Source organism: Paramisgurnus dabryanus, chromosome 22 (assembly GCF_030506205.2).
Source record: "Paramisgurnus dabryanus chromosome 22, PD_genome_1.1, whole genome shotgun sequence".
Lineage (NCBI taxonomy): Eukaryota > Metazoa > Chordata > Actinopteri > Cypriniformes > Cobitidae > Paramisgurnus > Paramisgurnus dabryanus.
In genome coordinates this window covers 8258286-8402464 of record NC_133358.1, presented here as the reverse complement: position 1 = coordinate 8402464, position 144179 = coordinate 8258286, and the positions used below count along the sequence as shown (strand labels likewise).

At 37.9% G+C, this 144179-nt stretch overlaps 2 protein-coding genes and 24 non-coding genes across 29 annotated transcripts; 2 read left to right on the top strand and 24 right to left on the bottom strand.

Annotated features, from left to right (window-relative positions):
* The first annotated feature begins 48887 nt into the window (after window positions 1-48887).
* On the top strand, window positions 48888-72329 carry LOC135785329 (phospholipid scramblase 2). Of its 2 annotated transcripts, none has more exons than XM_065294707.2 (7): window positions 48888-48968; window positions 49829-49912; window positions 50008-50046; window positions 50163-50383; window positions 69878-70039; window positions 71868-72026; window positions 72131-72329. In XM_065294707.2, exons 2-7 carry the CDS (start codon window positions 49882-49884, stop codon window positions 72158-72160), a joined length of 642 nt encoding a protein of 213 aa, XP_065150779.1. In that variant the 5' UTR covers window positions 48888-48968; window positions 49829-49881; the 3' UTR covers window positions 72161-72329. The 2 variants fall into 2 exon arrangements, with proteins under 2 accessions (XP_065150779.1, XP_065150778.1); XM_065294706.2 differs by having other exon boundaries at window positions 48894-48968; window positions 50004-50046.
* trnaa-ugc (transfer RNA alanine (anticodon UGC)) lies at window positions 55312-55383 on the bottom strand. The gene has a single exon. It is a non-coding gene; the product is annotated as a tRNA-Ala (tRNA).
* On the bottom strand, window positions 55749-55820 carry trnaa-cgc (transfer RNA alanine (anticodon CGC)). The gene has a single exon. It is a non-coding gene; the product is annotated as a tRNA-Gly (tRNA).
* trnaa-cgc (transfer RNA alanine (anticodon CGC)) lies at window positions 57027-57098 on the bottom strand. The gene has a single exon. It is a non-coding gene; the product is annotated as a tRNA-Ala (tRNA).
* Window positions 57465-57536, bottom strand: trnaa-ugc (transfer RNA alanine (anticodon UGC)). The gene has a single exon. It is a non-coding gene; the product is annotated as a tRNA-Ala (tRNA).
* Window positions 57684-57755, bottom strand: trnaa-cgc (transfer RNA alanine (anticodon CGC)). The gene has a single exon. It is a non-coding gene; the product is annotated as a tRNA-Ala (tRNA).
* Window positions 58341-58412, bottom strand: trnaa-cgc (transfer RNA alanine (anticodon CGC)). The gene has a single exon. It is a non-coding gene; the product is annotated as a tRNA-Ala (tRNA).
* trnaa-cgc (transfer RNA alanine (anticodon CGC)) lies at window positions 58870-58941 on the bottom strand. The gene has a single exon. It is a non-coding gene; the product is annotated as a tRNA-Ala (tRNA).
* trnaa-cgc (transfer RNA alanine (anticodon CGC)) lies at window positions 59179-59250 on the bottom strand. Its single transcript has one exon. It is a non-coding gene; the product is annotated as a tRNA-Ala (tRNA).
* On the bottom strand, window positions 59697-59768 carry trnaa-cgc (transfer RNA alanine (anticodon CGC)). The gene has a single exon. It is a non-coding gene; the product is annotated as a tRNA-Ala (tRNA).
* On the bottom strand, window positions 59915-59986 carry trnaa-cgc (transfer RNA alanine (anticodon CGC)). Its single transcript has one exon. It is a non-coding gene; the product is annotated as a tRNA-Gly (tRNA).
* Window positions 61104-61175, bottom strand: trnaa-cgc (transfer RNA alanine (anticodon CGC)). Its single transcript has one exon. It is a non-coding gene; the product is annotated as a tRNA-Ala (tRNA).
* On the bottom strand, window positions 61415-61486 carry trnaa-cgc (transfer RNA alanine (anticodon CGC)). The gene has a single exon. It is a non-coding gene; the product is annotated as a tRNA-Ala (tRNA).
* On the bottom strand, window positions 62602-62673 carry trnaa-cgc (transfer RNA alanine (anticodon CGC)). The gene has a single exon. It is a non-coding gene; the product is annotated as a tRNA-Ala (tRNA).
* Window positions 63341-63412, bottom strand: trnaa-cgc (transfer RNA alanine (anticodon CGC)). Its single transcript has one exon. It is a non-coding gene; the product is annotated as a tRNA-Ala (tRNA).
* trnaa-cgc (transfer RNA alanine (anticodon CGC)) lies at window positions 63559-63630 on the bottom strand. The gene has a single exon. It is a non-coding gene; the product is annotated as a tRNA-Ala (tRNA).
* On the bottom strand, window positions 64082-64153 carry trnaa-cgc (transfer RNA alanine (anticodon CGC)). The gene has a single exon. It is a non-coding gene; the product is annotated as a tRNA-Ala (tRNA).
* On the bottom strand, window positions 64988-65059 carry trnaa-cgc (transfer RNA alanine (anticodon CGC)). The gene has a single exon. It is a non-coding gene; the product is annotated as a tRNA-Ala (tRNA).
* Window positions 65299-65370, bottom strand: trnaa-cgc (transfer RNA alanine (anticodon CGC)). Its single transcript has one exon. It is a non-coding gene; the product is annotated as a tRNA-Ala (tRNA).
* Window positions 65518-65589, bottom strand: trnaa-cgc (transfer RNA alanine (anticodon CGC)). Its single transcript has one exon. It is a non-coding gene; the product is annotated as a tRNA-Ala (tRNA).
* trnaa-cgc (transfer RNA alanine (anticodon CGC)) lies at window positions 65737-65808 on the bottom strand. The gene has a single exon. It is a non-coding gene; the product is annotated as a tRNA-Ala (tRNA).
* trnaa-ugc (transfer RNA alanine (anticodon UGC)) lies at window positions 66048-66119 on the bottom strand. The gene has a single exon. It is a non-coding gene; the product is annotated as a tRNA-Ala (tRNA).
* Window positions 66564-66635, bottom strand: trnaa-cgc (transfer RNA alanine (anticodon CGC)). Its single transcript has one exon. It is a non-coding gene; the product is annotated as a tRNA-Ala (tRNA).
* On the top strand, window positions 72163-140057 carry plod2 (procollagen-lysine, 2-oxoglutarate 5-dioxygenase 2). Of its 3 annotated transcripts, none has more exons than XM_065294705.2 (20): window positions 72163-72213; window positions 99659-99750; window positions 100087-100223; window positions 108610-108773; window positions 113024-113136; window positions 113330-113393; window positions 116170-116267; window positions 120538-120639; window positions 123191-123316; window positions 123405-123526; window positions 126080-126184; window positions 127066-127191; window positions 129127-129268; window positions 130014-130076; window positions 131155-131268; window positions 131519-131584; window positions 132045-132149; window positions 132403-132549; window positions 137032-137157; window positions 138611-140057. In XM_065294705.2, exons 1-20 carry the CDS (start codon window positions 72204-72206, stop codon window positions 138764-138766), a joined length of 2178 nt encoding a protein of 725 aa, XP_065150777.2. In that variant the 5' UTR covers window positions 72163-72203; the 3' UTR covers window positions 138767-140057. The 3 variants fall into 3 exon arrangements, with proteins under 3 accessions (XP_065150777.2, XP_065150776.2, XP_065150775.2); XM_065294703.2 differs by lacking the exon at window positions 72163-72213 and adding an exon at window positions 81945-82306; XM_065294704.2 differs by lacking the exons at window positions 72163-72213; window positions 130014-130076 and adding an exon at window positions 81944-82306.
* Window positions 88686-88757, bottom strand: trnaa-ugc (transfer RNA alanine (anticodon UGC)). The gene has a single exon. It is a non-coding gene; the product is annotated as a tRNA-Ala (tRNA).
* trnaa-cgc (transfer RNA alanine (anticodon CGC)) lies at window positions 88904-88975 on the bottom strand. The gene has a single exon. It is a non-coding gene; the product is annotated as a tRNA-Ala (tRNA).
* Window positions 140058-144179: the final 4122 nt, after the last annotated feature.

Here is a 144179-nt window from a genome sequence, read left to right as displayed (position 1 = left end):
AACTTGCAGATAAACCTTGAAGGTCGAGATAGAAAAACTTAAAATAGAGTCTATAAAAATAATCAAATAGGACATTTGAGGATCACGGTATCTTTTGATGATCCGTACAAACACACATATTGCTAAAATTAGATTTGGTGAATAATACATTGATATTACTTGATAAAGAACAGAGATTGAAGATTTACCGCCATGGCCACGTACAAGTAATCGAATTCAGGATAGAGCTAAACTAGGCTTTATATCTCAATTTATGGAATGATAGATTATCACAGCCCAATGCATATGAGAGGATTTTCTGAGCGGGTATTACAACAGAAAGGCGTCCTCAACCCAGAACAGACTTTTGTTGAACATTGGAACAGTAACGCTTGAATCCTGTGCGTGTGTGTTGGACTACACTTATCCTAGGTGAGGTTTTGAGGGATTGTCTATATTGCGTTCCGACCGGAGTAATAAACTGCTTGCACCTCTGCTGTGTTAGGTTCATTTTGTAATAGCTTTGATCTTTCCAAGTGCCATCCCGGAAAATACAGTTGGTCATAAAATTAGCATTTCGTGATTGCGGCTGGAGCTGCGGGAAATGCCATAAAAATGCAGATCCGTCCAATTCGAACAGCAAACTGAGACCCTTCTATAAATTTCAAGGGAGAACAATTCTGGAGTTATCTCATAAAGGGGCGTACAAGAGGTCTGCGTTGTCTTAAAGAAGGGCTGGTGCTTCTATTTAATGTCTCTCTGAAAAACATCAGTGGAAAGAATATTTCCTTATGGTTTCGCCAGTTACAGCTAACCCGTTCACCGGCCTGACCTCTCCACGGTATCTCCACGCTCCGGCACTACCGTGAGAGGCCTGTAGTGCGAGCACAATGAGCATATATAAACTGATATATGCTCTGTGTTCTACTGCCCTCCAATGGCAGATGATATGTTTATAGCCCCAGCTCAGGACAGATAGTTATACCGGACAGCAGCAGGCCTGGGAGGGCTGCCCGCGCCCGGCCGAGAGCGTGGCCCTTCTCCTGCACCTGGTTAGGGAGCTCCAACCTCAGACCGCGATGCCAAAAACTGGGGTTTTTAATGCACATCAACTGCACTCCTGAGCCGAGACGTCACTTGCAGTGGGAACGAGTGCAAATCTTTTAACAGCGTCAAAAAACCATGTGCGATGGTGAAAACTGTCATAGGCCCGTCTATTCGTTTAGTTAAACATGCAAATACACGCACGCTCACACAGAAAGAAACTATTGCAGACAGTAAGCAGAGGCCCAGATGGCTGGTTCACAATGGTGGGGCAGGGCAGCCTTTGATAGGTTTGAGTGATTGATTTCAGGCTTGACTGGCTCTGATAGAGTCACCTCAGGAGGTGCCTGGCAACCACGGATTCTCTCCACAACTTTCCATTGAGGGCCCGGGGCCGGCAATCACACTGGATGCCCAGCTGACTTAGAGCCGTCCCCCTTTAAACTCAAATTGTGTCCAATCCTGCAACCGCTGGTCACAAACCTCTGCTGTCTGTGCTACATACTGCGCAAATTCTGGTAATAAATTGTTTTTTTTTTGTCACACGCTTGGCCATAAATGGGCAGAAACGATGTCATGTACTGGCTAATTATTTTATTTTAAAATATTCAAAGTATTTAAGTACCCTTACTTATAGTTTTACAGTAAACTAAACAATGGTTACTACAAAAGAACCATCATTGTGCTATATAAACTATGGTTGCTGTGTACCAAAAAAATGTAAATATTGCAATAATTTAGTATGATTGGATGGTTGTTTCTAAACTGTAAAATATCATGATATTTAAATATCGTGTTTTGTTAAGGCAGAATAAAGCTTTGCTGACTGCCAGTCCATGGTGTTTTAATTAAAAACAAGTAAATGAATTAAAACATTGATTCCTTGTCTCCTCAGGTTGCCGCACCTCTGAGGTGGTAATTGAAATGACATGGAGACGCTTGGCATCTTCTCTAACGGAGGGGCGTCGTATCCAGCGTGGCACCACGGCAGGTTTGGCCCGCCCGTATCCAGTAGCGGCTAACCGAGGGCGATACGTGCAGAGGACACAATGCACAATTCCCCCCGCGGCAATCTCTCCCACGCCTTCACATCGCTCTTTTTATTTCCCGCTATGACACTCTGACAACACTGTACAATCAATTAAGCGCTCTGAAACAGGCTTCTGATCCGCGTTCAAGGCGACGCTAGCGACTCCTCTTTCGTCCCTAACAGGGGTTAAACTCAACCATCACCCGGTAGGCCATCAGCTCAGATCACAAAGCGAGATGCATTGCGGCTCTAATTACATGCGTACGGGTCTTGAAAATCCAATTATGTTTGCACTTCTAATCACATAGCCTAATTGTACAAAGTAAATAAATCAAGGCTGTCCCTCGCCACTGCAATGGGATCACCGTACTAATAGCGACGTATTAATCACCTTGATCACATCAATAGCAGGCAGGTAGAGTTCAGCCGCTTTCCTCATTTGAATAATTAACATCTTAAAACTGTTTCTCCGTTTCCCTCTACATAATGCCGCATTTAATTGCCAGTTTATTTATGTGCCGAAGTCAAAGCCATGCATAATTTATCAGAGAGTTTTACACGTTTATGAAATTGTCTCGCCGAATTACAAATGTTACGTTTATTTAGGATTAAATTTTAATGGCTCTCGCAATAGCGGAGATCGTCGTCGAAATTGATTTGGATAATTGTGTCCTCCAGCTACGGCGCGGCGACGGAAGCCTGATTTTTCTCGAACCCGTAGACACGAAACGCCAAACCAATTAACCTCTTCATAAGGAACTCTCTAACTATGTGCTTTTGCAGCCGTTGTTTGCATCCTCACGCTAATGGTTATCCAAGCCAGTGAGGAGATCATGATGGTGACGTGTGCTTGTTAGTACACTAGTTTTCAATTGGTGGGTCGTGACCCCAAAATGAATGGCAGGGCAGCTGGGAATAAACAATGCTAAATGTAAATATTGACATGAAACTAACCATAAAACGGTGCATTGTTGGGATAGATCTAGCTACCAGTAGACGTACAGCATCAAAAAAAACTTAAAGAAAACATGTTAGGTATATTTTATTATAGATGTCAAAGTCTCTACCGTGTTAAATTTGACAGATGCTTACATGGAAAGCTTGTATGAATTGTCCTGAACCTTAGTTCAGTTGTTTCCACCTGAAACAAACAAACAAAATTTTATGCTAACCGCAATGTGTTTTGTTTGGTGCAGTCTAATGTAAAATCTGTGTCGAATCCAGTTACAAAAACACATTTTTAGGTTAAAATAAACAGCTACATCTGTGTGGGATAAAGCCACTGGTTTGAGTTCCTAAAGTAGATTATTGATTTCTATGTAAGATATAGGAGGAATTCTCAGCGTGTATTTAAGACATAGATGAAGCGATGGAAACATACATGTAGAGGTGAAGAAGGGGGCAGAGCAGCTCCGCCCGCCCGCAGAGTTTGGCATGTGCCCTGCGAGTACACCCCGTTGATTGTGGGTCAAAGTAAATAACTAGGGCTGAATGTACGGCCCCCTCTCCTTTCTCTCTCATGGGGCTCATTTCAACGCCCCGCCTCCTTCGCAAGCCCCTCCCACCTCTAGACAGACACTTTATTTAACAGGCGTTCCTTTTTTAATGGTTCCTCTGTGCTTAAATCCATAGAAAAATACTTTTGAACAGATATTAGCCATGGTTGGGGTACATATGAATTCTTGCCCCAGCCAACCACATATACAGATCTAACTGATTATGATATGAAAAGAGGTAAGCCATAAAAAAATGGAGGCGATGATGGACAAAGCAGCTATACTTCCCACATATGTTTGGGAGGCGGCAAAAATTTTACGGACAATAAAAAATCAACGGGTATCGATGGTCCTCGCTGGGAAGAGTAGAAAAAAAACACATGATTTGCGATAGCAAAGTCAAGCGGTGCAACGATTTTAAAAAGTGCCCATATATAGTATTTCATAAAGCCTTTTTAGTTGTGTACACCTAGATTTAAAATCCTATTTTGTCTACAAAAACTAGTATGAAAAAAATACAGTAAAAATTATTTTTGTACTCTCAACAACTTTACAATTAATTTCGATTAGGAGGACTCATTGTTAATAACTTTTTAAAATGATATATGAAATAGAGGGCATCCGTGCACCTTCACTAAACCCCGTTCCCCTGGATCATACAGCAAATATCAATTAAACTTCAGTGAAAAACATGTGCATCTGTGTATTTCTTTCCTCTGTACAGACATACACTCACACACGGACACACTAATGGCTACCCAGCGAGCGGTAGGGATAGCGTTCCTCTTCCTCTGCAACCCCTTGGCCTCCCGCTGGAGGAATTCCCAGCCCTCTCCGCAGGTAGCCAGCCACAGCCGAGCCAGAGAACATGTGTTTTCCTCCCCTGGTTGGGTCAACGTGGGGTTGTTCATTCAGTGCCGGTGATATAGTGGCTGAAACGCAGCGCTGATCTGAAGTCTGGCCCGCGGAGGATCGGCTCATTCGAGTTAGGCCTCTCCACGCATGATGGATTCCACTGGCGCATGAGAGCAGATCCAGCCAACAGACCTCTGACGGGCCGGACGCCTCCTCCCATTGACTGTGCAACTCAATCAGTGACACATGCCAACTTCTGAACTCCGATACAATGTTGTTGCTCGTTTTTTCTACGTCGACTTCTTTCTCCAAAGGGTTGTGAACTTTAACCGCAAAGTTATGAATTTTGGATTCGAAGCAACAGTAGGACGTTGAGATCTTATGAAGAGGATAAACAGACACTTGATATTCCTGTTTACATTTTCACCCTGAACGAGGGAAATTGCCTCTTTCCATACGGCATTTCCAGTTTGTTTAAGGAGAAAAAAACATTTTACTCTGTAATGTAAAGACAGGCTTGATCGAAACAGCACTTGAAGTCATTCCTGTCATGCTGTTGCTATTGCTTCTGTTGTGGTTTTTCAACCAAAATTGGTTCGAATCCAAATATTTATTCAGTATTTGTGAAACAAAGTAATAACATCTCAAAAGGATCTCTAGAAACTGGATCATATTTGTGAAAATGTTGTTATAGTACATCAGGGCTGGGCGATACAAGACAAAAACGATAACATTCTTAAAAATTTCAGTAACAATAATATCCTAAATAAAATTCGGTCTCTTTGAATAAAAACCACTTCAAAAGTTGATCTAATCCTTTCATATTTAAGAAACATACAATACCTTAAGTTTGACTGTAATACATTTTTATTATCTTTTATAAATGATTTATAAATCTAAAGCAAACATCTTTAAAAATGAACTTTTATCGCCTTCCATTTTCAATAATAATAATAATAATAACATTGGACTAGAATGTTGTCTGGTAACATTTTTAAATGTACATTTTGTGCAAATCTGACCTTTAATTCTCTATACTGTAACTATACTAAGGCTCATTTGAACAGTTATGTTATCTCGTTTATAACAATTATAATTATGTATTTTCAAGAGCCCTATAGGGAGACCATGGACCCCCATAACATTATCTATAGAACGAAAACGAAAGCTTTACATTTTAAATATGCATATTACACATACTTGCTTTTTATTTATTGAAGCATACTTGTACATTGCATTACACTGCATTTCAATGTATTTATATTTGTTAAAGTAACCTATTTTTACATTTAATTAAATGCATATTTTCAAAATGTTTTCCTCAAAATTAATTTTATATCAATTAATGATTGGTGAGCCCCCCGGTTGAAGACCCCTGGTCTGAATATTCAGCTTGGTCTCAATGTTAATACATAGTATTAAAACGGAACTTTCAAAAACACAAAACATATTTTTTGTATGTTTAAATAAATGCTGAAGCATACAATGTAGACGTATTTGCATATTGTATTTTATGTATTTGCATGATGTAATTTATTTAACCATTTTATTGATAATGTTACCACCCTACTCGAAACCTTACTCTAAACCCAAACCAGTTTTATACCAAAATTTTAATTATAAAACGTCTCGTTCTGGTTCTTCATTCGCTTTCTCAGCCGTGATAAAAAAACCCATGTAAACCCACGGTTCAGCCCGCATCACAAGTATCACTACGCCACTGTTGCTGCGTACTAATTTTGGAAAATAAACACCACAGTCTTTAATCATATTTTTAATTTGTGTACAATTGCACAATTAATGGCGATATCCAGATAAATGTCAATAAATATTGTTGAGTCATTTCGTCAATAAAGAGAAAACGTTCTCTGGGTTGTTTTTGTCTTAAATTGACATTTCCGCTATTATCCACTAGATGGCAATCTTACCCAACTTAAACACTGACGCATTCACTCGACACAACAGCGTTGTGGTGGATTTAGCGTGACGTGTAAAGTTTTGATGTTAATAAATGTATAATGTATATTTTAGATGAATGTTGATTTATAAAAATAAACACCACAGTCTTAAATCATATTTTCATTGTGTCTTTGCTGCGTCTGTGTTGCTTGAGAATTGCGCTCTGTTGCAGCCACACTTGATTCTGAGGAACTACTTTGTTTGGCGGAAAAGTAATATTTGTACTAATATAATAACAACTTATTTGTGTTTCATTTTGTGAAACCCTGCTATGCATATGAAGTAACTGTTTTATAAACGCAATAAGCCCCAAGAAGCAGTGGGGTTACAGTGCATTTTATAACAGCTAAGGGGGTTTTAGGCACGACGCGAATAAAATACACTGGTAACCCACTGCTTCTTGGGGCTTATTGCTTTAATATATAACATATTCCTCTTTTATTATGCAACGTACAGTAATGGACAGAAATGTGTAGGAACATTTTTGTAACAATATAGCATTTAATAAAGATATTTTAAGCCTCTAATACAGTCCTACCCAAAACAGTTTATTAAAATCATGTACTGTTAGAAATAAAAACAGACACAATTACTTATTTTTTGTACAATTTCAAAAGCACAACCAAAAGTAGTTAAAATAACAATGTGTGCTTGTTGTTGTCCTCTCTGGATTTTATGAAGTACAAAAGTATTAAAATAATTAATCCATGAAAACGTTAATCCAGCTTCTCTCTGTGAAGGTGCGCATTTCAAATTTCAAAAGTACATTGACTGAAAGACGCCAATGTCGCAAATCTGTGATGTGGCACGCAAGAGCCAATTAGCATTTGATATCACTGCGGCGGTAAAGAAATGGGTCGTAAAGCTTCTTGAGGAGAAATATTTAAATTTATATTCATAAGGAACTCATGATTTGACATTGTATGAATGTATGATTTTTACACAATTGTATGAATTTTAAAGATGTGGATTACAGCAAATGAATAAAAATTACCTTTTTTGTCAATTTATGTTGTGTTTTAATGTACATATTTTTGCGTAGGAGAAAACACCTTTTGTGTGTCATGGGAAACTAAATAAATGTTGCAAAATGGTTAAATGATTACAGAAAATTATTCATCTTAAGGTTTTAAAGTGTAGTTTTGTTTAATATTATGTATTTCTCTGAAAGTCATGATCATTTCATTAGATAAACTAGTAAACTGTCTTAAATATTTTAGAAAATACAACTGAAAACATGTCATTAATATGATTAGAAAAAGCCAATTCCCACTATTTTAATATTTATGAATGATATACGTCTGTAGAGCTGTTAACTCTTTCCCCGCCATTTACAAGTTATCTTGTACCGAGCCCCTAAGGTGACATTGGAGTAAAAAAAAATCTAAAGTTTAGTTTCATGTGCTCACGTGAAACTTTCATGTGCTCACGCAAAACCTTCATGTGCAGAATTTTTTTTAAAGTTTAGTTTCGCGTGCTCATGTGAAACTATCGCATGCTCACGTGAAACTATTGCGTACGTGAAACTTTTTCGCTTTCACGTGCGCGCGTGATAGTTTCAGATGAGCACGCGATAGTTTCACATGCTCGCGCGATAGCTTCACGTGAGCATGCGAAACTAAACTTTATTTAATTTTTGCTCCATGTCCTCTTAGGGGCTCCGTAATCTTGTCATGTAAGAGAAAACATTTGCATGAAAAAATGTGTTCCTGATGAGTTTTTATGGTTATCTGTAATACCGCAATAATCCACTTGATGGATAAACATATATATATATAAAAAGTGAAGCACATTTTTTTATTAATTTTACACTCCGTGTATGTTTGGATAATCGTTCTGAATCTGATCTCTAAAAAATTCCTTCTTACATATTTAAGAGTTTTTAAACAGAGAAAAAATATATAGATAGGATGACAGTTTTCCCGTTTTGTTTGTTTGTTTGATGTTTGTTTGAAAGCAGAAGCTCTGTTCTTTCATTTGCTATATTTGTATGTTTATATATTTTTGCGAAGAAAATTTTCCTGGAAGGCATTTTGTGAATCTTTTGTGAAAATCACAAAAAATGCCGGCGGGGAACTAAAAAAAAAGGCTGGCGGGGAATGAGTTAATATGTAAATAATTAACATATTAGTCCTGTCAACACGTCGATATTATACGTTTCAGTTTATTTTAAAATGTAAGTAAATGTACAACCACACTTTACGTAAAAATATACAACACGTTTGAACATTACCCCATGAAATGATCAGATTGAGAAACAGAAGTCTAAACAGCTTTAAAGGGATGGTTCACTTTAAAATTAAAATTCTGTCATCATTTACTCATCCTCATGTTGTTCTTAATCTGTATGAATGTCTTTTTTCCTGAATAACACAAAAGAAGATATTTTGAGAAATGATGGTAAACACACAGCAGTAGGTGACCATAGACTTCCATAGTAGGAATAAAAAAAATGATGGAATTTAATGGGTACAGTCAACTGTGTGCTTACCATCCTTTATCAAAACATTTTCTTAGTCATTTATCACAATACTCCCAAAATATTTTTTCCTACTATGGAAGTCTATGGTCACTTACTGCTGTGTGTTTACCATCATTTCTCCAAATATCTTCTTTTGTGTTCATCAGAGAAAAAAAAATTCATACAGGTTTAGAACAACATGAGGATGAGTAAATCTTTAAAGAGAAATCTAAAAGTAAAGACACATATATAGGATGAGCAGTCACAGAAGATAACTTACTGGTCAGATAAAACACACTGGATCTCACGTCTTTCATAACTGTGACAATACAAAGCAACACTGCTTGCTGCCGTCGTATTGCTCATGGGGTGAAGAACCCAGGAGGGACGTGTCAGAAACCCTACTGAGAGAGGACAGGAGAGAAAAAGAGCAGAAAAATACAGAGGTGGAACACTATGTAAGAGCTAATGCTCTCCCACAATTGTCCTGTCTTTACAATAGAGCCGTGTGACATTTCTGTACCTGCAGCATCCTTAAAACCTAAAATGTGTCATACACACTCTCTCGCGCACACACATGCTCTCTTGTGACGGCGCCTATTTAGTGTTTATCAGGCGCGGCAGTGGGCCTGACGCCGCGCTGAGTAAGATTCCCAGCGGGTGGCCATCCTCTGGGGTCGCCTCGTTGTGGGGCACCCGCCGTCACTGAAAAGGCGAGACAAGAGATTAAGGGGGACGACTCGCATCTCACCCCATAAAGAGACACTCCATTTTTTTCTTCATTACCACTGAGGAACAAAAAGGTAAAAGGGGAAGACAAAATACTAATGGAGACCCATGCTCTCGGATGCACTCAGCCCCGATTGTGGTGGGCGACCGATACAGTTGTGATGTCCCCGTTTGGCGAGGCATTTGGTCGTATGCTGGTGTTGTGTGTGAAATGCGAGATAATAGCGAAAGAGGTGTATAAAGGGTAGAGCCCTTCCTGCGAGGATTTAGGAAGGCAGCCCGGTATCCAGGGCTACTCTACGAGTGCCGCCCCACACTGTGAAAAGCGTATTTATCAACTTAATAGCAGGTGTCTGATTGAACAAGAGCACTGAGGCGAGTTTGATTAGAGAATGGTGTAATCCCTCACTCTTCCTGTTCTCCTCCATCCCTCCTTCTATCTTTTCTCCTCCCCCAAATGATGCTTACTGGCAACGTCTCAAAATTTGTAAGATAAGGCCTCAAAGTCAAAAACTGGCAACTGCGTTGAATGACAGCCTGGGTAGCTTGTAGTAAACTACAGTTTTAAAGGTCAAAAATATGCAAAACACAACCTTAGTTTTGAATTCACCAACTAAGAATTTCCTTCTAAGACAGAAATATCAAATTAAACAATTTGTTAAGTAAGCAACCATAGCTTGTTTTGATATTATGTATTGTTCAATGGTGGGTTTATTTGATAACGTTAATAGACCCTTTAACAGCTCACGTGATCAAATAGCCTGCACGCGCATTTGGGCAACGGAAGTGGTGTTATTCCCCATTGGTTCTAACGTGGTAGCAACTCAGAAAGTTTATTAAAACTGTTTCCCAGCATCAAATTGTCTGGTTGTTGTGTTTGGTTGCACAAATATAATATACTAATATACGTATATATGTATCTGGCAACTTTATTTTTGGCCATCTGCTATAACGTCTTCTATCCACTCCCCTATAGTACACGGATCTGGTAGCTGTGTTGAAAATGTTCATAAAGTCAACTTTTTTAAAATAACTTACTGTTTGTGTTGCTTCACTTTTGATTCTTACGATACTTCCGTTGCCTAAATGCGCGCGCATACGCTGCCACGTCATCATTGTGTACAAACAGTAAAAGGGTCTATAGTAAACGTTAAAGGATTAGTCCATTTTCTTTAAAAAAATCCAGATAATTTACTCACCACCATGTCATCCAAAATGTTGATGTCTTTCTTTGTTCAGTCGAGAAAAAATTTAGTTTTTTGAGGAAAACATTCCAGGATTTTTCTCATTTTAATGGACTTTAATGGACCCCAACACTTAACAGTTTTAATGCAGTTTAAAATTGAAGTTTCAACGGAGTTTCAAGGGGTCTTATCTAGCGAAATGATTAACATTTTTGACAAGAAAAATACAAATTATGCACTTTTAAACCACATCTTCTCGTCTTCCTCCGGTCCTGTCCTCACGCAACACGTCATCACGTCAAGAGGTCACGGATGACGTATCGAAACTACTCCCCAATGTTTACAAGTGTGGAGAAAGAGGACCGTTCCCATGTTGTTGTATGTCGAATGATACTAATTAATGTCTTTGTGTCAGTTTATTGTTTAAAGTGGTCCACAAATGTGCGTTTCATATATATTATATTAAAACTGTTACGTGTTGGTGTCCGTTAGAGTCCATTAAAATGAGAAAAATCCTGAAATGTTTTCCTCAAAACACATAATTTCTTCTCGACTGAACAAAGAAAGACATCAACATTTTGGATTACATGGTGGTGAGTAAATTATCTGGATTTTTTTCAATAAAAATCACACAATTATTACTAAAAATATATTAACATGTACAAAAAGCAAAAAAACAGAGAGAGTAGACCTTCTTGGCAAAAATTTACAAATTCAGTGATTTGTTTCCCAAAGGTACTTGCAGTATTCACCCAGTAAGCACAACTGACTGCTGTAAATTGTATTGCAGTCAATCAGATTGGAGCCTGTGATTTTAACTGTGCTTTTTGCATGTGCAGTATGCATGAGTCAAACAGGTTTTGGGCTTGTCGACTGAGGTTGAGACTCAAGCTTTTAACTTTTGTGAGATGAACTTGACACATAAAACAGGAAATCCAACAAGAACAAATGTAGGGCTGTGCCCGGTTGCATGAAACTCCTTAAGTGAGGGTTTCCTTGAGGGAGAAAAAATCCCTGAGGTAAAGGATTTATTTAAGAGCGTTGCAACAAACGTCTTAAATGTCACCCTTACCTAAGTGTTTATAATAAGTATTTTACGATAGTCTCTGCCAAAACACGGCAGCGGAGAAGCGGTTGCTATAGTTACAAAATCTCACAGCGTCAACAAATCAACGCACACAGCTCAACAGACGGCGGATTTGTGTACAATGAAACATCGCAAATAACAAACTGTAAAGTGCAGCATGTAAAAAACCTCAAAGTAATTCAAACTTGAAGCACTTTCAATTGACGGATGATCAAACCACTATTCTCCTAATAAATGCACATCACTTTTCTCTAGGGATTATTTTGATCGTTAAAAATGCGCGTTGATACTTAATTTTCTTAATTAACTATAAAATCAGCCATCGCGTGTGACGTTAAGGGACCTGTTATAGTCCCTTACGTTTTTAAGGGAAAATGGTACTTAACCCTTGTGTGGTGTTCATATTTTTGTTACTTAGACAATGTTTGTGGGTCTAGTGGACCCACTGCATTATTCGTATCTTAAAACAATGCCATCATACAAATTTATGTATAACTGTTAACAGATGTTTATTTTAGGCTTATTGCAAGTAATATAGACAGAATTTATGTTTAATTTTTGTCATTTACCACTAGTTGAGGACTATTTATAGATAAAAGTGCTATTCGTTTTTGTGATAATATGAAATAACAGAAGAAAATTCTATTCTCCCCCAGATATTGTGGAAAAACAAAATAAGTATTTATCACTTTTTCATCTCAAATAAGTTTTTCATCACTTTGATGTTTAATTCTTTGAACTTAGTTTGAAATTGTACACATTTGTGTCAGTTTACATAGCACAAGCCCCATCTGGTAAGATGCCTTATCATAACACAACATCCACACTGAACACATAATCTGTTAATGCCAGCCTACACAACACATAAGAAGCAGATTTTTACTTTGTAGCTGTGTTGCATATGCATTTCTTGCATTTTATAGACATATACTGTGTCTTCCCCTCCATCTTATGTCCACACACACACTGCAGTACAATGTGTTGCTATTGGCTACAACTTAAAATGATCAAAATGCTTGGATATAAAATTTTACTTTCTCTATTTCTACTTCTCTATTTACTTTGTATCTCTCACGCACTCATAACACACACACACGTGCGTGCACACACCATAGGTTTTGTGGTAAACCCATGGTTTTACAAATGGTAATCTATACACAAATTTGCCATGATTACTACACTTTTACTATAATACAAGCATGAATATTTTTTGTAAGGGAGATAATGGTAAAATGTAGAATGGTTCCTGTTAGACAGAAGGTAAAGTGTTTGGGACAGTGGGGGCAGACAAGTGTTCATGCTTGATATATTACATGTTGTATCCTTGCAGCCTTATAGCAAGTGCAGAAGGACAAAACTCTGACATGCATCCATCATATATGTACAGACATATATACAAACACACTCGTGCACTCACAGGAGTCCCAGATAGAAGAAAAACAGAGTTAAGTTACATAGCACATTCAATTTTTACACTCTTATTAACCCCGGGTCCAGTGGACCCGAACACCACATATGTAATATAAATTTGTAGGGGGGTGTACAGTGTACAGCCATTATCAAGTTGTTTATTTTTATGTTCTTTATAGAAAATGAGCCAAGGCCAATGAATCTGAGGTTGAAACAATAATTAATTGCATATTTTTTCTTTTTGTAAACATTAAAAACGGGTCCCACAGACCCGAACACCACACAAGGGTTAAGGACTTTGTTGCAACGCATAGCGGAACTTAAAGTAATACTTTAGCATTTAAGGGTAAATACTTATTGGCAGCCTTATGGTTAACTTAAGGGTTTTTCTTGCAACCCATTTTTATTAAGGGTACCCTTAACCTTATATTTAAGGGATTTCTTAGCTTAAGGACTTTCATGCAACTTTAGGTTATTCTCTTTCATTAACAGAAGTCATTTCATTCCAGAACTGAGCCAGTTGTCTGAAAAATAGAGGTTAAAAACTAATGATGCAAGATGACAAAAATAAGATCATGAAGACAAAACTATATTTTACTTATACAGTAGTAACAAACACCAATTAGTTATTCACAAGAAGACCAGGAATGTTTATTAATGTTGACCGTTATATTGACGGTTTCAAAGTTTACCAGAAGTTACGTGTGTTCCACGAAAACCGCTTGTTTATGTTGTTACTGCTGAAACTGTATATATATTTGACAACATAATAATATGAACTCTTAAGGTACAAAGGTGTACTTTGTAAAAGGATACTGCCCCAGTGACAGCTAGCAATTTTTTTTTGAAAAATTACAATTCTGACAATTTATGAGGTCAAAACATGTAAACAAAGCTATTTAAGGCTAAGTACAACCGCTAGTAAAGACAATAGTTTTTTATAACTACATGTGAGTTGAAAATAGCGACAAAAGGCAGCATTTAGCTAAATATTTTGTTACAAAATCAATGTGAAATACCAGCCCATTCTCATGATTTTAGTATAAATAGAACGCAATGTAAAAAGTTGTGCAATACATATGCTAAATTCCAAATTTGCATGCATAGCATACGCCAGTCCTTCACCTTCACTTACATGGCACATCTTTTCATGTCATTGTATGCATTGGTTTCTTTTTTTTCTTTTCTTTTTTTTACTATTGTCGCTTGAGTTTAGGGTTAGAAAATTACATCCTTACCAAAACCCCAACTCCAAGCCACCATGGTTTAAAATAGACAACAAAATGGAGAAGCCTGTATTAAATGACATCCTAAAGTAAATCCCAAATGTAACCCCAAACCCAAGTGACAATGGTTTAAAAACAGAAACAAATTGAGAAACCAATACAGTACATAAAACGACATGAAAAAATGAGCCATATTAATTTAACGGAAAGGACTGGTGTATCATATGCATGCAAAATTGGAATTTACATTTTACATCATTACATTTACATTTTGTCATTTAGCAGACGGTTTTTTGCAAAGCGACTTACAAGTGAGGTAAACAATTGAAGCAATTATAGCAACACAAGAACAGCAATACATTAGTGCATTGGAAATAGTCTCATCAAGTCCAACACAATATACATAGCCAAGGGTTTGTTAGTATTTTTTTAAGAAATGTAGAGATAAAGAGAAAGGTAAATAGAGAAAGAGATAAAGAGAAAGGTAACTAAAGAAAGATAGTAAGTCCGTTATTAGGAAGTGAGGTAATGGCGGAAGAGATGGGTTTTTAGCCGAGTCTTAAAAACAGCTAAAGTGTCAGCAGATCGTGTCACGACCGGCAGATCATTCCACAGTTGTGGAACAGCTCCTGAGAAGGTACGCTCTAGTGTTTTTTCCCTTTTTAAGATGGCACCACAAGCCATCACTCAGAGCGCAGGGATCGAGAGGGTACATAAGGCTGTATAAGTAAGTGAAGGTAAGGGGGTGCTGACCCAGCGATGGTTTTAAAGGCCAGGAGCAGAGCCTTAAATTTGATGTGAGCTGCTATAGGAAGCCAGTGTAACTTGACAAAGAGAGAAGTGACGTGCGCCTTCTTTGGCTCATTGAAGACCACTCTTGCCGCTGCGTTCTGAATCATCATTGAATCATCAATTAGCATATGTATTGCACAACCTTTCACACTGTGTGCTATTTATAAGTACTTGAAAATGAGAATGGGTTGGTAATACAGTTTATTTTAATGAATCTTCTTTATGAATTGGTTTATTAACATAAAGATTAGTCCCAGACTAATATGCAAGTTTATGCTCCTTCAATTTAAAAACACCTTGTCCTGGCTAATCTTAACATGTATTAACATTGTTTTGTCTCAAGATGCACACCTTTAGTGTTTTTGTAAGGTATGTTTGTAAAAACTTCTTAAATGACCTAATATAAATAAGGCCTAGTCCTGAATTAGCCTAAACCCTGTCCGGGAAACCGCCCCAAAGCAGGGCCGGAGTGGGGGCACTTTTCAGCCCGGGAGTTTCGTACCCAAGACCGGCCCACTTTTTCCAAAGTGTTATTCTAAATTAGCACTTTTTTCAAATTGGATAAATAAAGCAACAGTTCAGCTCTTACTATAGTTTTTATTAATATCATAGTTAAACAAATAAGGTAAAAGTTAAATAATATTTCACTTAAGATGAGAAGTTAACAAAAATATTCCTCTACACTCTAAAAAAGGCTGTGTTATTTTTGACCCATAATGGGTAAATATTGGACAGAACACATGCTGGGTTAAAAATATCCCAATGTTGGATTGTTGTTATGCAACCATGGATTATAATAACCCAACAGTTGGGTTAAAACAACCCAGCATTGGGTCAATTTTAACCCAGTAGAGTGTTCTGTCCAATATTTACCCATTATGGGTCAAAAATAATCCAGCCCTTTTTGGAGTCTATTCCACAAGAAAAGGTTGATAAATTATTAGCATTGCTAATGCTATGAGGGCTATGATTAATCAGATGCAAATAGAAACATAAAACCCAGTCCGAATTAAAAAAGAAAACAATTTGACAAAAATATTGAATCCAATATTGGGTAAATATATAGCATAACAAGTGATTTATAAGCTTTTTTCGGCTGGTCATTTTTGACTGGGGACACAAAAGGCGTTATATGAACACAACCTGATTGTTCCATAACGTTAATTCATATTGTTTACTCATTGCCTCCTCGTTTTTAGCGGGGAACTGGCTTATCTGCTGCTCAGAAGCTGCTTGCATAATATTTGCAAAGTCTATGAATCGTCATGTATACACAAAAAGCTAATGTTTTAACTTAAAAAAAAAATGTTGGCTTGTAAATAGTTTGACATCGGTATTAATTATTCTCCTAGGGAGAATAATTACGTTGCTAATGCTAATCATTACTAGGCTTATTTCTCTTTAAGTTACCTGTTGTTGTCCTCTTGAAAATAAATCTGTAAGTTGGCAGCATCATTCTCTAATGGATTTTTTCTTCAACCTGTTTTTTACGCCCTCCTCCTCTCAGACGCGTATTGTTACGGTAGGGCCGGCCCAGACTACCGGAGAAAAGTTTTCTTGGACGTGCTATGGACCGAACCAACTCTATGGGAGGGGAGGGGAAAACTCCCTCACATGGTACAACCCATGCAGAGGCTGCGCGCTGCAGTGTCAATGCGAAACGTGTGAAGTGTTTTTTAAGAGAAGATAGACTCACTAACGTGACAAATGTAAAAAAAAAAAAAAAAAAACTCGACCGGCCCAAAAGTGATGCAGCCCACCGGGAATTCTCCCGGTTCTCCCGATTACCCACTCCGGGCCTGCCCCAAAGTGTCTGAACTAACAAAGTCTGCTTGGCTTTAAAGCTACAATACAAAAAAGATGTGTCACCTTGTCTTATTGGAAACATGCATCTTAATAGACTCCCCTAAAAAGACTAAGGGTGTACTCACACTATCCAAACCAAACCGGTCTCGGGCGCGTTTGACCTCCAAAGCCTGGTTTGTTTGACTAGTGTGATCGCTCTGTTCCGCACCTGGGTGCAGATTGCTTAATCGTGCCGCGGCCGGGTTGCAGACGTGGGCCGGAGCGTGGTTCACTTGGGTTCAGGCGCGGAAGGCTGTGGTGTGAGTGCAATCGCGCCTGAGCGCGATTCAAAAGGTAAAGACGTCAGTTGCGCGACTACTCACCTTCATCTGCCGCCATAAAAACCTTTTGATGCGCGCAGCGGGGTTACGTGAATGTCCGAGCTGCGCACGTGACAGATCAACTAAGCAATATGATGACATGTGAGAGGGCTGTCTGTAATCGCGCGCCAAACGACTCCGAAATAAAAACACAGACTTATCATTACAGTGGGTTCCAGTGTTAAGAGAGATATTACTTCCTGCTTTTATCAAAACACAAAGTAAAAGTACAGTGTGAGTGCGTGCATCTGAGGGAGTAAGTAGGGGTGACAATCGCTCTGGGGCATGGTTTGGTTTGGTTTGGATAATGTGAGTGCGCCCTAAGTGCAGTAACTACGCAAACATTGAAACTGAGAACAATGCCCTTAAAGTTTTTTACACCAGCCAGTCAAACATGTTACTGCAATTTTGGCACACGTTTCTCTGAAATGGGACAAAATTGAACCTGGAGACTTTGTCACAAGACACATCAGATCTCACTAAGCCCATTTTAACCCTTAATTAAATTTTGATCAAATGCGTATTTACTGTTCTTTGGCTTTGCAGGGCAGTAGAAATGCTATGTTATTTTAAAAGCAGAAGTGAACAATGTAAAGTAGCGACTTTAACCTGACTTTCCAACAATGCTGGGTAATGTGTGACCATGTGCTTTCCAGTAAAGAACCTGACTGCAGGCTCTTTAGCAATCAACAAAAAAATCTTATAAATGAAGAAACAAGTAAAGAAAAGGAGTAAGACACAAGATTTAGAAAAGCAGAGAGAATGCTGGACTGATGAATAAGTCGGATGATGCTCTCCTCGCTGCCGCGTAAATGAGAGCCAATTAAACCGGCAGTTCTGGCCTCGGTGCTCCCTACGGCCGCACACATACTGAGAGACGAGCCCGCCGGCAACCACAGATATAAACTGAGATAGAGAGAAACCCTTGCTGCTTTCATCACAGCGGTGCTCCGGTGAGTTTCAGACAACAGTGGAGGGCAAACGGCGCGAGGGGCCTGGACTCCTCAGGGCCGCTGAAAAAAATTCTGACCTTTGTCTTTTGCTTAGCATTAGCTAGACGGCTAAGTTTAGAAGAATATGATTTTCTTCTATTTTTCCTCGTATTGTTAAAGCTCATTGCAATGAATTGTAGGGCACTTCATCAATAGCCTTTACAAAAACATGTTATTTGTGTTCTGACCTTCAATTACCCAAACCCAACCTTGTGTGAAAGCCCTTCGTTAAACTACAGCCACGGCGTAGAGTTTGGATTAGGCCGACAGGTTTGAGCTTTGTCTCAGCTGGGGTGCAGAGGCACTGACTAATTTAACCAATTAGACAAGGGCATGATTAAGGTGGCCAGATTGGGAAAGAGCCTCCGTTGGACTTTAGCCAGGACTCTGGGGTTAGCACCCCTGCTATTGAGCTTAAAGAACTCAGAGATTCTCTAATGACCAGCAGGTACAGGGACAGTAATGACCCCGGAGAGAAAGACGAATCACAATGCACACCTCTGTTGTTCTTTACTTATTTGATTATAATCTGCTCAAAGGTAGGGTAACCATAAGTGCCATTTTTTGGATTTTGGGTGCGTCCTCTGGAGGTCGTTGACAGCATACGTCATCGAGGTTTAATATTTCAGGTTCTATTTCAGAAAAGCAACCGTTACATTTCAAGGTAAGAATAAAACTACAATGATTGTATGTCTTAAGAGAAATCAATCTAAATTTTATCATGGTTTTAACTGAAATGTAAGTACCTCAATGACGTATGCGCCGACAAATGGTGACATATGGTCACCCTACTCAAACTCAAATTATACAATAAGTAAGATTTAGTGTTCCTGAGGGGGTGTAAGGCATTACAATTTAGCACATAGTGAAGAAAGTTGAATAATGTAAATTCGATGGTTTCTACAAATAATTTGGGATTGGCCAACAATACACAATTGAACAAATTGACTCAATGTTCTGAAGGTGAATCTCTCTTTCACTTTCCTTACTTTCGTAAGTCTTGGATAAAAGTGTCTGCTAAATGCCATAAGGCTTCGTGCACTATAGGAACACTGTGCAATTTGATAAACCCACACTGTCCAAAGAATTGCGTTTTAAGAGTTTTGGCTACTGTGGGAAGGTGAAAATTTAACAGACTGTGGAAAATTATTGACCAACACAAAAGATGGCCAGCAACCACTTACCCGACTTTTAGCAAGTACTGCTGGTGAAAATGATGTCTGATGGCATTATACAATGACTTTAGGGGAGAATGGGGCAAAGTGAGCCAGCGGGTAAGTTGACCCACCCCCTGTATCTAGGCAACCGTACAGATTTCTACCCATGTGATCACAAATCCAGCCATTAGTTCTATTTGACTGTGGTGGAGAGAAGCACATGTTAAAGAGATAGTTTTTATCCTATCAAGGTAAGTTTAACATGTCAGGTATAATGACTATAGGCTAATGTATAAAACCATGGGAATGATTTAGCTAATCAGTAACCTGAATTACTAAGCTAGGCAGTTTTTTCCAAAATGGGGAAAAGTGATCCAAAAGCTATGGGGAAAACTCAACCAGCTGTTCAACTAACCCCACCATAAGGCACTGACACCACTGAATTTTAGTTAAAAAAAAAAAATTATTTCAGTGTAGTATCACACAACTTACTTTGAATATTTCATATTTTAAACATTAAAAAACATATCATGCCAAAGCAATACAATTTTCATTGTATGCATTTGGCAGATGCTTATATCCAAAGCGTGCATTACAGTGCATTACTATTTTTTATCAGACTTGTTTGTTCTCTGGGTTCAAACCCTTGACCTTTTGTGCTGCTAACGCAATGCTCTACCACTGAGTTATACAGGAGCACATCCTCATTACACAAGGAAGACCAACTGGAGCTCGATAGGCTGGCCCTTGATGACACGGAGAGAGCAGCAAATGATGTAATGAGTGGAAAATTGAGCTGTGGCACGAGAAAAAATATAGACAGGTCAACCTTACTCAGATATATAAAAAAGAAGAAAGCAAATGAAGTGCAAACCACTGGTTAGAGTGGAACAGCAAAAGCAAAGAGGGTCTTTACATAGGAGCTAGAGCAGGAACTTGCAGACCACATAAGAAGCTGGCTGACCAGTTCCATGCCCTTACCCACAACAAATGTTATAAATTGGCATTTGAATTGGCACACAGAAGCAATATTCCTGTCCTCAACAACTGGAAAGAGAAGGGTTTAGCACATTTTTTTGTGAAGCCACATTTTTAAAGCTATTTGTTACTAATGCCGAGTTCAGACTGCGTGATTTTCAAACTAGTCGGGTCACCTGTGGTTTCACACTGCGTGATTATCTGGGGTAGCGTTAAGTCGCTGCTGTTTCAGGCTGCATGATGGATTAGAGACAGATGTTTTCATACTGCATGACTTTACTGTAAGAAGAATCGCCGATAACTTTGTCCCGGTCCGCAAACTACGTCTCACAACCAAACGCACGCGAGAAGTGTCGCGAAGGAAACAACGCGAGGTCACGAGTGCAAGACCGGAGCTCTCACGTGAGACTGGGATTATTATTAAAAATAGTAGCTCGCAAGAAGCTTACCATACAAATTGCATGTGCGCTCATTTGCAGCAGAAAGAAGAAGAAATAAAGATTATGAAGGAGGAAATGTTTTGAGAGACTCCTCCCCGAACTTCCAGCTGCCCTGTATGTTGCTCTCTCATTGGCTGTAGGTCATCCTCGATGTTATTGTCAGTCAAAACACATTTCACACGGCATGATTTTGAATTGCCGACCGGTCCAGATATTTAGCATGCCAAATATCTCAAGGGTGTCGGCGACTCGTCGGCGATTCTCTCAGAACGCGTCTTTTATCATTCACACTGTGTGATTGTCACTCGCGTGTGTCACAGGTGACGGTTTGTAAGGGCGGAACCAAAAGCGCGGAAGACGATGGTTCCGCCCGGACGCTTTACTCTGAACACCGGAATTCCGGGGTTTCCCCGAAGACGAAATCAAGCCTGATTTCGCCCAGGTGGGGATAATTTACACAGCGGTTGCTGATAGGCTGATGAGGAGAAGAGGTAGAGGATATAAAGACCTTTGAAGACATCAAACGGGGTGCTTGGTATGTACTTTGTGTGCGTTGTTTTGCTGCTTTGCAGACGCTTGTGCTGACTTGTTCGTTCCTTCGGGGAAGTAAAGGAAGGAGAGACAGCTAGCGAAGGAAGATTGGGAGAGTTTTCACTCGTGAGTGAGCAAGATACAGAGCCAACGGGATTATAGATACAAGAGGCTATTGACAACAAAGAGTGAGTAACTGCCATTGGGTTCATCGTGTGATATTTCGAAGAGGAGTCGCTTGGTGTGTGTCTTTCTTGTGTTTGAGGTCCCTGGCCCCACCGGAGAGGGAAGAGTGGGCGAGCCGTGGGTTGACGGAAGCACGGACGAAACATTTGTATAGGAAGCGCCGTCTACGCATCGATCAGTGGCCCTGCGGGACAAGAAAGCGTGGGTGAGCCAGAGAAGTAACAAACAACACAACACGGGGCTGTGAGTATTATAAGCCTACTCTCAACCGGCGATCAAAACATTGCCCAGCTATCCTCTCGAGGGAATCGATGCCTGGTGGTTAAGTCCATATTTAATATCACGTGAAGTGTGTACAAGAGTGTCGTGGGTGAGTTACACTTATTACTTGGTGTTGTGCTGTGCTTGCTGTGTGTATGCTGTGCTTGTAGCGACCAAACCGCCCAGCCTCGGACGAATCGTGAGAGGTTTACATCTGTTGTGGCCCGAGTCCTACGGAGAGAGTGAAATTCAGCCTTGGCCCCGTGTGTTAGAGAGAGCTTCACTCCTCGATAGAGCGGGCAGTGGTGAAACCCAGTGGTGGATAGGAGTGAGTATTTTTGGAAGTGCACTGTGCGGACTGAGGGTCATAGTTGTGTGTGTGTTCGACCTATCCAACAGAAGCTCGTGGTGGCGGAGCCTCAACGAAAGTTCGCCCCAACTCGGGACCCCGGTCGTGGAAACAAGAGGGGGAGTTCGGGAAGCGTTCGGCTCCGTGCCACTGGACCCATCAGTCCCTACGACGCCCGAGAAGTTGAGTGGGCGGGTGAAGGAACACGGTGCACCGACGCTGTAGCGAAAGCCCACTGTCTGTGAGTAACTTACCTCTGTGAAGTATTATTGACCTGTGCTTACAGCAACCACTTACTTGTGTCTTAAGGAAAGCTCTGTGTGAACGAAGATCCCCAGTGTTGTGAGTAACTTACCCCTGTGAAGTATTATTGACCTGTGCTTACAGCAACCACTTACTTGTGTCTCAAGGAAAGCTCTGTGTGAACGAAGATCCCCAGTGTTGTGAGTAACTTCCCTCTGTGAAGTATTATTGACCTGTGCTTCCAGCAACCACTTACCTGTGTCTCAAGGGAAGCTCTGTGTGAACGAAGATCCCCAGTGTTGTGAGTAACTTACCTCTGTGAAGTATTATTGACCTGTGCTTACAGCAACCACTTACTTGTGTCTTAAGGAAAGCTCTGTGTGAACGAAGATCCCCAGTGTTGTGAGCAACTTACCCCTGTGAAGTATTATTGACCTGTGCTTACAGCAACCACTTACTTGTGTCTTGAGGAAAGCTCTGTGTGAACGAAGATCCCCAGTGTTGTGAGTAACTTACCTCTGTGAAGTATTATTGACCTGTGCTTACAGCAACCACTTACCTGTGTCGCAAGGAAAGCTCTGTGTGAACGAAGATCCCCAGTGTTGTGAGTAACTTACCCCTGTGAAGTATTATTGACCTGTGCTTACAGCAACCACTTACCTGTGTCTCAAGGAAGGCTCTGTGTGAACGAAGATCCCCAGTGTTGTGAGTAACTTACCTCTGTGAAGTATGATTGACCTGTGCTTGTAGGAACCACTTACCTGTGTCACAAGGAATGTTCTGTGTGAACGAAGACCCCCAGTGTTGTGAGTAACCTACCTCTGTGAAGTGTTATTGACCTGTGTCTACAGCAACCACGTACCTGTGTCTCGACGAATGCCCTTGTGAACGAGGAACCCCAGTGTTGTGAGTTGTTTCCCTGCATGGTCCACTAACGGTCTCTGCTTCCAGTAGCGTCCGCAGAACAACAAACCTAAGGCAGAGGAGAGAGAGGGAAGACGGGGAATTAGAGCAGCAGTAAGATCGCATCAAAGTACATTGTGATAACCTTTCTGTTCTTGATTCTGCCTCCAGGAAGAAGTGGAGTGCGCCACGGGTTCTAGGACCAGTGCCATAAGGAGCCCCTGTCCCCGGTCCTTGTCACGAGTGGCCCTGGAGGGCAGAAGAAGCCATATTAGTTTTTAACCTTGCCCTTTCCCTCTTTCCCTTTTTTTCTTTTTAAATATTTAAATAAAGTTTATTTTAAACGTAGTATACTCGTCTGTCTGGTCATTGGGGCGGTCTTGGGAAACTCCTCGAGGTGGAAGAGTTGAGAGGGGTGTGACCTTTAGTATATTTGGGTCCGCCCCTGGCCGTGACACGTGCACGAGCATCGATTTGCCTGTGATATCGGATATTTGTCGGCGATTTCTCAAAACCTGTCGGCGAGTCAAAATCAGGGCTAAAATCATGCAGTCTGAACTCAGCAAGGCTGCATTTACACTTCAAATCTTAATACGCAGATCTGATCTTTTAACCATATCGGATTTTTAGTCCTGCCTGTTTACACATACTTTAGATACACCTCTTATCTGATGTCTGTGTTTACAGTGTTAGCTACATCAATACTGTATCAGCATAACTTATTTAAAGTAAAGGCCATTGTTAATGATTATCTTTGGCATCATCATCATCCACACGGAGTCTTTGTCATCACGTCTTCCTCTGAAAAACTGACTTGCGAACTTTGTTGGGTCGGCAGCTAGGTTTATCGCCCAAAATTCGCTCCAGTTGCTCATAAAATGGGCAAGTCATTCTTTCCTTAAAGGTGCTCTAAGCGAATTGAAGCGTTTTAGACCATAAAACATTTTTTGTTACATACCGGAAACATCTCCTCACTATCTGCTTGCTGCCTGTCCGCTGATCAAACTGTAAAAAAACGCGATCTCTGTAGACAGCCCAGGCTTCACAAACGGCAATATCAACAAATGGCCAAACCTAGCCAGCACAAAACAAAACAAAGTATTCCAGCCAATAAACGGCAAGAAGGATTTGGGGGTGGGGGTTGGGCGCGTTCATGAAAGCACGGAAGGGAGGGGGAGGGGGAGGAGTTAGCTACGCTCTGTCTGTTTGAAAACAGTTCAAACATCAACAGGAAGTGACGTCGCACATTATTCGCTTAGAGCGCCTTTAATACTGCGGTTGTTGTGATCGTGTAACTCCTTACTTCAGGTGCGAAATGATGATGGTCAGTGTAAACCGTCGTGTAACACAGACGTCATAATCAAGCTGAATCGCATATGTGTATTTCAGATGTCTGGAAATCAGATATGTATCCAATAAAAATCTACATTTTTGAAGTGGCTCAGATCGGATAGGAAAAAAATGGATCTCTGTACGTTTTTTTGTGTCCACACAATATCCGATCTTTGTCAGATGTGAGCACTAAATCTGATTTTTTGTGACAGTTGTAATGCATTCTTAAAATTTCATTTGACAGGAGACGTTTTCGTTTGAGTCATGTCTCATTTTTTCATGCAAAGAATGCAACACATGTAAAAACTGGCTCATCTTAACTCACTCTCCTCTACAGTAGATGGCTGTCTAACATAAAATAATTCAAAACACACTTGAATGGGTTTATTTTGCAACGATGATCTAGCTGACTGCTAAAACCTTTATATATCAATATACATCTATGGCCACAGATTACGTACAGCGATTAATGCCAAATTCTACGTGCACTCTCAGGGTGCATTCACACGGGGCGTAAGCGTTGACGCTTCCCATTCACTTTTAATGGGTGACATCAAGCGTTGGCGAACTGAATTGTGGATCCGTCGGTGCCGCGTCAGTGCCGTTGCTCACAGCAGAAGTCGAACATTTCTCAACTTTTCAAGAGGCAACGCGTGCGTCAGCCAATCATATTGCCTTATGCAAATAACCTAGGCAGAGCCAGCCAATTACGTTTATGGAAGACTGGAGCTTGTGTTGTGGCCACTGTGCCTGGCTATTGGCCACGTTTTCCGTCAAGCGTTAACGCTTTCGCCCTGTGTGAATGTACCGTAAGGCAGAGATCTGCAACATGGTGCACGCATGGCGTCTGTGAGTTGCCAGCTAAAGCACATTCTACTAGCCTCATTTTTAATATTTATTTATTACATTTTTTGTATTAGCTTGGGTTCTTTTATGTATGTTAACATTTTAATGATAAAACATATCAACAAGAAAAATGAGTAGACTATATCATGAGTAGACTATGTCAAAAAAGTAGCCCTCCAGATGGTTTTATCCATTGTGGTAGCCTTTGCTCACCAAAAGGTTGGAGACCCCTGCTATAAGGTACATAATGGCAACTCAAAGGTACATATGTGTATAAAAATTTTATATATTAGGACCTTTAAAAAGAGGTACCATCCCAGTGACAATAGTTTGAACCTTTTTTTTTTATAGTGGGAATTCATACGACGAATTCAATACTTTTTTCTATGATTTGCTTTCACTCCTGTGACGTTGGGTTTTGTCGCCACCTATTATTGTTTTTGTACGATTCACTTCCTATGAATTAGCCAGATCAGGTTGATGTTATCACGAATCAGCTGTGTCTGAATGGATTTCCTATAGATCATAAAGTCTTAGCACTATTGATTACTCTCCTGCACGTCAGTGGATGGCACAATTACCTTTTCCTGTCACACCGATCAGGTTTTGTCAGCGTGGCCTCATGAATAATGAAAGGCTGACATTCTCCTCCTCTTACCTGCAGCTTGTAACCAGTCAAACTGTAAAAGGTGTTTATCTGCGCGCGCTGCCACTCCAAATGTTAGATATTAAAAATTAATAGGTATGATTAAGATACTTTGAAACCCTGGCAAATGGTATATTTAAATATTAAGTCACATGTAATTAAGAGCAGAGAAATATTCTTCCCCGTAGTTACTGGCAATTATAACAATTTCCATCAAGGGATTTCCCAGCTTGACTTTTTTGTTCTGAGCTATGGTGATTAACATTATGGCTAATTGAAGTCATTTTCTTAGACCGGGGTAGTGCGTTCTTTCTTTTGTCCTGGAGGGAAACTTAGCACTCGGAGCGCTCCGAGCGGAATTTCCATGGAAGATTTCCATTATCAACCTCACAAGTGGCAGCATTTAATTGTCTGTTGGAGTGTTTCCTCCCATTAGCTGGAGAGGTCAATCTCACAGTGACTCGGTCGAGGGGCTGTGACTGGGTGAGCTGACCAACCATGCATTGTCCTTCTCAAAAGCAGAGGGAAAGAAATATTTCAATATCCCCTACGAAAGCTTACATTTTACCATGCTGATTTGTGACCCCTCAGGACAGCCTTAATGACCAAATGAATGTGGTTTTATGCAAAGATAATAATTTACAGATGCAGTTTTATGCCATGTGCAAGAAAGGAAAAACTGTTATTACTGTACATGTTGCGCTGGAGCTAACCGCAGCAGCGATATGAATTCGGTGCAATGAATTTTCCATGTGACCACAGAATTGCAGAGTTAACATAGAAGTGGTGTGTACAAGGAACTAATGTATAGCAAAGCTAACCGTGAATGACACTGTCAATCTATCTGATATACCGTTGACCACTACTGGGATGCCGTTTTTGGCCTGAAAGCCGAACGTACTGTGAAACAAGTCCATTAAAGTTATCCATGATGTTTTCACAAGACATGCTGGGTAAAATACTCGATGTCAGGGCACGTGCGTGCGTATGCTGTAAATGTGTATTTTTTATCGATTTTCTTTTAAGTTTGAACCACTTTACCAATGTTGATGCCAAATACTACTTACTACACATTACTATACCATTCTTTATTTTACACCAAAACGAACGAGTCTTCGAAATCGATCGCATGCTTGCTGTATGTGTGTGTGAAAGGCCTATATTACAGACGGACGCCAGCTCCGCAGAATGAACCCAGCAGTTGTCCTCTTGCAGAATGTTATTACAGAAGGAGGCAAGGTCAGATTGCAAGGATGATACATGGGAGGTGCTTTGAAATAAGTAAGCCCCTTTTTTTTGCATGAGCGTTGTGTATTGACCTTGGCATTTCTGACAATAACATCCATCATGCTCACGAAGCCCTTCCAAACACACAACGCCAGTCCACGTTGAGGCCAAATGAATCGGATTAAGGAATAACACTGGTGGATGGATGCCTGATATTCAGTGATAGCAAAAAAAAAAACAGTTTCTCAAGCTCTTGGCTCTACAATTGGGGCACTTTGAAAACAATGATTTGTATGGTAGATGCTGGACTGATAAAATAAAGATTACAGTACATACAGTGACATAATACCTTATCACTGCTGTTATAAAACAATTTTCTTATGACAGCACAATGACACTTTGACTTTAACAAGGATTATAATATTTGTTTAGTAAAATGTATGATTTTTTTTCAAGTTTTATAAACATACCATATATGATTTATATGGTCCAAGTAATGCATGTGTGTGTGTGTGTGTTTATTTGAATGATATATATTTAAATTGCAAAAGCTATATATAATTTCCGTTTCTCTGGCAGCGCAGCCCTGGTAATGTAGTCACTAGTTAAATATTATTACTTAAAAATAGACTTAATTAAACTATACACCTATTAAAACAAGTTCTACTACTTCGCATTTGTATTCATTTGGTGCACAGTTTTATTTTTGCCCCCGCTGAGTGTGTAAATATGTAAATGGACTCTGGTGATGTTGGAGGGTGTTGACAGCACATTGCAGTGTGTGTACAGTATGTTAGTGTAAACAGCACAGCGATGGCTCAGTGCTGTTTGTGTCTCAAGAGAGATAAACCTCAGCCTCTCTCGCTTTACAGTTTGGAAAAGTGGAAAAACTGGCAAACAGCTTTGGCTTGTCTTCTGTGTGCTGGACTGAAGTGCACGTGTCTGGCACAGATGACACGATTAAGCTATATTATTCTCTTATGATCCACTACTGTCAATGTAAGTAAGTTTGCTTTAACTCAAGAGTGAGATATGTGCTTCTTTTTTTAGGATGGAGGAAAGGATTTTATTATTTAATTTTATATAAAAAATAGAACCTATTTTTATATAACCTATAAAAAATAGGTTAATGTTTTGATTAGCGCTGTCAAAAGATTAATCGCGACTAATCACATACAAAATAAAAGTGTGTACTGTGTGTATATATTATGTGTAAATAAATACACACATACATGTATACATTTTAGAAAATGTTTATTTTGGTATATTTTTTTATTTATATTTAGAATAAAAAATATATCGAAATATATAAATACACATGTTAATGTTTATTAAATATAAAAATTTATGTGCACGAATTTATATATATATATATATATATATATAAAATAACAGTGCACACACATAAATTTTGCAAAAAATATAGATATTTTGTATGCGATTAATCACGATTAATCTTTTGACAGCCCTAGTTTTAATCTAATTGTGATATTATTAATACGTTTTGCAATTTGTTTCAACCTAATTTTTATTTAATATGCACCCTGGGTTATTTACAACCCAGCATTGGGTCAAAATGGAACAACCAAACTTGTTGGGTTGTAATGTAACTTATGCTGAGATGTTTCAACCCAAAATGCTGGCTTGCTTCAACCCATTTTTGGTTTAAATATAAATGTTTTCTGGGTTAATTTTACCCAACTGCTGGGTTTTTCCCTTTTTGACCCAACATTGTGGTTAAAATAACCCAACTTATTTCTGAGTGTGTAGTTTTATTTTAATTAAATACTTAGATTTTTTTATGCCCAAAATTCAAGAAGTAATATTATTAAAATAATATTTTTTTTACAGAGGAAAAAGGTGTGAGAAATGTTTAGATGAGTAAACATTGATATATATAAATTATATCAAATTGAAATATTTAAATGCATTTTCTAAGGGATGGTTTAATGGACAGGCCATGACTAGGCCTTAGTTTAATTAGGAAATATAACTAGTTTTAACAAACATTGCTTACCAACGCATTACTTGTGTGCATTTTGAGGCAAACAAAGGGCACCTATGCATTTTATGTCAGTGCAAGTTGTTTTCAGTTTGGACTTTTATTTTAGTAAACCGCCCCATATGTCTCAAACTATTCTTGATGTTAGATGAAGAATTGATAACAACACAAGTCCTATGTCCACAATAACAATAATAAACATTATTGTTATAATTTAGAATGAGATATAAAACATAAAAAGAGGTAGAAAGGAGTGTCATAATAAATTGTAAATACTTGAAAACGATTTATACCATTTTTAATTAATTTCTTAAAGAAACAAAAAAATTTACTTTCTAAATTTGACTTTAAAAAAGCATCATATTTTTTTTCTTTTTTTCTGTAAACATGATTTAACTTCTACAATTTATGTATTTGGATTGTCAGATTCTAGATTAAACATCTAGAAATGTATATGAAAGCATTGTTTTCCTTCATATGATTATCACATAAGTGCTATAATCCAATGTCCAATTCTATCCATTCTAAATAGATCATATACAAAACAAACTGCATACACAACAGAAGATCCTTTGTGTCTAAAGTCCTTCATTTTTGTGAAGCACTAGTCTCCACATTTTCACAGCGGCTCTAGCTAAAATGGAGAGTACTCATTTTATCTTTGAGTAAATGGGTGAGAGCTCATCAGATGAAACATGGTTAGACAGTGCCCCCTAGCTGCAGGGCTCAGATTCTCACCCCGTCTGGGAGCCAGGCGTTGACCTGCAGAATTTTAATAGAAACCAAGCATGAAAGGGAGAATTCTTTAAAGGCTTCATCAAGTGTGACCAACCAGCATCAGCAGTAACCCATGTTATACAGGCCACAGTTATGACCCCCTCAAAGAGCTGCTTCGGAGGAGGCGGGCGACAGGGAGGGCCACACGCCCTCAGAAGTTTTCCCCATCTCCCTTGAAGAACGGCCTGGCCAGCCCAGCGGGATGCGCACAGGGCCTGCTTTGAAAAATAACACCTTTGTGATCCCCCATGTTCGGGATGGAGCGTGGTTTGCAGATGGCATGGAAAGAGCCACCACGGCAATGTCTCTCTGAACAGACAGAAAGAGTGCGGCCTTTGAACTAATACCTGAATATCATCCTCTATCATGGAAAAGGTCTTCTCAGAGATCTCTACATGTCTGTTGAGAGCCTCATGTATGTTTACTACTGAGGATAGCAGACACTTTAATTTTCTTACAAACTAATTGTCAACATCTGTGTGTTTCAGTCAACTTTGGGTGTCATTGGGTGTTAGGTTATAGATGTAATTTTGGTAACAATTTACAAAGTTTGCATTTGTAGCAAACATGAACTAACAATGAGCAATTGTAGTTTTTCAGATTCATCTTTTTTTAATATTAGTAAATGTCATTGCAAGTGTTTAGGTTTGTTCATTGTGCATTAACTTATGTTAACAACTTTTGATTTTAAAAATGTATTAGAACTGCTGAAAAAAATAACATGAACTAAGATTGATCATTCTTATGGAAGGATTTTGTATTGTTAGTTCATGTTATCTAATGCAATAACTAATGTTAAAAAATACAACATTACTGTAATCTTATGTTGATATATTTGTATTAAAAATATTTTATAATAAATAAGATATAAATGTTTTATTTTTCAAAATGGTGTGGATTGCGATTAATATTAAATTATACAATAATAAACATTATTAAAATTGGTAAAATATTGATAAATCTGTCACAATTTACCATAAAACTGGTCAATAACTACATTTTAAGTATACAATTGTGAACGAAAATATTAGCACCCTGGGAAATATGAGTAAAGAAAGTTGTTTAAATAAATCTTTGTTTCTCCTTTTGAGCTTTAATTTAAAAAATCACACAAATCCAATGTTTCATTGATAAAAAAAAAAAAATTAAAGTAAGGGGGAAGTTTTTTTTATAAGTTAGCCACAATTATTCCCCCTTCATTTAATCATCTTTGCCACTTTCATTTGCAAAGATAACATCTCAGAGTCTTGTATTATAATATCTGATAAGGTTGAAGAATTCATTTTAAGTGATCTTAGATTATTTCTCCAGAATTTCTGCAGACACTTCATATGTTGCTGCTCTTTCCTCTTCAGTCATTTTCTGTATGGTTCAGGTCAGGGATCAGGGATGGCTATGGCAAATAATTTTGCTCAGTCACCCTTTTTAATTTGATGTTTGTTTTGAACCAATATCTTGATGAAAGATTTAATCATGACCCATTATTAGATTTCTAGCAGAGCAAGTCAGGTTTTGACTTTTTTATTTGTTGGTATTTGATATCCATAATCCATTAAGCCATGTATCTGAATAAGGACCTCTGGTATAAAAGTAGGTTCACAACAATAAAGATTCAAAGGTAATTTTAACTGTAGACATGAGGCTCTTTTAAATCCCTGTGTGCACAAAAGCCATCTTGTGTTCTTGCTGCAAAATTTGTTTTATATGGCCACAGAACCCAGTCATGTTTAAAGTCCCAGTACGGCAAATTAATATACTGGAGTTTGTTTTTGCATGAGAACAGAGGATTTTTTTAAACTGTGTCTCTAATAGCTTGTGGTGATGGAGGTGCTGTTTTCCATTATTTTATTTGACCCCAAGATTGAACTGATTTTTGAAGTTCTCCATTCGTGATCCTTGGAGAGTCTTTGTCCACTCAGATTATTCTCTGAGCATTAAGATGATATAGACACACGTCCTCCTCTTTCAGGAAGATTTGCAACATCTCCAGTTGTTTAAAATGTTTTTATTATTGCCCTGATTGTGGAAATTTCCTTAAAGCCACTTTTTATTTTGTGTAGCTCAACTTTTGCTGCACATCAAGACTATAGTTTTTCGGTTTACCCATTTTGATGAATAGGGGGATTTGGGCATTGTGTTACTTCATATTTATTTCCATTTGAAAGAGGGCGTTATGTCTGGACAACATCATGTTTCTAGTCACCTTGGTGTGCTAAGAAAATTTTAATATCAATACTTTAGTGATATTTTACTCTAACGTGCTATGGTGCAAATAATGGTGTCCCGTGTGTATTAGAGAAAAACATTTATTTAATAATATAAAGCCCCTCCCCAATTTCAATTGTTTACTTCAATAAAGCATTTTTTTATTAAAGCTCAAAAGAAGACACTTTCTTTGCTCATATTTACCAAGGGTGCCAATATTTTGTCCACAACTGTATCTATTAAAAACTACACAATTAATAAAATGACTTTATTTATTTATTTATTTATATATTACAGTAAATGTCCACTCACACATTTTCTTCCTTGTTTGTTGCACACGCAGAAACGGAACATGCCCACTGTTAGCGTGACGTCCTCGGCAAAGCTGACAGCGCGAGGGTCACGAGCGTCACTAAAACTGGTCTGAGGAAAAACGAAAGCACAGATTGTGATGCAGTGGGCTTCTGTAGTTTGTACCGAGGTGAATAAATCACTTTAGGGCTGGTGCTGGTGACAGGGCTTCCCCTCCATCCGCCTGAGAGGGACGGGGAGAAGCAGAGCACTGAACTTCTAACCCCTCTTTTCAGAAATCATTTTCAGCCGCGGTTGACAGTTGGTAACCGCTTTTTGACAGCGCGCTCCTGCCGGCCAGGGGCGCGTTCCCGCGCTGCTGAGCGTCCCCCGCCGTCGCCAAACCCTCTGCAAAGGTGATCTGCTTTTGGTTTGTTTTCATTTCCACTGGCTTTGGCAGGAATGTGTATTTTGATACTCTCCCTACTTCATTTATACCCGTCTTTGTGAATGGATTCTCCATGTCATTTTATCATAACAGCAAGTTTTTTGTACTGCAGAATACATGTGAGTGGAACATTGCTTTAAAACTGTAGCAGGTAAAGTACGAAATACACACTGTCAAGGTACAAAAAACTTTTCTGTCGCTGGGGCGTTACCCTTAAAGGTTCATCTTTATACCTTTATGTACAGTAACCTACCCAAAAAGGTACACAATTGTATTTATTATACCTGTAAACGTACAAAACGGAACCATAGGGTACCACCCCAGAAACAGAAAAGGTACGGTTTTGTATAGTTTTGTGTGTATGTAGCCTATATATATATATATATATATATATATATATATATATGTTCCCAAACTGGGTGTGTGTGACATGGTGCTTTATAAGATACGATTTTTCATAAATTCTGTGTAATAAAACATTAGAAAATGATAGCTACCAACCAACAGCAGAACATTGTATAATTTAATATATTATGTTTGATTCAAATTCTAAGTTTGAGATTTTTTTATGTCATAAATTTTCTTTAAAGTGGGCCAAGAAGGGATGCACGGCGAATGTTTGAGAGCCACTGATTTAAGGTATCATTTATGCACAAACAATGTAGGCCGAAATTAAATGCTAAAGTTTACTATTTGTGAGCAATGCAAAGTATGAGCAAAAGCAATAGTGATGCTTGCCTTGGCAGGCACTGTCAATCATTTGTCTGTGACACGATCTTGACCTGTAATCTTGATCTACTGAAACATTTAGCGCAGTCCCATCGTGGTCTGTCTTCTGTACACACAGCTGTGAATACTGTCTTTGTACTGTTAGCGTTGTGTGTGTGTGTGCGTGTTTGGCGAGCCTATTGGCCCCTGCTCCATTCAACAAACTTCACACCGATCTTAGCCTCTTCTCACCAAAGAGGGACTCCTCCTCGCAGGGCATAAATTAAGCCCACAAAAAGCAGAGAGGAAAAAAGACCAGCCAGGAAGTAATTTTCATCTCCTATTAGCACGTTCTTTCATAACACAACAGGAAAACAGTTTGGGCAATGAGGACAGAGGGGATTGCGTGTTTTTCTCACACTATAAAGATATTTTCACGCCTATGTATAGCAATAAAACATCGCCTGTTAATTCAACTGGGGACACTATATGTTATTTTAATGAGTGTCACAAGAGCCCTGGTTAATGCGTCTATGACTCTTGGAGTGTTTGGGCGGAAGAGGAACACTTTACAGGCGATACGACTTATGGTACGAGATGCTTCAGCGTGTGTCCTACTTCTCTAAAGCATAAAAACCCTTACATTATCACGTACATACGTAAGATTCCTTCAAGAGGTAAAGAGATAAGTCGACATGCAAAGTGCTTTAATAAGGTCCCAACATGCCCACTCATCAAAACGTTTTACGGAGCATGTGTTGCTACGTTTTAATTGTCTTTGAAAAACATCGTAAAAAGCGACGCTACAATTTCATTGTACGCGGATGTGCACAGGACCATATGGCTGCACACATATTTTCTCATTTCATACATGTTTCTTTTTGACATCAATAATTCCTCGGCATCCAGTAGCGTCTGGACCGCTTCCAAAGCAATTATAAAGTTGCCGTGGAAACAGAGGCCGCCTGCCAAAATGAACCATACTGTCTCCGCTCTGCGAAAAGAAGACACCAAGACAAAGAAAGAGCAGATACAATACAAAGATGACAGCATATCTGTGTATCGTTGCTATGATAATTCCTGAATGCGCATAATGTTGTTTTACTAGACTAGACGTTCTAAACTTATAGCGGACTCATGCAATTGCACTTTCATTCTTTAGGGTTGGAGGCAACGTTGTTAGGGGTTAGAGTAATGTATTGTAACCTTATGCTAAGCTAATGAACAGGAAGATGGCCCAGTAATGGATACACTTTTACATTTATCTTTTCGAGACTCATTATATGGGTTTGTGACAACCTCGTTAGGATTGGCCGCCAGATTACCCAAGTGAATAAAGCACAGACCTCTCATATGCTCAAATACACACATACACACACACTGACTTTCTGTTGTGCGTACTTAGACAACATGTCATGCTTTTAAAGGAACCCTGATGACTCTGTGTGTTTGTTCAGTTGGTGTTTTGGGTTTGGCTTCCATCTCTCTGAGATGTTGCATAATGTTGTTTGATCTTAACTTGACAAAAAGGGTGCGAATCGTTCTCTGTACCTTGACAGCTTAATTAATAATTTATAGTTTGCACTGTTCCTTCGTTTATGTATGCACCTGTGAATACAAATATGGAATATGCTAAAATATTTAGTGGCACTTTGCATGAAAGTGTACATACAGTCAATTGAATATGTTTTCATACGCTCATTGCTGTAGACCCTGCTCGATCTTACGCTCTCATTAGAGCTACATGCAGAGATCAATATTTGCATTCCAGGAAAGCAGTCATCATTTAACACAACTTTAATGAGCTTGGAAGTTTCATTTACATATTTACACTCATCTGATGGAAAGTAGGTATGTAAATGTGTGTTTTATGTATCTGTGTGAAGACTCAAAAGACTGCCTTTTCTCAGATTTCTCACTGACTGTAAATTCAAACATCTACGTTTATGCAAAGGTTTGCTTGTTAGTTTCTTTTGCCTTCCCCGGGCTCCTGATGTGACCCAAGTTAGTTTGGTCCTCACGTGTATTTTCTGCTTCTGTGATAGTGTAAACAGCACAAAACTCATTGAATCTGATGCTATCAAATACAAGCTGAGCTCCTTTCATATGTGGAGAGAAATTAGAAACACATCTGCAGATTTTACAATGTGATTTCTATGTAAACAGAAAGGTTAAAATACTTGAAAGTGTATTATCGATTTAAGTCGCCATGAAACTGAAGTAGCGTTTGTCTTATTTCATTTCTGAAATTGGATCATTTGAAGTTGAGTCCTGTTGCTGTTGCTGTTGCTGTCATGTTGATCTTCTCCCGGACCCCGCCCACCTGCCATACCATTTGACCGGAAGTAAAGAAAGATCGTTTTGAGGAGGGGAGGATATTTGCATTTTCGAATAAAGATTATGAGAGCACATGAATTTTTAAAAAACAATAAAGCTCACAGATAAAAAAACACAATATTACAAAACATATTACAGTTTTTTATTTTCATGGCAACTTTAAACATTCATTGAGATTGCATAGATTTTTTTAATGTAAAAAATAAGCAGTTTCATCGGGCGCACGTGCGGTGATGCGATAAGCATCTGGTCCGAACTTTACTTCCGATTTCTGTTTTTTTAATGGTCTTTTTAATGGTCTGACTGGTTGCTGAAACTCTTAAAGTTTGTCGAAAATAACAAATGTTTTGGGTTCCTATGTAATATAGGTGTTGGTTATTTTGCTAGTTATATAAATAAACTACTTTAAAAGAACTTTGTTGTTATTTATTCTTCGCGGAGTTTACCGGAAGTTACGTGTTTATGTTGTTACTGCTGAAACCGTCTATAGAAGTTAGCAAAAACATGCACTTGAACAGTTGGCAAGGTGATAGTTTCATGTGGTCTCTTTTCTATCATGTTACATTGGATACCGTAGTCCAACTTCAATGTCAATGTGAACTTCACAACGAAATTCAACAAAATGATTCAAGCAGAAATTGGATTGGTCAGGTAAAAATTAAACATGTGCCTCCATCACAACCTATTACTTTTATAATAAAACAAGTTAGTTCACCATACACTGCTTTTCATTGGATAAAAGTATGTTAAATATTCATGTGAAAATGCAAAAGTTAAAAGTCACTAGTCAGCTTATATGAACGAAAAGTGTTAGTGATGCATTCAGTAACTAGATAGTAAAGTTTGAAGACAAACTTTATGTTGGCTTGAGAAAGCGTAGCCTGAACGTTTAAAACGGTTTGACATAAGTTTAGTTTAGTAGGCTATCTGGCTGTTAGTATGTTTAAGTATGAAGGTAGCATGATTTACCATGAGGCTAGCATGATGTTAGCATGATTAGCATGATGCTAGCATGATTAGCATGAAGCTAGCTTGATGCAAGCATGATTCGCATGAAGCTAGCATGATTCGCATGAAGCTAGCATGATGTTAGCATGATTAGCATGAAGCTAGCATGATGCTAGCATGATTAGCATGAAGTTAGCATGATTAGCATGAAGCTAGCATGATGTTAGCATGATTAGCATGAAGCTAGCATGATTTGCATGAAGCTAACATGATGTTAGCATGATTAACATGAAGCTAGCATGATGCTAACATGATTAGCATGAAGCTAGCAAGATGCTAGCATGATTAGCATGATGCTAACATGATTAGCATGAAGCCTGCATGATGCTAGCATGATTAGCATGAAGCTAGCATGATGTTAGCATGATTAGCATGAAGCTAGCATGATGTTAGCATGATTAGCATGAAGCTAGCATGATGTTAGCATGATTAGCATGAAGCTAGCATGATGCTAGCATGATTAGCATTAAGCTAGCATGATGCTAGCATGATTAGCATGAAGCTAGCATGAAGCTAGCATGATTAGCATGAAGTTAGCATGAAGCTAGCATGATGCTAGCATGATTAGCATGAAGCTAGCATGATGCTAGCATGATTAGCATGAAGCTAGCATGATGCTAGCATGATTAGCATGAAGCTAGCATGATGTTCGCATGATTAGCATGAAGCTAGCATGATGCTAACATGATTAGCATGAAGCTAACAAGATGCTAGCATTATTAGCATGAAGCTAGCATGATGGTAGCATGATTAGCATGAAGCTAGCATGATGCTAGCATGATTAGCATGAAGCTAGCATGATGCTAGCATGATTAACATGAAGCTAGCATGATGCTAGCATGATTAGCATGAAGCTAGCATGATTTTAGCATGATTAGCATAAAGCTAGCATGATGCTAGCATGATTAGCATGAAGCTAGCATGATGCTAGCATGATTAGCATGAAGCTAGCATGATGCTAGCATGATTAGCATGAAGCTAGCATGATGCTAGCATGATTAGCATGAAGCTAGCATGATGCTAACATGATTAGCATGAAGCTAGCATGAAGCTAGCATGATTAGCATGAAGTTAGCATGAAGCTAGCATGATGCTAGCATGATTAGCATGAAGTTAGCATGATTAGCATGAAGCTAGCATGAAGTTAGCATGATTAGCATGAAGCTAGCATGAAGTTAGCATGATTAGCATGAAGCTAGCATGAAGTTAGCATGATTATATAAGGCTTTGTTTATTCCGTTGCTAGGGTACTAAGTTTGGTTGCTAGGGAGAACATTGGCATCCCATAATGATTACACTTCAAGCCACAAGTAAAACGGTCCAACCCCTGTGTCTCTACGATGTTCAGATCCAGAGATATAAGGCTTTGTTTATTATGTTGCTAGGGTCTTCATATTTTGTTGCTAGGGGCGTGGCTTAATACCTCAATAAGAATCCTAAGAGACTGATTGGATGCCTGAGTAAAATGAGCCCACCCCTATGTCTCTATGACACTCTGGTGCAAAGATATCCATCTGGGCTTTTTATAATGGTAGTCTATGGGAGATGTTGCTAGGGTACCCAAAATTGTTGCTAGGGGCGTGGCTTAATAGCTCTGGGGTGATCCTAAGAGACTGATTGGATGCTTGAGTAAAATGAGCCCACCCCCATGTCTCTAAGACACTCTAAAGTGAAGATATTCCATCTGGGACGCTTTTATTCCCTTTTATGGGCATGTTTCCTGCCCCATTATAAGTCAATGGGAAATTTTGGGGGCCTCTTACACCCCAGGGGTACAGCTTACACCCCATTGTGAAGTATGTTCTTACACAGCCTGTCAGCCTCCTTAAATGTGGTAAGCCACAAGTTTCTACAAGTTTCTCACTCGCAGCTATGACCCGTCAAAGTTTGTCTCAATGTTAAGTCAATGGAAATTTTGGGGTGTTTCAGCGCCCCGTTTAGGAATTCGGAAGGTCCCATCAGTTAGAAAAGATATAGCACACCTCGTCAGATCAGACCGAAAGTCTGTCCAAAGTTTGATGGCTGTAGCTTGAAAGCTCTAGGACGAGTTAGAGTTAGAAATTTTAGTCTCAGAAGAAAAAGAATAATAATAACTAGATATTAAAGTTTGAAGACAAACTTTATGTTGGCTTGAAAAAGCGTAGCTTGAACGTTTAAAACGGTTTGACAGAAGTTTAGTTTAGTAGGCTATCTGGCTGTTAGAATGTTTAAGTATGAAGGTAGCATGATTAGCATGAAGTTAGCCTGATGTTAGCATGATTAACATGAAGCTAACATGATGCTAGCATGATTAGCATGAAGCTAGCATGAAGCTAGCATGATGCTAGCATGATTAGCATGAAGCTAGCATGATGTTAGCATGATTAGCATGAAGCTAGCATGATGCTAGCATGATTAGCATGATGCTAGCATGAAGCTAGCATGATGCTAGCATGATTAGCATGAAGCTAGCATGATGCTAACATGATTAGCATGAAGCTAGCATGATGTTAGCATGATTAGCATGAAGCTAGCATGATGCTAGCATGATTAGCATGATGTTAGCATGATTAGCATGAAGCTAGCATGATGCTAGCATGATTAGCATGAAGCTAGCATGATGTTAGCATGAAGCTAGCATAATGCTAGCATGATTAGCATGAAGCTAGCATGATGTTAGCATGATTAGCATGAAGCTAGCATGATGCTAGCATGATTAGCATGAAGCTAGCATGATGCTAGCATGATTAGCATGAAGCTAGCATGATGCTAGCATGATTAGCATGAAGTTAGCATGAAGCTAGCATGATGCTAGCATGATTAGCATGAAGCTAGCATGATGCTAGCATGATTAGCATGAAGCTAGCATGATGTTAGCATGATTAGCATGAAGCTAGCATGATGCTAGCATGATTAGCATGATGCTAGCATGATGCTAGCATGATTAGCATGAAGCTAGCATGATGCTAGCATGATCAGCATGAAGCTAGCATGATGCTAACATGATTAGCATGAAGCTAGCATGATGCTAGCATGATTAGCATGAAGCTAGCATGATGCTAGCATGATTAGCATGAAGCTAGCATGATGTTAGCATGATTAGCATGAAGCTAGCATGATGTTAGCATGATCAGCATGAAGCTAGCATGATGTTAACATGATTAGCATGAAGCTAGCATGATGCTAGCATGATTAGCATGAAGCTAGCATGATGCTAGCATGATTAGCATGAAGCTAGCATGATGTTAGCATGATTAGCATGAAGCTAGCATGATGTTAGCATGAAGCTAGCATGATGCTAGCATGATTAGCATGAAGCTAGCATGATGCTAGCATGATTAGCATGAAGCTAGCATGATGTTAGCATGATTAGCATGAAGCTAGCATGATGTTAGCATGATCAGCATGAAGCTAGCATGATGTTAACATGATCAGCATGAAGCTAGCATGATGTTAGCATGAAGCTAGCATGATGCTAGCATGATTAGCATGAAGCTAGCATGATGCTAGCATGATTAGCATGAAGCTAGCATGATGTTAGCATGATTAGCATGAAGCTAGCATGATGCTAGCATGATTAGCATGAAGCTAGCATGATGCTAGCATGATTAGCATTAAGCTAGCATGATGCTAGCATGATTAGCATGAAGCTAGCATGATTAGCATGAAGCTAGCATGGTGCTAGCATGATTAGCATGAAGCTACTATGATGCTAGCATGATTCGCATGAAGCTAACATGATGTTAGCATGATAAGCATGAAGCTAGCATGATGCTAACATGATTAGCACGAAGCTAGCATGATTAGCATGAAGCTAGCATGATTAGCATGAAGCTAGCATGAAGTTAGCATGATTAGCATGAAGCTAGCATGATGCTAGCATGATTAGCATGAAGCTAGCATAATGTTAGCATGATTAGCTAACATTAATATGATTAGCACGAAGCTAGCATGATTAGCATGAAGCTAGCATGATTAGCATGAAGCTAGCATGAAGTTAGCAGGATTAGCATGAAGCTAGCATGATTAGCATGAAGCTAGCATGATGCTAGCATGATTAGCATGAAGCTAGCATGATGCTAGCATGATTAGCACGAAGCTAGCATGATACTAGCATGATTAACACGAAGCTAGCATGATTCTAGCACGATTAGCATGAAGCTAGCATGATGTTAGCATGAAGCTAGCATGAAGCTAGCATGAGGCTAGCATAATTAGCATGAAGTAAGCATAGGTTAGCATGATTAACATGAAGCTAACATGATTTAACGTGAAGTTAACATGATTATCCTGATGCTAGCATGATTAGCATGATGCTAGCATGATTAGCATGAAGCTAGCACTATTTAGTGTGCAGCTAACAAGATTTAACATGAAGTTAGCATGATTTAGCATGAAGTTAGCAAGATTTATCATGAAATTAGCATAAAGCTAGCATGAAACTAGCATGAAGCTAGTATGACATAGCATGGAGCTAGCATGACGCTAACATGACCCAAATACCCAACCCCCATGTCTCTATGATGTTCAGATCCAGAGATATAAGGCTTTGTTTATTATGTTGCTAGGGTGTTCATATTTGGTTGCTAGGGGCGTGGCTTAATACCTCAATAAGAATCCTAAGAGACTGATTGGATGCCTGAGTAAAATGAGCCCACCCCTATGTCTCTATGACACTCTGGTGCAAAGATATGCATCTGGGCTTTTTACAATGGTAGTCTATGGGAGATGTTGCTAGGGTACCCAAAATTGTTGCTAGGGGCGTGGCTTAATAGCTCTGTGGTGATCCTAAGAGACTGATTGGTTGCCTGAGTAAAATGAGCCCAACCCCATGTCTCTGCGACACTCTAAAGTGAAGATATTCCATCTGGGACGTTTTTATTCCCTTTTATGGGCATGTTTCCTGCCCCATTATAAGTCAATGGGAAATTTTGGGGGCCTCTTACACCCCAGGGGTACAGCTTACACCCCATTGTGAGGTATGTTCTTACACAGCCTGTCAGCCTCCTTAAATATGATAAGCCACAAGTTTCTACAAGTTTCTCACTCACAGCTATGACCCGTCAAAGTTTGTCTCCATGTTAAGTCAATGGAAATTTTGGGGTGTTCGAGCCCCCCGTTTAGGAATTTGGAAGGTCCCATCAGTTAGAAAAGATATAGCACACTAAGTCAGACCAGTCTGAAGGTCTGTGGAAAATTTGGTGCATGTAGCTTGAAAGCCCTAGGACGAGTTAGTGTTTATAATTTGGGGTAGAATAATAAGATATAAGTTTAATAGCAATAACAATATATTGGCTTTTTCAAAGCCAACATAATAACTAGATATTAAAGTTTGAAGACAAACTTTATGTTGGCTTGAAAAAGCGTAGCTTGAACGTTTAAAACGGTTTGACAGAAGTTTAGTTTAGTAGGCTATCTGGCTGTTAGAATGTTTAAGTATGAAGGTAACATGATTTAACATGATGCTAACATGATAAGCATGAAGCTGGCATGATGCTAGCATGATTAGCATGATGCTAGCATGATGCTAGCATGACTAGCATGAAGCTAACATGATGCTAGCATGATTAGCATGAAGCTAGCATGATGCTAGCATGATTAGCATGAAGCTAGCATGATGCTAGCATGATTAGCATGAAGCTAGCATGATGCTAGCATGATTAGCATGAAGCTAGCAAGATGTTAGCATGATTAGCATGAAGCTAGCATGATGCTAGCATGATTAGCATGAAGCTAGCATGATGCTAGCATGATTAGCATGAAGCTAGCATGATGGTAGCATGATTAGCATGATGTTAACATGATTAGCATGAAGCTAGCATGATGTTAGCATGATTAACATGAAGCTAGCATGATGCTAGCATGATTAGCATGAAGCAAGCATGATACTAGTATGATTAGCATGAAGCTAGCATGATTAGCAAGAAGCTAGCATGATGCTAGCATGATTAGCATGAAGCTAGCATGATGCTTGCATGATTAGCATGAAGCTAGCATGATGTTAGCATGATTAACATGAAGCTAGCATGATGTTAGCATGATTAGCATGAAGCTAACATGATTAGCATGAAGCTAACATGATGCCAGCATGATAAGCATGAAGCTAGCATGATGCTAGCATGATTAGCATGAAGCTAGCATGATGCTAGCATGATTAACATGAAGCTAGCATGATGGTAGCATGATTAGCATGAAGCTAGCATGATGCTAACATGATTAGCATGAAGCTAGCATGATGCTAGCATGGTTAGCATGAAGCTTGCATGATGCTAGCATGATTAGCACGAAGCTAGCATGATGTTAGCATGATTAGCACGAAGCTAGCATGAAGCTAGCATGATATTAGCATGTTTAGCATGAAGTTAGCATGATGTTAGCATGATTAACATGAAGCTAGCATGATGTTAGCATGATTTTAGCATGATTAGCATGAAGCTAGCATGAGGCTAGCATGATTAGCATGAAGCTAGCATGAGGCTAACATGATTAACATGAAGCTAACATGATGTTAACATGATTAGCATGAAGCTAGCATGATTTAACATGAAGCTAGCATGATTAACATGATGCTAACATGATTAGCATGAAGCTAACACTATTTAGCCTGAAGCTAACAAGATTTAACATGAAGCTAACATGATTTAGCATGAAGTTAGCAAGATATATTGTGAAATTAGCATAAAGCTAGCATGAAACTAGCATGAAGCTAGTATGACTTAGCATTAAGCTAGCATGAAGCTAACATGACCCAAAGACCCAACCCCCATGTCTCTATGATGTTCAGATCCAGAGATATAAGGCTTTGTTTGTTATGTTGCTAGGGTGCTCATAATTGGTTGCTAGGGGCGTGGTTTAATACCTCAATAAGAATCCTATTAAGACTGATTGGATGCCTGAGTAAAATGAGCCCACCCCTATGTCTCTATGACACTCTGGTGCAAAGATATCCATCTGGGCTTTTTATAATGGTAGTCTATGGGAGATGTTGCTAGGGTACCCAAAATTGTTGCTAGGGGCGTGGCTTAATAGCTCTGGGGCGATCCTAAGAGACTGATTGGATGACTGAGTAAGATGAGCCCACCCCCACGTCTCTACGACACTCTAAAGTAAAGATATTCCATCTGGGACGCTTTCATTCCCTTATATGGGCATGTTTCCTGCCCCATTATAAGTCAATGGGAAATTTTGGGGGCCTCTTACACCCCAGGGGTATAGCTTACACCCCATTGTGATGTATGTTCTTACAGAGCCTGTCAGCCTCCTTAAATGTGGTAAGCCACAAGTTTCTACAAGTTTCTCACTCACAGCTATGACTCGTCAAAGTTTGTCTCAATGTTAAGTCAATGGAAATTTTGGGGTGTTCGAGCCCCCCGTTTAGGAATTCGGAAGGTCCCATCTGTTAGAAAAGATATAGCACACTCCGTCAGACCAGTCTGAAGGTCCGTGGAAAATTTGGTGCATGTAGCTTGAAAGCTCTAGGACGAGTTAGTGTTCGTAATTTTGGTCTCAGAAAAAGAATAATAATAATAAGTTTAAAAGCAATAACAATATGTTGGCTTTTTCAAGCCAACATAATAATAATAATAATAATAAGTTTAAGTGCAACAACAGTATGTTGGCTTTCTCAAGCCAACATAACTAGTCAGAGGTCACTGTGTGACCTTTACTTTTAGGTTTACTTTTTCACCAAGTAATGTTTACCAAAGAAAATAATCATCTTTAGGTTTTAAGACTAAATCTTTCATTTTTTTATTTTTCATGTACTGCTATAAGATTTAATAATAATACGTTTTAGTAAAGTTCTCTTTTGGTTACAATTTTCCTCTTATTATGATTATTATTATGATTATGATTATTATTATTATCCTCATCATCCTCATCATTATTATTATCATTAATAATAATAGTAATACTACTACTAATAACCTTATAATAATAATAATTATTATTATAATAAGACAAATATTAAAAAAATATTTGTTATTATTATTATGTGGACCAGTTATGATTGTAAACAAATGGCTGAAACACCGAAAATGTAGCCAAACTGGAAACCTCCTAAAAATGCATAAATATATAGGCTCCTGTATAGCTCAGTGGTAAAATTGTCATGAGTTTGAACCCAGGGAACCAAGGGCGTCAGTTTGTGCGAAAAGTGGTGGTGACAAAAGATTGAATAAAAAACATTACAGCAGGACGGGAAAAATATTGAATAACGGCGCATCAAAAATGGGCATAGTGTAGGCCAGTCATCAATACGAAAATACTCTGCATAAAAACCTCAACAATTTCGACTGCACATGGAACAGTCCCTGCAACACCAGCTGAACCGAACAGTGCCAAAGCACCATACTGTAGAAAACAGCGGCGCGTTAGTTCATTACATGTGTAAAAGAAAACACATCATAAGCATACAACGCAACATATGTGACCCTGGACCACAAAACCGTAAGTAGCACAGGTATATTTTTAGCAATAGCCAACAATACATTGTATGGGTTTTTGGACAATAAATATTGTTTCTTTTTGTATCTAAATTGCATAGCATGTTTTATTTTGTGCAAATAAACCTTTAACATTTCTTGGTTCACTTGATTTTTCAGAACATTTTAACCAAATGCTTTCAAAAAGTGGTGGGGACATGTCCCCAGTGTCCCCAGTGTAAATGACACCTATGCAGGGAACACACATACTGATAAAAACAAATGTATACCTTGCTTTGGAAAAGTGTCTGCCAAATGTGTAAATGTAAATTAAGCTTATGTCTAAAGTAAAAACATTAGAATAAATAGAAACTTTGTCGCTTTGTCACATGTGGTCTAAAAAAACTGGTCTCACATTATGTCCTCTCACTTCTAAAACTATTACCCCTGTTTCATATTATAAGTAATTAATGTCCATTGCAAACATCAAAACAAATAGTGTCATCTAGTACTCATTAACTGAACCAGAATTATTATGTTGGGCTAAAAACAGGAACAGATTCTATAAACAGCCTAAAACTTATTGCCATTACCAGCATCTTCAGCACCAGCTGAGATGATTTTTAGCCTACTTTCCCAGAAGCGGAGGAGAGACTTTTTAGCCAGACAAGTTTAATCATGAGACCACACAGTGCCTGTTTGCTAACAAAATGGTCTCTGACCTCATCATTTTGAAAAGTTATCAAGCCCTGCTGTAGTTGCCTAGAATTATGTAGGACAGACATTAGATGCTTCGCCACTGAATCATGGTTAGATGCACACTATTTCGGTCTGGCAAGTCATGGTATCTATCTTTATATAGTGCTCTCTGTTTCAAAGTAGATTTACGGTAACATTAATTAATTATAAAAAAGCCTTTAAGGGAATCACATAATTAATAGCTTTAATAACAGTATGTTTTGCAGTATAAATTGAATTGTTACAAATGTCACTTTATGCCTTTAAAGGGATAATCCCCCCCAAAAAAACCTGAAAATTATATCATCATTTCTTTACCCTCATGTTATTCTAAACCTGTATGAGTTTTTTTTTCTTCTGTTCTGTTGAACACAAGAAAAGTTATTTTTCTTTGATAAATAATGATAACCACACAGTTGACAATACCCATTGACTTCCATAGTAGAAAAAAAAATATTATAGAAGTCATAGCTTCTGTCAACTGTGTGCTTATGATCTCAGGCTGCTGAAATGAACGGCAGTAAACAGTGGTGTTGTCATTCAGCTCAGTTCAAGTTTTGTTTACATGAAAACAGTGTCTAAACACAGCTAACAGACTAGTCTAATCTTAGCTAAAAATAATAATCCTTTGTTTTACAGTTTGTTCAGACACTGTGTACAGTAGCCCCTTTTGTTTACCCTTTTATTGATTAGTTTTGTCAAAATAATAATAATAATTATATCAATTTTTAATAATGTAATAATTTTAATAACTCCACATACTTATTTACTGTAAACCTGAGGTTATTTATTATAAACATTGTAATGCCAATAAAATTTGATTAAAAAAATATTGTTTATAGTTTTTAGATCTGAAGCTTGCATTTTTACTTAATTGCATTTCAGTTACAGATTTTATTTATGACACTTGAACCCGACTACAAACACAAACTTATGTTAAAATTCTTATGCTTTTAACTGTAGTGTTAGCTCAATACTGCACCCTTGTGTCCACTGTATAAATATTGTCCCAAGACACTATGTGGAAAAATATGCAATGTATAGGTAAATCTCTCAAAATATGTTAAAACATGTCCTGGTCATATACAGGATCTGGCATATTTTCTCAATGACAATTATTAGATATTTTTAAATGAAAAGAAAGAAAATTAACAATAATACAAACATTGCAATACAATAACTTCTTAATTTAACTCAGCATTAAGGCAATGCAGACAGCATATACGTTTACATACCGTATGCTTACCAATATTAATTCAAAATATGTTTTTTTTTTCACTCTGGGGTCGAATGCAATTACCGTCCTGAATATTGGGTAAGTTTAGCCAGTGGTACAGTACTTTCACATACTACTGGTATCATTCACAAATGCATGACCTTTGTTTTTAGGATAATTGTTGAACATCACTTTAAATCTTTTAACAGAAACCTTAATTGTATATCTTTGATATCTAACATGGGTGATGAATGTGCACATATCATTTTCAGAGCATAATATCTGTTTTGTTTTATTTATTGGTCAATCTTTCCTAAACAATTGTATGTTTTTTCTTAACGTTAATGTGTTCTTTGTATAGGCCTAATCATCATTAAACTGTATATGGGTCAATTCAATTGATATTTTTTAATTTCATAACAAAACAATGGATCACTAAATTTTTGGTTCATTTTGGATTTTTGTAAATTGATTTGGTATGGTTTTAGTTTTCACACACCACAATTCTGTTAACTACCTGTCCTGGACCACAGGTTGCGTTTATTATGAATGAATTTTTGATAAAGGAAAATATTGCAGACACTAAACCTCTAGGTTTGATTTTAATGATTAATAATCAGGCTAAATAATTTATGGCGTTAACATTATTTTAAAAATCCATTACAATGATATTTAATCCTTGTTGCAATTTAAGGTGATTCTTTCAACTCCATGTAAGCAGATTGTGGGTCTTTCTGAAGTTGAATTTAGTAATGAAGAATAGCGAATGCATGCAGTGCTCTTGAATATTACTTAGCAGGCGGTACTTTGTAACTATAGTGAATATTCATAATGTCACAAGCGATAAGCCAATCAAATAAGACTACAGGGCGAACGTCAGGTTACGTAATCAGTAATAATGAGGCAATAGGCGTGGATTTCAGAACGATCAGCATATGATGGCGTACGACATCAAAGTAACGCGAGACCGATTCGAAAGCATTAGGAGAAGTCTGGTCTCGCGCTATTTTAATATTATAATCCAATCGGTCTGCACAGCGCAGCAAATATCGCCTTATTGTTCACCATAGTAGGATTTGTTGATTCACTTCCGGAAAAATCTGCGTCCCAAACCGCATACTTCCATACTATGTAGTAGGCGAAAAGCACTACTTCTCGTACTCTTTGCCTACTATATAGTATGGAAGTATGCGGTTTGGGACGCAGCAGATATGTCAGAGGAGCGTTTGACCACGTGGGAAGTATTTTAGCCAATCGGATGTGTTGTTCAATATGGGGCTGACACTCCCAAGGCAACCCGTTATACTGCTTATCATAAGACGAAGCTGGTGGGTTTTTATCCTATAAACAGATATACCAAGCAAAAATAGCACTTTTGTACATGTCATAATGTTTATAAAGTTTGGTTTTGTTCAGTATAAGTGAACTGTAATGGTTGAGTTATTACAGGCCGATTTTATTCGAGCGCACTTACTGTTGTGATTCCTCTTGCGTTAGGTCTACTCTCGCATTATACACACATAGCATGAAATCAGATTTGTGGTATTTATTTCTTGTTTCCAAGTTTATTTATTATAGTAATTCCACAACGAACATATAGTATCTACATATGTTTGTTTGTCGATCGTTTAGATTTAAATGTTTTAACATTAGATCTGATTTTCTATCGAAGGGATTATGATTATATGAAAGATATTGTGCTACAGTTTATGTTAGTTAATGTAAATAAATTTTATTGTAATCATATATTTATCCTTATAGTTGATGTTGTTTTATCTATTTATCCATTTTTGCGTTTTATCCTTTTAGTGAACTATGGTTTAGAATGCAGTTTAACCTGTTAAACATACCTATGCAACAGTCTGTCAATGACAACTCAACACCCATATACCTTTCCATTAAAAATAAACCCCCACAATTTTCTAAAATAACTTGAAACTGACCAAATTGTAATCCGCCATTGTTTGTTTATTCAATATATATATATATATAAAGGAGATATTTAATTGAACAGCGTGTAAACATTAAGATGAAATGCAGCAGTTACAGCACTTTGGATGTACACATTATCTTATACATGAATGTATGATATCAAGCTAAAATCATATCTTAATTGCTGTTAACTGCACATCTGTAGCTAGTGATCAATCTGATTGCCTCATATTGAACATATGTATCTATTTTAAAGGTGACCATGCAACCTATGAATATGTACATGGTACCCAATCCAGGGATACCTGGATGTCCACCTGGTTTAGAGTACCTAACACAGGTAAATTATATCTCTGAAAAGTAGTAATCTACACTCTATCCTAAATGTTATCTTACTGTATTGTATTATACCTCTTTTCTATCTGTCTTAGATAGATCAGCTTCTAATTAAACAGAAAGTGGAGCTTATTGAAGGTAACAGCTTGACATATGTTTGCCATACAGTATATACATTACTGTACAATATCATATTACAATAAACAATAGTGTCCTGTACCTAATCAAAATATTGATTGTGTGTTTTCATACAGCTTTGGTAGGCTTCGAGAGCAACAATAAATATGAGATCCGAAACTCCTTGGGGCAGAACGTTTTCTACGCTGTTGAGGAAAATGACTGCCTTACGCGTCAGTGCTGCGGCCCGTTGCGATCTTTCACCATTCGCATCCTCGATAACTTTGGACACGAAGTCATCACAGTCAACCGGCCACTGAAATGCATGTCTTGTTTCTTCCCATGTTGTCTGCAAGAGGTGATCTAAAGTCTGTTTTTTATTTTAAGCATGTGGTTCTTTTAATAATCAAATAATACTGATCAAACCTTACAAACCAAAAGTAACTCTGTGACTCTTCTTTTAAAGGAATAGTTCACCCAAAAATTACAATTCTGTCATCATTTTCTCATCCTCATGTAATCTGTATGGATTTTCTTTTGAGTAAAATTGATGGTTAGCACACAGCTGATTGTAACCATTGACTTCCATAGTAGAAAAAACATATACGATTGAATTCAGTGGGTACCCTCAATACCATCATTTTTAAACATATCTTCTTCATCATTTATCACAATACTTACTATAATAATATAATATTTGTTTTCCTACTATGGAAGTCAATGGTTACAATCAGCTGTGTGCTTACCATCATTTATCAAAATATCTTCTTTTGTGTTCATCAAAATAAAATAAAAACTCATAAAGGTTTAGAACAGCTTGATAGGGAGTAAATAATGATAGAATTTTCATTTTTGGGTGAACTATCCCTTTAATGTTTCACTGTGGTGTGGCCACCAGGGGGCAACCTTCTGTTGTGACTGGCCGCTAGAGACAGGCTACAAAAGGCAGTCAATCCCATAAACGCCCATGTTAAAAGGCCCAACTTTACAAGAGAAATAAATATATTTACAGCCTGTTACAAAAAGTGGATTTGGTCTATATAGATAAATTTGCCCTTTATGACAACTGTGGGGGGGGGGTTTGTAAGTCATTAATTTGATTTTTTTTTTTAAGACTAAAGTTCTGCAAAGATCATGCTGTCACTACCGTTGAGCTAGACAGGCATAGGTTCAGCAACCAGGCACCTGAGCTCCTCCCACGTTCCGCCTCTTTGCCCATTTTTGGTTATCCAGGAGTGGCACGCTGCTAAGATGGCCTACTTTTGGGCTTTAAAAATGCTTCTCAGAAACCTAAGGGTGATATCACAGACACTATGTTTATGTTTTATACAGTCAATGGTGGCCACACTTCAAAAAAAAAAAAAAAAAAACTAATTAGATAACAAAATATCAAACCAAGTGGTATTTAGAGAAAAAGATAGCACCGGCATACTTTTCAACATTTCACAACAGAGGTTTGTTATGTATTAGTAATAAATCTATTGCTTAATTTTTTAAAGGTGCCCTTTCTTGGTCATTTTATTGTTATATACTGTTGTCTGAGGTATACTCATGACGTTTGCGTGGTTTTTACATCCAAAAACATCAAAGTATCAAGTAAAAGGCCATTTTGTAACCTGGTTTTAAGCTGGCTCAAGAAATGATCCGTTTTGACGGGCCAGCCGCATTGACAACTTGGAAGTAAACGCCCACTGCTATGATTGGATAACAGTTTTTCATAGTCAAACTAACTTTCAATCAAGGCTTTGAACCGGTTTATGGAACGAAAACGAAAACCAGAAACTTTTTATGTATTGCATGTAGTGCTGCAACGACGCGTCGACGTCATCGATTACGTCGACTATGAAAATACGTCGACATGCGTAAAATGCGTCGACGCGTCGCTGTTTACATTCATTTCGCGTAATGGCGGCTTCTGCTCCTGGCAGTGTTATCCATATATTGATTTGTTTGTGTGCGCCACAAAATCAACAATGGCCGCAACATTTAACGTTACATTTTTATTTTCATTTAAAACGGCTTCATTTATTGTTGTGCGCGCTCGGTGGTGCCTCTCTTGTGCACGCGCGCTCTCTCTCTTTCTCTGCGTGAAGCCCCTAGACAGCGCCTCTCATACATGACACTGAATGAAAGAATTAAAAGTTGGCTGTGTTTAGTACTTGCATTTTCACGTAAACGTCAGATGTTACTGGCAGAGAAGACGACTGATTCGAGTTTATCATGAAAGATTAGCAGTGTTTTCCCACACAAACAGGTTATGTGCTTGTGCGCGAGCTCTCTCTCCTATGCCCGCGCATGCCTTCTGTAGTAACTCTGTGTAATAGCAATTGTTTAATTTGCGCCGAATTGTGAGTTGTCATGCCACCGGGTTGAAGGTTGCTGCTGCCAGCACTTATTCAGCCCCACCCGCGTAATTTGCCGGCTTTAAAAATGTTAGCGCAAGACGCACGGGTTGCTTTTCAAAGCGCTCGCCTGTGAACACGAGTTTAGATTCAGATGCGTCTGTATTTGAGGGCGTTTGCCGCGCGTCTAGATGCGCGACCTGATACGAACGGCCACTTAAATGAAAATGAGACAAATAATGAATGATCTAAGAATAGTTATATTATTCATCGTCTTTTGATAACAAAAACTTATTTGATGCAAAACTCATCAGTTTATTTAAAACGTTTCATATGAATATAATGTTTTCTTAAGTAAAACAAGTCCATTCAATATTTGTTCTTTTATGACACAAGGTATTTGGCACTGTACATGATCCAAGTACTAAAAATTAAGATAAGGATTTTTTATTTTTCCTCCTGTTCCTCTGCATACTTGATAATCTTGCTTGTTTGTATATCAGGAGTTTCTAAACTTTTTCAACCCAACAGGTAATCTCAAGACCCACCATTTTTTAAAAATAGAAATATAGGGGAAAACACAAACACATTTGTTCCCTTTTAGTAGCTTTTGAATATGTTTAATTGAATAATATAAAAATACCTTATCTTAGGGCTGCAAGATTAGAGCAAAAATCATAATTGTTTACTGTATTTGCATTGATATGGAAATTATCTATTTAAAAAAATACAATGAATTGCAAGGATGGAGAAAACAGTTCACTATTGCACACTTATGTATAGGCTACTGAGGATTTAACTGTATTATTTTAATATAGTCAGTCATGAACTAAAGTGGGCCGGTCTAAGTCATGAAACTCCAGGGCTGAAAATGAGTCCCACTCCGGCCCTGGGTGGTTTCCATTAGCTTAAGCCAGGACTAGACCTTAGTTTAATTAGGAAATGTAATTAGTTTAAACAAACATGCCTTACTAAAAACATTACTTGTGTGCATTTTGAGGCCAAACTAAGGGCACTGATGTATTTTAAGATATGTCAGTGCAAGATGTTTTCAGTTTGGACAGCTCTTATATTTATTTTAGTCTAGGACTAGTCTAATCCCTGTCTGGGAAACTGTCCCCCATATATATCTGACAACAGAACAGATAATATGTGAAAATAGCATTCAGTTGTGTTAAAATACAATAAAACAAACAATAACTGTCAGATCAGACAGAGAGTAGAAAACAGATTATCCAACAGATTAAATAGCTAATCAAAAAAATAACACTGTATTAATAATAAAAAATAGTCGTTAGACTAGTCGACTAATCGGAAAAATAATCGCTAGATTAGTCGACAGAAGAAATAGTCGTTAGTTGCAGCTCTAATTGCATGGAACAGAAACGAAAGCAGAAACTTTACAAAAATATATGTTCCGGAACAGAACCGTTTATTGAAAATAATGGTAACTGGTTATTAACAATATTTTTTCCGTTATTTGACAAGATTTCTGTGTAATATGACTCGGTGAAGTTCACTTCCGGTCATCGCTGACTCATCAGAGAAATGAGAAGCTTGCCACAGCAAGTACAGTGTTTCTCTCTCGTTGTGTGCAGTGCCTCAACAGCGCACACTCCCTCCCCTCTCTCTCGTGTTGCATGCAGTGCGCCTCTCTAACAGTGAAAAGTATTTTAACTCCGCGTTCCTCCGTGTACTTTCTTTTTCATGTAAACGTCAACAGTCACGGATGTTACTGACAGAGAAGGTGGATGATCGTGTTCATCATGAGTGACTTAACAAAAGGTTAGCATTACCACACAAACCCGTTTTGGTGTGAGTCTGTGTCCGAGCTCTCTCATATACTCTCTCATATACTCAGAACCATGTATTCTCTCATATTTCTGAATTTGCAACAAATTGTCTGCGCTATATGCGATATACAACAAAACTCACTATTATAAAAGTCACTATTTTATAGACAACAGAACAAATAATATATCAAAATAGCATCCAGTTGTGTTAAAATGCAATATAATGTGACAGATCAAAGAGTAAAACATGACGCAATAACGCCATATATATGCTAATCGGCGTGTGACGTCATCACCGCAACAGGCTCTCAAAATCCTGTGGGAAACACTGAAGTGTCTTTTATCATAAACCTTTTCGGCGCTTGTGCAGCATGAATTCGTGGCATGAGCAGTCTCCATTGGTCAGTTAACAAGAAAATTGTCCCAATCACTTGAAATTTCAAGATGGTGGCCATTTTTCAAGATGGCCGACACCTTAGTGGATCAGTTAAGTGAAATAGTGGTTTATTTGGTGATGCAAGCATGAAAATTGGCATGAGCAGTCTCAGATGGTCACTAGACAATAAGCCACCCACAGCTACTTAAAATTTCAAGATGGCAGTCGTATAGTCATATAAGTTACTTGTATCTGCTTCTTTACTCTAGTAAGACAAAAAACCCTAAACATCTTAGCCACATTGGGCTTATCAATCTCCAAATGCCTTCATTATTTTAAGAACCCCTGAATAAGTGTTGATGTTGCATCAGATTTACAAGTCATACAGTAGTTTCTTTTCTGTTCTTGTTGCCTCACATAACATGAAAAACTCTAATTTAAAAAAAACAGGCCACTACAAGATGGGAATGCCGATGTTTCATCATATTATTTTTGTCGTATAGTAAAAATAAAAGCCCTAAATTTCTAAGAACAAACTTTCAACCAAATGGAAATTTAGCTTAGTGGAATCCCCACGTTTGAGCTTCTAGTACGTGTCTCAGCAAATTTCAAGATGCAAAACATCCCCAGCTTGATAAGATCCAATGTGGCTAAGATGTTTAGTGTTTTTAATCTTACTGGAGGCAAGAAGGAGAGATAAGGAACTACTGTATGACTTGTAAATCAGATCCAAAATCAACACTTATACAGGAGTTCTTAAAATCATGAAGGCATTTGGATATGCTGGGGATTGAACCCAAGACCTCATACATGCGAAGCATGCGCTCTACCACTGAGCTACATCCCCAGCTTGATAAGATCTAATGTGGCTAAGATGTTTAGTGTTTTTCGTCTTACTGTAGGCAAGAAGGAGAGATAAGGAGCTACTGTATGACTTGTAAATCAGATCCAAAATCAACACTTATTCAGAGGTTTTAAATAACATGACTGCATTTGGAGATGCTGGGGATTGATCCCGGGACCTCATACATGAAAGCATGTGCTCCACCACTGATCAACATCCCCAACTTGATAAGCTCCAATGTGGCTAAGATGTTTAGTGTTTTTCGTCTTACTGGAGGCACGAAGCAGAAATAAGGAACTACTCTATGACTTGTAAATCAGATGCAAAATCAACACTTATACAGAAGTTCTTAAAATCATGAAGGCATTTGGAGATGCTGGGGATTGAACCCAGGACCTCACACTGGCAATGCACGCGCTCTACCACTGAGCCACATCCCCATAAGGTTTCTCTGCTGTTGTTCGTTGAGATTTAGGGATTTAACTTGACCATGTTACAACTATTTATTGGAAATTATTTTGTGACTTGTACAATAAGCTTAATCTTAGAGCTTCCAAGAAGCTAGATTTCCAGTAGGTTGTACTTAGAGATTTAGGGCTTTCATTTTTACTATACAACATGAGCAATTTCATGAAACATTAGCAATTACTCAGGTAATTCATAAAGTGAGAACAGCACCTGGTGATGCTGGGGATGGAACCCAGGACCTCATACATGCAAAGCATGCGCTCTAGCACTGAGCTACGTTCCCAGCTTGATAAAATCCAATGTGGCTAAGATGTTTAGTGTTTTTCGTCTTACTGGAGGCAAGAAGCAGAGATAAGGAACTACTGTATGACTTGTAAATCAGATGCAAAATCAACACTTATACAGGAGTTCTTAAAATCATGAAGGCATTTGGAGATGCTGGGGATTGATCCCGGGACCTCATACATGCAAAGCATGTGCTCCACCACTGATCAACATCCCCAACTTGATAAGCTCCAATGTGGCTAAGATGTTTAGTGTTTTTCGTCTTACTGTAGGCAAGAAGGAGAGATAAGGAGCTACTGTATGACTTGTAAATGAGATCCAAAATCAACACTTATTCAGAGGTTCTTAATAGCATGACTGCATTTGGAGATGCTGGGGATTGATCCCGGGACCTCATACATGCAAAGCATGTGCTCCACCACTGATCAACATCCCCAACTTGATAAGCTCCAATGTGGCTAAGATGTTTAGTGTTTTTTGTCTTACTGGAGGCAAGAAGCAGAGATAAGGAACTACTGTATGACTTGTAAATCAGATGCAAAATCAACACTTATACAGCAGTTCTTAAAATCATGAAGGCATTTGGAGATGATGGGGATGGAAACCAGAACCTCATACATGCGAAGCATGCGCTCTATCACTGAGCTACATCCCCATAAGGTTTCTCTGCTGTTGTTCGTTGAGATTTAGGGATTTAACTTGACCATGTTACAACTGTTTATTGGAAATTATTTTGTGACTTGTACAATAAGCTTAATCTTAGAGCTTCAATAAGCTAGATTTCCAGTAGGTTGTACTTAGAGATTTAGGGCTTTCATTTTTACTATACAACATGAGAAATTTCATGAAACATCAGCAATTACTCAGGTTTTTCATAAAGTGAGAACAGCACTTGGAGATGCTGGGTATTGAACCCAGGACCTCATACATGCGAAGCATGCGCTCTACCACTGAGCTACATCCCCAGCTTGATAAGGTCCAGTGTGGCTAAGATGTTTAGTGTTTTTCGTCTTACTGGAGGCAAGAAGCAGAGATAAGGAACTACTGTATGACTTGTAAATCAGATGCAAAATCAACACTTATACAGGAGTTCTTAAAATCATGAAGGCATTTGGAGATGCTGGGGATTGATCCCGGGACTTCATACATGCGAAGCATGTGCTCCACCACTGATCAACATCCCCAACTTGATAAGCTCCAATGTGGATAAGATGTTTAGTGTTTTTCATCTTACTGGAAGCAAGAAGCAGAGATAAGGATCTACTGTATGACTTGTAAATCAGATGCAAAATCAACACTTATACAGGAGTTCTTAAAATCATGAAGGCATTTGGAGATGCTGGGGATCGAACCCAAGACCTCATACATGCAAAGCATGCGCTCTACCACTGAGCTACATCCCCAGAATGATAAGATCCACTGTGGCTAAGATGTTTAGTGTTTTTCGTCTTACTGTAGGCAAGAAGGAGAGATAAGGAGCTACTGTATGACTTGTATATCAGATGCAAAATCAACACTTATACAGGAGTTTTTAAAGTGATGAAGGCATTTGGAGATGCTGGGGATTGAACCCAAGACCTCATACATGCGAAGCATGCTCTCTATCACTGAGCTACATCCCCAACCTGACAAGCTCCAATGTGGCTAAGATGTTTAGTGTTTTTCATCTTACTGGAAGCAAGAAGCAGAGATAAGGATCTACTGTATGACTTGTAAATCAGATGCAAAATCAACACTTATACAGGAGTTCTTAAAGTGATGAAAGCATTTGGAGACGCTGGGGATTAAACCCAAGACCTCATACATGCGAAGCATGCGCTCTACCACTGAGTTACATCCCCAACCTGACAAGCTCCAATGTGGCTAAGATGTTTAGTGTTTTTCGTCTTACTGGAGGCAAGTAGCAGAGATAAGGAGCTACTGTATGACTTGTAAATCAGATCCAAAATCAACACTTATTCAGAGGTTCTTAATAACATGACTGCATTTGGAGATGCTGGGGATTGATCCGGGGACCTCATACATGCAAAGCATGTGCTCTACCACTGATCAACATCTCCAACTTGAAAGGCTCCAATGTGCCTAAGATGTTTAGTGTTTTTCGTCTTACTGGAGGCAAGAAGCAGAGATAAGGAACTGCTGTATGACTTGTAAATCAGATGCAAAATCAACACTTATTCAGAGGTTCTTAATATCATGACAGCATTTGGAGAAACTGGGGATTGAACCCAGGACCTCATACTTGCGAAGCATGCGCTCTACCACTGAGCTACATCCCCGTAAGGTTTCTCTGCTGTTGTTCGTTGAGATTTAGGGATTTAACTTGACCATGTTACAACTGTTTATTGGAAATTATTTTGTGACTTGTACAATAAGCTTAATCTTAGAGCTTCAAGAAGCTAGATTTCCAGTAGGTTGTACTTAGAGATTTAGGGCTTTCATTTTTACTATACAACATGAGAAATTTCCTGAAACATCAGCAATTACTCAGGTTTTTCATAAAGTGAGAACAGCACTTGGAGATGCTGGGGATTGAACCCAGGACCTCATACATGCAAAGCATGTGCTCCACCACTGATCAACATCCCCAGCTTGATAAGATCTGATGTGGCTAAGATGTTTAGTGTTTTTCGTCTTACTGGAGGCAAGAAGAAGAGATAAGGAACTACTGTATGACTTGTAAATCAGATGCAAAATCAACACTTATACATGAGTTCTTAAAATCATGAAGGCATTTGGAGATGCTGGGGATGGAACCCAGGACCTCATACATGCGAAGCATGCGCTCTACCACTGAGCTACATCCCCATAAGGTTTCTCTGCTGTTGTTCGTTGAGATTTAGGGATTTAACTTGACCATGTTACAACTGTTTATTTGAAATTATTTTGTGACTTGTACAATAAGCTTAATCTTAGAGCTTCAAGAAGCTAGATTTCCAGAAGGTTGTACTTACAGATTTAGGGCTTTCATTTTTACTACGAACATGAGAAATTTCATGAAACATTAGCAATTACTCAGGTTTTTCATAAAGTGAGAACAGCACTTGGAGATGTTGGGGATTGAACCCAGGACCTCATACATGCGAAGCATGCGCTCTACCACTGAGCTACATCCCCAGCTTGATAAGATCTGATGTGGCTAAGATGTTTAGTGTTTTTCGTCTTACTGGAGGCAAGAAGAAGAGATAAGGAACTACTATATGACTCGTAAATCAGATGCAAAATCAACACTTATACAGGAGTTCTTAAAATCATGAAGGCATTTGGAGATGCTGGGGATGGAACCCAGGACCTCATACATGCGAAGCATGCGCTCTACATCCCCATAAGGTTTCTCTGCTGTTGTTCGTTGAGATTTAGGGATTTAACTTGACCATGGTACAACTGTTTATTTGAAATTATTTTGTGACGTGTACAATAAGCTTAATCTTAGAGCTTCAAGAAGCTAGATTTCCAGAAGGTTGTACTTAGAGATTTAGGGCTTTCATTTTTACTATACAACATGAGAAATTTCATGAAACATTAGCAATTACTCAGGTTTTTCATAAAGTGAGAACAGCACCTGGAGATGTTGTGGCTTGAACCCAGGACCTCATACATGCGAAGCATGCGCTCTACCACTGAGCTACATCCCCAGCTTGATGAGATCCAATGTGGCTAAGATGTTTAGTGTTTTCGTCTTACTGGGGGCAAGAAGGAGAGATAAGGAAGTACTGTATGACTTGTAAATCAGATGCAAAATCAACACTTATACAGGAGTTCTTAAAATCATGAAGGCATTTGGAGATGCTGGGGATGGAACCCAGGACCTCATACATGGGAAGCATGCGCTCCACCACTGAGCTACAACCCCATAATGTTTCTCAGCTGTTGTTCGTTGAGATTTAGGGATTTAACTTGACCATGTTACAACTGTTTATTGGAAATTATTTTGTGACTTGTACAATAAGCTTAATCTTAGACCTTCAAGAAGCTAGATTTCCAGTAGGTTGTACTTAGAGATTTAGGGCTTTCATTTTTACTATACAACATGATAAACTTCATGAAACATCAGCAATTTTCTCAGGTTTTTCATAAAGTAAGAACAGCACTTGGAGATGCTGGGGATTGAACCCAGGACCTCATACATGCGAACTACCACTGAGCTACATCCCCAGCTTGATAAGATCCAGTGTGGCTAAGATGTTTAGTGTTTTTCGTCTTACTGGAGGCAAGAAGCAGAGATAAGGAACTACTGTATGACTTGTAAATCAGATGCAAAATCAACACTTATACAGGAGTTCTTAAAATCATGAAGGCATTTGGAGATGCTGAGGATCGAACCCAAGACCTCATACATGCAAAGCATGCGCTCTAGCACTGAGCTACGTCCCCAGCTTGATAAGATCCAATGTGGCTAAGATGTTTAGTGTTTTTCGTCTTACTGGAGGCAAGAAGCAGAGATAAGGAACTACTGTATGACTTGTAAATCAGATGCAAAATCAACACTTATACAGGAGTTCTTAAAATCATGAAGGCATTTGGAGATGCTGGGGATTGATCCCGGGACCTCATACATGCAAAGCATGTGCTCCACCACTGATCAACATCCCCAACTTGATAAGCTCCAATGTGGCTAAGATGTTCAGTGTTTTTCGTCTTACTGTAGGCAAGAAGGAGAGATAAGGAGCTACTGTATGACTTGTAAATGAGATCCAAAATCAACACTTATTCAGAGGTTCTTAATAACATGACTGCATTTGGAGATGCTGGGGATTGATCCCGGGACCTCATACATGCAAAGCATGTGCTCCACCACTGATCAACATACCCAACTTGATAAGCTCCAATGTGGCTAAGATGTTTAGTGTTTTTCGTCTTACTGGAGGCAAGAAGCAGAGATAAGGAACTACTAAGGAAGTACTGTATGACTTGTAAATCAGATGCAAAATCAACACTTATTCAGAGGTTCTTAATATCATGACAGCATTTGGAGAAACTGGGGATTGAACCCAGGACCTCATACTTGCGAAGCATGCGCTCTACCACTGAGCTACATCCCCATAAGGTTTCTCTGCTGTTGTTCGTAGAGATTTAGGGATTCAACTTGACCATGTTACAACTGTTTATTGGTAATTATTTTGTGACTTGTACAATAAGCTTAATCTTAGACCTTCAAGAAGCTAGATTTCCAGGTGGTTGTACTTAGAGATTTAGGGCTTTCATTTTTACTATACAACATGAGAAACTTCATGAAACATCAGCAATTATCTCAGGTTTTTCATAAAGTGAGAACAGCACTTGGAGATGCTGGGGATTGAACCCAGGACCTCATACATGCGAAGCAAGCGCTCTACCACTGAGCTACATGCCCAGCTTGAAAAGATCCAGTGTGGCTAAGATGTTTAGTGTTTTTCGTCTTACTGGAGGCAAGAAGCAGAGATAAGGAACTACTGTATGACTTGTAAATCAGATGCAAAATCAACAGTTATACAGGAGTTCTTAAATTCATGAAGGCATTTGGAGATGCTGAGGATCAAACCCAAGACCTCATAAATGCAAAGCATGCGCTCTACCACTGAGCCACATCCCCATAAGGTTTCTCTGCTGTTGTTCGTTGAGATTTAGGGATTTAACTTGACCATGTTACAACTGTTTATTGGAAATTATTTTGTGACTTGTACAATAAGCTTAATCTTAGAGCTTCCAAGAAGCTAGATTTCCAGTAGGTTGTACTTAGAGATTTAGGGCTTTCATTTTTACTATACAACATGAGCAATTTCATGAAACATTAGCAATTACTCAGGTTTTTCATAAAGTGAGAACAGCACCTGGAGATTCTGGGGATGGAACCCAGGACCTCATACATGCAAAGCATGCGCTCTAGCACTGAGCTACGTCCCCAGCTTGATAAGATCCAATGTGGCTAAGATGTTTAGTGTTTTTCGTCTTACTGGAGGCAAGAAGCAGAGATAAGGAACTACTGTATGACTTGTAAATCAAATGCAAAATCAACACTTATACAGGAGTTCTTAAAATCATGAAGGCATTTGGAGATGCTGGGGATTGATCCCGGGACCTCATACATGCAAAGCATGTGCTCCACCACTGATCAACATCCCCAACTTGATAAGCTCCAATGTGGCTAAGATGTTTAGTGTTTTTCGTCTTACTGTAGGCAAGAAGGAGAGATAAGGAGCTACTGTATGACTTGTAAATGAGATCCAAAATCAACACTTATTCAGAGGTTCTTAATAACATGACTGCATCTGGAGATGCTGGGGATTGATCCCGGGACCTCATACATGCAAAGCATGTGCTCCACCACTGATCAACATCCCCAACTTGATAAGCTCCAATGTGGCTAAGATGTTTAGTGTTTTTCGTCTTACTGGAGGCAAGAAGCAGAGATAAGGAACTACTGTATGACTTGTAAATCAGATGCAAAATCAACACTTTTTCAGAGGTTCTTAATATCATGACAGCATTTGGAGAAACTGGGGATTGAACCCAGGACCTCATACTTGCGAAGCATGCGCTCTACCACTGAGCTACATCCCCAGCTTGATAAGATCCAATGTGGCTAAGATGTTTAGTGTTTTTCGTCTTACTGGAGGCAAGAAGAAGAGATAAGGAACTACTGTATGACTTGTAAATCAGATGCAAAATCAACACTTATACAGGAGATCTTAAAGTGATGAAGGCATTTGGAGATGTTGGGGATTGAACCCAAGACCTCATACAAGCAAAGCATGCGCGCTACCACTGAGCTACATCCCCAACCTGACAAGCTCCAATGTGGCTAAGATGTTTAGTGTTTTTCATCTTACTGGAGGCAAGAAGCAGAGATAAGGAACTACTGTATGACTTGTAAATCAGATGCAAAATCAACACTTATACAGGAGTTCTTAAAATCATGAAGGCATTTGGAGATTGAACCCAGGACCTCACACATGCGAAGCACGCGCTCTACCACTGAGCTACATCCCCATAAGGTTCTCTGCTGTTGTTCGTTGAGATTTAGGGATTTAACTTGACCATGTTACAACTGTTTATTGGAAATTATTTTGTGACTTGTACAATAAGCTTAATCTTAGAGCTTCCAAGAAGCTAGATTTCCAGTAGGTTGTACTTAGAGATTTAGGGCTTTCATTTTTACTACACAACATGAGAAATTTCATGAAACATTAGCAATTACTCAGGTTTTTCATTAAGTGAGAACAGCACCTGGAGATGCTGGGGATTGAACCCAGGACCTCATACATGCAAAGCATGCGCTCTACGACTGAGCTACATCCCCGAGTGATAAGATCCCATGTGGCTAAGATGTTTAGTGTTTTTCGTCTTACTGGAGGCAAGAAGGAGAGATAAGGAACTACTGTATGACTTGTAAATCAGATGCAAAATCAACACTTATACAGGAGTTCTTAAAATCATGAAGGCATTTGGAGATGCTGGGGATGGAACCCAGGACCTCATACATGCGAAGCATGCGCTCTACCACTGAGCTACATGCCCAGCTTGATAAGATCCAGTGTGGCTAAGATGTTTAGTGTTTTTCGTCTTACTGGAGGCAAGAAGGAGAGATAAGGAACTACTGTATGACTTGTAAATCAGATGCAAAATCAACACTTATACAGGAGTTCTTAAAATCATGAAGGCATTTGGAGATGCTGGGGATGGAACCCAGGACCTCACACATGGGAACCATGCGCTCCACCACTGAGCTGCAACCCCATAATGTTTCTCAGCTGTTGTTCGTTGAGATTTAGGGATTTAACTTGACCATGTTACAACTGTTTATTGTAAATTATTTTGTGACTTGTACAATATCTTAGACCTTCAAGAAGCTAGATTTCCAGTAGGTTGTACTTAGAGATTTAGGGCTTTCATTTTTACTATACAACATGAGAAACTTCATGAAACATCAGCAATTTTCTCAGGTTTTTCATAAAGTGAGAACAGCACTTGGAGATGTTGGGGATTGAACCCAGGACCTCATACATGCGAAGCATGCGCTCTACCACTGAGCTACATCCCCAGCTTGATAAGATCCAGTGTGGCTAAGATTTTTAGTAGTGATGCACCGATGTATCGGCCGCCGATATTTATCGGCCGATTTTTGATGAATTTGAAACCATCGGCATATCGGCAATAGCACGAGAAAGGCCGATACAGATTGTTTATTAATTAACTGCATAAAGAAATCCATTATATGTAAAAAATGAGTTAATGTTGTTAATAAAATAAATTCTGAATAGCAAAAACCACCTTTGAAGGTTGTCATGTTGTCTTAATATATTTGTTTTAGCTTAATTTGTGCCTCTCTTATTATGTTGGTCAGTTGAATGTTAATTAGATCCAAACCGTGTTCAGGTAAAAATAATTTGGTGCAGAAATAAACTAGCTAATAGACCAACTGTATAGTATTGTATACAAGTGTTTAATATCGGTATCGGCATCGGTATCGGCCAGAAGTTGTCTGTTTAAATCGGTATCGGTATCGGCCCAAAAAAATCCTATCGGTGCATCCCTAATTTTTAGTGTTTTTCGTCTTACTGGAGGCAAGAAGCAGAGATAAGGAGCTACTGTATGACTTGTAAATCAGATGCAAAATCAACAGTTATACAGGAGTTCTTAAAATCAAGAAGGCATTTTGAGATGCTGAGGATCAAACCCAAGACCTCATACATGCAAAGCATGCGCTGTACCACTGAGCTACATCCCCAGCTTGACAAGATCCAATGTGGATAAGATGTTTAGTGTTTTTCGTCTTACTGTAGGCAAGAAGGAGAGATATGGAGCAACTGTATGACTTGTAAATCAGATGCAAAATCAACACTTATTCAGAGGTTCTTAATATCATGACAGCATTTGGAGATGCAGGGGATTGAACCCAGTACCTCATACTTGCGAAGCATGCGTTCTACCACTGAGCTACATCCCCATAAGGTTTCCCTGCTCTTGTTCGTTGAGATTTAGGGATTTAACTTGACCATGTTACAACTGTTTATTGAAAATTATTTTGTGACTTGTACAATAAGCTTAATCTTAGAGCTTCAAGAAGCTAGATTTCCAGTAGGTTGTACTTAGGAGATTTAGGGCTTTCGTTTTTACTATACAACATGAGAAATTTCATGAAACATCAGCAATTACTCAGGTTTTTCATAAAGTGAGAACAGCACTTGGAGATGCTGGGGATTGAACCCAAGACCTCATACATGCGAAGCATGCGCTCCACCACTGAGCTACATCCCCAACCTGATCAGATAAAATGTGGCTAAGATGTTTAGTGTTTTTCGTCTTACTGTAGGCAAGAAGGAGAGATAAGGAGCTACTGTATGACTTGTAAATCAGATGCAAAATCAACACTTATACAGGAGTTCTTAAAGTGATGAAGGCATTTGGAGATGCTGGGGATTGAACCCAAGACCTCACACATGCGAAGCATGCGTTCTACCACTGAGCTACATCCCCAACCTGACAAGCTCCAATGTGGCTAAGATGTTTAGTGTTTTTTGTCTTACTGGAGGCAAGAAGCAGAGACAAGGAACTACTCTATGACTTGTAAATCAGATGCAAAATCAACACTTATACAGAAGTTCTTAAAATCATGAAGGTATTTGGAGAAGCTGGGGATTGAACCCAGGACCTCACACATGCGAAGCACGCGCTCTACCACTGAGCCACATCACCATAAGGTTTCTCTGCTATTGTTCGTTGAGATTTAGGGATTTAACTTGACCATGTTACAACTGTTTATTGGAAATTATTTTGTGACTTGTACAATAAGCTTAATCTTAGAGCTTCCAAGAAGCTAGATTTCCAGTAGGTTGTACTTAGAGATTTAGGGCTTTCATTTTTACTATACAACATGAGCAATTTCATGAAACATTAGCAATTACTCAGGTTTTTCATAAAGTGAGAACAGCACCTGGAGATGCTGGGGATTGAACCCAGGACCTCATACATGCAAAGCATGCGCTCTACGACTGAGCTACATCCCCAGCGTGATAAGATCCCATGTGGCTAAGATGTTTAGTGGATTTCGTCTTACTGGAGGTAAGAAGGAGAGATAAGTAACTACTGTATGACTTGTAAATCAGATTCAAAATCAACACTTAATATCATGACAGCATTTGGAGATGCTGGGGATTGTTCCCAGGACCTCATACATGCGAAGCATGTGCTCCACCACTGAGCCACATCCCCATAAGGTTTCTCTGCTGTTGTTCGTTGAGATTTAGGGATTTAACTTGACCATGTTACAACTGTTTATTGGAAATTATTTTGTGACTTGTACAATAAGCTTAATCTTAGAGCTTCCAAGAAGCTAGATTTCCAGTAGGTTGTACTTAGAGATTTAGGGCTTTCATTTTTACTATACAACTTGAGCAATTTCATGAAACATTACCAATTACTCAGGTTTTTCATAAAGTGAGAACAGCACCTGGAGATGCTGGGGATTGAACCCAGGACCTCATACATGCGAAGCATGTGCTCCACCACTGAACAACATCCCCATGAGGTTTCTCTGCTGTTGTTCGTTGAGATTTAGGGATTTAACTTGACCATGTTACAACTGTTTATTGGAAATTATTTTTTTGTGACTTGTACAATAAACTCATTCGTAGAGCCTCATGAAGCTAGATTTCCAGTAGGTTGTACTCAGAGATTTAGGGCTTTCATTTTTACTATACAACATGAGAAGTTATTACGAAACATCAGCAATTACTCAGGTTTTTCATAAGGTGAGAACAGCACCTGGAGATTGAACCCAGGACCTCATAAATGCAAAGCATGCGCTCTACCACTGCGCTACATCCCCAGCTTGATAACCTCCAATGTGGCTAAGATGTTTAGGGTTTTTCGTAGTTCTGGAGGCAAGAATCAGAGATAAGGAATGACTGTATGACTACAAAGGCATTTGGAGATGCTGGGGATTGAACTCAGGACCTCATTCATGCAATCACGTGCGCTACCAGTGAGCTACATCACCACTTGGCGTGCTACACTGAGGTTTTCCATATTACATGAGGCAAGAAGAACAGTAAAGTATCCACTGTATGACTTGTAAATCAGATGCAACACTTGATGAGAACAGCACCTGGAAATGCTGGGGTTTTATCCAGCTTGATAAGCTCCAATGTGGCTAAGATGTTTAGTTTTTTTATCTTACTAGATACAAGAACCAGAGACAAGGAACTTGTGGACGACTTGTAAAGATGCAACAACGACACTTACTCAGGTGTTCTTAAACCGGAAAAGTACTTGGAGATGCTGGGGATTGAAGCCAGGACCTCATACATGCAAAGCATGGGCTCTACCACTGAGCTATATGTAAAATAAGATGCAACAGCAACACTTATAGTGGAGCGGCTAAGTGATATAATCGTTCAGTTTATGATACAATCGTAAAAATTGGCATGAGCAGTCTCCATGGGTCACTAGAAAAGAAAATTGTCTGAGGCACTTGAAATTTCAAGATGGCGGCCATTTTTCAAGATGGCCGACAACTTAGTGGATCAGTTAAGTGATATAGTGGTGTAGCGATTTTAAAGGAGAGGCTTATGATAATTAATAATATTAATTATGAATATTTTAAATACATTCTCCACCATCCCAATTAAGGGAAACAAACATAAGCTCAAATGTAAAGTACTTACAATGGATTGTAATCAATTATAAGTATGTGGACCAAATTAAGGTCTTGGGTGTCTTGCCAACACTCATTCAGCGAATGTTTAGTCAGACACTATAGACGATATTAGGATATAGCTCTCTTGGCTAAGGAAATGAATATCCTAAAATTGATCCAACAGCTTTTAAGAGCAGGTAGCGATACCTTTAATGTTTAGTGACTCCAGATTATGAGCATGAACTACAAACAACATCATGTGTGATACAAATCAGACTTTATTGACCTACTAAACACATACTACTCTAAAGATACAAACACACACACACACATACATACAGTTCAGCATTACAAGAAGGTAAAGGTTTAAGAAAAGAATAAAGCATGAAGTTATGGCAGTATTTGTAATTCAGCAGATCAAAGCCTAAAACGAACCATCAGTTACTTAATGCGAATGCACCTTAGTTAAAGGGGGATAATGATGCGTGATGCATCAGTGAATAAGACTAAGTATGATACTTGCATGTCTTGCCCATTAAAAGAAAGTGTCCTGATGTAGTTTGGTGAGGCTTCAGTTGATCTTGGCTGAAAGGATTGATGAGAGAAAAAAACAGCTTGATGCAAATGATTGAGCTGGTGTAGCAGGTTGGTCTAGCTGTGTTTTGGTCACTTTTTAAGCTGGTCCAGCTGGACTTAGCTGGTCATACTGGAAGACCAGCTGACCCACCAGCTTGACCAGCTTTGCCAGGCTGGAAGGACCAACTTAGACCAGCTACCGCCACCTTAAAAAGCTAAAACCATCTAACAGCTTATACCGGTCTTTGCTGGATTTTTCAGTAGGGGTGTGCCCTGGGAGTGCAAATATTCACTCTTGTCTAATCTATCTGTAATGAACAAATCAACACAACATTTTGATGCGTTAACAGTTGTTCTTTAGAATAATCTAAAACATATCAAATAAAATGACACCAAATCGTCCTTAATGAAAAAAACAATACATTTCTATCTGAAAATTAATCTTTTGATGATCCAGGGGTCGGCCATCTGGAAAATAGAAATTTCAGGTGGCTAAGAGTGTTTTCTTGTCAATCAATCCTTAGAGACTGCTAATCCCAATTTACACGCTTATGTCACTAACTAACAAATATATCGCTTAACTGCTCCATTTAGGTGATGGTAATCTTGAAAAATGGCCACCATCTTGAAATTTCAAGCAGCTGTGGGTGGCTTATTGTCAAGTGAACCACAGAGACTGCTCATGCAAATTTTCATGCTTGTATGACCAAATAAACCACTATATCACTTAACTGCTCCATTAAGGTGTTGGCCATCTTGAAAATGGCTGCCATCTTGAAATTTCAATGGCTCGGACAATTTTCTTGTCAAGTGACCCATGCAGACTGCTCATGCCAATTTTCACACTTGTATCATAAACTGAATGATTCTGCAAGCTCAGCCACTCCACTATCTGCAGATACTGATGGTTTTACTTTTACACATAGTTTTGAATTATAATGTTGTAATGTCCTAGCAGCACAGAACAAACTACCATCATTCTCAACCATTTTAAAATAATTACATAGGACAATTTCTGATGTGCCCTTTTTGTTTGTAGGATTTAATCAGCTGTTTTTAAAAATTGGTTTAATCTGCCGTTACCAATTATAGGTTCCTGTATAGCTCAGTGGTAAACTATAGCATTAGCAGCACAAAAGATTATGGGTTCAAACCCAGGGAATACACATATTGACAAAAATGTTTACCTTGTTGTGCACTGTAAGTCGCTTTAAATTTTAATGTAGTTTAGGCTGTTCACTTGTTTATCCCAAGGTGTAACATGTAAAGAGTTAATCTGCGGTTCATTTTGTAAGGACCTAGATTAACTGAATTTATACATCTTTTAAAAAACATTGACACCATTAAGTTAAAAGTCTCAAAAAAAAACGTAAAAAAGCTGTAGCGTCTTCAGCCTACAGATACCACATGGTTTGATATGTAGTGCAATTATATTTAAAAAGATGCTGGCATATGTGTCTAAGTGCTTTTGAAGATGTTTACAAGTCACAGAGCAATTCTTCATCAATTTCTTTCTGTGCACCATATCCTCCTGTATTTCTCCTTCTTTAGCTGGAAATCCAGTCTCCTCCAGGAAACACAGTGGGTTATGTTCGGCAGCAGTGGCACCCTTTCCTTCCTAAATTCACCATTGAGAATGAGCACAGAGAGCCTGTTCTCAAGCTCCGGGGACCTTTCTGTGGCTGGAGCTGCCTACCAGATGTGGACTTTGAGGTATCTTTACCCAAACACTGTGTGGCGGTTTCCCGGACAAGTCTAGTCCAAGACTAATGTTTGAGCTGTCTTTACTGATAACAGCTTGCATATCTTAACATACAGTGTCAAGAAAAAGTACTTGAACCTTTTGGAATGTTATGGTTTTCTGAATACATTTGTCATAAAGTGTGATCTGATCTTCCTGGTATTGACAAACAAAATGTTTCTAAAAATTATTACACAAAAAATTCTGATCTTTCATGTCTTTATTGAACACACACATTCAAAATTACAGTGGGAAAAGTTAGTGAACCCTTAGAATTAATAACTGGTTGACCCCCCTTGGCAGCAATAACTTTAACAAATTGCTTCCCGTAGCTGTATGTTTGAGGAGGAATTTTAGCCAATTCTTCCTGGCAGAACTGCTATAGCTCTGTCATATTGTTTGGACATCTCATGTGTATGGCCCTCTTCAAATCAATCCATAGCATCCCTATTGGGTTGAGGTCTGGCCACTCCAAAAGCAGATTTTGTTTTTCTGAAGCCATTCTGTTGTGGACTTGCTCCAGTGTTTTGGATCATTGTCTTGTTACATCACACATCTTCCACAAAGTTTCAGCTGACGTACAGACATTCTCACATTATCCTGAAGAATTGTCTGATATACTTGGGGATTCATCTTCCCCTCAATGATTGCAAGCTGGCCAGGCCCTGATGCAGCAAACAGCCCCAAATCATGATGTTTCTTCCACCATACTTTACAGTTGGCATGATGTTTTCATGATTTTATGCTGTACCCTTTTTACGCCAGATGTAGCGCTGTGTGTTGTTTCCAAATATTTTAGTCTTGGTTTAATCAGTCCACAAAATGTTTTGCCAATACCGCTGTGGAGTGTCAATGTGCTATTTTGCAATGTACTTTTTAGTAAGCATTGGTGCCCTGACGTGGATGTCCTGCCTTGGATACTCTGCTTGTTCAGTGTTTTACGTATTGTAGACTCTTGAACAGAGATGTAAGCAAGTTCCAATGATGCCTTCAAATCTTTGGCTGTCATTCAAGGTTGTTTCTTTACTTCACTGATGAGTCTTTTTTTGTGCTCTTGGTGTCATTTTGACTGGGTGCCCACTTCTTGGTAGAGTAGCAACAGTCTCAAAGTGTCTCCATTTGTAGATTGTTTGCATTTAGACTGGTGAATTTCTTATGTCTTATTCTGAAATAACTTTGTAACCCTTTCCAGCTTTATGTAAAGCAACAATTCTTGATCGTACCTCCCCTGAAAGCTCTTGTTGGTGAGGCATAAAGGATCATAATTTATGTTTTATAATTTTTGTTTTTTTATTTTTAGACACATTATGTTTTTTCCCCCTGATTAAGATAAAGATGAGATCACATTTTATGACAATAAAAAAAAAACTATGAAATTCGAAAAAGTTCACATACTTTTCTTGCCACTAAATAAATAAGACCTCGTACTGGATACTTCCCCTACTGTACAGTATTTGATGGATACCTAGTCTGATATTTAAGACAGTTATTATTAGTTTTTGTAAGCTAAACTTTAAAAGTAGTTGCATTATGAATGTTTTGTAGCAGATTAGCAGCATACATAAAATAGAGTAATGCCAGTTGCTAATGGATTTATTTGGGTCTTTAATGTAATGTATGTCTTTGTGTTGCTGTCTGCTGTCTGTTTGGATTAGTCTGTGAATGCCCACTAGGGGGAACTATTGATCAGAGTATGCAATCTTCTATGACTATTTGCATAATGATATTTTAGAAGTGATTTAGCAATAATTGAAATGTTGTTTTTTTGTGTATTTTATCATTTGTTTTGTCCTCTGTAAGATCTTGACTATGGATGAAGTCAGTATCGGGAAGATCAGCAAACAGTGGACAGGTCTTCTCCGAGAGGCCTTCACGGACTCTGACAACTTCGGGATACAGTTTCCAATGGATCTTGATGTGAGAATGAAGGCAGTGATGATTGGGACCTGCTTCCTTATTGTGAGTATAAAAAATAGAGAATATGCTTTTATGGTGTGTGAGACATCCCGGTAAAGTGTTACAGTAGTTATAATATGTTTGATGTATTTTTGATTTATTTTCAGGACTTCATGTTTTTTGAAACAAATAACTAACTGCTCTGCAGAGGAATGAGAGGATGGCGTGATGTTCTGATCTATGGAAATAGGTGATAAAAGGAAAAACTATTTTTAGGCATCGTTCAAATGTGAAATCAAATGCAATGCATGTTAACATAGTGTAGATATTTTTCTTGTGTAATGATTAAAGTGTGTTTAATTTTTATACATGTTATACTGTTATAATACACAAATGGAATTTTACAGGACTAGTTTTCCAGAAATTTAACATGCCCAAGTTACCTCTGCTAAATATAGAAATTAAAAATTTAGCATTATTTTGATCCAAATCCATATGACTTTTCTGTGGAAAACAAAAAGAGATATTTAGCATAATATATTTTATATAAACATAGTTCATATGACTCATTCTCTATATTCCAAATCTTCAGAAGCCATATGATACATTTGATAAATCTACATTTTATATTTAAATATACGGTTAAGATAAGTAGCACAATGCATATCATGCAGTAAAACCCGTACTAAATGCCTAGAAATGTACAACTATACATCGCCAAATCAGCTTTAATGCTAAAAACAAGTGCAAGTGGTCAAGGAAACATAATTGCATATATTAAATATATGAGATTTTTTTTGGCATGGGGTCATATGACTTTGCTAAAAATAACATTATTTTGTGTTTTTGCTGTGATGCAATGTGTTTTCCACATACCTTACATTATTGTTGCTCCTCAATGCTGCGCCTTTCTGAAACATGTCATTTTTACAAAGCTGAAAAGCGCAATGTGTTCTGATTGGCCAGGTATCCATTGTGTTGTGATTGGCCGAATACCTCAAGCGTGTGGTGGTGGAAATGTTACACCCCTTACAATATTTGGAATATTATCTCCAAATGCACAATAAAAGTTACCACCTTTTTTGCATTGTCTTCCCACACATTGATATGCGGGGGCGTGTTTAAATGAGGCGTTTTAGGAGGACCTTCACTTTTAGAAAGAATATCTCTATGGGTTTGAGACTTTATGGATCTTCTATATGCACAAATAGCTTTAACACTCCAAAGACAAAGGAAAACATGAAATCGCATCATATGACGCCTTTAATAGTACTTAGAGTTTCCAGCAGAGGGCAATGTTGATCTATATGTGTGCACACATTTTTATTCAGCTCTTGAATGATTTTATTATATATTATGACTCAGGTTTGCAAACCACTAATCTTTGCATTGAAAACATCTAAGTGATCCTGTCTTATTATACCGAATGTATAATACAAGATACTACTGCTCTTGGTTCTGTTTTTTAAAGCTATTTATTTTGGCACGTTTTTTGATGCTCGAGTTCATCCACTACATCATTTTAATAAGGTCACATTCTATAAATTCCAGATTTTTGTATTGTTTATACATTAATATTTATTATTATTGTGTAGCCAACCAACTGCTATTTCAGTTACCTCACCATTCATCTATTTATTAAATGTACAACAAGAACCAAGAAAATTGTGAGTGAATACTCAGTATGGCAGCATTGATCTGATCTTACTTTGTGTTGAAATGAAGATTTTTACCATCGCATTAGTGTAATGAAAACATTTGAGGCAATACATTTTCATCTTGAATGCAATAAAGGGATGGTTTAGTTGGGAATTCAGCTCTCCTGGGCGTAGATATTCAGATCTTTCTATTTATGTGTCCTGCAGGAGGATTTTATGCCATGTTTGCTCATTGCTATTTTTGGTTCTCTAATGCAATTGGTTTAAAAACAAAATATAAATCTGGCCTGTTTATTAAGATTTATATAATTATGTGTCTTTGTTTGTTTGAAGAAAAATGAGGTATGTCCATGTCTTCACACTTTTAGGAATGATTTAATACATAGCAGTCTGGTAGTTTACTGTAATATTACAGTGGAGTGTTTGCAACAAAGTATTTCTGACAGTCTGTGTAATAAATTGGCTATGTTTCTCTAATGCACTGGATATTGTTTTATATTCATTTGCAAATGTACTTTTGAGACCTGAATATGAGTAATATTGTGTTTATGCAACTTAAATATCAGAGCTGTAGTAGTTTTGTTATTAAACGGAAGAGCGTTTAGGTCAGTCAGATGGACTAATTGGCTTCATGGTTTCCTCAATATTACAAGAGCGGACAGAGCCAAACCATTCTGCCAAGCAGGATGATGATGTAATGTTTTGCCATAAAATGCCCCTGTGAACTATGGGTAAGGCTTGGTTTGAGTACACACTAGCAACTATTGAAAAAATATATGTATATTTAGGATTTAAAATAAAATTTGCTCAGGCGATACTGCATTCAAGTTTTGCGGTGCTTTACCACAAACTGCTAAGAGTAACAACAAAAGAATTTGAAGAGACTGATGTAACCATGTACTTTTTTGGTATTTGGTAATGTGTGTTTACTTACTGGCTAAAGGAGTTTTCCAAAAGAAATGCTAAAACTAGGTCAAGGCTGATATGTAATCAAGGGGAAATGACCCAGGTTGTACGGTTTGAACATTTGTCTTTGGTAATTATAAGCATACTAGAATAGTAGATTTGGGAAGAAAAGAAAAACATCCCTGCTAACCTTCACAGAGGGGCAATGTGTGCGCTCGGTGACGTAAAATTAGGTAGTGTACATAGATATTTATAGATCTTATTCCTTTCCATAACTGTTTGAATGGCTTAGATATTAAGACGAAAATTGTGCACATGCTTGATTTGAGTTGGAAGGTTTGACATTGAATCAAGTATACAAACTACTCGTCACTGGACTGGACTCAAATCCTAAAAGCTGTGATCAGTGCGAGATTAAGAGCCAATCCTTGTGAATCCTACTGACTATGGTTAATATGTACTTGCTTCCCTCTGGTTTTGTTTATGTTGGTTCAATTTCTGTTATTCCATCATCGTCCTGACCATATCCCACACCCCATCCTAAGACTAACCGTTATTTACCCCTAGAATCTAAAGGAAATGATAAGTTAATAACAAGGTTTTTCAGGCCCCCAGCCCGAGCATTTCCAATTCATTACATGGTTGTTAGGAATGTTGTTTGAGGACAAACAATGTTGATCCAAGAAAAATATAATTTATGGCAAAACTACATTAAGCCACGAGAGGCAATGTGATGTTACAGTCTATGTATGATAAAATATGTGTTGCAGTCAAATGCCATACTACCATGAGCTATATCTCAAAATTTAATTCATAATTTGAACATATTTTATATTTTATCTCACTTAATATGACATCTTTTCCAGCTGATTATCAAATTCCAGAAGCCCGCTGTACTCATTAGGACAGTTTCACATTACCTCAGACCCAGATTGTGTTCATTTTAACCTTGACTTACTGTCAGACAAAATAAAAAGTCCCAAGTTATCACTGGGGAAGCATCTTTTATAAAGGTCCTAATACATACCCTTGTGGTACTAATGTGTACTCTTTGGTACCAATATGTACATCTGAGATACTTATATAAACTCTTTAGTTGCAAAGATATATACTTTTTGAAAGTGTGCCACTACCCCCCCCCCCCACTCCCTCCATTGACAGCTAGAGACCATTTTTTAAGTGTAGGGTTCAACTGAGGTACATTTAAAGTACAATGGTGTACTTTCTTAACTGGGTGCAATTCATATTATTTGATCAGGCCCTCTGACAGCTTTGTTTGAAAGAATGCTGGTGTGATCGGCAAATAATGACATCACTGCTTACTTATTCAAGCTACAAGGCCCAACAAATGTAATTTCCTGTATCAGTGTGTGAAGACCACACAGCCAAACAGAGGTCTAACAAACATCTGTGCAAACAAAGCTGGGAGATACACTTCACAGTGAGACGGGACGTTAAGAACTGGCTCTCTATATACTGTACAGCTGGAAACTGTAATGTTTAGATATCCACTCTGGCTGAGTTATTGTTTGGAGATACTGCGGTGGGACTTTTCACTTGGTCTCCTTCACAATATAACATGCTTCCCACATATTTCTCCGTACTGTATAGCTGACCACTAAATCTTGCTTATAATGCACATTCCATGTAAGCCTTGACTTTTTTTTTCTGAATATAATGATGGTCAGGGTGTATAAATACATCCGCCCATCTTATTTTAGCCCGGACTGTCTAATGATCACGTTTGGTATTACTCTAATGAGAGACTATTAAAGCTCATCCTGTATAATTAAGCTGAGGAGAAATCTCCCAAGAGGACAACTAAAGATGTCCAGTGGAGCTCCACCTTTGAGCCACCTCAGGTCTAACCATTACACTGGCCATGATTTTGGCGCCATTCTGTGGTTACATCTTGTACTGAAGGTTTCTTGAAGCAAAGATGACCCTGAAAATTTGTTCATTTTAACATCACTCTAAAACCCATATAACTTTTTACTTTTGAACTCAAAACAGATAAATTTAGCAGCATGCTGCTGTTAAGCTGTCAAGCTTCTAATAGGACAAAAAGCAGCACACAATAACCAAAAAGTGGTTTGTATGACTGAAGTTGCAGCTCTCAAATATAATTAGCTGTTTATAATGTTATCCAGTTTGGCATCAATACTGTGCACAGATTCCATTGTAGGGTGTGTGCATGCAAAAATCTACGGCAACGTTCATATTTATAAAAACGGTATTTGACGTGCTTAGCGCCACGTCACTGTTTGAATAGACGTATGCGCTTTTGCTTGTCCGAGTGCTCAGATTTTTGAAAAAATAAGCCATTCTTGCCTCTTGTAAAGAATTTGGATGTTGACAGGTGCCCTTTTATATGTCAATGACATTAATTAGGTGTTGATTTTTTAAGGCAGAGATTTTAAATTGTTTAGCTTTGCACAATTAAGAGTGCAATGCTCTACCACTAAGCTATAGAGGAGTACATTGGGCAGAAGCATATTTCACATACTATCATATGGCTTTAGAAGTTTTTGAATAGTACACAAGCCACTAGACTGCTGCACATTTGCACATAGTATTTAAAAAAAAAACTTGAAACTTCTGCTTAATTTTCCCTTTTTTTCCACTCTGTGAACCATCCCTTTAATCCAATTCAGAAAAGTTACCATGGTTGTGGTTACGTGGCAGATGGACTCACATGTGTTTTTTGCCTCTTACTAAAAATGTACAAGACTAGAACAGTCTGTTCCACAGTTATCTGTTTTTTTGAGCATTGCAAATGGCGCCATTGAGGATGCATATATTGCATGCTGTACCACCCATATGAATGATGGGTTCTAAGTGGATACTTTGTGATGGATAGTGTCTGTGACGGATGGACTTTCTCTGGTGGTCAAGTTCGCTTTGTGATTTGGTCTTTGCAATTCCCTCTATTCCAAACCTCTAACCTCACTCAAAACTGATGTCAGATATAGAAATGAAGTGGTCAGGTCAACAACGAATGGTTTATCAAGGAGGCAGTGGACCTCTATAGATGTCAGCTTGTAATTAACACAAGTGACACAATAAAAAACATACATTTGACAAAAAATTAGAAAGCTGATGTTGAAAGTAATTACACAGTAGCATAAGGCCAGTAGCACTATGAGACCATGGGAACTTGGATGAATGACTCATTATTGTGATCGGAAAACCATTTGGCAGAGTAGTCAGCACCACAAAATAGCGAATATGGTATGTTTTCGGGTTTTCTCCCTCTACATGTGGAAAAACTAGGTGGGCTATACTTTTATTGTATTACATTGAGATTGAAGACAAAAGGTCTCATGCTCTGTTCTAATGTTTAATGCAGATTCATTTATTGGTTTCATCACTGCCCGGTTCTTTCCGCTTCATCAAGATTCAGAGTGCCTGTCAGAGTTTGTCAGATGAATGGAAATAAAAAAAGAAATGACAGTTTTAAAGAGAGATTTATGACTGGTTTTAATGCCTGCAGGGAGCTGTCTTCTCAAACGAATGAATTGTCCTTTCTAGTACGTTAGAACAGGGAACACGTCAGGTTTTTTAGATATCAAATCTATTTTTTTTAAAGACAATTGTCTGGAATAGACACTAATATATTCCTTTCCAAGTAAATAAGAGACAATTACAACTGTAACTGTTCTATGTTCTTTATTACATCCAAATGGTATTAATAAATTATTGTTACAAATGGTCATCATCTGATCTTACTTCCATGTCTTTACGGATACTACTGAGCAGGCTGAAGAATTATGTTTGCATTTGCTTATTTCCAACCAATAACAAATTGAACTGATGTTTGTAAAATTAAACAGTTGTCAAAATTAACATAAAGCATTGAGTGCCACAAGGTTCTGTATTAAGACATCTTCTTGTTCTCGTTGAACATAATCCCTTTAGGTGATATTATGGAATAAATTAGCTTTTATTGTTTCGCTATTGTTTGTCATTAACCTAACTCTCTTCAGGTCCTGTTATGCATCAGTGTATGCCATATGCTCTACCTGGTGATCTACCTATCGATTAGCATTTATCTCTTTGCTAGCATGTATATGTAATTCTGCAAGCAGACCATACCACAAGAGATGGTGGTGCGCTGATTGTGGCATTTTTATTATTCTGGGGGTTACCTCACAACACAGTTTACATTGTTATAGGTTACAATGCAATACATGTTTCAATATCACAATTTAAAATGCATGACAGTGAACTAGCGTGTCAAGAGAACAGAAACGCATGTTCGGGTAGAAAGTGACATTGTCCAATTCATACTTAAGCGATAAAAAATGGGTAATACTTTATAATAATGTTCATTAGTTAACATTAGTTAATGTATTAATTAATATGAACAAACCATGAGAAATACATTTGTTACAGTATTTATTAATCTTTGTTAATGTTAGTTAATAGAAATAAAGCTGTTTATTGTTTGTTCATGTTAGTTCACAGTGCATTAACTAACGTTAACCACATTTTAATAAAGTATTAGTAATTGTTGAAATTAACATTAATAAAGATTAATAAATGCTGTATTAGTGCAGTTCATCATTAGTTCATGTTAACTAATGTAGTTAACTAATGTTAACTAATGAACATTATTGTAAAGTGTTACCAAAAAATGTATATGTAGGTTTAGTTTTAATTTTCCCAAGCAGCTTTGATCTCTGGTTGGGTCTCTACAAGAGGAGCAATCACACAGCTGTTATCGTCAGAAACACAATACAGTTACATTTCTGGAGAGGTGCACGCCAGTCTATAGCTTTGGCTACAATGATATCAGTTCATTGCTTAAGTATACAGTTTATAAGACTTTTGGGTGTGTTTTCCTACCAACTGCACTTTCCCCTTCCCTTGGTAATAAGTTGCTCTTTTCTGTTTAAATCATTTGAAACAACACGAAAAGTCAAAACTTATGGATTTAATGGTCACATGGGTTATTGATTTCCATTTTTAAGAGGAAATCATAACATTACTTTTTACATTACAACATTACATTATTTTTTTTGTCTGTTCTTTTGCTTCAAACAATTAAGATATGCATTAGCAACTCTGTTTCTTCACTTCTGTGAAAGTTTCTCTTTCTAAAGCTGTAAAATAATTCTTAAACTGTTCAGTGCCCACAGACGATGCTTGTAATTTAAACATGCATGTTCACATCTGTACTGTCCCTCATCTGACTAACCAGGAGCATATGTGGCAGACGTATGCAAGGTTAACATGTTTCTCACTGTGTAATGAGAAATCACAAGTGAGTTCAGCTGTTGATGGTTTATCCCCCCCGGCACCTCTATCCCCCAAGTTGTGTCAAAATTAACCTCTCTCAGAAATCTGTGAAGTGTCATGGGACATATTGAAAGGAAAGTTTTGCTATCATTTATCTTTTCTGGTATTATTTATATTTGCACAGAATGTCCAAGATGTATCTGAAAAATTTTTAACCTTCAGTGAGAACGTCAATGACATGTTTTATGGGCTACAGAGAGCCGAAATCTTTGTTTACCCCCTGTTTTGAGGATTTGTACTGCTCAAACGCATGAGTAAAACTTCTATAAAAATGTGTATGTTGGCCTCAGTGACATTAATCAGAGACTCCTAAGAGGCTTGGACATAAACCAGATTACCTCATTATACAACTGTGTGAAACAACGCCATATGTCTGAAAGCTTGAAAGAATATTAAAAAGCATAAATTCTATAGCAACTATATCATTTGACCTTTTACAATGCACAGAGAGTATTTATTTTCAAAGTATTGTGTGTGTGTATATATATAAATGAAGAGTGTCGTTGCAAAACTTTGCCCAAAATTTTCAGAAATCTTGTTTTTTGGTTGTGCATTCCAATTAATATTCATTCAACTGCAGTTGCTTTGTTTTGATTTAAACCTTCATAACTTAAAAAATACAGCTAAGTAGCACCATAAAACAAAATAATAAAATAATAACATAATAATAAACATGTTTTGACAAAAATGTTAAACACGGATTTAAAAACGAAACTCTTATATACACACACACACACACACACACACACACACACACACACACACACATATATATATATATATATATATTTATATATATATATATATATATATATATATGGAGAGTTTTATTTTAAAATCGTTTTTAAATCCGTTTTTAACATATATTCACATATATACACACACATATATATATATATATATATATATATATAGTGGGTGAAGACTAATGTGAGAGAAAGTTTCTTTAAAATACCAAAAATGATTATTCTGTGGCATGTGAAATTTAATATTTTGTCATATATAAACGTGTGATTTAAATATATGTATATATATATATATATATATATATATATATATATATATATATAAATATATATATATATATATATATATATATATATATATATATATATATATATATATATCACATTTTTATAATTGTATAAAATAGTACCAGAATCTTGTAATATGCCTTGAAACTGCCACTTTTCATCATAAATTATGGAAATACCATTTGTAAGAGTAGCCTAACTTTTATACACACAAATTCTTAGATTCTTACTTGATTCTTACTACTGTAATTGTTAAATAGGACAGACTAATTCTATCCATAAATTATTTTGCATTTTTATGAATTTTTATTATGTTTTTATACATGTTTTAATTTATGTATTTTATTATTAATTTTTATTTTTTATTATTTATTTTCTTATAAGGACATTCTCAGATAGAGGTTTTGTAATAGGCTACATGGGTATAGGAAAGCATAAATTTGTGTTTAATGATATAAAATGTATTCATTTACTGGCTTTGTCACTGGAGTAGTCAGCAGAAAATGTGAAAGTAATTTGAAGGAAATTTTTTATTTTATTAGTAAAGGTATAGTTCACCCAAAAATTTTCAATTTTGTCATCATTCACTCACTCTCATGTTGTTACAAGCCTGTATAATTTCTTTGTTTTGATAAAAACAAAGGAATGAATATTTTAAGAAATGTTTGTAACCAAACCGTTCATAAGCTCCATTCACTTCCATAGTAGCCTATTCTTATTTCATACGCTGGAAGTAAATGGGACTCATGCTTGGTTGGGTTACAAAATATCTTCCTTCTTGTTCATCAGAAAAAAATACATTTATAGAGGTTTGTAACAATACGAGAATGGGAAAATGATGACGGAATTTTCATTTTTGGGTGAACTATCTCTTTAATAGCAGTCTGAGGCAATTCAAAAGGTCCGATCAGAATCAGAATATGCATGGGGCTTTCAGTTAATTCCTCCTGATGCCCGGTTATAAAGTTTCGTATAATGGTGTTATTCTGAGTGGGGTGTAAATGAGGGCGGTGCAGGGGGGGCTTTATTATTTGAGTTTGAGCACTGTGACTGGAGGAAGGGCAAGTGAGAAGGCGGAGGAGTGCGCTCAAACACAGCTGTACTTGTTCAATCACACGCACTCCTGTCAGATCGAGGGCACTGTAACAACTCAGCTTGTTCCTGAGGAAATATTTAACACCTTTATTAACAGTTAGACTATATTATAGATGCACGACTTCACGTTGGTGATCTCTGAAAACTGACTTTATTATTGACCCCCGCCCGTGCTGCTCGGACGTTGCGCACTGACCATCAGAGACGCAATAACTTTACACAGTTGTTCGTTTCTGAGGAGCTGAGGCAGTGATGGAGTCCACGCGGTGCTTCTGTGCTTTAATTTTCACGCTGATGTTTTCTGTTCATTATTCCCAGGGCATGGAGATGAACATGGATATTTCACCAGGTAAGAGTCCGTTACATTGTAAACTGCGCACTCTGCTGAATGATGTAGCGTCTGCTGTGAACGCGACGCAACTGTCTACGCTAGTGGGAGCGTTTTTGTTGCATCGTGTAAAACTTTCCCTCTCTCCAGATTAGTGTGGGTCAGTGTGTAATGAATAGAAAAATACATCAATTATATAACAGAATATGATTATTAAAATGAGGCAGTGACTCATCAAATTTATTGGCACTGACCAATAGTTCTTTCAAATATGAAAAGCCAAGCCCAAGCTATATACACGTGTTGAATTTCCTATCTTGAACGTGAGGGATGTCAGGTAGACTTTTTCACACAGTATTGTCACTGTATGAGAGGATGCGTGGCTGACAAACAGTGGGGTCCATAAGTCTGAGATCACTTTAAAAGTCTGTGATTGTGATTATTATTTCCATGTAAACCCCACAATTAGAAAGGATGAGGAACATCTTTAAACCAAAAGTATGTCAATGAAAATAAATATTTTATTCTCTAATCAAATTTGAGACATTGGTCATGTGCACTACTTACAAAATATTTCTTGCTTGCTTTAAAACATAATTTGCTGGATTATTGAACATAGATCATTTTACATCCATGTTCACGTGGAGCTTGTGGCAATTTAAGTGCGGGGGATGGTGGGGGCACATATAAAAAAAATCAGTAATTCTTGTTATATTTATGAATTAGATTAAAGTACACATTTCACTGGTAAATGAAACATTTGTTGTTAGACTTTTGGAGCATGTGGAATAACGCTTAGTTATTAAAAGTACAAGGCTCAGAATTTATAGAGCAATTACTACTGTAACAAAACAGGAAGGCACACAGCTAATTTACAGAGTAAAGGACTAAGTGTTTCTTTGAAGGTTTGAAACTACTTTCTGGATTCAATTTGGTTGTACAATAATTGATTTGTGATGGTAAAAATTTACAGCCTTTAAAAAATTATTAAAACTTTTAATTTGTTTTCCTGAGCCCTTTCTTAGTTAGAGTACAGGAATATAAAGTTGCTCTGTCGAGCACTGAACAAGCTTAGTCAGAGGGAAAAATATAACCCACACACTTTTCATTCAGTTTGGCGTACACCATTTCCCAACAAATTTCCAAGCCACACCACTACAGCAATCTTTATCTTTGAGAGTTCTAGAGCTAGATTTACATTGTATATGGTACAAGGCACTAACCTAACCCATCCATCAACCCAGTACTGGGATAAAAGTGATGGGTGTTTATAGATAAAATGTATTACTTAGGAAAATGGCCAGAATGTTATAAACAATATAATGTCTTCATGCAAGAAGAGAGATAATATGTCCAAATGTGCTGTTGGGTGAGAATATAGCATTAAACAGTATTTAGATCAAATGCAAGAATGAACATTTTCAAGTGCTACAAAGTATCTTTCTAAAAAGAATGCTGCCAAAACCAAAACCCCTAAATGCAGCAATAAATCACAATTGAACATTTTACAGCTGTAACTTTATACACAACGCTGGGAAAAGGTACTCACTTTGTATGAATTAGTAAATCGAGGTTCCATACAGTAATATTTAGCATCTGTAGTTTAACACAACCTCAGTAAGAGTAAATTTTATTTTTTACATTTAAAGGATTTGTAATGAGTTTTAAACCTCTTTCACACAGCACATTCATCCTGAAAATTAGCATAAAATTGCCTTTTGTGTGAAGGTAAACGTAAACATGTCCTGGATTGACCCTGGGACCGCTCCCAGGATGGGGACCTACAGTAGTAACTTTGCTGTAACATTCCCACAATGCATCTTGCGTGAACAAAAGGCACTAACAATGCCATAAGGCAGTCTTTCTCAACCCTGGTCCTCAAGGACCCCCTTCCAGAATGTTTAAGATGTCTCCTTAATTAACACACCTGATTTAAATCATTAGCTTGTTAGGGAGACATTCTGGAAGGAGGCTGATGAGTTGGTACAGGTGTTTTAAATAAGGAGACATCTAAAACATTCTGGAAGGGGGTCCTTGAGGACCAGGGTTGAGAAACACTGCCATAAGGGATGTATCTTAGTGAGGACGTGTCGACACAAAAACAAAGCTATCATTCACTGACAGTGTGAATCCGGGGTTTCAAACGATCCTGGGATAAATACCAGACACATTTTCCATGTAGTTTTTCATAAACTGTGTGTGAAGAGTTTAGTAACTTGAAGTGATGAGCCTTGTCAACTTTCAAAAGATCTGTTTGTCATTCTGATAAAGCAGCACAAGATTTTGTTTCATTGTTTATAAAAAATTGACCCCTTTGCCAAACCTCTCAGATCTCATTCACACAAATACATTGTCAAATTTGCTATGTCAAGATCCACTGTGCCAGATATGAACTATTTCTTCAAAGAGATACACTGGTACCAAATAGCACTAAAAGTGGTTCAATGTCTCGTAATCAGAGGGAAACCATTTTTGTGCTAAACATCACCTATGTAGCACCTGTGTAGAACCATATTGTGCTACTGTATGTTGAACCATAAGTGGTGCTATAGTCATGCTTTAGCATCATTTATGGTTCTGCAGAGGTGCGCTATATGTGCTCTGTACCACTACAAATGGTTCTATGAAAATCCCCAATGATTTCAAAATTTTCAGTCCCTCCAGAAAAACGTGATCATGTGATTGCATGATTTAATGCATAATCAGCCAAAGTCTGCATATTTATCCAATGCCGCATTTTTTTACAATACGTCGCACTTTAGCCGCATACATTGCAGATTTCCGTACGCAAAATATGTGGGGCTTGCGTGGTTTCATAGTCCCTACATTTTCATAGCAAAAGGTCACATATATCTTAGCAGAAAGTTAAAAAATGTTGCATTTACTTCACACAAGCGCAGCCATGCCCCCTGTTGCCATGGGAACGTTATGAAGTGCAAACTGCAAACCCTGCAGTGTCGATGAATCGCATTAAATTGCATAAATATCCTGCATATTCCATCACATCTTTTAAGAAAATGTAGCAACAATTTTTAGCACCATCATTTTTTTGATTGTAGTTCACTTCAGAATTACATTCTTGTCATTCACAAATTTCGATTTTTTATGAAATCCCAGAGATTTCTGACCCCATGATTGGCAGCAATGCAACTACAACATTCAAGAAATGGTTAAAATAGGACATGTTATAGTGGTTCACACTTCATTTCATGAAGCGACAAGAATACTTTTTGTACAACAAAAAATGGTAGACTTTATTCCTTATGTTCTTCTATTCCATGTCAATCTCCGATCTGATCTCTTGCATCAGCGTCACACATTTGCCATGAAAGCTGAGTACTGCGTCGAGCATCATGTGCACATAGACATAATTAATGCCTAGAGGGGCCATTGAATGCTTTTTGGCAAAACGATGCTGATGCAAGAGGTCAGACTGGAGATTGTGTTTATGGCGTGCTAATGCCCCGACCAATGTGGCGGCGCCTGTCAATTCAAGCATAGCCTATGCCTTGTTGTCAGCACCACATGCATGCGCCATGATCCTTTGAATGACACAGAAGAGAAGAAAAGGTGGAATTAAAGTCTTTCTTTTGTTTTTTTTTTGGGGCACATAAAGTTTTCTTGTTGCTTCCTGAAATGAAGATTTAACCACTGCAGACTATTTTAACCATGTCTTTCTCCCTTTCTGGACCTTGAATGTTGTAGTTGTATTGCTTTCAATCAGGGTGTCAGAAAGCTGTCAGACTTGTCAAAAATATCTTATTTTGTCTTCAAAAATGAACAACGGTCTTGCAGGTGTGAAATGAAATGACGGTGAGTAAATAATATCACAAGGGGAGCAAATGTCAAAAATGTCAACCCAATCAGCAGCAACATGTAAAGTAAACCATGAAGTACTAAAGAGACAACATACACAATAGGTCCAAGTTGGGATGTTCTCTTTTATTCTGGACGGCAAGGGCAGTGACTGTAACATCCAGTGTATTTTGCAGTATTAATCTATACTGATTTCATTAGGCTCTGAAAATTAAAAAAAACAACAACACAAAGAATGGCCCTCTTAGCTGCCGTAGTTGCAACTTTTGCGTCATCAGAACAGGGTGTTCAACAAATCACCGTTTCTGTTTAAAAAAACCTTGAAAGCAGCCCTGTTTATACTACCTTATCTTGTATTCAAATCGCATAGTGGAAAATGTGCCAAAAGTCCTGATTTATATGGGCAGATATTTATTATTTATAATGGACAAAATGTTCACATTTACTGCTTGATAGCAAAGATTGGGTATAACAAGATTGAACAAAGCAATTAATATGAACGCTCACTATGGTCGTTCTGGCAAGGGAAGTACCGCCTTCCGGTTAAAAGAACCAATCATCAATCGATAACCACTGATGATTCTCTAGGGGGAGGAGCTCTGTACAGTCACTCTTGATTTGAGCTTAAGAAATAAAAGTTATGATACAGTTGACGTCAGGTTTAAGTTTTGGTCAGAAATGTGTTTTAATTGTAATTTTAGCAAATGAATTTAGAGATATAGGATTTTAGACTTAGATGACTGAAATAACTGCCCGGAGGCATTGCAGATATGGCCGCCAAGTTAAGGGACTTTGTTGATAACTTCTTTCATGTGATTTATTTCTGTGTGAAAACAGGATATGTAGAAAGTAGGCATTACATGCAGTAATACAGTGAAATCAGGCATTTGGAGCAAAGGGTTTGAAAAATAAAGCATAATTTGTGACATCATCTAAAAATTAAAGTTGTTTACAGAGGTGGAGCAAGTTATTACATTTTGAATAAACAATTATGTTAGCAAATGTTTTTGTAATAGTATGCACTAATGACCCGTGCACAACAGACCCAGTCATGCACATTAAGTAAATAAGGTCAACTGTAATTTCATGTTGACTTCAAACCACTGACACATACCAACACACATACTTGGCAGTAACTTTCCAAATAAATGCCCAGCAGATTCAAATCTAAATGGGTGTCTTAAGCACTCCAGATCTTAGGTTTTGTGCATATTGGCTAACAGTAATGGACCTCTGGAACATTAACAGTTACTGGAATTTAATGACGGAAGCAATTGTGGAACACAGGAGAATATAATGTATAGAAACAGGGGAGACAAGCTTAAAGAGACAGAGAGAAAGAGAGGTACAGGAAACCTTTGAGGCATGACATCACCACAGTCTGTAACCCATCCATCAGTCTATGTATCCGAACAGTGGCGTGTTTTAAGTCTGAACATTCCTGATGTCATCTGTTCTAGAATGTCTTTCGGGAACTGTTACCCCTTGTGTGAGCTCAGCATCCACCCACGTTAAGACCTAACACTGCCTAGACAATAAAATATTCCCATATAGGCTGGACGGCCGTGTAAGATTTATGACTTCCTAGAGACCAAGTCATATATTTATACAAGACAACATATACGCTTGTCTATAGCGTTGACTGCTGGAGCTGGCAGAGGTAGCCTGTATTTGGGTTTGTGCAACATGGTGTCAGTCAACCACATGCTTGATTGAAGAAGTCTAGTTTGTATAAACAGTTCTGCTGGAGGCCTGTGATCGGCAGACTGTTAAATGATTGTCATTGGCACAATAATCAGATGGTGATTTGCAAGTTGGCTCAGACTATAAAACATATGAGCACGAAAAGGAAATCGTATAAAATGTTGTAAACTCTCTTTTGAGTCCCTGGCTTCTTGTTTCTCTACACAAATCTGGCCAAATGTACAGTTTCTGTGCAATGCGGCTTTTATTTTTTATATCAGTTATGACCTCCGAGGGCCATGTCTGCACATCTGTTCTTTATGATGGCACATAAAGCTCCTACTAAAGATATCATACTTCAGTAGCACTTGCTGAATTACTATAAAAGTAAAATATTTTATTCATACATGCGAAGCATGCGCTCTACCACTGAGCTACATCCCCATCAGGTTTCTCTGTTGTTGTTTGTTGATATTTAGGGATTTAACTTGACCATGTTACTACTGTTTATTGGAAATTATTTTGTGACTTGTACAATAAGCTCAAACGTAGAGCTTCCAAGAAGCTAGATTTCCAGTAGGTTGTACTCAGAGACTTAGGGCTTTCATTATTACTATACAACATGAGAAATTTCATGAAACATCAGCAATTACGTACTCAGGTTTTTCATAAAGTGAGAACAGCACCTGGAGATGCTGGGGATTGAACTCAGGACCTCAAACATGCAAAGCATGAACTCTACCCCTGAGTTAAATCCCCTGCATGATGCATGACTCTTTGGCTAAAGTAGTTTTTTTATTTTACGTGAGGCAAGAAGAACAGAGAAGAAACTACTGTATGACTTGTAAATCAGATGCAACTCCAACACTTATTCAGGGGTTGTTAAAATTGGAACAGCACTTGGAGATGCTGGGGATTGAACCCAGGACCTCATACATGCAAAGCATGCGCTCTACCACTGAGCTACATTCCCAACTTGACAATCTGTAATGTGGCTAAGAAGTTTAGTTTTTTTTTATCTCACTAGAGGCAAGAAGTAAAACAAGGAACTAATGTATGACTTGTAAATCAAATGCAACATCAACACTTACTCATGTGTTCTTAAACCAGAAAAGTACTTGGAGATGCTGGGGATTGAACCCAGGACCTCATACATGCGAAGCATGCGCTCTACCAATGAGCTACATCCCCAGCCTGATAAGTGTCAAAGGCAAGGAACTACTATACGACTTGTAAAATAAGATGCAATAGCAACACTTATAACTATCATAGTTAGTACAGTATTTTATATGTAACACAAGTTGTATAATGTATAGAATAGGTGTCATATTTTTATTATTGTCTTATCGTACTATATCTTATGAGTGGTCTTTTATTCCTTAATGGGGACATATCATGAAAATCTGGTTTTCATGAAGTCCCCAGTGCTTCTATCAACCTAGAAAATATGAAATATTCTGTGCAAGCATGTGAAAAAATATCTAATTGAAATTTTGCTCCCCTTGTGATGTCAGGAGGGGATAATACCGCCCCTTAATCTGCACTATCCAACCACAGCATTGCCGTTTAGTGCAGATATCAGCTCATTTGCATTTTAAAGGAAACACCCAAAAACGGCACATTTTGCTCATACCTAAAAAGTGGCAATTTTAAAGGTGACATAGAATGATTGAACGGGGTATTTATCCTTGTTCTGTGATGTGACATGTATACAAAAATGTTTTTATTTGGGTCTGTAATGCCTAAGAAGCTTCCTAAAAACCTCTCTCAGATAGCTCTATTAGGGTGGGGGGTTTTAAACAAGTGGTTTTGCACCTATTTGGCTCCCCCTACTGGCTTAACTTGCAATCTCATTACTGATTGGCTGACTTTGCTGCTACTCAAAAAATGTAGCCAATTATTTTAAAGTGGAGGGGCAGTGAGATGCCTGTGATGTCATAAGCATCAGTTTTTCAGATTGGGCCGTTTTCTGGCTGACAAGAGAAATTTCTATGAGACTGAGATGTTTAGCATGTTTAGCACTTTTTGTATGTTCGTGAATGCGGGTAGACTACCATTATTCAACAAAGACAAGGTAAAAATGGTTTTTCATTCTCTGTCCCCTTTAACTTGTTTTAATAAATTATCTGTGAGGAATTTTGATCTAAAACTTCACATTCGTACTCTAGGGACACCAAAGATTTATTTGACATCTTAAAAAGTCTTGTGAAAAGTCCTCTTTAAAGTAAAGTGACAAAATGCTTTTTAATGTGGTCATAATATGAATAAGTGGTCTTTTTCAGCTTAAGTAACAAAGACTTACGTTTCCTTACTGTCATACTTTATGATGTAGTGATTAGTCTCTATGATATTCTGGATATGGGTCCAGATATGGTTGGCTTACACCTCTCTTTAAGGAGCTACAAAATATGTGCTATCATTCACTCTGTAGCACAAACAGTCCAATAGCAGTAATCCAAAGCAGAGCAGTATTGCATGCCTTCAGATTTCCCAAATCCCTTTATAGAGGGGAAAAATTCATTTGTAATTGTAGTATTTCCACAAACAAACAGAAGCAACTCCTATGTTGGCATGTCTAGTTGCTCTTGCCAATTAAACTCTATGGCAACACTCCTCAAAGGAAGTGACCCCACAATCTGTGAGCAACCATTTGGGTGGGCTATTGTCTGTATGGTCAAACGTGATTTGGGTGACGTCGGGCAAACAACCCCCATTGGTTCTCTGTTCCTCATGATTGGAATTGTTCCAGCTTGGGAATAATAAAAAAGTGTTACTGTTATGTACAAGCCCTAAACCGACTATTGTGTAAAAACAGGTGCGGATGATGTCATGCAGTGTTCCATTCAGCAGGCATTTACAACAAATGCAATTCGTCTTAATCCCAAAAGTGTGTCCCCTCCGCCAGAATACTACATGGTTGTAGACACAGGCGCATGTTTAAACAATCAAGGAAATTTCCAGGCCCCGACAGAGAAAGTTTTTCTATTTTAGTCGGGGACTGGTGAAATAATCTCCGTCTAACAGTCATCTCAAGAGCCGATTTTCTCAAGTTTGTACTGTGGCCAGACTTCAAATTAGATTACTCATCCTTAAGCGATACCTTGCAATGGAAGAGAAGTTTAGAAAGCGTTATAATTCTGCTTTTCTGTGTTTGTAGACGAGGATCATGTCATTCTGTATCATTTTTGTGTAGTAGTAAACTACTTATGGTTACTTGTATTGGCAGAAATGTGATGAGTTCTTGACATACTTTTTAACGTGCCTATGCAATTTGAACAAATAACAAACACAGCTCCCTACACTGATTCGGAGGTGCTGGTCTGTTGGAGAAGCACAGTGACATAAGGTATGAATGAGTGGGTGCTGTGGTATTGTCTGGATCTTGAGGGATCAGACTGTTTAATAAGGTCAGTTATGTGACTCAGTAAAGGGTTTATTTGTTTTCCAGAACTGTCTGCAGCCATGTTAGGAATTGCCATATTCCAGCTGATGGTAGTGTGTTTTTTAAAACAGATAATCTGGTGATCATTTAGTTGCAGTATGTTATTTTAGAAGCACAGCAGATGCAAGAGCCGCCACTAGGGTGGTACCCTTTCAAAAAGTACTATACATCTTGGTACCTAAATGTGTACAAGCCCCAAACCATTGATAACGCCACTGATAACATCAACTTGCGCCTGGACATAATGAGTTTATGGCCATTTATCAGACACCTTTTAAAGCCATTCATAGTGCAACTGTAGAGGCAACACCCCAGAGCAATCTAGGGTTAGGCATTTCCCTCAAGTGTGAAAAGTATTTGGGCAAGATTGTGATCTGAGTAATTTTTAGTACCTGGGTCTGTCCCACACGACAACTTTTGTGTTAGGGCGCAATCACATTTGGCAAGGTTGTCTTAAACTTAAGTCCCACTCCCCCACAGGCTTGCACTCATACTGTATTTTTTCTATCCTTGCCCGAGCATAATTTTGTCATTAGGTTGCGAAGGAAATCACTCTCTCAGCACTGGAGGCCATCACAATGTAACATTTGGGATGCGATGACGCACAGACCTCTCACATGTCTGCGCTCCCCCTCTGCAAGCTGGCCAGGGTGCGATTAACCAAACCATGCATGGTATGACGCCCTCACACTTTTCAAACAAACCAGGCTTTGGGGGTCAAACGGGTACCATTCGTTTTGGATAGTGTACAACCGTAGCGTCCCAATTCCTTAACTATTTAGCCATTGGTTTAAAGAATGATTTAATAACACATTTTTAACAATATCCATATTGAAAAACACAGTATACTGACACTTTGAAAGTCTATTTTATCTAATAAAAAGCTTTAAAGCTAGACCTTGAATGAAAAATTTTGCTCCATTTGCTCCAGGCTGGTGACTCATTTTTTCGAGGGCGCTCGATGTGAAGTTCGTCAAAACATGTATGTAGTCCGTCATGTGTATGGTTCGTAATTTTAAAATATTTGTTCTGCGTGGCGAGTGATCCTATGTGCATCACGGATGAGCAGTCACGAGTTGCCACTGTCCATGACATTATGGGGTGGTTTCCCGGACAGGGCTTATCCTAGTCCCATACTAAAATCACACAACTGATCTGTCAAAGACTGTCGACTCGGGTTGATCCACATCAATGTTCCTGCAATATTTTACTTTAGCTCCAGCTAAAAACAATGTTTTTAGGTAGAAAATTGAATTCCTTTGAGTATTGGACAGTGACCTCTCTGGACTGTACATCAACTTAAAGCACATTATGTACGGTCTGTGCACTCCATTTGCACACATTACTGCCCTATAGTCTGAATACTCCCATTATAATAAGTAATATAATATGACTCCTCTGTTTTTGTCATTCTTACTCTTTCAAGTGTATAGGAAGCTAGCTACACAAATCAGGAAACAAACTATGAATAAGGTGAATTATTTTTTAATCACAGATGATTAAAGTGTGTGTAATGTGTGCTGGCTTGGAGTAGAAGGTCCGGTATAGTCACTGATAATTGCTCAGTTCCTGTGAAGTTGACTTTCTCCATATCCAATACATGTCAAGATTAAAGAGATGCTGAACAAAGAACCATCAATCATTACAGGCCAAGAGATCTGACTTAATTTTTCCCATAGACTTATTAAGCTGTGGTCACACTTGATTTTCAGCATGCAGATTTCTATGCAGACCTTTGGATAGGATATCACATGCTAAAACTTTTTATTTAATTCACACATGATTGATTCTGACGTGCTTGCACCGTTATGGTTGCTTTTTAGTATTGTACAAAATAGGATTGTGTGATACTCTTTTCAGTTTATCCTCCATCTGAAAAGGTCACGCTTTGAATGAATTAACAGGTCAAAGTTCACTAAACTTGAACTTTGGAATGCAGTGAAGTGCAAAACTTTTCGCACAAACTTGCATTTCCGGTCTGAAGCATTTGCATGCTTATAAATTGAAGTCAATGGAATGAAAAGTGCAGTGTGACCTTACTTGAGACATACTGTACAGTATCTAGGGATTAGAGTAGGTCTCTTTGGGGATGGGTCCCAACAACCCCTAAGAACGCTATTCTTTATTGCTAACAAAATGAGTTTTGCTTGGACAAATATCAGATGGTAACATTACTTAAATGAGGCTTGGAAGTCATTAGCCTACCGTGAAATTTCTTGGCAGATTTTGTATTTAAGTGGTGTGGAATGTGTAGGTCACTGGTTATCTTCATATCTTCACAGTCGGTGCTGTTCGCCAGCAGTCGTGTCTCTTCACAACCCAGTGTCTGTTTATTTGTAGCCATGGCAACTGAGTCGCTCCAAATGTGTTGGGCTTCACTTGTGAGCCAACTCTCTATCTCTTCAGGGTGGCTAGTATAAACTTAACTGGCTACTGTGATCATTTGTTTTTTGGTGTTGTCTTAAGGGATCAAGTGGAGGTTAGGTCACTGCTGGGTCAAAGCAATTGGTGTTTATTTGCTTGCCTTAGGGAAAGACAAGAGAGAGAATGTAACCCCCATGATTACCCCCCTCATCCATTATGTAAATGTTTTAAGAATGCTGCTGCGCTGAGAGTCATGCCGGAAAATAGGTTTTAAATTGTGCAGAGAGTAAAACAATTTTGAAACAATTTTTTGGTGGGACATTTCAGTTTAAGCCTACTGAAGCCATAGTGGTACACAGTACAGCCAGGTGGATATTGTAAAATAATTATACACACGTGTAAATGATTATATAACTTTAGACAACACTCTGGGGTATGGTTGGGTTATAAACCATAATGGGAATATATTGGACAGAACACACTGCTGGGTTAAAATTGACTCAATGCTGGGTTGTTTTAATCCAACTGCTGGGTTATTATACCCCATGGTTGCATAACAACAACCCAACATTGGGGCATTTTTAACCCAGCATGGGGTAATTTTGAACCCAGCACGTGTTCTGTCTAATATTTACTTGTTATGGGTAAAAAATAACCCAGCCATTTTAAGAGTGAAGAGCTTGATAAGGTAAAAGCTTGTTAGATTTAGAAAAATAAGTAATGTTTATTTAATGTGGTTCATAAAACTTTAATCAAAATAAAGAGTTAAACAAAGTAAATGGATTTAAGATAAATGCTTGCCACAGAAATGAAAGTAAAATCTAGATTGGCAGGACCTGGTTTGTATATACAGTACATAACAAATAAAATAATATAATATTTAATATGACATTGTATGTTGTTTTTTAACAAGATGGAGCATACTTAATCTTAATTAACAGCAAACGTTCCCACCATGGCTTGACTACTTTTATGGAATACTGTAGTGTTTTTTTTTATTATTTTTATTTTTTTATTGAACATTTTCAGTTATAAACACAGAACAGACAAACACTGACATACATAAATCCCAGACCTTATAAACAGTAATAAAGCAAATAAGGAATGAATAAATTAATATGAAAGTAAAAAAATCCCTTTAATACAGTGTATGGAGACATTTCAATAAAGGTGCTATGTTTTACAAAGGTGTATAATTTGGGGTTTTGTTAGCTTATCCAAATGGTCAAGAAATGAACTCTGGTTAATTGAAAACTTCTCTATGAAGTTACTGTAGTTCTCGAAAATTGGAGTCTTTCCATTTGTATAACAGAGATCATGTCCATTATCCACATCCATTACATGGGGGGTAAGGATGATTTCCAGTTCTTTAACACAAGTCTCTTTGCCACGACCATGATTGTTGAAGCCTCGCTGGGAGGGAGGGAATATTTCCTGAGAATCCAAAGATGGCCAGTTTTGAGTCCGGCGGAAGAGGCACGTTGTAAGCTTTGGAGTATCAGTCAAATGTTCTTGTCCAAAAAGCTGACAGAGAGGGACAGAAAGCATGGGCGGTGGTATCCTCTGCCACATTACATTTGTCACATACTGGTGAAACAGAAGGGAAGTTTTTGTGTAGTTTTGTTTTTGGTGTAATGTTGACGATGGACTGTATTTATATTAAGTGTGCTTGCAAAATGCACACTTACTGTTCTTCATAAGTTTTCTTCTTTTTATTATTATTATTTCGCCCTAAGTTTTGGCCAGCTTCTGCAACTAGGCCGTTTGACACAACCCTGAGACTCTGTTCAAGTTTTAAAACGTTCGGGCAGTGATGGTCTAAGTTACTAAACTGGACGTACATGACCCTTGGACCAAGCCTCACAAAAGTTACTAGAAGGATTTTTGATTTTCAGAAGCGTTTTCCTGTCACAGCCCAAACGAAATCTGCAGCATAGCCGGCAAACAGGAAGTCGTTCATATCTCAGGAACGCTTTCACGCATTGAAACCAAACTTTGTACATAAATTTGGGACTCTAATGTGAGGATGCACAAGATAAAAAAAACTAATTGGGCGGCACCAGAGCAAGCACACTTTCGCAGTTTCTCCGGAAATGCATTTTCTAGTTATTATTATTATTTTAATGTATGTGCCCTTAAAATCTTTAATCAAAAAACATTAACATCATCCTCTTCTTAAAACAACCTTTCCTCCCTTTCTGTCATGAGGAATGGTGGGAGGCGGGACTATTGAAAACTTGTTTCTCCCTTGGGAAAAGTTTGGAGTGATTAGCAATTTGTATCCAATCAGTTCTCAACGGAAGAAATCAAGTCCCGCCCTACATTTTTTCTCATTTCAGAAGCCATTTCTCTTGGATATACGTCACATTGTGAAAAAGACAACAATCGCTACTTCAGTTTCATAGTGACTTTAAGTATGATATTTGTAGTAAAACTGCAGTAACCACAAAACCATGATTAATTTTCATAAGGGTTGACTTTCAAACATTGATATGTGTGTGATTTACTACATACAATTTTACGTCCGTTAAAATGTCTATTTGCTATTTATTTAATTTCATTTCTGTCTAAAAAACTGTTTATTTTTTTCTTTTCTTGTACAGTTTATCTGTTTTGCTTTAGCATGACCCATGTTTAAAATGTCTGGCAAATATCAAATTTTATCAGAGGTAACATTCCGGTCTTATTATGATTGATTTACTGATACCTTACACCCAGATATTAAATAAGGGGTCTTTTTAAGATAAGACTCAGTGAAACCTAGACATTTTATTGTCTCTATATTATATACAATATATCAAGATCCACAGACACATTTATACAGATAAGAAAAACACATTTAAAATGGATCAAAATAAAAAAGTATGTATAACAATACAGTGCCGTCTACATTGTAATGATCTCCAGGACATTCTGGTGTTTCTTGAGAACTCCTTAACTATGTAAAACTGACTAATGTGTTCTTCAGAATTAATGTCTAATATTTTGACTCGTGTGTTTCATCACACTGACCAAACTAATGCATGTTTTCCCTGTGGAAAGTTTTTATACTGTTAGTGGGGGAATTCTCTGGAATGCTGCAGAATGAATTAATGTTTTGGCAATGCATGTTATTCCAGAGCAGCTTTACAAAGAACAGTGCTTTATAAACTATACAAATTTAGTTTATTTCTAAACATAATCACTTCTGATGGCACGAATCGTGCACAGGCAAATTCCTGAAAGCATAAGGATATTAGAAACTAGAAAAATACATGGTGAGTGCTTTGGCATTATCCTGTGCATAAGGAGTAATAGTGTTGCGTATGGTGGTGGTAAGCGTGGTGCTGACGGTTAGTTAGCAGAGAAAGGTTTTAGTTTGTCAAACACCCGCTACATTTCCGCTGGAGGTGCCGTGGGGGACTAACGGGCCTTCCAGTGGAGCAGTGTGTGAAAATAAATTCTGGGCTGGGGTGTGAAAGACTGGGTAACTTCAGTCATCCGTCATCTCGGGTGTTTGAGAAACAGCCCCAGAGAAATCTTAAAAAAACACGAGAGAAGAAACTGGATGTGTATTCGCAATATGTAATACTGTAGCACTTCGACTTCACAGATGACACACAGTGAGAATAAAACCAAATTTTTGGTGCAATCATCATGTAATTGTCCAATAACAATGCATAAATATATTAGGCTATTTACTAATCCAGTATTCCACTAAATGAACAAAACATCAAACAGTTTCCCTGTGTCCGTCTCCCACTGGTTGAAACAAACATGCTATCTTGCCACAGACTCATGCTATTGGTTGAGCCGACGATGCTATGTCAGGCTGCTCGAACAAACAAAGCAATGTTTTTAAATGACCACATAGCACAGTTTGAAAATATTTTCCTCATATTTGTCTGCACATAAAACTGTGATATGAAATGTATTTTGACATTGAAATATGTATACACGGCACATTTAAAAGTATTCTGGGTGGGTCTCAAAAGTTGAACGGAGGGTCAATGTTTTTGCCTCTTTTATTTCAGAAAGGAACACATGATTCATTTTCAGCTATGAGTTATGGAAGGAGCAACTGGATTTCTCCACACATGTAATAGCTCAGCTGTGCACTTCCAGCTTAGACCACCTGATCTCTGTGATGAGAACAACATTGAAAAATACTACAAACAAATGGTTGATAAAGGTTTATTCTAAAAGTTTAAACACCAAAGATTTTCAAGCTCCAAGTTTAGGTCTTACGAAAAATAATTATTTTTAAATTTTTCAAGGTTCAACTTCTGACATTCATCAGGTTGAACAGCAACACTCTTGGGATGAATGTAAATCATAGATTCCCTCGAGGTTTCTTCTTGAAATAAAAATGTTATTTCATGATTTTTTCCTTGTCACTCTCTCATCTTCAGCTGGTTTACTGCGAGTTTATAAAGCACTGTTCTTGTTAAGCTGTTTTGGAATAACATACATTGCCAAAACATTAATGCATTCTGCAGAATTCCAGAGAAGCTCCCCAATATCAGTCTAAAAACTTTCCACATGGAAAACATGCATCGGTTATAGTGTAATGTAACTCATGAGTCAAAGTATTAGACATGAAATTCTGAAAAACACATTAGTCAGTTCTACATTCTGTAGATAAGGACTTCTCAAGAAAAAAACAGATCATCACAATGCAGACGTCATTGTATTGTTATTTTTTCTTCGAATCCACTTTAAGGGCAGGTTTCCTGGACAGGGTTTATCCTAGTCCCAGACAAAAAAGCATGTTTAAGCTGCATCTGTGGATATATTGTACAGGAAACTGTAATTTTATTGGCAATAAAAGCAAAGGATCAGATGTAGCTAATAAGCTACAATATATACCTCTAGGGCTCACTGAATCTCATCTGAAAAATACCCTTTCTTTAATGTCTGGGTTTACGGTATCAGTAAATCAATTACAATGAGACTGGAATGCTACTTCTGATAAAATGTGATATTTGCATTATTTAATTCATTCGAAATCTAACTGCTAGATGCCGCAAAAAAATATACTGTACCTTTAAAGGTGCTTTGTGTAAATTTTAGCGGCATCTAGTGGTGAGGTTGCGAATTTCCACCAACAGCTCAGTCTACTGCTCACCCCTCGCTTTTGAAACGCATAGAAACGCCATGGTAACCACCACCGGAAAAACATGTCACAGTGGAGAGAAAAGGTTTGTCCGTTAAGGGCTTCTGTAGAAACATGGCGGCACAAAATGGTGACTTCCATGTAAGGGGACCCTCTGTGTATGTAGATAAAAACGTCTCATTCTAAGATAATAAAAACATAACGGTTCATTATGAAAGTTTTTATACACCCCCAATGATATAGTTTTGTACATTATTTTGCATTTCTGTCAAGAGATCCTTCTAAAAATTACACACTGCACCTTTAAAATTAAGAAACCAACATACAATATATTTCAGATTATGATGTATTTTATTTGTGACATATGTATATACCAGGTCCTACCAATCTAGAATTTACGGTCATTTTGCAGTCAGAATAAAATTAATTTTGACAGTGTCAGATTTTTTTTCACACACCGCTCCACTGGAGGGCCCATCATCACTCTGCGGCTCGTCCAGCGGAAATGTAGCGGGTTCTTGAAAATCTAAAACCTTTATCTCATAACTAACCGTCAGCACCACGCAACACTATTCCTCATTACGCAAAGGATACTGCCAAAACACTCACCATGTATTTATCCTCACACAAGGAGGTGATGAACTTTCGGACTCAGTCTTACGAGTGTTGACTTAGGTTTGAGGTTTGGTTGTACCTTGGTTTGGAGTAACTATATCCAATACTTCATACGGTAGGCAAAGAGCAACGTATATATTTTGGTAATGAGGCTCTTTAGTTCTCAGCGGGGTTTTGGAAGCTGAAGATTACTAAACGGTGTACTTTTCATGAAGAAAACAGCTCTCTGGATACGCTTTCTAAACCCAACTTAACCACAGTCACAAACGGTCATGTTATTGTAATATATGAAAATGTTATGCTTGACGTTCTGTTTCATTCTCCAGTTTGTTTACTCTTTATTTTCCTCTGTCAACAGACAAACTGCTTGTACTTACCGTTGCCACACAAGAGACTGATGGTTTTCTGCGATTTATGCAGTCAGCCAACTACTTTAACTACACTGTGAAGGTAAGACTGATATAACAGAGTAGGCTATATCTGTTCATAGCTTTATTGTTATTGTTAAATCGGCCAATTTACTAATAACAGTGCAACAATTATGTGTCTAGCAGTTTAAAATAAGAATAAATTAAAATATCAGTACCTGACTAATGTGTCTTCATGACTATTTTAATATCAGTTACCACCAAAAAAATTCCCTATGGGTGATACAAGACCTCAACATATCAGCCTAAATACTTTGCATGCATAGAAACCAATGAGTACTCATAGGACTTTCTGGCTTGATAATAATATATTTGAGATGTCAAAATTGTCAACTAACATTGCTAAATGCTAACACAGGTGCTGGGAATGGGGGAGACTTGGAAGGGAGGAGATGTCGGTCATTCCATTGGTGGTGGTCAGAAGGTTCGCTTACTGAAGGAAGCCATGGAGTCTCTAGCTGATCAAGAGGACATGGTGATTCTTTCTGTGGACAGGTAGGTTCAGCATTAGCTTGTATGAGTCATATGCATGAACTAATTATTGGAATTGGAAAAAAACTAATTAAACAAGTGAGCATTAACTAGTCACAGCTGATTTGCACTGCTGAGGCCTGGTTTGGTGGCTTCAGTAGGATGTTGGGCACTTTTTTTATCTGGGTCCCAGAGTGGATAAATCTGAAAGAAAAACCCTCACTTCTTTGTGTGTAAAGCCAATCTGTATATTTTAGTCCTTTTCTCACACAGATTACGGAAAATATACAGAAAAATATGTATGTTTGCTTATCATCTGCTATTTCTCTCTGGAGAAACCATGCACCTGAATTTATTTTCTGATATCAACATGAACTAGCTCTTGACGTGCGCTGTTTTATGAAGCTGATAATTGATCTCAGTTTCAGCACAGATAGTGAGGAGCTTTCTGATCTCTGTATTATTCCAGTTTGCAGACATTTCTCGTTGTGAATGTTGATCTGTATATAAAACCTCCGTGTCAAAGAGCTGAACGGCAGCTTGTTGCGATGACACTACAACATAAGCCATTGTTTCTGCCATTTGTTCACACCTCACATATTTTTTGAGATGATTTATTTACGATCGAATAAAAAAAGATTGTAAAAACAAAAAGATTGGATAGAGAAAGCACTGGCTTCGTATGGATGTGACCTTGGAGACTTGTTAAGAGACTTAGCATCAGCTTGGCCAGGCTGGGTGATCAAACAGTGTATTGTTTCTTTCACTTTGAAACACTTTTAGGACACTTTTAACCCCTTGTTAAGCAGCTCTTTAAACTTGTAATTCTGTAAGTGGATGAACAATGCTTTAAACCCCGAGTTATAAATCATGTGCTATCTCTAAACTGCACTGAAGAAAATTTGCTGTAATCATGCAGCTGGTTGCCAGTAACTTACAGTAAAAGATAAAGACTGAAAATGATTCATGTTCATTTAACTTTGAACAAACTGTTGCCAGTAAATAACTTAAATGTAAAATCTACAGTGAGTTACTGGCAGCTAGTTGTCAGTAATAATGTAATTTCTACATAACTTTTTTTACAGTGTTCAGTTAATTTTAGTAGTAAAAAAATCCCATAAATGACAGCATATATACAATAAAGCAGGGGTTCTCAAACTTTTTTGGGATGCCTACCCCCCTTGTGACCCTTATACATAGAATTTGAATTATATTAATTTATTAAAAATATATTAAATTATATAATGCAGTGCTGTTTGGTTCGTAGGGGAGAGTGGGGCACAACCTAACACTTGTTGACTTTGGCTCTATCATTCAAAAAATATTTAAGTTAGATTAATAAAGCAATAAGCCCCAAGAAGCAGTGGGTTACCAGTGCATTTTATAACAGCTAAGGGGCGAAGCGGAGTTCAAAGCTGAAAAAAATGTTCAGCTAAAAGTGGAGATAATTCCATTTATGTGAATAACTTTTGTAAGAGATCAGATTCAGAGCCTGATCTAAATCAGTACGCAGCAACAGTGGCGCAGTGATACTCCTGTAATGCGGTCTGAACCGTGGGTTTACCGGGGTATTTTATCATGGCTTAGAACGCGTTTCAACCAATCAGAATGAAGAACCAGAACTGCTCGTTTTATAATTATATTTTTTACACAATCAACACACACATCTCTGCTACAAATGAACGCTTAAAGGACAAGTTCGGTATTTTAGACTTAAAGCCCTGTTTTCAGATTGTTTATGGTGAAATAGAATGGTTTTGACTGAAATTTCGACATTTTCGGCTGCCCTGAGAATTTTCGCGTGTTTGCGTTTCAGCTCAGACCTCTACAATGGGTTTAATGGTGCACTGGAACAATCCTTCCTAAAATGCATTAAACTTTCGTTTACAAAGACGTGAAACTCACCGAGTGGTCGGGGGTGTTCACTGGTATGCTCACACAAAAATCGCTCCAAAAGACGCATTCCAACAGGTTTTATCGTAGTTTTTACCACCTCCATTGACATGTATTAGATGTGCTGTGAGGTACGGTATTACTCCGCGCCGGGAACTTTGTTTCTATTCTTGCAATTGGCAAAGGCGGATTAGCGCCACCACCTGGGCTGGAGTGTTTATTATTCAAGCTCTAAGCGGAAGAATGTACGGGTGTGAGGAGTTTGGGAAAATAGGTCCACAAGTTAACAACGAATGCTAAAACAGCTGTTGGAAAGCATCTTTTGCAGCGATTTTTGTGTGAGCATATCAGTGAACACCTCCGACCACTCGGTGAGTTTCACGTCTTTGTAAACGAAAGTTTAATGCATTTTAGGAAGGATTGTTCCAGTGCACCATTAAACCCATTGTAGAGGTGTGAGGTGAAACACAAACACGCGAAAATTCTCAGGGCAGCCGAAAATGTCGAAATTTCAGTCAAAACCATTCTATTTCACCATAAACAATCTGAAAACAGGGCTTTAAGTCTAAAATACCGAACTTGTCCTTTAAAGTGAAATACGAAAACACGAAAGTGAAAACACGAAAACACAAAGTGACAGGGATGCAAATGTTACAACTTACCCCATAGGTGGGGTTAATTGTAACAGAGGGTTTGTTGTAATACCTGATAGAAAATTGGTTAATGCACTTCTGTCTAAAGGTGGATATTGTTTCTATATCTGCCTATAATAGATAGATATCTAAACATTTATCCATCCATGATCCTTCATCTAACCCAGTGGTTCTCAATCCTGGTCCTGGAGGCCAATTGCTCTGCACATTTTGTATGTCTCTCTTATCTGATGGACAATGAGATGTCTGCTAATGAGCTGATGATTTGAATCAGCTGTGTTAAACAAGGGAGACATACAAAATCTGCAGAGCAGTTGGCCTCCAGGACCAGGATTGAGAACCACTGATCTAACCATCCTTGTTTTGTGCATCAATGCAAATTGTCAGGATCCGTCAAAATCATGTGTTTAATTATATCTAGTCTTTGTGTTTGGGGTCCTGGCAGTACCATGTTCTATGTGGGAAATGCGTGGTTTTAGTATTGAATTATTCTGACCACGCATTTCCCGGGTCTCGTCACTTTTTACCCGCTCCCTTACTTGTCATTAATTTCAGCTGTGTCCCTCATTAGTTCTCCCTATTTATTGTCCTTGTGTTTGCTGTTCTGTGCTCGTGCGTCTGGTTGCTTCTTGTCGGTTCCTGTGTCTGCATTTGTGAATATTTGAGAGTCATTTAGTCCAGTTTGTTTAATGTCTTGTTTAGTATTAGTCTGGTGTTGTGTTTGCCCCATCTTGTTTTGCCCCCTCGTGGGTTTTGTTTTTACCCTGTTTTGTTATTAAATCACTTATTTGTTCACGTCTGCATCTGGGTTCATTTCTTGTCCATATCTCCTCACACAAATAAGGAGGTTTTTTTTGTTTAACCCTTGTGCCTTGTTCCAATTCACTACCCTTTCGTGTTGTTAGCGGCCAAAAAAGGCCACTAAATTAAACGGCTGTAAAAATGTATCAGATTAATATTTTTTTCAAATTTTTTTGCATAAATCTGTTAATCAACCTCAGAACTGATCAAAACTACCAAATGTTTCCAAAAATTTCATGATTTTAACTCTTTAATTGCCAAGCTCATAAGTGATGCCACTGATTTGAGAAAAAAAAAAACACAAAATCACTGATTTTCAATATAAAAAGTGATTGTGGACTGAATTTTTTTTCACCCTTTTCACAGTCTTGGGCATGCCAAAAATTGGTAAAAACATTGGCTTTGATGCATTTTTAGTTTTTGTGCAGCATCAGATTAAATTTTTTTCTCCCTCATTTATTGTTTGTGGCCATTTTTTCCCCATTGACTTCCATTATAACAACATTTTTTGATTGCAGAGCCATGACACCTTATTACCATGCATTTTTGATTCTTTGTGGTTTTAGTTTTTGCAAAGAGGTAAAATTTGTCATTTTTACTGTTGATCACCATGTGGCACAATTAACCCTTTAGTAGCCTGTGCAAAAAAAGAAGAGCTTGAATTCTGGATTGTACATTGAGTTATATGGACTATAACAGCATATTAGAGAGAGAGAGAGAGAGAGAGAGAGAGAGTGTGTGTGTGTGTGTGTGTGTGTGTGTGTGTGTGTGTGTGTGTGTGTGTGTGTGTGTGTGCGTGCGTGCGTGCGTGCGTGCGTGCGTGCGTGCGTGCGTGCGTGCGTGCGTGCGTGCGTGCTTGCTTGCATGTGTGTGCGTCTGTGTGGAAAAATCTGTAAAAAATCTTCTCTTCATCAGATTTATTAACAACATTTATTATGAACCAAAATGCAAAAACAACTTCAAATAAACTGAACAATGAAGCAAGAGTAGAGGATGGATGGAGAACTAAACAATCAAACTAATTTTTTGGTGTGTATATGTGTACGTGTGTGTGTTCAGTCTTTTTAGCAGGACTTGCAGCATATTACTTGGTGCTCTCTGCAAGTGTGTCTACCACAACGGATACAAATGCTGACTGTTCTTTTTTTGGTTCTGTACACCACTTGCATGTTCCCCTCTTCACTCCTGAGCTGCTGGTGCCTGCTGGTGTCTGTGGATTTGTGTCTAGAGGGACAGCTACAGGAGACTAAATCCCTCTCACCAGTGCAGCACTAACTGGTGCGCGAGGGAGGTGCTCTCTCCTCAATACTAACACTAACCCTACACACACACACACACACACTCGCACACACACACACTCGTACACACACACTCGTACACACACAATGGTTTTATAGTCCATATAACTCAATGTACAGACCAGAATTTATGCTCTGTTTTTTTGCACAGGCTACTAAAGGGTTAATGGTGCCACATGGTGATCAACAGTAAAAATGACAAATTTTACCTCTTTGCAAAAGGAAAAGGCACAAAGAATCAAGAATGCATGGTAATAAGGTGTCATAGCTCTGCAATCAAAAAATGTTGTTATAATGGAAGTCAATGGGGAAAAAATGGCCACAAACAATAAATGAGGGAGAAAAAAATTTAATCTGATGCTGCACAAAAACTAAAAATGCATCAAAGCCAATGTTTTTACCAATCTTTGGCATGCCCAAGACTGTAAAAAAGGTAAAAGAAAATCCAGTCCACAGTCACGTTTTATATTGAAAATCTGTCATTTTGTGTTTTTTTTTCCCCAAATCAGTGACACTACTTATAAACTTGGCAATGAAAGAGTTAAAATCATGGAATTTTTGCAAACATTTGGTAGTTTTGATCAGTACTGAGGTTGATTAACAGATTTATGCAAAAAAAATGTGAAAAAAATTTCATCCGATAAATTTTTACAGCAGTTTAATTTAGTGGCCTTTTTTGGCCGCTAACAACACGTAAGGGTAGTAAATTTGCCCACGGTATATTGTTAAGTTTTTGAAAAATTTCAAAGCATTTTCTTAAAATATGTGTAAATATAAGATTTGTCACCAAAAATCATTCCATTTGCTGAAACACAGAGAAAGTTGTGGCCAAATTAAGACAAAAAAATTGCAAAAATGGCCAAAAATGGCCCCAACAACACATAAGGGTTAAAGGTCTGCACAATTAAGACAAAACAATCATAATTTTGAGTTATTTTCCCTGATATTTTATTAACCGTTATCATTTTGATTAATAGAAGCTGTGTAAAAATGTTTTCAATCCCAGCTATCAGTTACTAGGAGTTGCTGACATGTTTCAAAATACTGTTATGTTTTAGGTAACAAGACAGTGATTAAAATAATATACGGTTGGATTTGGTGACTTACACACCCAACTCAGCAATAAAAAAATCATAAGATGAAATAATTTACTTTTATGCCTCCAAAACACTCTTTGTTCAATATCTTAACCAAAACACATCCAAACTTTTCACAAATTCACAGGAGGTCATCTTCTGAGAAGAGAAAAAGACCAAAAGCACAGATTGCTCGGCCTTGTAGAAATATGTAAAGTAGCCGTGTTACAATTAACCCGCGTTGGTTTGTGCCCCGCTTACCCCTACCCTTATTTATTTCAGTTTTAATTACAATTAATTTATGATAAATTTATGTATTTTGTTAAATGTCATAAAACCGGGCCCCCCGGCACCATCTTGCCCCCCAGTTTGAGAACCACTGCTATAAAGTAACAATACCAGTCCACAAGTACTGCTCTGATATTCATGTTTATAATAAATAGACTTTAACTGAGATATTTTTGTAAATATCTGTAATAAAATAGAAATAATGTTCAGCAACAGATCCTGTTAAATTGTCAAAATGTATGCAGTAAGTTTTTCAATTAACTATAACAAATGTGCCATTTGTGTAAAAGCGCATCCATGTTATCAGGGGCGTCGCTAGACCCCTTTTACTGGGGCACGTGCCCCAGTGTAAATCTTTTGTGCCCCTGTGTAAATCTCAAGTTTACATTTTAGCAGTTAACTAGTTTATTCCTTTACAAAGACAATCGCGGCAAAACGGATCTATATGCAATGTAGTTACCCAATTCACGTTTGAAAAAGCGACGCAACAGTCGCACTGACGCGTGCACGCCTCAATTCATGTCCGCGTCCGCGCACGCGCACGGACATGAATGGGTGCGCGGACGCGGACATGAATTGAGGCGTGCAAGCGACTGTTTTGCCGTGCGCAGCCGCATACAAAGTACACGCGATTGAGTTGGTTTATGAAAACATAGCGAGACTAAAGTAAGGTTCTAAATAATAATGAAAATCTCATTGACGCATGTGATGGACATCAGAAATGTTTTGTGCAAAGCAGGAAAAGGGAAGAAAAAATGAGAGATGATGAATTTAAGGGAGTAAATACACATAACATCCTACCCTGTCAGGGCTTAAACATTAGAGGGAAAATTTGAGGAAAACCTCTGTCAATAGTCTATAAAATTGCATTGTTCACATACAAAAACTGTGTTATACTGTTCTGTATTTTCAGATATGATATTAATATTTAGTTCACTAGCTCTAGATCATTACATAATCAGTTAGCAGTAACTAAGATAGATTTTTTAGTAGTCATAAAATGAAAATATTCTTAAAAATAAAAAAAGAAGTTATTAATCATTGTTATGTAAAATGCAAATGTGCATAACATTTTTTTCTCTCCAGCCATTATTTCCAAACATTTTATGCCTTTAAACATGTTAATTATGTTGTATATATGTATATATGAAGATGATACTTAAATATTTTTAAATAAATGTTTGTCTTTCCCAGTACTTGTTGCAATGTTGGAATAGTGGGTTAAGCAAAGGAAATTGTATCTTGCACACCGCAGGCTTTCAAGAAAAAGTAAAAAAAAAAAAATGGGGGGCCTGTGCCCCAGTAGAGCTTTATGTCTAGCAACGCCCCTGCATGTTATACTCCATCAGTGGCAGACATCTTGGCTTACTATCGACGACTTCATGGAAAACAGCAAGACTTTACAGGCAAAATGGATGGGCATTTGTTCAACAATTTTGTAGGCCTACATTTAAAACCAAGGCTCTTGCCGAAATGGTGGCATTTTGCTCAATTTATAATAATCAGCCATGAAAATGGCCTGTTATTTAACCTCATCATTCATGGAAAATGATGGCATGTTGTTTTATAATGAAAGTATAGCGAGAGTTCTTTGCCATGCCATGCAGGTCTGGGTGTGGTGTTGAATTGAAATCTCATTATTATAATCACAGAGCAGAAAAAGCCCGGTGTTTGAAGTTAACTTTATGTTTACCCTTCTATGCAATTGTGTTTATCAAAGGCTCATTTATATAAAACCCCCCCTTAATATAAAACGCATCAAATCAAGTCCTTATAACATATTTCTCTGAATTTAAACACAGCTATTTATACACACCCAAATCTGGAATTAGAGACATTTCTAGGTCGCTTAAACAAGGAGAAGTTTAGGATAACAAAATTCAAAGCTGTATGTAAATGAATAGGTAGCCTTATGTATAACCTAAACATTTAGGTAACTCCCATGCACCTAGTCTCTTTGTTATAATTTTTGGGGGGGTTACTATATTTTTCTTAGTAATATTTCATGCACATTTGAGACCATATTGTCACATCGAGTCAGATATTCCAGAGCTGAATTTTCAGTCGTGCTTGGAATAGGAAAACAATTTGTGTGCACAGATGTTCCTCAGACAAGACGAAACCTTGGTTCTTCCCCCAGAGTTAACTTCCTATGATGACATTTATAGTAACTCGCGTTACCAGGCAAGACCTAAGCGCCTGTGAAATGCCCTCCATTCTATTCCAGCAGTGAAAATAGACACAGCTGATTAAATAAACGAGTGGTGGATTAGCAAATATTGTTTATATAACTGTTTTGTAACATCCTTACTGTGAAAGTATGACGTACTGCTGATCAATTGATGAATAGGTTGGCGTAGTGAACAGGATGACAGATTAAATATTTTCCCTTTTCCCTCAGTTATGATCTCATTTTTGCTGGTGGACCTCAGGAGATTTTAAGAAAGTTCCAGCAGTCCAATCATAAGGTGGTGTTTTCTGCAGATGGTATTATCTGGCCAGATTCACGACTTACAGAGAAGTACCCTCCTGTTCGCAATGGGAAACGCTTTCTTAACTCTGGAGGTGAGTAAAAACATGCACACTCAGTGGGATATAATGGAAACACCATGTTTTATGCAATGACCCATCAAGATGTTCTGTTTTTACATGGAAGATGTCCCAAAATGCATTGTGCTTATTCAAATTAATTGAAAACAAAGCAACAAGAAACCAAGATAGAAGTTGTGTCCCAAATGACATATTATGCCCTTACACTATCCACTATGTAGTCTACCATCTAGTGTTTGAATTTATGAATGGTAGTGAGACCTACAGTATTGTCTCTTACTAACTGTTTTTTGCTAACCATAAGTGTAAGTGGATTTCAAGGGAAGAGCAAATGACATCAAATGCATAACACATTACGAGTCAATGAATATGACTTTGTACGTTGTACATTTGATGTAAGTGTTCACTGTTTTGTCCAACATGACCATAGTCACCATCAGACTGAAGTGTAATAATCTTTGCTCACACATTGCCTGATAGCTCTTCTCCTCCATTACATGAGCAAAACTGCAATTGTTGAGTGCACAAAGTGTCCAGCGTTAGTTTTTTGAATGAATGAGTGCATTATTCAGGTACATGAAGTGCACTTGTTGTTGGAAATTTCCATTTGGCGTAGTCAGAATAGTACATACGTTTGTGATTTGGGAAACACCTATGGTTCTGAAACCAATGTTCAATATGGATATGAACGTGAATGCTTCAACTTCACAGTCTGCATTTAAGTACTCCTCAAAAGTTTGTTTAGTACCTCTTGGTTCACAACATCGTTAACAGTTTGTGTCACATTTTCCACCTTCCATGTGGCAGGTCAGTCTTTAAAAGATTGCTCCACTTTCATAAAACAAATCCCGATAATTTCCTTAGCTGTATGTCATCCAAGATGTTTATGTCTTTTTTTGTTCAGTCTAGAACAAATTAAGTTTTTTGAAGAAAACATTCCAGGATTTTTCTCCATATATTGGACTCTAGTGGACATCAATAGTTTGGCAATTTTAATGCAGTTTAAAATTGCAGTTTCAATGCAGCTCTAATCGATGCCAACCAAGGCATAAGGGTCTATCTAGGGAAACGACATATGTACTTAAAAAATATGTACTTTTCAACAACAACTTCTCGTCTTGCACTAGCCATGTGACACGAAAACATGTAAACAATAAAGTGACACGAGGACATTAATTAGTATCATTGCACATACAACTGCTTCACAACGGTCCTCTTTCTCAACACTTGTAAACCATGGAATGGTAGTTTTGCATATGTCATGCGTTTCCCTTTGAAGTGATTACGTAATGCGTAAGGAATTACGTAATAATGAGGTTGTGGTTAAAAAATTACATTTTATGTATTTTTTGGCAAAAATGATGATTGTTTCGCTAGATAAGATCCATTTGAAGCTGCATTGAAACTGCACTAATTTAACTGTATGGAGAAAAATCCTGAAATTTCCTCAAAAAAATTAATTTCTTCTCAACTACTGTAAATAAAGAAAGAGATAAATCAATTATCCAAATTTTTATTATCAAAGTGCAATATTCCTTTAAGAGCTAAACTCAGGCTATAATGACTGGGAAGACTTTGTTTGCACAAGGTCATGACCGTCAGTGATTTGACCCATATCTTCCCAACATAGTTTCCCCCGAACGCTGCTGTGTTGGTTTGTTTGGTCTAGTAGGATTTGGAACAATGCAAGCCGAGAGATAACAGAGAGCACAGAAAAACAGTAAAATTTCATTATCAGTGAAATACGATACAGAATTTGTTTTCTTTGTAAACCACCAAGCAGCGGCCAGTCACCCTGTGGAATTTCCTGAGGCATAGAGCTCTATTCATGCAAGGGCTCAAGTGAATGGTGCATTTATTTGAGTCCATGGGCGTACGTGTGTGTCCGTCCATCCTGCCCAGGCTCTTAGATGAAGAACAGTCACATCGGCGGTCATTACACATAAAGCCTCTGGTCCTTGCTCGTCTTAACGCAGTAGTCTTGATCCAGGCTATTTTAAACCGGTGAATTGCTGCTTTGAATGTGGTGGTCACTGGTCTGGTGTATTGTCCTGTCAGGGCGTTGAGTCTGTGTCATTAACGGGACAAATTTATTTGTGTTGGAGTTCCTGTTCGATACCATTCACTTTCTAAATTGAAGGCTGGTTTTATACCTCAGGCTGTCCAGTAGATTGTGGTGACCAATGTTTGTTTCTTTTGGACAAGGGATGTCATGTCCATCAGTTTGTGGAAACATAAAAGATTCAGAACACTGTGCTTTAGTCAAAAGGAGATCCAGGTCTTTTTTTGGTCCTATTCAGACCTGAAGTGATCTCAGTCCCTTTCTTGTTCACATATTAACTTCATCAGAATTCAGACCCAGCTTTCTGTGCAGCAAATGATTTTGATTTATGTCAAAACCCACGCAAAGCAGACTGGGACCTCATTATTTTCACATGTCAAAAAGAAATTAAACCACAAAAGAACCCAAAAGCGAACTGTACTTGGATGTGGTCTGAGTATGGTTCACTTTTGAGCCTTTTAGGGGGGTCTGAAATCTCTTGGTTTGTTCAAATATACACTTGACTGATCTGAGAGCGTTTGAAGGGCTCAAACAAACTAGGTGTGAAAACACCCTAAAATTCTAATTGAAATATTTTCAGTGTAATGCCTCCTTTATATGATTTTTTTTTTCATATAAATTCATTTTATGATTTTATTAACAGCTCAGTGTTATTTGCCTAATGGAATTAATATTACAGTATTTTCACAATTATTGCAACAACAATGGCAACAGATTGTTCATGAAAAAATGCAATACATTTTTGCATTTTAAAAACCTAAATCTCACAGTGGAACAAAGCTGTACCATCTCTCATTGTGATGGATAGTGGCAATCTGCTGCAACATCCCCAATCTAGTAATCATGACTGCCGTTGTAAATGGAGATATGCATTTAGCACAGATTTTTTCGATGTGTTTACAACATTACCTGATTTACATAATTTCTTTATTAAATAAAAAACTATGCAGACTGAGCATTGTTTACTTGTGCTCTGCATGTGTGATTTATTCTCAGTGAATCCCCCATGTGTGCAGCTTATCCCTTTTTTGATCACCACTCATTGCCTAAATCCAAGGTTGTTAAATATAGCAATGTTTTATTTAGTGGGAAACTAATTCTGATTTAAAACCATGTCATAATCCTTTACATCTGTATTTAACTTTGCACATTCGGCAAGTCTCAAATTTAGAAGGTTTTAAGTCTCAAGTAAAAACATATCTCTTTAATTTAGCGTTCGTTGAAAATAGACCTTGTTTGGAGATAGCTTCTTGATGTTTTTATATATTTTATTTTTTATTTCAATCTGGGTTTTTTTGTATTGAATTTTATTCTTATCCCTTATTATGTCTTAATTTTCTTTTTATTAATTGGTTCGATATTTTGCTTTATGTCTTTTAAATACTGTGAAGCACTTTGGGCAATTGAAATTGCAGTAAAATGTGCTATATAAATGAATAAAGTTGAAGTTGAAAGTTAATCTTTCGAACCTGGACATTACGTCAAGGGTTTTACCGGACTGTAATATAAGTTCAAGCCACCACATATGAGATAAATAAATGACTTAGTATAAATGACTACGTTTATACTAAAATAATAAAGTAATTTACCAAATAAATTGACATCATACTTGTATAGTTGATCTTGTTCAGAATTTCAGGTTCTAGTAAAACTTTGAGACATTGTGCTTTTTAATTCTTCCAACTATTGCAATCGAAAGTATGGGGGGATTTATTTAAAATGCATGTTTTTTAAATCAGGAATAAGAATATTAAGAGTACAAGAAATAATAGTTAAGGGTGGGGTCATGGCACAGTCTGAGATTATGAAAGGACGACAATGATAAATGACATCCAAAATTGTATGGAGGGCGATGTGAGAGCCAAACCCTACAATTTCTAACTATGGTTGGTGAGCTTTAAGGAAAAGATATAGAAACCCCAATGCATAGCTGAGGGCCCTACTGCCTACTATACTCCATTCTGGTTAAATGTAGAAACTTTTCCCGTCTGAGGTTAGACAACGCCACTCGACACTTCTTGCTTGTTGTTTTTTGTCATTCTTCACAGTATTTTGAGGGTTCATGGAGCCACACCATAAATTGGACTGGTTTTAGAAGGCACCCGTCATATGTGGGCATCCCATATAATTTTAGCAGTTTACACACCTTTATTACATCCTATATTTTATGACACATTAAAACCCTTTGTAATGTTTTTCACAGGCTTTATTGGCTATGCACCATATATAAACAAGATTGTAAACCAGTGGGACCTTCATGACAACGACGACGATCAGCTGTTTTACACAAAGATCTACGTCGACCCACTTAAGAGGGTTAGTGAACAGACTTATATACAAAACATATAAACATGCTTGTAACTTGACTACGTCCTTATAAAATGCTTAAAAACTCATCAAAGCACATAAACACAATCTTGCTGCTTAAAGTTACACCACCTGAATATTTAAACAAGCACAAAGGTCATATGTTTATTTTTTACACAAACTAACATCTCTTTATTTTCAGGAAAAGCTTAATATGACCTTGGACCACAAGTGTGAGATGTTCCAAAATTTAAACGGTGCAGTGGGTGAGTCAATCCAAGAAAACACAATTTTGCATCATGTTGTGATTTGGTTTGTGTATTAGTTATTGCTCGCAACCTTTAAAAGTATACTCAAATTATGTGAATCGTATTGTACCCAAGTACGTTTGACCCCAAACTACAGTTTGTTTGGCTAGTCTTATCGCTCCATACTGTATAAGGGTGTGGTATGTTAAGAATGCGCTGGTATGTTTTGCAAAGGTGGTCTTGGGTACAGTTTGCTTGATTCGGGGTCAGAGCACACACACCGGATTGCGAAACTTTAGCTGTCTCTGTAAAACATTCTGATATGCGCAGCACAAATACATACAGCCAGATAAAATACATACAACGGATCTATCGATTAAGGACATTTAGCAGCACGAGAGTGATTGGAGAGCAGACTGCTCTAATATCTTTTAAAATCTCTCTCTGGGTTATTTTATATCATACTTAATCATACATATATTTTAATGACGTAATCATACTCAGGTACTGATCATAAAAGTACATTGTGGGAAGGGGGGACAATCGTACTCAGGTATGGTTCAGTCCGGTTAAGTATGATGTGAGGGTGCCCTAAGATTATCAAGAAATCTCTTAAATAACATGTAGTGTCATTACCATTACTACCGTTCACACTTATGCCTAAGAATTTAACCCTTTATATTATATTTTGGTGTGCAACGTCTTCTACATTGTTTCTGTTACAAGTATAAATATAAATTATGCACTTATGCATAATTATTTTATTATGTTTAGGAAAGACTAGCTGATAAGTCCACAGATAGTTTTATTACTAGCAGTGGTGGCTCGTGACTTCTTTTCCGAGGAGGTGTTCGATGCATCATGATAACCTATCATGTCAAAATATGTGCTTGCCGCATAGGAGTCGAAAGGGTTCATGATAAAAGAGATGCTCACGTCTCGCAAGACACTAACTTAACACTAAACTGTGATTACACATGAGATTAAAGGATTAGTCCATTTTCTTAAAAAAAAATCCAGATAATTTACTCACCACCATGTCATCCAAAATGTTGATGTCTTTCTTTGTTCAGTCGAGAAGAAATTATGTTTTTTGAGGAAAACATTCCAGGATTTTTCTCATTTTAATGGACTTTAATAGAACCCAACACTTAACACTTAACTCAACACTTAACAGTTTTTTTGGCAGAGTTTCAAAGGACTCCTGAATGAGGCAAAAGGGTCTTATCTAGCGAAACGATTGTCGTTTTTAAAAATATGCACTTTTAAACCACAACTTCTCGTCTATCTCCTGTCCTGAAAAGCGCCAGCGCGACCTCATGCAATACGTCATCAAGTCAAGAGGTCACAGAGGACGAACGTGAAACTACGCCCCAGTGTTTACAAGTGTGGAGAAAGAGGACCGTTCCAACGTTGTTGTATGTCGAATGATACTAATTAATGTCTTTGTGTCAGTTTATTGTCTGCAAATGTGCATTTCAAATATGTAATGCGTGACCTTTCGACATCATTACGCAATTACATGAGGTCGCGCTGGCGCATCACAGGACCAGAGATAGACAAGATGTTGTGGTTTAAAAGTGCATATTTTTTATTTTTCTTGTAAAATCGTTTCGCTAGATAAGACCCTTATGCCTCGTTTGGGATTGTTTACAGTCCTTTGAAATTCCGTTGAAAAAAACTGTTAAGTGTTGAGTTAAGTATTAAGTGTTGGGTTCTATTAAAGTCCATTAACTCTTTCACCGCCATTGACGAGATATCTCGTCAATTAAGAGAAAACGCTTCCCCGCCAATGACGAGATTTTTCGTCTTTCTGAAATACCGCTATTATCCACCAGGTGGCGCCCTTCCGCAACTTTTTAAACCCGGAAGTATTGCCCTATGCCAAGCGGCTGCATGTCCGTGTCTGTTTTAAAGATCGCTCTGAATGGGATCTCTATGAAAAGTCCGTCACAAAAATGAAATTATCTCTGGTTTTTGCTCAAAATGTGGTGTTTTTGCAGAAACCTACCCATGTTTAAAAGCTGATTACAAAAGAACCACTGAAGGTTGAATGAAACGTTTTTTTTTTTGTTTGAAAGCAGAGGGTCTGTTCTTTCATTTGGTATATTGTATGTTTATATATTTAAAGAAGAACATTTTCTGGAAGGCATTAAACTTTGGTGAAAATCATGAAAAACGCTGGCACTGGCTGGCAACTTTTTTTTAAAACGCTGGCGGTGAAAGAGTTAAAATGAGAAAAATCCTGGATTGTTTTTCTCAAAAAACATAATTTTTTCTCGACTGAACAAAGAAAGACATCAACATTTTGGATGACATGGTGGTGAGTAAATTATCTGGATTTTTTTTAAGAAAATGGACTAATCCTTAAAGTGAGTATCTTGCAAAGGCGAACTTACAAAGCTTCTGTAGCAGGCATGCATTTTGACATGACGTGCAATGCACATAGGTTAAGATGATGCACGGAACACATATTTTGACATGATGAGCCACACACGATGATGTATTGACAAGTTTTGCATTCGTGGCTCCTTGGAAAAGAAGTCACGAGCCGCTACTGCTTGTAATAAATCTAAAAATCTGTGGACTTATACTGAAAGGGAAACATAAGCCATATCCAGGAACAAAAGCATCACTTGGGGTTTGGCTCTTTTGACTTGATCTGTAACAACCACCTAACAACCACACAAACATCTATGGATCTGCACAGAAATATAATAAATATTGCTAATAATTTAGTGGTAGGATGAAACCAAACACTAGTTATATTTTCCATTCCTTTTTTTCCATTCAGATGAAGTTTTACTGAAATTTGGGACGGAGCGAGTGCGAGTGAGGAACACAGTCTACAACAGCCTGCCAGCTGTAATACACGGAAATGTGAACACCAAGGTGAATGTCTTTCTTCTTCATGCATGATCAGATTTAAAAAAATAATTATATATATATATATATATATATATATATATATATATATATATATATATATAATATAAACACCTATGACATTAAATATAGACTTTTGTGGCTTCAATTCCACTCTGGTCTTATCTGTAAGTTATATGTTAGTATATTTATATAAGTTATATCCCCCACTCTCACAGGGACTGTCATTAGCAAATAACAAAACATGTTTTATGGCTATTTCATGGCTGTTGGCTGTTTAACAAAATGATAAACATTTCAAAATGTTCCTGTCCAATATCTTCAGAGCACAGGAAACTAAACTACACTTGTCAAGACATTTTCCAGAGTAGTCACGACACTGATATCATTCAAATCCTGCAATTCTTCAGAATCTGTTAGTGTACACAGTTTGTGATTAAGACTTGCCTTTCGCAACAATTTCAGCATCAGTTCTTGCTGTCCAGCTGTTGAGTATGGCAGTTTTACATTCCCTGAATGTCTGAATGATAGCATAATCTTAACTGGGAATATCCTTAGGTCCCTCTGTATAAAATTAAACAAACCCCAGGTGGTGTGTTGAGTCATCTTCTCCTGATCCTCAAATATTAGTGCTGTTTCAAGTGAATATTCATCCATCTAGAGCTTACCACCCATGCTTTATGGTCCAGACAGCCCTGTGTCAATCCATGGGAATCCATCTTGAGATACTTATCAGACTCTTGGGAATACAAATGTTCTCATAAACACAAGGACCATTAAAACTAACAAGGCTTGAGGATCCACATTAGTAGGTGATGAACAGAAGTCACCGGCTTTACGTTTACAACGACTGGTCAGCTCCTATTTCCAGTCTGCAGTGTTTAACTAATTGACCTCAGAGTGCAAAAGGTCAAGACCTTGGTGTCCAAGGGTTGTCTGCATTATCTGCTACCTTTAACGTTAAATTACCCACAACCATCTACCCTGACTGAACATAGAACATATTAGACAGACTGCATCTGGATACCATCTGTAGTGTGGTTGAGGCTGGTTTGAATTGAAGTTCACCTCCTTAGTTTTACTTTCTGACTTCCTGTAATCAAAAGCAGCATGTTAAAAGTGTGCACGGCTCTTTTGCCAGACTGTGCATCCAAAGGCTCACTGTATGCTCAAGTGAAGTGAGGATACAGAGTTTGCCAGGAAACAGAAACTCAATGCTGATCAAAGCGAATGGACAGTTTGTAATGAATTAGTTGATTTAAGTTTTTGAGTCAATCCCAAGGAAACACACAAAAATGTATGTAATGAATGTAATGGAAAAAAATTGTAATGTGTTGATAAATGTGCTTCGGATAAAAGTGAATGCTAAATGCAAAATAAATACAGGTTTGTGACCCTGGACTACAAAGCCAGTCATAAGTAGCTCGGGTATAGCAATAGCCAACAAGACTATGGGTCAAAATTTTAATTTTTTATGATAAAAATCATTTAGGATATTAAGTATTAGGGGTGTAACGATTAACAGTGCAAATGCGCATTTTCTCCATGAATGAATTTGAATGAATTACGGTGAAATCCCGGCACATCCAAAAGCCAGGGGGCGCTCTCATGCAGAAACACCCTTTGTGCCACAGAAGAAGTAGCATTACAAACGGTATTCCAGGAAATGTCTACAGGAATATTTATATGAACGCTGTTCTTCAAATTGTTTCAGGTATTTTCATGATAATAAAGAATATTTTTAATGATTTTGTTAAATGAGCCATTCAGAATCGATTTCAGACAGGCATTTTTAATGGGACACACGATTAATCGTTACATCCCTATTAAGTATATTTAGTACATTTCCTAATGTAAATATATCAAAACTGAATTGATTTTCTCAATATTTAGATTATTTAACCATACTTCAATGGAAAGCTTATCTATTTAGCTTTCAGATGATGTATACCTCAACTTATACCACGGGGCTGTTAAAGCAACACTATGTAGTTTCTATGTAAAAATGACTTAGAGCTCCCCAATGTGGTTGAAAAGCGCAACAGTGCCTGGTATCAGACACTCTTCTGCAGGTAGGGGGAGGGGCGGGGCTGTGTGCTCTACCCTCCACCGCCACTTTCAGAGTGTGCTTGTAGCAGCTAGGAGGTTGCTCAGGTTGCAGCAACAGTACAATTAGTCCAGTTAAAAGTTGTTCTATCACTGAAATAATTTTAAAGACATTATTTAAAGGTAAAAAAAACTACATAGTGTTGCTTTAAAGGGACATTCCACTTTTTTTGAAAAAATGCTCATTTTCCGGCTCCATTAGAGTTCAACTTTTGATTCTTACTGTTTTGGAATCCATTCAGCCGATCTCCGGGTCTGGCGCTAGCACTTTTAGCATAGCTTAGCACAATCCATTGAATCTGATTAGACCATTAGCATCATGCTAAAAATAACCAAAGAGTTTCAACAATTTTTCCTATTTAAAACTTGGCTCTTCTGTAGTTACATCATGTACTAAGACTGACAGAAAATTAAACGTTGTGAATTTCTAGGCAGATATGGCTAGGAACTATACTCTCATTCTGGGGTAATAATCAAGGACTTTGCTGCTTCGCTTGAATTGGCTTCAGCAGGCGTAGTGATATTACGCACTGCTCGAAAATAGTCCCATTGCTTACTTTCAACAGCAGGGGACTATTTTCGGGCAGTGCGTAATATCACTACGCCTGCTGCAGCAATGTTATGACAGCAAAGGCCTTGATTATTATGTCAGAATGAGAGTATAGTTCCTAGCCATATCTGCCTAGAAAACTGAAACTTATAGTTTTCCGTTGGTCTTAGTACACGATGTAACTACAGAAGAGTTTCAAGTTTTAAATAAGAAAAATATCGAAACTCTTTGGGTATTTTTTAGCGCGATGCTAATGGACTAATCAGATTCAATGGATTATGCTAAGCTATGCTAAAAGTGCTAGCGCCAGACCCGGAGATCAGCTGAATGGATTCCAAAATGGTAAAAATCAAATGTTTAACTCTAGGGGAACTGGAAAATTAGCATATTTTTAAAAAAAGTGGAGTGGCCCTTTAAATGCTGTATTCTAATTGGTTGTTCCATGGGTGTTGATTATTTTTCTGTAAAACGCACACCTAACCTATCAAATGTCTTAAAATAACCACCAGAGAAATGTTTGTGGTAACCGTAATATAAGCAGAATAATTTACTCCGGTCTTTTGTATTATCTGAAAATAATAAATTATTTTTGAATAATTCAATGGCCTGTCATTAATTTTTCCCTACTTAACATTAGGCAATTATAATATTGATACAAGTTGCATAGAAGCATTTGCTTAATATTTAATGTTGTCAATCTGTCAGATTTCAGATATAATTTTTGCTTGCCTATTTTTTCTTGTTGTTGTGCTCATGACCGAATAAAAAAAGATTTATGGGTGGTCCCTTAATAGGGCAGTAGGCAATAACATGTGGGTTTCCATCTTGGGTTCCTGTTTATGTCCACCTGAAATTGGTCTTTTTGGGTGTGAAAAAAGTTATGAAGCTTATTCTGGTATGTTTAAAGTTTCTGTGCAGCTACTGGAAGAACATAAATATTTGTCAGTGCAAATAACTTTTCATCTAATGTTCCTAAGGCTGAACAGAGGGTTTGGATTTGGAAAACACAGACACTTTTATCGCACAAATCAACAATCACTAAAGATAAATATTTAGGGCTTTCAGCAAAGTTTAGGCAAGCCGTTTATGTTATAAAGTACATTAGTTTTAGCATCCTGATCTCAGATAAACACAGACATCTCCTGTATGCCTACACAGTTCTTTTCTCAATATATATTATTAAATATGAATGATGTGAACATCAGATGTTTCTGAAGTTTCCCTTTCTGTTATTCTGTCCAAGAAATTTTCAGCGCAGATATGCAGCTGCTTGTATTTATCATTTGATCTGTGTTTTGCCATAAATCTAAATTCACAGTTTTGCAATAATAACAGTTCAGTTGAAGTGTAGTTTATGATAGTTCCAACCAAAACTACCATAGTCTGGGCTGGGGAAAGGATAGACATTTTTTTATCCCTACTGAAACATAAATCAGTTTTACCACCTGGAATACATTTTGGAAAGTAACTTTTTGACCAAACAATGCTTTTATCATCTAAGCTGTTAGCACGTGGACTTGAACCCATCACCCTTGGTATTCCTGTAATGCCATGTGCTACCAGCTGAGCTACATTAGCAGTGTTTAAGCATTCAAAATAATCAAACTCTTCTTTTTCCAGATATACTTGAATTATTTGTCTAACTACATCCCCAATGTGTGGAACTATGAGCAAGGCTGTACCAGCTGTGACCATGACGTGGTGGATTTGTCTCAGCTTGAAGTAAGTCATCCAAAGCCACATTTTTTTCCTTTTTTTTCTCAGCACCAGAATACTAAAATCACCAATAAAACAGATCTAATAATAAATGGCTGAATGTTTAAGATGAATAACACATTCAGGGTTTCACATTGAGATAAACCAAGAGAAGTCAAGCTTGGGAATGTTGTATCTAACAATAGCAAGTGAGTTGCCGTAGGACTCTTCAGTCATTCATTAAAACGGTATAAATGCCCATGAGGAGCCACTTGAGGAAGAGGAAGAGTTAGCTCTGCTGTGGTGCAGGAAATGGCTTTTGGTTTTTTGACAGTTTCATTTACAGGGGTGTTGCTGTCAACCAGACATCTCTTTAGTGGGCAGCTCAGTATGGGGTTTTATCCACAGGGTAACATATAGTGGTTATCCTGAAAATGTGTCCTGGGTTCAGCTAAGGCTGGAAAACAGGGACCTTGGGTAGTAGCTAACGCATCGATAAGTGGTTGTAGGAATGTTTCTGGAAGAATCCAGCAATCTCATAACTCTCTCCCCTATATGTTTCTGAAGATCTCAGCAATGTCTCAAACAGTCCCAAGATTTTTCAGCCAACTAGACATATTTGATTTATTTCTAGAAAGCATTTCATCAAGGGTGAGCTCAGATTTAGCCCAGTTCTTGAAATGTGTTATTTGTCAGGGCGAGGCAGTGGATTGGTCACATCACCTTAATCTGCGTTGTGGTTCTGTGTTGGTTGCTGAAGAGTGGACAAGGGTTCAGATTCTCACACTGCTGAGGTTGAAAGGGCCCTGGTAAAGGAAACTGTCCCAGTCTAGACTCTGCAAAATCCTCTGTGTCTCCTGTTTAGTCTTTGGTCTCCTGTCAGTAACAATTTACAGACCTCTGGCTCGATCTTCGGACACTCCCTTCGGAAACACAGAGCCAGGGTCGGAACTGGAAAATTACATGGTGCCAGTTAGGCCCTGTTTCATCTAGTGAGCCGTGTAGACTGGTCTAGAACCACAAAGTAGTGGTGACCGATCCATGTAACCTTAAGCTCGGTGTCATGGGAAAGAAACCTCCAGTTTCTTTTAGACCTCCTGCATAGATTGGCGCTCTGGGAAAACTATGGCCAACCAACTGAAATCAAGTTGTATATCACCACCAATGTGCAGCATCCACCTGGATGATGCAACAGCAGACATATTGCGGCAGAATGCCCACCACACAATTAGTATATGAGAGGATGATTAGTAGGCCAATGGGCAAGTTTGGCCAGGATGCCGGGACACACCCCTACTCTCTTTCGAAAGACATCTTGGGATTTTTAATGACCACAGAGAGTCAGGACCTCTGTTTACCGTCTCATCCGAGGGATGGTGCTTTTTGACAGTAAAGTCTCCCTGTCAATATACTGGGGTGTTAGGACCCACACAGACCACAGGGTGAGCACCCCCTTCTGGTCTCACTAACACCTCTTCCAATTATAAACACATGAGTAAACGTCATCTCAGTGAATTACAAAAGACGATTGAGGGAATTCCACTACTTTACTCTCATTGGTAGTTGCTCCTGAAAGTTGTTCGTCATTTGCATAATGTGTATCTTTTCCCAATGGTCATTGTTGCTCATATTGCCTGAAGCCCCCAAGCTTCCACTGAAATAAACAAGATTGTGTAGGCGGCTGCTGGTTGTGTGCATGCAGCATAAAAGTGGTGAAGAAGATGAAAATAAATAAATATTGAAGATGTGAATAGTCACTATGCCTTGATGAATAGATCTCTAGTCCTATCATTAATTTCAGAAAGTCTTTAGTGATTTCCTTAGTTTCAGGTAAAAAGCTTCTGGTTGTAAAGCAGTTTGGGAGTTTTTGACTGAATCAATCAAAATTTAGCACAAATTTGCCTATATTCCCCAACGTGCATTATTTACCGCATTTATTGCATCTTGCTCTTCCAACATCCAGGTGGATGACATCAGAGAAGTGCGAAAGCATTTTGAAATCAGACTTGTCCTCGCGGTACCTTAATGTCATCTGCATGTCGTTTTTTAGCGACACTGAGAAAAGTTAAGCACGTATAAAAAACTTGAGACAGACATGAACTCGGCAGAGAACTTCCCTGCATATGTCTGCGCCTCGTCCATTATTTGTACAGCAGGAAAAGTTATGTCTTCTCAGTGTGAAAAATACAAGGTGTGGTGTGTGAACTGGCTTAAATGCATGTGTCTCACAATAAATCTGTGAGACTTGAGAGCCCTGGGTTTATTGTTACATAAATTTAAACTGTGAAATTGCAAGGCTGTATTTATTTATTTTTAATTATACTTTATTTATTGATTTACTTTTTGTTTTGGCCATCAAGTTCTAAATACGAAGCGAAAGCCATCAAATTAGTTTAAATACTTTTAAATAGTAAAATATTTAATTTGCTGAGTTGTCCAAAACTAAAGATACTCATACTGTGATATACGATATGTGATATTTTGGTTATACCGTCCACCTAGTAAAAACATCTTTTTTCACTGCAAGATAAAGTGCTCTCCGTTTAATGCTTGACAAGTTTTCTCTTTATCTTAACAGATGTTTCCACGGGTGACTGTTGGTGTATATATTGAGCAGCCGACCCCATTCCTGCCAGAATTCCTACAGAGACTCCTGACTCTAGATTATCCCAAAGATAAACTGGATGTCTTTGTTCATAACAGTGTAAGTGTCTGGCTGAGAAAGCAATGATAAACACTGGAAGTTTTGGATTTCAGGTTGTTCATGGACGTTCTTCTTCTTTTTTCATCAGGAGGTTTACCACGAGAAGCACATACAGAAATTCTGGGATGAGAACAAGGATGTATTCCGCAGCTTTAAGGTCGTGGGACCCGAAGAAAACATAAGTCAAGGAGAAGCGCGGAACATGGGCATGTAAGCCTTCCCCTAATTTGAGAGTGGCTCCTGGAAATATGTAAATAACATAGAAAATTACAATGTAAAACTGACTAACTTGTCATTCACGATTGAAGCAAACCTCTACCTCTGAGAGCCACATGTCAGCTCCTTATAAACAGAAAAACACAACAATAACATCCAACTCACCACAAAGCTGTAAATCAACCTCTCCTGTAACAATGTGCCAACAAAATGAAAAAGCAAACTCTTCCAGTTGTCCTCAGTTTGGCACAGAGCAAAGTGATGCTGTTTCCAGATTTCCCATAACAGCACCAAAACTCTTTATTTTTCTTGTGCATGTCTGCTTTCATAAAGTATTAAGAATTGTAAAACGAATGACAAAAGTTTAAATCAAGCATTAACACACGTTGCTTACTTTATTTATCTGAGATATGTTTGCACTGGTTAAATACAGGTAAGAATGTTTTTTTGCTTATACCGTACATAGGTACTCATCATGCACAATTGTAAAATAGATATTTGTTTTTAAGGCAGAACGTATGTAGCTAGTTAGTTGTGAACTCTACATGAAGTAATCTGTGGGTGCACAGTATGACGTTCACCTACAATAATCCAACATGCTGTTATTTAAGTTTTTAATATTCCTGATTGTTGATCATTTATTGGTTGGACGTCTTTGTGTTATACAATTGCCAGTCAGTATTGAAAAATGAATTTTTTTATGCATGAGATTTGCTTTTCTGGTCTATAGCATTGAATGGAAGTCAGCAGAAGGAAAACTCTAGTATGACCCTTTTATCATGCTTCAACTCAGTTTAATGGCACAACTCAAAAATATATAGTAGTGTGTAGGTTGTAAGTTAGAGGCTGTTACACTTGGCATTAACATGTGTTTTCATCGATCGGATCACAAGTGGACGAGAGAGATACATTACGTTTACACCTGGTATTTAAATCCGTCTCTTTTGTCCACTTTCGACGGCATCTGTCCTGAATACTGTGAGGGGACGGTCCGTAAGACGGTGGGCGAGTCTCTCAGCTGTCATTCAAACGCGAGCGGGAGTAATTATGAGTTTATATGGACGCAAACTAATATTATGTCGAAGTCCGCTGCTTGTTTAGCAAGTATACATGCTGCACAGTGTTTTGTACGTTTATATGTTGGAGCTTTCTCTGAATTTTCAGCGCAATTGATGAAATAGGATCGCGCAACTTTCACGCTTTCAAAACGAAACTACGGAGAACCCCCGCAGTAGTTTTATCAATGAAAGGCTAAAAATAGCGCTGTTCACCGTATTTTCACGACAGAAGTCAAAAAAAGACGTAAAACTTGTGTTTAATACCTCAGACTAGATAAATGGGCGGAGAGAAGGCGGTCGCGTGTGGCTGTTCGAACACATTCAACCACATTGCATTCCGCAACTCCAAAGCGATCCGATCGAAAGTGGTTTCGACTACCTCTGGATGTGGTTGAAAGTGGTCGAAAGTGGACGCGTTCAAACCGTTTTGAACACCGTTTACACCTGGCATTAACGTCGTCCACTTGTGATCCGATCAACGAAAACGCATGTTAATGCCAAGTGTAAACAGCCTCTTAGTGTTTCTTTCTGTCAAAACTAGGATAAGTTGTAACTTATGCACAGTTGGAGACTAGATGGCTGTGCTCTGGCTAGATTCTAACTTCATTTCTGTGTTCAGAGTCAGTGGCTGTTATCACTGGGATGTCATTCAAGTTGTTTGTCTAAATTGCTAGGCCAAGAATGTTGGTTTAAGCTGTTAAAGCAGATGTTAAATGTTTTCTACAGACACCTGTCATTGTGTTTAAAGTGTAGCAAGTACAAATTTGATCAACATGATAACCAAAGGAATTTTTATTGTTGTTTCATTGCGCAGGAATAACTCCATTATAAGCTTTTTTCAGATGCCTTAGCCATAGCAAAGATGTCTTCTGATATTAAAGGGGACATATCATGAAAATCTGACTTTTTCATGTTTAGCTATAATCGGGTCCCCAGTGCTTCTATCAAGCTATAAAATGTAAAAAAGATCAACCCAGGAACCATTCAACACGGTAAACCATTCTTTGCAAACATGTGAAAAATAGGTAATTTAAATTTGGCTTCCCTTGTGATGTCACAAGGGGATCTTATAATAATAATAATACCACCCCTTAATCTGCACTATCCAATCACAGCACTGCCATTTACTGCAGAGAGAGAGAGAGAGAGAGAGAGGGAGAAAAAATTTGACAGTCCAATTAAGTTTCAATTTTAACAAACCACCATTATGGCGATCAGTGTTTGCATTTCATCAGCTCATTTTCATTTAAAGGGAAACACCCAAAAATAGCATATTTTTTCTCACACCCATAACGTGGCAATTTTAATATGCTATAATTAATTATATCTGGGTATAGTGACATACAATTTTACATAAACACACAAAATACTTATTTTACATCTTAAATATGTCTCATAATATGTCCCCTTTATCTTTGCTGTAGGTATACATAGCACTGAAATGTACTATTAATAACACCTAATACAGTAACTTACCTTTTTTCCCCAGGGATTTGTGCAGAAAGGATCTTTCATGTGACTATTACTTCAGTATCGATGCAGATGTTATGATCACCAACCGACAGACCCTTAAACTTCTCATCGAGCAAAACAGGTGATTTTACTTTCATCTGGAATCTTAATCTGATGTTTGGCAAGTGCTAAAACCACATATATCACAGTGAACCAAACACATCTCTTTTCCCATGGTGCTTGGAAAGAGTCTGTTGAGCATTGCATGGACTCCTGCAATAAACAAGCTTAAAATTAGCTGCATTTAGTATTATGCATGACTTTGGAGGAAGCCTGACTCAGATATTTAAAGAAACCTTGGGAAATCTCTCTTGTGACCTCTGGGTTGTGGTGTGAAATTGTAACTGTGAGCATGTGGAATTTAACTTTCTTGCTTCACATTGTTGACCAACACTATAATTTTCACTAATGTGAATGACATGTTTACCTCAGTAAAGAGATATTTTGTGCGCTTCTAGCGTTTTCACAATAAAAACACAATAGTGTTTAACTGTGTGACTTCAGAAGCTTATTTTTTATACACTGTGTGTAATCCAGTAAAAGTCAAGACCAAGTGTTTTGTGAACTCTTATTCTCTTCTAACATCAGATCTCCCTTTACTTTCTCCTGTGTTTTCCTTCTATTTATTGTCATTTATTTATTTAATAATCACAAAGTGTCTTGGTAAATCTATTTCAGGGCTTCAAAATCCTGGTCCTCAAGGACCCCCTCCGAACAGTTTTAGATGTTTCCTAATTTAAAACACCTGATTGAACTAATCAACCTCCTTCAAAAATGATAAACATGTCTCTCTTACAAGCTGATGAGGTGTGTTAAATAAGGAGACATCTAAAACGTTTTGGAAGGGGGTCCTCGAGGACCAGGATTGGGAAGCACTGATCTATTGGCTTGACTGGTAGCAGAGAAAAAGGCTCAGTGATTTTTATGTAACTGAACTTTTCCTTCATCTATCTCTCTACTTAGAAAAATAATCGGACCGCTTGTCACTCGTCATGGAAAACTGTGGTCCAATTTTTGGGGAGCCCTGAGCCTGGATGGTTATTATGCGAGATCAGAGGACTACATCGATATTGTGCAGGGAAAGCGTGTGTGAGTATCTTGGATCTGATCCAGGAATGCTTGAATAAAGAGTCAAAGTCTCATTTTTTTTTTTTACCAAATATAGATGTATTAGGCTAGATATAAATCTACTGTAATGCTCACATCAGTTCCTAAACATGGATTAGCAAATTTGAATTATGTAAAGCTGACCAAATATTTACAAAAGTTAAAAAGTAAAAAGCATGTGCAGTTGATGTCTATGTGGAGTTGATGGTTACATTATACAAACATGCTTTAGATCAGGGGTCTCCAAACTTTTTGTGAGCAAGGGCTACCACAATGTATAAAACAATCTGGAGGGCTACTTTTTGGATATAGTCTACCCAAAACATTTTTGTTTCACTTATTTTATATGATATGTTTTATTATTGTTTAAAATGTAAAGATACATAAAATATAAAAAATATGTAATACATAAATATTAGGGCTGTAAAGATTAATTGTGCAATCATGCACATTTTCTCAATTAAAGGTGACATAGAATGATTGAACGGGGTATTTATCCTTGTTCTGTGATGTGACATGTATACAAAAAAGTTTTTGTTTGGGTCTGTAATGCCTTAGAAGCTTCCTAAAAACCTCTCTCAGATAGCTCTATTAGGGTGGGGGATTTTAAACAAGTGGTTTGCACCTATTTGCCTCCCCCTAACTTGCAATCTCATTACTGATTGGCTGACTTTGCTGCTACTCAAAAAATGTATCCAATTATTTTAAAGTGGAGGGGCAGTTAGATGCCTGTGATGTCATAAGCATCAGTTTGTCAGATTGGGCCGTTTTCTGGCTGACATTTCTAAAAGAGGAATTTCTATGAGACTGAGATGTTTAGCATGTCTAGCACTTTTTGCATGTTTGTCAATGAGGGTAGACTACCATTATTCAACAAAGACAAGGTAAAAAAGGTTTTTCATTCTCTGTCCCCTTTAATGAATTTGAATTAATTAAGGCGAAATGCCGCCACATCCAAAAGCCAGGGAGCGCTCTCGTGCAGAAACTCCAATTGTTCCACAGAAGAAGTAGCATTACAAACCCTATTCCATAGATATGTATAATAAAGGCTAGATGTCTCGCCCGCGCTGCTGGCCAATTGAGTTGAACGTCCACATTTGGCGGCCATCTTACCTCAGGGCGATTGCTCACTCGTAGCATTGAGTTTTAATGGTGCAGGTACTTTTAAATGACCATAACTTGCATAATGTTCTACCGGTTTGGTTTGTTATAAACGTCAAAGATGTACCTACGACACTGCATACTTATACTAAAAAGAAAATTCATGAAACATGAAACCAAATTTGAAAATCGGTAGAAAATTGAGTAAGCTATGGTCATTTAAAAGTACATGCACCATTAAAACACAATGCTACGAGTGAGCGAGCGCCCTGTGGTAAGATGGCCACCAGTTGATGACGTTAAGGACTCCGCCGTAACACATCTAGCCTTTATTATACATATCTATGCCCTATTCCAGGAAATGTCTAGAAGAATATTTATATCGCCGTCCATTAGATTGTTTCTGGTATTTTCATGATTATAAAGAATATTTTGAATGATTTTGTTTAACGAGTGTTGCTTTTTTAAATGCACGTTATAAACGACGAATGATTTTAAATTAATAAGGACTTCTTACTGACCAAAACGCCATAGTACACGCACAAGCTGCGCATGAAACACAGAATCACAGTCTTGTGATGCAGAATCGATGTTACACGCGATTTATCGTTACCCTAATAAATACGAAAATTGAGGCTATAAATAGAATGTGCTATAGTAGACACCTCACAACCCTTGGGCACCATGTTGGAGACCATTGCTTTAGATACATTGTGCTGTGATTTCCAAAACTTTTAGGATCACAGCATTGTATTCTTGTATGCACATTTCAAGAATAATGCACGTCCTGACCCGACTTCTCTCTTGTGATAACAGCGGTGTGTGGAATATCCCCTTCATGGCCCATATCTACCTGATTAAGGGCCAAACTCTGAGGACTGAGCTGAACGAAAAGAATGTGTTTGTCTTGGAGAGGTTGGACCCTGACATGGCCATGTGCAGGAATGCCAGAGAGTTGGTATGACCACTGTAACAAAGAGCCATACAGTACAGAGTTTGATTAACCACAGATAAAGTACAATATCAGCAAACATAGGGTTTTGGTGATCAGTTTTAAGTATATAATACAAGCCAACATGTAAATATTAGTAAAATGTCTTTTTATGTAAGCTTTGTTTTAGAGATAAATTATGCATTTGCTTCTAAAGCAAATATGTTAATCTATCTACATAAGTTTGTATATGACGTTAGTTTACAAGTGCCTGATTTCTCAATGCTTTTAAACATCTGCTGCTCTTCTGTGACCAGGATGTAACTGGCAAGTATTCAAAGTATATCAATGTGCTGTTTGTGTTAAAAGCATGACTTCTTTACTTCTTTATGGCAGCTGTGGTTCATTTACAGTTTCTTCAACATCCTCTTGTTATATCAATCACATGACCTTCATCCAACAGGAATGGGAATCTTTGGTTGGCTGCAATGTTGTCTCAAAACTAAAAACCAATCCCACTAATAACTATGCTTTTTTCTAAACGCTTAATGTCTACGACTAACTGCTCAGGACATCTTAAAGCTTCGCATAAGCTCCTTTCTGACCAAATTATCCAACTAAAAACTAAAAAAGGGATTTTTGCTGCACAAGCATTTCTCAAGCGCTGCCCTGGAAAGATTTTATGTGGCGGGTCCATTTCTTTCCTTTTGCTCTATGTGCATTGTACTTTCTCTCATTATTTATTTTACATGGTGCTTTTCCTTCATTTTAGACAGTACACAGAGAAAGAGAATCTCCTTCTCCGGAATCATTCCATATGCTAAGAGCACCAAAGGTTCCTCTTGTTTTGATTATTACTTCCTTAAAATACAAATATTTGTTGTAAAGCAAGGCATCTCTTTTCCAAATGGCAAGCAAGAAATAATCCAACTATAATATGTTTTAAAAAAAAAATGAAAATTACAATTTGCACTAACATTAAATATTTTATAATACAGTTTATGTATTATAAAACAATATTAATAATATAATCTACAGTATCTATTCAGACAGATTTATGATAAATTTCTTCCTTGGATGCATGAGGAAAAACCATAAATCTCTATTTTACTGTATATGATTATAATATGGTTTTTCTGTCCCAATAGTGTAGATGCATGTCTCTGTAGGCTTTCAAATATTTAATTTGAAGCGGTAGTCATTCTGGAACGAACGCATCCCACCCAGACAGATGTGTTCAAAAAACAAGCCCATCCCTTTGGGAAGGTGATGCCATTGTTTTCAGTTTGATAAGCTACACCTGCTGTCTGATGGAGTTAACCTGGAGAGAAAGCACCACATATTTTACTGTATGCAGAACTGTAAAATCCTGCACCTTGAGTTAAGTGGTGGAAAGGCTTATGAAGGCAGTAATAAAGATCCCATGCATTAGACTAGCCCATTCCTCGCAGTAACATCTGGGTTTAAGAGCAATCCCTTCCCAAGCACAAAAAGCTTACCCTCAAAGCTCCTTGACTTATCTCAGCCTTGGCAACAAATGTAATGTAGCAAATGTTTAAATTCAACATTCATGCTTACTTTTGACACAGAAAAAGTAACTAAATAAAGCCTAGACTGAGAGTAAGTCTGGACCTTAATCCCTGTCCCTGCTTCTAGAGTAGTAATCAGGAATGATGATTCCTGGAATTGCTTTATTCCCCAAAAATCTCCCTGGGTTCCCGTTCTGTTCCCACTCACAGACCTCCTCTACATCTTTTCATGGACTATTTGGTTATTGGTGATTTCTTCTGAAACACTTATAATAATCTGGAATAAGTCAAATACTTGTTTTGCATTGACAGTTTTTCTTGAATTGTTGGTTATTTTGTCATATACTTTGTATGATCTAATCTCATTTTCTTTGTCCGCAACAGGGAGTTTTCATGTACATTACAAATCGGCACGAGTTCGGAAGGCTTATTTCCACAGCCAACTATAACACATCTCATTATAACAATGACTTGTGGCAAATATTTGAAAATCCACTGGTGAGTAACCAGATGACCAAATGTTTTCTGTGATACATAAGCAGTCAGAATCCAGAATTTATTTTCATTAGACGATACATTTGTCATCGATAATAAAATGGAGTGCTGAACGAGTAAACATGTGTTGACCTCCATCAGGCCTGTTCTTTGTCCATCTGTTGAATGAAAGCAGATGGACTGAACAATGTTTGGCCTGCAGCTGGAGAAATGACAAATACAGCAACGACATAATCCTCTTTCTTTTTCACAGGACTGGAGAGAAAAATACATCCACGCCAACTACACACGGATTTTTACCGAAAACCACTTGGAGCAGGTACAAACGAACCTTAAGGCATTATTATCGGTTTAGACTTTTGTACAGTAAGTAAACGTAAAACGATATTTAACTTGGATCATGAATTTCATAATCACCATTCCAACAGTAAGTGTTTTGTTGAGAGATAAGTAGACATTAACCATAAAAGTGTTGCTGCCAGTGGTACCAGTTGGCAGACGCTTCTTAAAGTTGTTGCTTTACGTGGCACTGTTTTTTTTTCTTTGCGCTGAAGCCAAGCACAGTGAAACTCCAATTATTATATCCCTAAAAGTGTTATAAATGTTACGGTCACAGCCCCACATGCAGAACACTGATTTTATTTTTATTTCAAAAGAAAAATCTTGCTATGTCCCTTTAAAAAAAATATTTATATGATGTTTAGATGACTTAGGGTAATTTACTGTGAAAATCGTGCTTGTGTCAGTGTGATATTAAGCTGCTGTTTATGTTTCTGCAGCCATGCCCAGATGTTTTCTGGTTCCCCGTGTTGACGGAGAAAGCGTGCGATGAGTTGGTGGAGGAGATGGAAAACTTTGGATCATGGTCTGGTGGAAAACACAAGGTCAGATAAACCTGCCGACTTCAAAACAGTCGGCACACTTTGCACAGGAATCGCTCAAATCCAAGACTTAAAAAGGAATATTTTTCACCTAAAAAATAAAAAAAACATCTGATTTTGTAGTTGGTTTGTGAACTGAATCAAGCAGTGCATTAAAAAGTAACTCCTTTATAGTCATGAAGGGTTTTCATAAACAGACTGTGTTTATCGGTGGAACATACGATGTTTATCACTGTTATTATGTGTTCGTCCTTAGGACCAGCGGATCACTGGAGGCTATGAGAGTGTGCCGACGGACGACATACATATGAAACAGATTGATTTTGAGAATGAGTGGCTGCACTTTATCAGGGAATTCATCTCCCCCGTGAGTCTCAAGGTCTTCTCTGGCTATTACACCAAGGTGAGTTGCTCTGTCTGGGTTTGAACCAAAGCTATAATCACTTCTTAAATCATTACGTCTGAGCTTGTTTTAAGGTATATCCATCTCTTCTCCCTTTCTCTATATTTGTTGTCTCCATGGCATGTTATTCTTTACTGTTTGCTTACTATGTTGAGAAAATTAAAGATGACAGGGCCATATAACTATGATTTTTTTCCATTGTGACCTTATTCATGACAATTACACTTATATGTATCCCCTCCACACATAAATTATGACAGCCTCAGTAAAGATTTTGTTCCTGTTTTATTTTCTCTTAGGACATGAAATAAAAGATTTGAATTTTTTTTCAAATAAATTTTCAGATGTCCACTTGAGTGGACACCATGCATTTATGACTTTAACAGAAGTTAAATTTGGTAGAGCTTTGTATTAACATCAAAAGGTTGTACAAAAAATTGTGGGCTTGTCAGTGTAAACACATGGTTCATACCTTGAATAAACTGTAAGTTGCGTTGGATAGAAGTGTCTGGCAAATGCAATATGTAAATGTAATACAAAGATACTCTATTAACTTTAAAGGAATAGTCTACCCTTTTGCCATATTAAACTATGTTATTACCTCAACCTAGACGAATTAATACATATCTATCTTTTTTCAATGCGTGCACTGTACAGCGCGTCGTGAATGTGTTAGCATTTAGCCTAGCCGCATTCATTCCTATGGTACCAAACAGTGAAGCCACCAAACACTTTCGTGTTTTCCCTATTTAAAGACTGTTACATGAGGAGTTATACCAGTAAGTATGGTGCCACAAAATAAAACTTTTTTTGGTACCATAGGAATGAATGGGGCTAGGCTAAATGCTAACACATTCACAACGCGCTGTACAGTGCACAAATTGAAAAAAAGATAGGTATGTATTAATTCGTCTAGGCTGAGGTAATAACATAGTTTAATATGTCAAAAGGGTAGACTATTCCCTGTTCCAGCTTCATATCCAGATTGGAGGCATATTTATGGGCTTAGGTAGGCACCCTAATGTGCCATTTGTATTCCCATATATCCCCAATGGCCCCAGTCTGGAGATCTGCAGGTCATTCGGTTTCTCTGGGTCTTTGTCTAAAGCCCGGAGTATGTTTTTTTATGTGCACGCAAAAGTACACAGACGGTTAAACGCACAGCCTTGCAAACGTTGACCCGTACATGTACACAGACGTTGGATGGATGATTTTTGTCTACATGTCACATCACAGAACAAGGATAAATACCCTCTTCAATCTTTCTTTGTCACCTTTAATTTTCATTTTGCTTCACTACAACGTCTGGGACTGCTGTGTAGAGTTTCGTTTTATCCGGTAAAAATCTGCAGGTCCAATCAGCGAACAGATGGGGGTGGCTAAAAACAATGACGTTGAGGCCGTGCGGTGCTAAGCCTATGCGCATGATATACGTCACGACCAAACGTTAGCGATTGGTTATGGTAGATTCAGAGTGACTCTGGGCAGATCCAATAGTTTTAAACTTCAACAGAGGACCCTCCTTAATGGAAGTAACGCTTTGCAATGGAGCGTGGCCAAATGACTCTCTGTACAAATAAAATGAATGTACCCCTCTCGTACCCTTAAAAATTGACCATATGGTACTTTGGTATTCCGTAAATTTCGGCTGCCTTTTTGTTGTACCTGAGGGTAAGGTTTAGGGTGAGTCTTATGTTTTGTATAGGAGGGGATAGCAAAATTGTCAAGCACTGGCTTCAGTGCAGTTAAAGAACCATTCTACTCCCTTGTAGCCATTAAAGGCACACTATCTCAGCCACTGGGCTTGGTTAGGTACCTTGAGGTGCTTGGAGCTATGAGACTAAAATATACCCTGTAATGCCTGGTGTCCATTATAGTTGACGGATGATTAATTAGAATTTCCTCGCTAAAATCAATACTTGGGAAATTTAACAATAATATGACTCCTTACTTGATGTTACAACTTTTTTAACCTTCACGCATCTCCTAGAATAGAAGGAATCAGTGGATACTCTGGTCTTGGTTTGGAGAGAAAACAATTACACATACAGTACAATGCATGCCACTCTGTGGCACCATATAGGATGATGGAAAAATGTCCCATGTAGAGATTGATGTGCAACTATTTCAGCAAAACCACATACAAATGCAAGAAATGGCTTTTTAAAATAGCTGTCCACTGTAGTGGATGTCATGCATGAAAGGGGGATACTTTGGATGTATTTGTAATTCTCAAATTCGTCTGTGATGTTAGACTCACACAGTAATGCAGTACAGTACTTTCATCATACTTGGACAAAATTGGTTAATTCCAGAGAACCCTTGGAGGCCACTTCGGGAAAGGAACACTACATAAATATAGAGAAATGCTGTTCCTATCACCAAATTACTTTCAAACAGCCAAATTATGAGACACAATTGTCTTACATATTTCAGGATTTCCACCAGTAGGGCGCTGCCCTTTAGAATAAGAAGTGTGTTTACCTCTGATTGGAATTCACCCATTGCTTTAAAATAAAGTTACTAATAGCATTCTGATTGACAAAAACAAAATCTGACCACAGCCCCATCCCACAATTTTGCTTGAGGTTTACACATTCAGGGAATGTCACAAAGATGAAACCCGTAATTTAAGATACCCATTTCCATATTATTGGGAAACCATATGGTATATATAATGTCAAAGGGAATATTTAACTTTTGCCATGCCAAATTTGAGTTGTCGTTTTTTAAACCTTATTTTTTTCAGAAACATAGTGAGCCAGAATAGATTTTAAATGTATTACCATTTTGTTAATCATACTACCACTATCATCTAAAATAATACAAATTGTGTTCCTCATCCAAACCCTATTATTTCTCAGTCACCTCAGTAAGTGTGTTGATTTACATTTCACATCAGCAGGATTTTAAAAGTTTTAAGGGAGTCACACACTAGCCGCACAGCTCAGTGTCGTGCCACGTCGAGTCACGTCTAGAACAACTCGGAGGTATCGTAAACAGGAAGTGCACATTAAATAGCGCGAGCTTCGTCAGATAGCGTCTACTTCAAAATGCAAAATATACTGTAGCAGCCAATGTTAATTGTTAATGATTTGGGACAAATATGATGTTGTTTAATGTTAAACTATGTGAGTGGCGCTGTGTGGCGCAACAGGGATTTGAGCAACTTCCTAAGTCAAAGCTTGGCGGCGCCTGTGTGTGTATACTCATAGAAAACAATGTGTTCGATTTTTTTAGTACGGCGCGGCGCTGAGCTGTGCATCCGGTGTGCAATCCCCTTTATGCTATGTACACACCAAACGTGGGGCATCGCATTACTCGCTCTAATTTACTCGTGGGATTTAACTTCGTGTCATGCTAATTTTTGGGCAAAGACGCGTTTGAGGTGAATAGTGCGTGTTTTCGCGTTAAACGCGCCGCCCATATCGCTTCATTCGCATCGCCCCACGCGTGGACACATCCGATTGCTTCTTTGCATTGACTTTGTATGTAATCTACCCGCGCAAATCGTTGAACTTCCATCTGGTGTGAACCCACAACTGCAACACTTCCTGAGAAGTGTCTGAGACTGATAGATCCCAACTGATATTGCCTGATAGTGATAGATCCCAACATGACTATGTCAAAAATGTTAGATCTTACAGATCCAAGGTTTAGATTCAGTTCAGTAGTTCTCACTTAGATATCTCTTCACCAGGAAAACGTCTTTTTCTGTTACTCAAAGATAGTCAACTGTGATTGGAGGTAACACTTCTACTCAACCATGAGGCAGATGCAGAGATTGAAATGAAGAAGGGCAGGCAGGAGATCAGGAGATGAAGGAATGATAGAAATATTTAATGGTTGACTTGACTCATGGAATCTCTCTCTCTCTCTCTCTCTCTCTTTCTCTCCTACCTCTCCCTTCCCCCTCTCTTTCTCTGCTGTTCTTTGGAAAACCTCTGTCCAATGTTCACTGTATAAGCACAGTTAGGTCTCTGGTTGATTTAACAGATGGAATGTAAACTTGGGACAGCGCCAAGAATCAGCTTTTTTGGGGTCATTTATTAAAAAAGGCAGTAATATTAATAATAAACTCAGTAAAGGTATTACTCCCATTTGCGCAAATGTTAAATAAGGAAAATGTACAGCCAGATGGTTGTTATCACAGAATGAATCCCGACAGGATGATCAGGTGGACTTCTATAACCCTGAATGGCTTCAATTGCGTTAAAAACCTGCTTGATGTAGATTGTCCCACTTAATGCACTTGCTCTATAAGTAATTTATTCGACATTAAACATTGATTTGAAATTTTATTAGCTAATTTGTAACCGTCCACTTAGAACATTTTCTTCAGGATTTAAGCCAAGACACCAAGTTCAAGCAAGACGAAGATGCCAGTTGGTTTAATTATTTATAATTATTAAATCTTATATTTGTTATTAATTATGCATTTTTATATTTTATTAAATTTTTATTTTGTCTTGTTTTTTCCAGGCCTATGCCGTTATGAATTTTGTGGTGAAGTATACTCCAGAAAGACAAGCCTATCTGAGACCACATCACGATTCATCAACAATTACTATTAATGTAGCTCTGAACAACAAAGGGATGGACTTCCAGGTAAGCTTGCGTTGTAGGTTAAGTTACAGTGTTACGTTCAGTGGCCTTCAAAGGAAGCAAATTCAAAATATGTGTTTGGTGCGTCATGTGCACCTATGCGCATCATGCGTCATGTCAAAATATGTTCCTGCTGCACACGCGTCAATAGGGTTTATAACAAGAGACAGTGATGCACATGGTTTACATGACGCATCCAACACATATTTTGACACTACGAGGCACACACATGACGTGCTAAATACATGATTTGAAGAGTTTTACATTGTGCGCCCTCGAAAATTAAGTCACCGGCTGTCACTGGTTACGTGTATGTTGTGTGATGGTTTTGGGCCGTCTATTTTATGGCATATTACATACAAAACCGCATCCCTGGAGATATTTATATTAGGGATGGGCATTCGATTAAATTTTTTTAGTCGATTGTCGGGAGAATTATCGATCGACTATCGATTAATCATTAATATTTTTATAATAAAAAATAATTATTTAACTTCTATAATTCAAAAATGTTGAATAAAAATACAGCATGTTTTCCTCCATGAGACCTTTATTACAAGATCAACTTGCGGAAGACAGTTAAACTAAATTTAGTTAGACAAACGGAATATATATGCGCTTGAATATGCCGTGCTCTAAAGCAGCGGAACCTGCAGCTGCGAGCCACATTCTTAAACAGAGACCTCATTTGTTCCAAAAAATCATGACCTCTTCATAATTATTCTTTTGAAATCAAAACAGAAGGTCACAGATAACGGAGTATGGTGTCAAATATTGCACCCTGGTGGTAAATGTTGAATTGCTGCCACACAGTAAAATTCATTTAAGACACATGCTACGCTAGGCAACGCAACCTGCATTAGATAAAAAAGTATTCGATTAATCAATAACAAATTAACTTCATCGACGAAATTCTTAACGATCAATTATCGATCGTCGATTAATCATGCCCATCCCTAATTTATATATCAATAAATATAATCTTAACATGTGTTTAAACTCATGATTAACTCTTTCCCCGCCATTGACGAGATTTTCCGTCTTTCCGCAATTCCGCAACTTTTTAAAACCGGAAGTATTGCCCTATGGCAAGCGGCTGCATGTCTGTGTCTGTTTTAAAGATCGCTCTGAATGGGAACTCTATGAAAAGTCCGTCACAAAAATGGAATTATCTCAGCTTTTTGCTCAAAATATGGTGTTTTTGCAAAAACCTACCCATATTCAAAAGCTGATTGCAAAAGAACCACTAAAGGTAGGATGAAACGTTTTTTTTTGTTTGAAAGCAGAGGGTCTGTTCTTTCATTTGGTATATTGTATGTTTATATATTTAAAGAAGAACATTTTCTGGAAGGCATTAAACTTTGGTGAAAATCATGAAAAACGCTGGCGCTGGCTGGCAACTTTTTTTTAAAAACGCTGGCGGTGAAAGAGTTAAATACATTTTCTTCTGTTTTAGGGTGGAGGATGTCGATTTCACAGATATAACTGTTCCATAGAGTCTCCTAGAAAAGGCTGGAGTTTTATGCATCCGGGTAGACTCACACACCTCCACGAAGGACTACCTACCACCAGTGGCACGCGCTACATTGCAGTGTCCTTCATAGATCCATAGGCATCCACCCACCCTGCTGAAAACCCATCCTTTAACCAGCATGAGGTGGTTAGCTGGTCTGCCAGCCTGGCCAGTTTGACTGTTTTGCTGGTCTTAGAGGAAATTTTAGGTGCTAAGGATTGCTGACCAGATACCAGCTTTAAAAATCCAGAACCGGCAAGCCACCTCCAACTGGTTTAATCTTTTTTCTACACTAGGAATTTACAAATCTTGTTTGTGTATTGTCATCTGTTTGGTTGCGTTCTTGGTTTTTATGTTTCGTGTGACTGTCGTGTGGTCTTTAAAAACATTACTACTGTCGAGAGAAATGGAAAAAATGCTGATTAAAAGAAGTTTATTGAAGGTCTCTGTACACATACACACACTCAGACAGACATACAAACCTTGGTGAGAGATTTGACTGTAATTTTACTGTAACTTTGGCCACACATTTAAACTGGTTTGGGGTGTTTAGTGTTCACACTCATTCGTAATTGCTGCCTTCAAGTCCTCCTAGGAAGTTCCCACTTATAAATTCGGAAATGATTATGACATGATGTGCATTCAAGTAATTTCAGTTGGAAATAAAGCAGATGTTTACAGCCTGACTAACAAGATGAGTGCTAGCACAACAAAATAAAGATCAATGTTATTTAACATCTTCTGCTACCAAAGATAATAACAGAAAGCATAATTTGTTATGCACCTTGACACCTCAGATGTTGGATGACTGATGCAACATTTGGCGCAAATCTCAAAAATACAATCATTCTGACGTAACTTGAAGGTAACAATAATTTTACTTTTAGCCACCACACCCCCTGAAAAGTGAAAGGGCATAGTTTAATTGGATGAATTCAGGTTTATTTTCGGTTGGTATGAAGGACCTCTTTGTTAATGTACTGTAAAAATAAATATGTATATGAAGTTGTTAGTGGCGATGCAATAACATGCTTTCAACTGCAGTGCCTGATCATATGTTTACAAAAATAACATCATTGCTAGAGTTACATGAATTTTCCAGCAACAATGAAGTATGGATATTTTGTCAAAGAGTTTGACCAACTTCAACAAAGATATATACAAAAAGCATTTGTAATTTTTGTATATTTGCACAACAAGGAAGTACAGGAATTAAAATAAATCCTGTTTGGGTTTTTTTAGACAAATTCTTGTTGAAGTGTTTTATTGTAAAATACAAAGTAAATGTATTTTAAACTGAGAATAATGTTAAATGTTTTATATGTGTCATCCAGGTCAATCTCTTAAATTATTTTTAAATCTGGAAAATAATAAAAGATGTTTTGAAAGATTTTTTTGTCTTTACTTCACAATGACAGCTTTGTGTTGAAAACCGTTAATGACAAAATGATGAATTTTGCATGAAAAATAGGCTACAATTTAGTGGACATTATGCAGAACAGATTATGTTAGTTTCACTGGCATAAGATATTAAAATTTCACTTAAACGTTGAGTAATCATTGAGCACATTTAGCTTACCAGTCATGCAAAGGCTATTATTTTATGCAATTTCACCAGATGAGAGATTACAATTGGGAACAGTCCAATTATTCAACCACAGAGCCTTGCAGCCACTGGAGCTTTAGAAAAATACAGACTCAATGAAACTTTTAGTTTAATACACCTTGCATTTTAGAAGGTCATGATACTTCTGTACATTAGGCTTATCTGATAGGCACCAGATTAGAGCTGAAGATCTGTAAAATGATAGAACTTAAGCTTGAGCCCGACCGAACCTCTTGGGTTCAGGCTTCATTTCTATCATTTTACACAGGCTCTGGCTTTCCCTTCGGCTTTTGTGGTAAATGAGCGGCTATTTCGATTAGCGCAAGAAAGATGCAATAATGGATGCTAAGGAGGTGAAACGAAGGCTTGCCTCTGGCGATTACGCTTTGGTTGCAGCAGCAACTAAGCAAAATCTGAGGTGTGGAAATGTTTTGACCACATGCATATGAGAATATATATTTTGAGCCAGTTGGTGATATGGGTAAAAATGCGACATTCTGTTAAAGTATGACAGCAAAACGACAGGGAATTCGTCCCTGATAAGGCATAGTGATCCAAGCTGTTCAACACCTGCCAGTTCCCAGGATCAACCTACAATCAAATCATTTGTTAAAGCATCAAAACCCATCCATTTAAAGGTGAAACAAACGACCCTGCTGGAAATCAATACCAGCAGGACCAGCATATGTTGTGTTTTGGTGTTAGTGAACAGCAGTTAAACCAGCACCAAACCGACATAGACCAGCATGGGAATTATGCTCTGTGGCCATACCAGAGATTGGACTGCATTGACCATGTCATTAATACGGTACTGCACCATATGGACTCGACATTGCCGAGTTATCCAAAGCCGACAGTGCTCCGGACATATGATATACAATTTTTGCTGCTAAATCATTAGTCAGGTACGTTAAAGAGTAAGGTTTGGCTGCGCAATTGTCAATAACATTGCTGCAAATGGGAGACACTCGGTTTAGTACGGTGTACCTCACACTGACTTCTATACAGGCCATTTATCATGAGCTCCATGAAAAGTTTAGTGAAACGAGGGAGAGTGCACATTGTAAAAATAGCACCGGACACACTGGGCTTTATGATAGACTATCCTAAGCCGTTCCATGAAGCACAGCAAGAACTTGAGGGAGACCAGTATCCAACACCTAATCGTGTGCGTCTCTGGTGTAAGAAACTGAAACCCCACTGTCAGCCCAATGCTCTCAACTCCACTCAGCAAGCTGTCATGCATAAAACGGCATGAAGAATGGTTTGCGCGTAAAGTGATAATAAAGGACATTTACAAGATCGCAACTTTCCTTTGGACAAAATTTAACCAGCTGAGAATGTTGTCACAAAATCAGACTGGAATCCAGTACATGCTCATGCCTGAATGACTGCAGGTGCACTAGATGTGGAGATTCAAGACCCAGAGCTCTCCGAACCCACTCCTCCTGAAGAGCAAATTTTGCAGATTGGGAAATTGTACAGCAAGCCGAAAACCGAGGTCCGACCCGAGACCTGATCGGGTTCGGGTCTAAAAGTTTCACATGTGCCTCGGACATGGGTCGGGTACAATAATAGCGGCATCGGGTCTTGGGTAATTTAAAAATGAATGTGTTTTTTCTGAATGGACCCGAGAAGACCCGAACTCTCCCGCCTGTGTGCGTCAATGTCCTTTTCAAACCTCTCATCTGTTTGCCAAGAGCGCTTGCGACATTGTGTGGTGGTCGGAAGGTTCTTTTTTCGTTGAGACAAACATGTCAGTCAATTATAAATGTACATTTTAGCGGTTACGTTGGTGTCATCGTCAGATAACAAAGTAAAACGAATGGAGCAGCTCGCCAAATTGGTTGCAAGGCCACTGGAGTTTCTTTCCGTCTGACTGCTGCGCGTGGTTCTGCAGAATGCACACACGCCAGTGCCGTTTACATTCAGTTCCAGTCGGGATAAAAAAAAAATTTCACTAGTTCGGGTCGGACTCGGGTCTAATTTTCTCGGGTTTGTCTCGGGTCGGGCCTTTCTTTAAAAATTTTTTATTTATGCACGTCGGGTTCGGGTATGAAGTGATTCGGGTCATTTCGGGTCGGGTACATTTTTTTGGACCCGAGAAGACCTCTAAGCAGCAGCAGCAGCAGCAGCAGCAGCAGTGAAAGGGTGTTCAGTACTGCTGGACGCACAATGAGTATGCCCAGGACCACACTGAAGACATCTACAGTGGATTCAATCATTTTCCTCCATAAAAACATGTAGCCTAATCTTGGTGAGTAAAGTTTTTTTTAAATTATAACTAAATATTAATTGAGTCTTATGCATAATGTAGAGAGAGTATAGGCCAATGTAAGCATTATGGTAATTTCACACGTTAATGCTTCCTGTTCACTTTTAATGTGTGACGTCGTCATGCATTGTCGAACTGAATTGTGGATTTGTCGGCGCCGCGTCAATGCCATTGTTCGCGACAGAACTTGAACATTTCTCAACTTTTCAAGCGGCAACGCGTGCATTAGCCAATCAGATCGCCAATTACCTAGTCAGAGCTAGTCAATAATGTTTATGGAAGACTGGAGCATGTGTTGCGGCCACTGTGATTGGCTGTTGGCCACGCTTCAGACAAACCTTCCGTCAAGCGTTAACGCTTTTGCCCTGTGTCAATGTACCGTTATTCTTGTATTAAATTTCAGCTGCCATTCAAAGTCGCGCTGGATTGTGGAGAGAAGTGGCGAAGCAAATGCCGTGGAGCCTTTATCTTAAAGCAACACTAAAGAGTTTTTGCTCTTTGCTCCCCCTACAGGTTGGAAGCGGAATTGTCCATTACCACTGTCGTAAATAATATAGCCTACCGCAGCAAAGCTGGCCCTGATTGGACAGTAGGTCTGCCATAAGGCAAGTTTTTGTAGTTTTCACTAGAACTACAGGACTGCGACCCGATGGTTGGAAACTTCTTTAGTGCGGTTTTGGCCGATAGAGGGCTGCAAAGCGAATGTGAAAGTGCCATTAACCCTGTTTCTAGTGAATAAACGACTGAAACTTTTTTGGAAACGTTATTTTAAGGTAAAAAAAAACTCTTTGGTGTTGCTTTAATTTCGTTATTGGCAAATACCCATCTTTATTTATTTAAATTTAATTTGTTAAGAAAGACTCATTATTATTGGTGTGTTGGCCTATATATAGGCTAAGTGTTTACCTAGGCTATTTAGAGTGCTGAGATGTTACGATCTGATAGAGGACTTATTTTATTTCGTTGTTCCAACTTCCAAGTGACCTATAGCCTATGTTAGTTATGAATAAATTATGTTTAAACATGCATAAATGACTCATTCTTGTCAAAACTGTGTACACGCGCACATTGGGCTATAAATAGGATTCAGGCTTTAAAAATTGTGTCAATCAAAATTTATTTGTCAGGCTCGGGCCAAATTCTGTCAGGCTCGGGCCCTGTCAGGTCTAACTTTTAAGGCCCGATTACAGCTCTAAAGCAGATCAGTTAAGCTTCACTTGTCTTCACCTCAGCTGGTAGCTGCCACATCACATTACTACTAATTTGCATCCCCTCAACCTTGTCGTGTCACACGGTTGTTCGGCACCTCAATACATCAGTTCTTATTGAAACTTCTGACAGTGTGAACAAATCTGCAGTGTAAACCCAGCGGAGTGACCTGAAGAAAGGTCAAAAGTTGTTATAGCGATGGATGGCGGTGGATATGCCTTTTGAGTCGAGACGTGAGAGCTTTTTCCTTCCTTTCGTCTCCCAGTTGGGGTTTTCTGGGAAAAGCTCCCTGACTTGTTCAATGTTTCCGTCTGGCTCTGCGGCTTTGAGAAGCTGCTGAGAAATGCAGTGAAGGAGAGAGGCATGTAGGTCAGAGACAGCAGCCCAGCAGCAGGCTACAGAAAGAGCCTTTTGTGGCCCTT

Bases quoted from the DNA above. Each gene is read 5' to 3' on its own strand.
- LOC135785329 (XM_065294706.2), top strand. From the start codon at position 49,835: ATGCAACCTATGAATATGTACATGGTACCCAATCCAGGGATACCTGGA. The intron at 50,047-50,162 runs GTAACAGCTTGA...GTTTTCATACAG, and splicing joins GAAAGTGGAGCTTATTGAAG to CTTTGGTAGGCTTCGAGAGC. The intron at 70,040-71,867 runs GTATCTTTACCC...GTCCTCTGTAAG, and splicing joins TACCAGATGTGGACTTTGAG to ATCTTGACTATGGATGAAGT.
- plod2 (XM_065294703.2), top strand. From the start codon at position 82,210: ATGGAGTCCACGCGGTGCTTCTGTGCTTTAATTTTCACGCTGATGTTT. The intron at 99,751-100,086 runs GTAAGACTGATA...ATGCTAACACAG, and splicing joins ACTTTAACTACACTGTGAAG to GTGCTGGGAATGGGGGAGAC. The intron at 120,640-123,190 runs GTAAGTCATCCA...TTATCTTAACAG, and splicing joins TGGATTTGTCTCAGCTTGAA to ATGTTTCCACGGGTGACTGT.